At 45.5% G+C, this 144,179-nt stretch overlaps 1 protein-coding gene and 1 long non-coding RNA gene across 3 annotated transcripts; one reads left to right on the forward strand and one right to left on the reverse strand.

Annotated features, from left to right (window-relative positions):
• Positions 1-6,220: 6,220 nt before the first annotated feature.
• LOC134909862 (amine sulfotransferase-like) lies at positions 6,221-117,301 on the reverse strand. Its single transcript, XM_063917191.1, has 7 exons — positions 117,196-117,301; positions 95,551-95,729; positions 90,422-90,630; positions 75,480-75,609; positions 59,464-59,558; positions 42,637-42,817; positions 6,221-6,503 (listed from the first exon to the last, which is right to left on the reverse strand). The coding sequence occupies exons 2-7, from the start codon at positions 95,708-95,710 to the stop codon at positions 6,373-6,375; spliced, it is 906 nt and encodes a 301-aa protein (XP_063773261.1). The 5' UTR covers positions 95,711-95,729; positions 117,196-117,301; the 3' UTR covers positions 6,221-6,372.
• On the forward strand, positions 105,282-120,717 carry LOC134909864 (uncharacterized). Of its 2 annotated transcripts, none has more exons than XR_010176048.1 (2): positions 105,282-105,526; positions 116,950-120,717. It is a non-coding gene; the product is annotated as an uncharacterized LOC134909864 (long non-coding RNA). The 2 variants fall into 2 exon arrangements; XR_010176049.1 differs by lacking the exon at positions 105,282-105,526 and adding an exon at positions 115,759-115,972.
• Positions 120,718-144,179: the final 23,462 nt, after the last annotated feature.

Raw genomic sequence — 144,179 nt, forward strand, 5'->3', positions numbered from 1 at the left:
CTGGCTGCCGCAATGTGTAAAATGGGACTGGCTGCCGCAATGTTTAAAATGGGACTGGCTGCCGCAATGTGTAAAAAATGGGACTGGCTGCCGCAAAGTGTAAAAAATGGGACTGGCTGCCGCAAAGTGTAAAAAATGGGACTGGCTGCCGCAATGTGTAAAAAGGGGGACTGGCTGCTGCAATGTGTAAAAAGGGGGACTGGCTGCTGCAATGTGTAAAATGGGACTGGCTGCCGCAATGTGTAAAAAATGGGACTGGCTGCCGCAATGTGTAAAAAGGGGGCCTGGCTGCCGCAATGTATAAAAAGGGGTCCTGGCTGCCGCAATGTGTAAAAAGGGGTCCTGGCTGCTGCAATGTGTAAAAAGGGTCTATCTTCCGCAATGTGTAAAAAGGGGGCCTGGCTGCTGCAATGTGTAAAAATGGGGACTGGCTGCCGCAATGTGTAAAAAGGGGGACTGGCTGCCGCAATGTGTAAAAAGGGTCTATCTGCCGCAATGTGTAAAAAGGGGGCCTGGCTGCCGCAATGTGTAAAAAGGGTCTATCTGCCACAATGTGTAAAAAGGGGGCCTGGCTGCCGCAATGTGTAAGAAGGGGTCCTGGCTGCCGCAATGTGTAAAAAGGGAGACTGGCTGCCGCAATGTGTAAAAAGGGGGACTGGCTGCCGCAATGTGTAAAAAGGGGGACACTGTCTGCTGTAATGTGTAAAAGGGGCTCTACCTGGTGTAGTGGCGCTACTGTGCAGCGTAATTTGAATAATGTAGACTACTGTGCACCGTACTATGAATTGCTATTATTTTGTGGCCACGCCCCTTCCCCGCAAAGCCACGCCCCTATATATTTTTTTCATGGGGGGGGGGCGCCACTGTCGTTTCTTGCACACAGCGCTGAAATGCCTAGTTACGGCACTGCTCTGAAGCTCAACATGGACAAAACTGAATTCATTATCTTTCCCCCAGCCAGAGCAACACCCCCTACAAATATCTCTATCACTGTTGACAACACCATCATCTCCCCCGTTCCCAACTCCGCTGCCTGGGCGTCACTCTTGACTCCTCCCTCTCCTTTGCACCCTACATCCAAGCTCTGGCGCAATCTTGTCGGTTCCAGCTACGCAACATTGCTCGCATCAGGCCATTTCTCTCCCAGAGTGCAAATAAACTTATCATCCACTCACTGGTCATCTCACGACTTGACTACTGCAATGTTCTCCTCACTGGCCTCACTTGCTCCCACCTCACTCCCCTCCAATCTGTCCTCAACTCCGCAGCTAGGCTCTTCTTCCTCTCCCGCCGCTCCACTTCTGCCACTCCCCTTTGACAAAATCTACACTGGCTCCCATTCCCCTACAGAATCCTCTTCAAACTCCTCACCCTCACATATAAGGCCATCTCTAATTCCACTGCTCCCTACATCTCCAACCTCCTCTCCCTTCATACCGCCTCCCGCCCACTACTGTCGGCTGATGACCGTTGCCTCTCCTCTGCCTTGGTCACTGCTTCCCATGCACTAGTTCAGGATTTTGCCCGTGCTGCACCCCTTCAGTGGAACGCGCTCCCCCGCTCCATTAGTCTCTCCCCGACCTTGCAGAGCTTCAAATGGGCAATGAAAACCCACCTATTTATCAAAGCGTACCCCTCCAATGCATAACCTAGTCCTTAGGATGCTCCTCCATCCCCCTGTCCCACGCCTTAAACATCTCTGCTTTGCTTGCATTCTGCCATCAGGCTTCCTCCTGCTTGCTTGCACCTCATGTCATCTATCTGTCACCCCTCCCCACTAGATTGTTAGCTCTTCAGAGCAGGGCCCTCTTTCCTATTGTTGTCAAAGCCCTCTTCTCGACACATTTCAGTCAGTGACCATCTTTACCTGCTTTTTCTCCTACTGGTAAAGGCTCCTCTCTATCTATGGCTGCCTGCCCCAAGTAGTACAATGATTACTCTCTTGCTACTTACATCTAAGCTGTATTATGTTTTGAGAATTGTGGTGCTCTTTGTTACCTGTACTCCATTTTTGTTATTTAATTACTGTATGCTGAGTTTTGTCTCCCTGTACTGTCCTTTGTACGGCGCTGCGTAACACTTGTGGCACCCTATAAATAAAATGTAATAATAATATTTAATTGACGAAACGAGTTCAGGGGGTCGCTCCAATCTGATCCGCCTGCTGGTCGGTTCGGGGGTGTATCTAGAGAGGAGGAGGTCCATGTGCAGGCATCGGCAGGGCCCCCTCCTCTCTAGCCAGCAGTGCTGTGTAGACTCTGGGCACGAGGGTCACTAGGGGACCCTAGCGCTGTCCCAGAGTCTACAGCACATGCGCAGATCTCCAGGAAAATGGCGCGGTAACCATTTTCCCAGTGATTTACCTAATGTGCATGTGCAAAACACCGGGAAAATGGTGCCACGCCATTTTCCCAGTGATTTTAGCAGCGCTGCAGCTGCACCGCGGGACTCCAGCGGTTAAGTATTTCTATTAATGGGTACAGGGTGTTCTGTGTGGGCTCTCCTGGACCCCCAGGGGCCCATGTGCACCTCACACACTGCACCCATTATAAATACACCAGTGGGTCTGTTCCTGGACAAATCTGTCTGGTACCTGGGCCTTCCAGAGAAACTTAACTTTTACAACTTAACATCAGTGACCGTGCACGTCCCTGGCTGCTTCACATGTATGTATGCATATGTCTTTTTAAATAAATGTTTGTTATACTTTTTAATTTAAAATTGTATCATTTTATAATATACTGCGGACGTCACTGAAATATATGGGATCAAGGAATTACACCTAAGCAATTCTAGGCAAAAAAAGAATGTTGCCTCTGCATCTGGTACGTGTTTATATGCCAAATACAGAGCACTATTCACCACAAGGTATTACGTATTGTACTAGGAGACACTTTTATTATTTGTGTTCTATATATTTTTATATATATATATATATATATATATATACTCCTCGCTGCAGTCCGGCACTCTCTCTCCACCTGGGAATTTGCTCAGGTGCCCTCCTCAGGGAGTGATACTCCTAATACAATCGCAAAAAGGAGGCGGCACTCAGAGTCTCAAGAAATTGCTGAAAAACCGACCCGTGTCGGTTTTTCACCAATTTCTTGAGACTCTGAGTGCCGCCTCCTTTTTGCGATTATATATATATATATATATATATATATATATATATGTATGAAGAAGTAGGTGGCACTGAATCTGCAAAATCAGAAACAGTCAGTAACAATTAGTGTTTATTGGCAACGTTTCAAAGAATGAATGATCAACACTTGCAATGTGTCTCGGGTTGATCTGACATCACAATCTTATGTCTGTGGCATTTCCCCAGCAGAAGTACATTTTCTGAAGCATCGGGATGTGCACCAAACCTCTGCGGCCAAGTTATACTAAGCACTACTTTTAGTTAGGGATGTGCGCCGCGCCATTTTTGCTGGATTTGGATTTTGTTCAGCTTTGTCGGCCGGCTTTGGACTTTGATTTGCCAAATCACCGTGACTAGCTTTGAATTTGGATTTTTTTTTCCCAAAAATTGACAAAAAAAACTAAAATCACATAATTTGGGCTTTTTTTTGTCCCTAGAGTATTATTAACCTCAATAACATTAATTTCTAGTGATTTGCAGACAATTTTGACCACCGTACAGCTTACAAAGTTCTTTTCATCCACTTTAGGCCAAAGTCTGCAGCGAGCTGGCTGTTTGTTACTAAGTGACAGAGCAGCGGCACAAACGCACAGCAGTTTATAGCATATCTATGAAACACCTACACACAGCAGTGGGAGAAATGAACTGTGGTGCAAGATGCAATTGTCCTTGGGCCCTCACACTCAACCTTATGTTGGATAAGGACTGAAGAAAAGAAGCTACTAATCAGCTTAAGGCAACAGCTTTACAGTGGTTAGATGTCATTGCCATCCTCACCCTAATCAGTGTGTGCATCCTCACACAATATAAATTCATCATCGCTGAAATCCACCATTACAGAAGTCTCCGTACTTTGACGTAATTGCTGGGAAAGGTCTTCCTCGTGGAATTTTCAGTTCATTTTGATAAACATCACCTTTTCCACATTTTGAGTAAGTAGCCTCCTACGCTGATCGCTGACAAGGTTCCCAGCTGTGCTGAAAACTCTCTCGGAGTACACACTGGAGGGTAAGCAGCTTTAGTAATGCAAAGTCAGTTTGTAAAAGGGCCTCTAAATTGCCTTTTTTCCCTTCCAGTAATCGAAGGGACTCTGTGACATGCCTATTTTTACAGTGTCATGAAAATAATACTCCACCATTCTTTGGATGGTGACCGTATCAGATGGAGTTACGGTAGAGGTGTCACAAATGCTGGCCAAATCATTTAGACCCAAACAGATGTCACAATATTGTGTTGACTTATCTGCATCACCACTTGGTCTTTTGAGAAAGGTGAGTTTTGTTCCTGGCTGCTGCCAAAGAAACTGAAGTAGATGCTGCAGTGCCACATGTCACTTCAGCTGCCAACTTGCTCACCAGGAGCTTTTTGCATCTCTTAAGATCTGGGTTAGTTGGAAAGGAAGACACAGCATAGGACTTAAACATAGGATCAAGTACAGTTGCAAAAATGTACTGATCTAATTTCAAGATTTTAGGCAACCCGTGTATCCTGGCAAAACTAATCAAGGACTTCACCAGCTGATTTTCCAAAAGTCTAATAAGGGGAATCACCTGGCTCTTCACAAGTGGCTACTCCAAAGGGTTTCAGCACCTTGCACAAGACAAAAATTACTCTCCACTGTGCTGGGCTAAAGTACATTCCCCCTCCTTTCCCAAAGTCATGGCTTGTTGTATAGACATGGATGGTGTTTTGCTGTTCCTCCATCCACTGAAGCATATAAAGGGTGGAGTTCCACCTTGTTACCACCTCTTGCTTCAGTTAATGACAGGGCAAATTGAACTGTCCTTGCAGGTGCTGCAATCTCCTGCATGCTGTTGCTGGATGCTAAAAATGTCCCAAAATCTTTTGGGCCACAGGCAGCATCTCTTGCATGCCCCTGTCATAAAAAAAACCCTGTACCACCAAGTTGATCATATGAGCAAAACAGGGGATGTGTTGGAAGTCACTCAGCTGCAATGCTTTCACGATATATGTGGCCTTATCAGAAACCACAAATCCTGAGGAGAGTCCAAGTGGGGTAAGCCATGTTGCTATGACATCCCTCAGTTTTTCTAAGAGGTTGTCAGCGGTATGCCTCTTAGTGAAGCCAATGATACACAGCGTAGCCTGCCTCTGAATGAGCTGGCGTTGTTGGTTAGATACTGCTTCTACTGATGAAGGCAATTCACCCACCCAGTGGCTGTCACAGTCATGTAATCTTTCATTTGCCCACTACCGCTTGTCCACATATCTGTGATTAAGTGGACAGTGGGTACAATGACATCTTGTAGGGCAATAATTAGATTTTATTTAACGTCCTGGTACAGAAGAGGAATGGCTTTTTGGGTAAGATGGAACTGAGATGGAATTTGCTATTGGGGACACAGGACCTCAATTAACTGTGTAAAACTCACTGCATTAATGGCGGCTATTGGACGCAGATCTAATACAAGCATAGCAGTCATGGCGTCAGTGATCCGCTGTGCTACTGGGTAAGAACTGTCATACTTACTTATCCTGGCAAAGGATTGTTTAACTGTCAATGATTTTGTGAAACAACTACTAGCATTTTTCTTGGTCCACTTCTGGGATGAAGATCCAACCACAGCAGCAGGCCTAGCTCTTAAGGATTCTTCTGAGGAATCCTGGAAAAAGAAAAGGAGTCACCTAGCATTGACAAATTGGTTGCAGGACTCACAAGAATCCGACGCCAGAATAATAACTTTCAGCCTCGCACCTCGATCTGAGTCTGGTGGGAATTACCGAGCTGCGGCTCGGTTGTGCTCGGCTACCCAGCGATGGAGTGGTTCAGATTCCACCAGACTCAGATACCGGTTCAGATTCCGTAGAATCTGACGTGCTCATCCCTACTTTTAGTATTTGATTAAATACAAATTTAAGTGTTACAAATCAAAATATTATGGTTTTTTAATAATAAGATGTTTTGGAAACACAGTTAATAGCATGATGATAAAAATCAGACAAATTAATAGTTATAAAAGGTTTTCTCTTTAATAACAAAGTACCATCAGTTCTATATATGAATTGTGTTATGTGCAGTAAAATCACCTATATAATATGAAATTAAGTACACACTTTTGTTTGCCATATATTTATTAGAATCTGTTTTTCATTTTCATTTAATATTGCAACAAAAGAAAATTAGTAAAATATGCCTATTTATTTGTTATTCAATAATACGAGAACTAGATCATGAACATAATTGTCATTTATCATCCTGGATGTGGTTAGGATTCCGTTTCCTCATTGATGTCCCAGATAAATGTGATTGGCAGATCCCCCAACTTCTCTTTAAGTACCGCATCAATCTTTTCACTTTGTGCCACAGTCATCATATGTTTCCAGTCCCCAATAATACCTGCAGAACGAGACACATACCTATTACATTCAGTAATACTGTATATGCACTTGTTAGATTAAACTTTTAGATGTGCAATTAGGATACAGAGGCAGGTTGCTGGGAATACATACGATATGCTGGCAGAGAAATATGAGAGACATGAGACCGAACAATGCAGAAGAGCTGAAGGCCGCTACTGAAGCATCCTGGTCTTTCATAACACCTAAGCAGCGCCAAAGGCTGATAGAATCCATGCCTCCCCGCATTGAGGCAGTAATTCATGCAAAAGGGGCCCAAAGCAAGTACTGAGTCCATATGCATGATTATACTTTTTAGAGGGCTGACATTTCTGTATGTAAAATTCTTTTTTTATTGATTTTATATAATATTCAAATTTTCTGAGATTTTGGATTTGGGGTTATCTTAAGCTGTAAGGCACAATCATCAAAATTATAACAAATAAAGGTTTGAAGTATCTCATTTTGCATGTAATTAGTCCATATAATATATTAAATTCAATTAAATTAGTCTATATAATATATTAAATTCACCTTTTAAGTAGAGATGAGCAGGTTCGGTTCACCGAGAATCGAACCCCCTTCCCCCGAACATCACGTGGTTTACATGGGTCGGAGGCAGCCTCGGTTATTCCCGCCTTACTCGCAAAACCCGAACGGGGGAAAATGTCATCATCCCGCTGTCAGATTCTCGCGAGATTCGGATTCCATATAAAGAGCTGCGTGTCACCGCAATTTTCACTCGTACATTGTAGATTGAGCGGAGAGGACGTGGCTACGTTCTCTGCCTGAAAAGCCCATTATCAGCTAATATCAGCTCAATATCTGTGCTCAGTAATAGTGCTGCATTGTGGTGACCAGTATACTACAGTACAATAGTCCATTGCTGTATCTAGCTTATACGTGTAAGTTCTAGTATCCTCCTCAACAGTGCTCAATATCTGTGCTCAGTATCAGTGCTGCATTGTGGGGACCAGTATATAATACTGCAATACAATAGTCCATTGCTGTATCGTGCTGCTCCGTGTCAGTTCTAGTATCCTCCTCAACAGTGCTCAATATCTGTGCTCAGTATCAGTGCTGCATTGTGGTGACCAGTATATAATACTGCAGTAAATAGTCCATTGCTGTATCTTGCTGCTCCTTGTCAGTTCTAGTATCCTCATCAGTGCTCAATATCTGTGCTCAGTATCAGTGCTGCATTGTGGTGACCAGTATATAATACTGCAGTACAATTGTCTATTGCTGTATCTTGCTGCTCCATGTCAGTTCTAGTATCCTCCTCAACATTGCTCAATATCTGTGCTCAGTATCAGTGCTGCATTGTGGTGACCAGTATATAATACTGCAGTACAATAGTCCATTGCTGTATCTTGCTGCTCCGTGTCAGTTCTAGTATCCTCCTCAACAGTGCTCAATATTTGTACTCAGTATCAGTGCTGCAACATTATCCTCCTCAACAGTGCTGCTCAGTATCCTCCTCAACATTGCTCAATATCTGTGCTCAGTATCAGTGCTGCATTGTGGTGACCAGTATATAATACTGCAGTACAATAGTCCATTGCTGTATCTTGCTGTTCTGTGTCAGTTCTAGTATCCTCCTCAACAGTGCTCAATATCTGTGCTCTGTATCAGTGCTGCATTGTGGGGACCAGTATATAATACTGCAGTACAGTAGTTCATTGCTGTACCTTGCTGCTCCGTGTCAGTTCTAGTATCCTCCTCAACAGTGCTCAATATCTGTGCTCAGTATCAGTGCTGCATTGTGGTGACCAGTATATAATACTGCAGTACAATAGTCCATTGCTGTATCTTGCTGCTCTGTGTCAGTTCTAGTATCCTCCTCAACAGTGCTCAATATCTGTGCTCAGTATAAGTGCTGCATTGTGGGGACCAGTATATAATACTGCAGTACAGTAGTTCATTGCTGTACCTTGCTGCTCCATGTCAGTTCTAGTATCCTCCTCAACAGTGCTCAATATCTGTGCTCAGTATCAGTGCTGCATTGTGGTGACCAGTATATAATACTGTAGTAAAATAGTCCATTGCTGTATCTTGCTGCTCCGTGTCAGTTCTAGTATCCTCCTCAACAGTGCTCAATATATGTGCTCAGTATCAGTGCTGCATTGTGGTGACCAGTATATAATACTGCAGTACAATTGTCCATTGCTGTATTTTGCTGCTCCGTGTCAGTTCTAGTATCCTCCTCAAGAGTGCTCAATATCTGTGCTCAGTATCAGTGCTGCATTGTGGTGACCAGTATATAATACTGCAGTAAAATAGTCCATTGCTGTATCTTGCTGCTCCGTGTCAGTTCTAGTATCCTCCTCAACAGTGCTCAATATCTGTGCTCAGTATCAGTGCTGCATTGTGGTGACCAGTATATAATACTGCAGTAAAATAGTCCATTGCTGTATCTTGCTGCTCCGTGTCAGTTCTAGTATTCTCTTCAACAGTGCTCAATATCTGTGCTCAGTATAAGTGCTGCATTGTGGTGACCAGTATATAATACTGAGTACAATTGTCCATTGCTGTATCTTGCTGCTTCGTGTCAGTTCTAGTATCCTCTTCAACATTGCTCAATATCTGTGCTCAGTATCAGTGCTGCATTGTGGGGACCAGTATATAATACTGCAGTACAGAAGTTCATTGCTGTACCTTGCTGCTCTGTGTCAGTTCTAGTATCCTCCTCAACAGTGATCAATATCTGTGCTCAGTATTAGTGCTGCATTTTGGTGACCAGTATATAACACTGCAGTACAATAGTCCATCGCTGTATATTGCTGCTCCGTGTCAGTTCTAGTATCCTCCTCAACAGTGCTCAATATCTGTGCTCAGTATCAGTGCTGCATTGTGGTGACCAGTATATAATACTGCAGTAAAATAGTCCATTGCTGTATCTTGCTGCTCCGTGTCAGTTCTAGTATCCTCCTCAACAGTGCTCAATATCTGTGCTCAGTATCAGTGCTGCATTGTGGTGACCAGTATATAATACTGCAGTACAATTGTCCATTGCTGTATTTTGCTGCTCCGTGTCAGTTCTAGTATCCTCCTCAAGAGTGCTCAATATCTGTGCTCAGTATCAGTGCTGCATTGTGGTGACCAGTATATAAAACTGCAGTAAAATAGTCCATTGCTGTATCTTGCTGCTCCGTGTCAGTTCTAGTATCCTCCTCAACAGTGCTCAATATCTGTGCTCAGTATCAGTGCTATATTGTGGTGACCAGTTTATAATACTGCAGTAAAATAGTCCATTGCTGTATCTTGCTGCTCCGTGTCAGTTCTAGTATTCTCTTCAACAGTGCTCAATATCTGTGCTCAGTATAAGTGCTGCATTGTGGTGACCAGTATATAATACTGAGTACAATTGTCCATTGCTGTATCTTGCTGCTTCGTGTCAGTTCTAGTATCCTCTTCAACATTGCTCAATATCTGTGCTCAGTATCAGTGCTGCATTGTGAGGACCAGTTTATAATACTGCAGTACAATTGTCCATTGCTGTATCTTGCTGCTCTGTGTCAGTTCTAGTATCCTCCTCAACAGTGCTCAATATCTGTGCTCAGTATCAGTGCTGCATTGTGGTGACCAGTTTATAATACTGCAGTACAATAGTCCATTGCTGTATCTTGCTGCTCCGTGTCTGTTCTAGTATCCTCCTCAACAGTACTCAATATCTGTGCTCAGTATCAGTGCTGCATTGTGGTGACCAGTATATAATACTGCAGTACAATAGTCCATTGCTGTATCTTGCTGCTCCGTGTAAGTTCTAGTATCCTCCTCAACAGTGCTCAATATCTGTGCTCAGTATCAGTGCTATATTGTGGTGACCAGTATATAATACTGCAGTACAATAGTCCATTACTTTATCTTGCTGCTCCGTGTCAGTTCTAGTATCCTCCTCAACAGTGCTCAATATCTGTGCTCAGTATCAGTGCTGCATTGTGGTGACCAATATATAATACTGCAGTACAATTGTCCATTGCTGTATCTTGCAGCTCCGTGTCAGTTCTAGTATCCTCCTCAACAGTGCTCAATATCTGTGCTCTGTAGCAGTGCTGCATTGTGGTGACCAGTATATAATACTGCAGTAAAATAGTCCATTGCTGTATCTTGCTGCTCCGTGTCAATTCTAGTATCCTCCTCAACAGTTCTCAATATCTGTGCTCAGTATCAGTGCTGCATTGTGGTGACCAGTTTATAATACTGCAGTAAAATAGTTCATTACTTTATCTTGCTGCTCCGTGTCAGTTCTAGTATCCTCCTCAACAGTGCTCAATATCTGTGCTCAGTATCAGTGCTGCATTGTGGTGACCAGTATATAATACTGCAGTACAATTGTCCATTGCTGTATCTTGCAGCTCCGTGTCAGTACTAGTATCCTCCTCAACAGTGCTCAATATCTGTGCTCAGTAGCAGTGCTGCATTGTGGTGACCAGTATATAATACTGCAGTAAAATAGTCCATTGCTGTATCTTGCTGCTCCGTGTCAATTCTAGTATCCTCCTCAACAGTTCTCAATATCTGTGCTCAGTATCAGTGCTGCATTGTGGTGACCAGTATTTAATACTGCAGTAAAATAGTCCATTGCTGTATCTTGCTGCTCCGTGTCAGTTTTAGTATCCTCCTCAACAGTGCTCAATATCTGTGCTCAGTATCAGTGCTGCATTGTGGTGACCAGTATATAATACTGCAGTACAATAGTCCATTGCTGTATCTTGCTGCTCTGTGTCAGTTCTAGCATCCTCCTCAACAGTGCTCAATATCTGTGCTCAGTATCAGTGCTATATTGTGGTGACCAGTATATAATACTGCAGTACAATAGTCCATAGCTGTATCTTGCTGCTCTGTGTCAGTTCTAGTATCCTCATTAGTGCTCAATATCTGTGCTCAGTATCAGTGCTGCATTGTGGTGACCAGTATATAATACTGCAGTACAATTGTCCATTGCTGTATCTTGCAGCTCCATGTCAGTTCTAGTATCCTCATCAACAGTGCTCAATATCTGTGCTCAGTATCAGTGCTGTATTGTGGTGACCAGTATATAATACTGCAGTACAAATGTCCATTGCTGTATTTTGCTGCTCCGTGTCAGTTCTAGTATCCTCCTCAAGAGTGCTCAATGTCTGTGCTCAGTATCAGTGCTGCATTGTGGTGACCAGTATATAATACTGCAGTAAAATAGTCGATTGCTGTATCTTGCTGCTTCGTGTCAGTTCTAGTATCCTCCTCAACATTGCTCAATATCTGTGCTCAGTATCAGTGCTGCATTGTGAGGGCCAGTATATAATACTGCAGTACAATTGTCCATTGCTGTATCTTGCTGCTCCGTGTCAGTTCTAGTATCCTCCTCAACAGTGCTCAATATCTGTGCTCAGTAGCAGTGCTGCATTGTGGTGACCAGTATATAATTCTGCAGTACAATAGTCCATTGCTGTATCTTGCAGCTCCGTGTCAATTCTAGTATCCTCCTCAACAGTTCTCAATATCTGTGCTCAGTAGCAGTGCTGCATTGTGGTGACCAGTTTATAATACTGCAGTACAATAGTCCATTGCTGTATCTTGCTGCTCCGTGTCAATTCTAGTATCCTCCTCAACAGTTCTCAATATCTGTGCTCAGTATCAGTGCTGCATTGTGGTGACCAGTATATAATACTGCAGTAAAATAGTCCATTGCTGTATCTTGCTGCTCCATGTCAGTTTTAGTATCCTCCTCAACAGTGCTCAATATCTGTGCTCAGTATCAGTGCTGCATTGTGGTGACCAGTATATAATACTGCAGTACAATAGTCCATTGCTGTATCTTGCTGCTCTGTGTCAGTTCTAGCATCCTCCTCAACAGTGCTCAATATCTGTGCTCAGTATCAGTGCTATATTGTGGTGACCAGTATATAATACTGCAGTACAATAGTCCATAGCTGTATCTTGCTGCTCTGTGTCAGTTCTAGTATCCTCATCAGTGCTCAATATCTGTGCTCAGTATCAGTGCTGCATTGTGGTGACCAGTATATAATACTGAGTACAATTGTCCATTGCTGTATCTTGCTGCTTCGTGTCAGTTCTAGTATCCTCTTCAACATTGCTCAATATCTGTGCTCAGTATCAGTGCTGCATTGTGGGGACCAGTATATAATACTGCAGTACAGAAGTTCATTGCTGTACCTTGCTGCTCTGTGTCAGTTCTAGTATCCTCCTCAACAGTGATCAATATCTGTGCTCAGTATTAGTGCTGCATTTTGGTGACCAGTATATAACACTGCAGTACAATAGTCCATCGCTGTATATTGCTGCTCCGTGTCAGTTCTAGTATCCTCCTCAACAGTGCTCAATATCTGTGCTCAGTATCAGTGCTGCATTGTGGTGACCAGTATATAATACTGCAGTAAAATAGTCCATTGCTGTATCTTGCTGCTCCGTGTCAGTTCTAGTATCCTCCTCAACAGTGCTCAATATCTGTGCTCAGTATCAGTGCTGCATTGTGAGGGCCAGTATATAATACTGCAGTACAATTGTCCATTGCTGTATCTTGCTGCTCCGTGTCAGTTCTAGTATCCTCCTCAACAGTGCTCAATATCTGTGCTCAGTAGCAGTGCAGCATTGTGGTGACCAGTATATAATTCTGCAGTACAATAGTCCATTGCTGTATCTTGCAGCTCCGTGTCAATTCTAGTATCCTCCTCAACAGTTCTCAATATCTGTGCTCAGTATCAGTGCTGCATTGTGGTGACCAGTATATAATACTGCAGTAAAATAGTCCATTGCTGTATCTTGCTGCTCCATGTCAGTTTTAGTATCCTCCTCAACAGTGCTCAATATCTGTGCTCAGTATCAGTGCTGCATTGTGGTGACCAGTATATAATACTGCAGTACAATAGTCCATTGCTGTATCTTGCTGCTCTGTGTCAGTTCTAGCATCCTCCTCAACAGTGCTCAATATCTGTGCTCAGTATCAGTGCTATATTGTGGTGACCAGTATATAATACTGCAGTACAATAGTCCATAGCTGTATCTTGCTGCTCTGTGTCAGTTCTAGTATCCTCATCAGTGCTCAATATCTGTGCTCAGTATCAGTGCTGCATTGTGGTGACCAGTATATAATACTGAGTACAATTGTCCATTGCTGTATCTTGCTGCTTCGTGTCAGTTCTAGTATCCTCTTCAACATTGCTCAATATCTGTGCTCAGTATCAGTGCTGCATTGTGGGGACCAGTATATAATACTGCAGTACAGAAGTTCATTGCTGTACCTTGCTGCTCTGTGTCAGTTCTAGTATCCTCCTCAACAGTGATCAATATCTGTGCTCAGTATTAGTGCTGCATTTTGGTGACCAGTATATAACACTGCAGTACAATAGTCCATCGCTGTATATTGCTGCTCCGTGTCAGTTCTAGTATCCTCCTCAACAGTGCTCAATATCTGTGCTCAGTATCAGTGCTGCATTGTGGTGACCAGTATATAATACTGCAGTAAAATAGTCCATTGCTGTATCTTGCTGCTCCGTGTCAGTTCTAGTATCCTCCTCAACAGTGCTCAATATCTGTGCTCAGTATCAGTGCTGCATTGTGGTGACCAGTATATAATACTGCAGTACAATTGTCCATTGCTGTATTTTGCTGCTCCGTGTCAGTTCTAGTATCCTCCTCAAGAGTGCTCAATATCTGTGCTCAGTATCAGTGCTGCATTGTGGTGACCAGTATATAAAACTGCAGTAAAATAGTCCATTGCTGTATCTTGCTGCTCCGTGTCAGTTCTAGTATCCTCCTCAACAGTGCTCAATATCTGTGCTCAGTATCAGTGCTATATTGTGGTGACCAGTTTATAATACTGCAGTAAAATAGTCCATTGCTGTATCTTGCTGCTCCGTGTCAGTTCTAGTATTCTCTTCAACAGTGCTCAATATCTGTGCTCAGTATAAGTGCTGCATTGTGGTGACCAGTATATAATACTGAGTACAATTGTCCATTGCTGTATCTTGCTGCTTCGTGTCAGTTCTAGTATCCTCTTCAACATTGCTCAATATCTGTGCTCAGTATCAGTGCTGCATTGTGAGGACCAGTTTATAATACTGCAGTACAATTGTCCATTGCTGTATCTTGCTGCTCTGTGTCAGTTCTAGTATCCTCCTCAACAGTGCTCAATATCTGTGCTCAGTATCAGTGCTGCATTGTGGTGACCAGTATATAATATTGCAGTACAATAGTCCATTGCTGTATCTTGCTGCTCCGTGTCTGTTCTAGTATCCTCCTCAACAGTACTCAATATCTGTGCTCAGTATCAGTGCTGCATTGTGGTGACCAGTATATAATACTGCAGTACAATAGTCCATTGCTGTATCTTGCTGCTCCGTGTAAGTTCTAGTATCCTCCTCAACAGTGCTCAATATCTGTGCTCAGTATCAGTGCTATATTGTGGTGACCAGTATATAATACTGCAGTACAATAGTCCATTACTTTATCTTGCTGCTCCGTGTCAGTTCTAGTATCCTCCTCAACAGTGCTCAATATCTGTGCTCAGTATCAGTGCTGCATTGTGGTGACCAATATATAATACTGCAGTACAATTGTCCATTGCTGTATCTTGCAGCTCCGTGTCAGTTCTAGTATCCTCCTCAACAGTGCTCAATATCTGTGCTCAGTAGCAGTGCTGCATTGTGGTGACCAGTATATAATACTGCAGTAAAATAGTCCATTGCTGTATCTTGCTGCTCCGTGTCAATTCTAGTATCCTCCTCAACAGTTCTCAATATCTGTGCTCAGTATGAGTGCTGCATTGTGGTGACCAGTTTATAATACTGCAGTAAAATAGTTCATTACTTTATCTTGCTGCTCCGTGTCAGTTCTAGTATCCTCCTCAACAGTGCTCAATATCTGTGCTCAGTATCAGTGCAGCATTGTGGTGACCAGTATATAATACTGCAGTACAATTGTCCATTGCTGTATCTTGCAGCTCCGTGTCAGTACTAGTATCCTCCTCAACAGTGCTCAATATCTGTGCTCAGTAGCAGTGCTGCATTGTGGTGACCAGTATATAATACTGCAGTAAAATAGTCCATTGCTGTATCTTGCTGCTCCGTGTCAATTCTAGTATCCTCCTCAACAGTTCTCAATATCTGTGCTCAGTATCAGTGCTGCATTGTGGTGACCAGTATTTAATACTGCAGTAAAATAGTCCATTGCTGTATCTTGCTGCTCCGTGTCAGTTTTAGTATCCTCCTCAACAGTGCTCAATATCTGTGCTCAGTATCAGTGCTGCATTGTGGTGACCAGTATATAATACTGCAGTACAATAGTCCATTGCTGTATCTTGCTGCTCTGTGTCAGTTCTAGCATCCTCCTCAACAGTGCTCAATATCTGTGCTCAGTATCAGTGCTATATTGTGGTGACCAGTATATAATACTGCAGTACAATAGTCCATAGCTGTATCTTGCTGCTCTGTGTCAGTTCTAGTATCCTCATTAGTGCTCAATATCTGTGCTCAGTATCAGTGCTGCATTGTGGTGACCAGTATATAATACTGCAGTACAATTGTCCATTGCTGTATCTTGCAGCTCCATGTCAGTTCTAGTATCCTCCTCAACAGTGCTCAATATCTGTGCTCAGTATCAGTGCTGTATTGTGGTGACCAGTATATAATACTGCAGTACAATTGTCCATTGCTGTATTTTGCTGCTCCGTGTCAGTTCTAGTATCCTCCTCAAGAGTGCTCAATGTCTGTGCTCAGTATCAGTGCTGCATTGTGGTGACCAGTATATAATACTGCAGTAAAATAGTCCATTGCTGTATCTTGCTGCTTCGTGTCAGTTCTAGTATCCTCCTCAACATTGCTCAATATCTGTGCTCAGTATCAGTGCTGCATTGTGAGGGCCAGTATATAATACTGCAGTACAATTGTCCATTGCTGTATCTTGCTGCTCCGTGTCAGTTCTAGTATCCTCCTCAACAGTGCTCAATATCTGTGCTCAGTATCAGTGCTGCATTGTGGTGACCAGTATATAATACTGCAGTAAAATAGTCCATTGCTGTATCTTGCTGCTCCGTGTCAATTCTAGTATCCTCCTCAACAGTTCTCAATATCTGTGCTCAGTATCAGTGCTGCATTGTGGTGACCAGTATTTAATACTGCAGTAAAATAGTCCATTGCTGTATCTTGCTGCTCCGTGTCAGTTTTAGTATCCTCCTCAACAGTGCTCAATATCTGTGCTCAGTATCAGTGCTGCATTGTGGTGACCAGTATATAATACTGCAGTACAATAGTCCATTGCTGTATCTTGCTGCTCTGTGTCAGTTCTAGCATCCTCCTCAACAGTGCTCAATATCTGTGCTCAGTATCAGTGCTATATTGTGGTGACCAGTATATAATACTGCAGTACAATAGTCCATAGCTGTATCTTGCTGCTCTGTGTCAGTTCTAGTATCCTCATTAGTGCTCAATATCTGTGCTCAGTATCAGTGCTGCATTGTGGTGACCAGTATATAATACTGCAGTACAATTGTCCATTGCTGTATCTTGCAGCTCCATGTCAGTTCTAGTATCCTCCTCAACAGTGCTCAATATCTGTGCTCAGTATCAGTGCTGTATTGTGGTGACCAGTATATAATACTGCAGTACAATTGTCCATTGCTGTATTTTGCTGCTCCGTGTCAGTTCTAGTATCCTCCTCAAGAGTGCTCAATGTCTGTGCTCAGTATCAGTGCTGCATTGTGGTGACCAGTATATAATACTGCAGTAAAATAGTCCATTGCTGTATCTTGCTGCTTCGTGTCAGTTCTAGTATCCTCCTCAACATTGCTCAATATCTGTGCTCAGTATCAGTGCTGCATTGTGAGGGCCAGTATATAATACTGCAGTACAATTGTCCATTGCTGTATCTTGCTGCTCCGTGTCAGTTCTAGTATCCTCCTCAACAGTGCTCAATATCTGTGCTCAGTAGCAGTGCTGCATTGTGGTGACCAGTATATAATTCTGCAGTACAATAGTCCATTGCTGTATCTTGCAGCTCCGTGTCAATTCTAGTATCCTCCTCAACAGTTCTCAATATCTGTGCTCAGTATCAGTGCTGCATTGTGGTGACCAGTATATAATACTGCAGTAAAATAGTCCATTGCTGTATCTTGCTGCTCCATGTCAGTTTTAGTATCCTCCTCAACAGTGCTCAATATCTGTGCTCAGTATCAGTGCTGCATTGTGGTGACCAGTATATAATACTGCAGTACAATAGTCCATTGCTGTATCTTGCTGCTCTGTGTCAGTTCTAGCATCCTCCTCAACAGTGCTCAATATCTGTGCTCAGTATCAGTGCTATATTGTGGTGACCAGTATATAATACTGCAGTACAATAGTCCATAGCTGTATCTTGCTGCTCTGTGTCAGTTCTAGCATCCTCCTCAACAGTGCTCAATATCTGTGCTCAGTATCAGTGCTGCATTGTGGTGACCAGTATATAATACTGCAGTAAAATAGTCCATTGCTGTATCTTGCTGCTCCGTGTCAATTCTAGTATCCTCCTCAACAGTTCTCAATATCTGTGCTCAGTATCAGTGCTGCATTGTGGTGACCAGTTTATAATACTGCAGTAAAATAGTTCATTACTTTATCTTGCTGCTCCGTGTCAGTTCTAGTATCCTCCTCAACAGTGCTCAATATCTGTGCTCAGTATCAGTGCTGCATTGTGGTGACCAGTATATAATACTGCAGTACAATAGTCCATAGCTGTATCTTGCTGCTCTGTGTCAGTTCTAGTATCCTCATCAGTGCTCAATATCTGTGCTCAGTATCAGTGCTGCATTGTGGTGACCAGTATATAATACTGAGTACAATTGTCCATTGCTGTATCTTGCTACTTCGTGTCAGTTCTAGTATCCTCTTCAACATTGCTCAATATCTGTGCTCAGTATCAGTGCTGCATTGTGGGGACCAGTATATAATACTGCAGTACAGAAGTTCATTGCTGTACCTTGCTGCTCTGTGTCAGTTCTAGTATCCTCCTCAACATTGCTCAATATCTGTGCTCAGTATCAGTGCTGCATTGTGGTGACCAGTATATAATACTGCAGTACAATTGTCCATTGCTGTATCTTGCTGCTCCGTGTCAGTTCTAGTATCCTCCTCAACAGTGCTCAATATCTGTGCTCAGTATCAGTGCTGCATTGTGGTGACCAGTATATAATACTGCAGTACAATTGTCCATTGCTGTATCTTGCTGCTCCGTGTCAGTTCTAGTATCCTCCTCAACAGTTCTCAATATCTGTGCTCAGTAGCAGTGCTGCATTGTGGTGACCAGTTTATAATACTGCAGTAAAATAGTCCATTGCTGTATCTTGCTGCTCCGTGTCAGTTTTAGTATCCTCCTCAACAGTGCTCAATATCTGTGCTCAGTATCAGTGCTGCATTGTGGTGACCAGTATATAATACTGCAGTACAATAGTCCATTGCTGTATCTTGCTGCTCTGTGTCAGTTCTAGCATCCTCCTCAACAGTGCTCAATATCTGTGCTCAGTATCAGTGCTATATTGTGGTGACCAGTATATAATACTGCAGTACAATAGTCCATAGCTGTATCTTGCTGCTCTGTGTCAGTTCTAGTATCCTCATTAGTGCTCAATATCTGTGCTCAGTATCAGTGCTGCATTGTGGTGACCAGTATATAATACTGCAGTACAATTGTCCATTGCTGTATCTTGCAGCTCCATGTCAGTTCTAGTATCCTCCTCAACAGTGCTCAATATCTGTGCTCAGTATCAGTGCTGTATTGTGGTGACCAGTATATAATACTGCAGTACAATTGTCCATTGCTGTATTTTGCTGCTCCGTGTCAGTTCTAGTATCCTCCTCAAGAGTGCTCAATGTCTGTGCTCAGTATCAGTGCTGCATTGTGGTGACCAGTATATAATACTGCAGTAAAATAGTCCATTGCTGTATCTTGCTGCTTCGTGTCAGTTCTAGTATCCTCCTCAACATTGCTCAATATCTGTGCTCAGTATCAGTGCTGCATTGTGAGGGCCAGTATATAATACTGCAGTACAATTGTCCATTGCTGTATCTTGCTGCTCCGTGTCAGTTCTAGTATCCTCCTCAACAGTACTCAATATCTGTGCTCAGTAGCAGTGCTGCATTGTGGTGACCAGTATATAATTCTGCAGTACAATAGTCCATTGCTGTATCTTGCAGCTCCGTGTCAATTCTAGTATCCTCCTCAACAGTTCTCAATATCTGTGCTCAGTAGCAGTGCTGCATTGTGGTGACCAGTTTATAATACTGCAGTACAATAGTCCATTGCTGTATCTTGCTGCTCCGTGTCAATTCTAGTATCCTCCTCAACAGTTCTCAATATCTGTGCTCAGTATCAGTGCTGCATTGTGGTGACCAGTATATAATACTGCAGTAAAATAGTCCATTGCTGTATCTTGCTGCTCCATGTCAGTTTTAGTATCCTCCTCAACAGTGCTCAATATCTGTGCTCAGTATCAGTGCTGCATTGTGGTGACCAGTATATAATACTGCAGTACAATAGTCCATTGCTGTATCTTGCTGCTCTGTGTCAGTTCTAGCATCCTCCTCAACAGTGCTCAATATCTGTGCTCAGTATCAGTGCTATATTGTGGTGACCAGTATATAATACTGCAGTACAATAGTCCATAGCTGTATCTTGCTGCTCTGTGTCAGTTCTAGTATCCTCATCAGTGCTCAATATCTGTGCTCAGTATCAGTGCTGCATTGTGGTGACCAGTATATAATACTGCAGTACAATTGTCCATTGCTGTATCTTGCTGCTCTGTGTCAGTTCTAGTATAGTCCTCAACAGTGCTCAATGGGGGTGATTCCGAGTTGTTTGCTCGCTAGCTGCTTTTAGCAGCATTGCACATGCTAAGCCGTCGCCCTCAGGGAGTGTATCTTAGCTTAGCAGAAGTGCAAACGAAAGATTAGCAGAATTGCAAATAGAAATTTCTTAGCAGTTTCTGAGTAGCTCCAGACTTACTCAGCCATTGCGACCAGCTCAGTCCTTTTCGTTCCTGGTTTGATGTCACAAACACACCCAGCGTTTGCCCAACCACTCCCCCGTTTCTCCAGCCACTCCTGCGTTCTGCAACTCGAATGCCTGCGTTTTTCCGCACACTCCCATAAAACGGCCAGTTTCCGCCAGAAACACCCACTTCCTGTCAATCACACTACGATCAGCACAGCAATGAAAAAGCTTCGTTATGCCGTGAGTAAAATACCTAACTTTTGTGTAAAATAACTAAGCGCATGCGCTCTGCGAACCTTGCGCATGCACAGTAAGCGAGTAATTGCAGTATAGCGAAAATCGGCAATGAGCGAACAACTCGGAATGACCCCCAATATCTGTGCTCAGTATCAGTGCTATATTGTGGTGACCAGTATATAACACTGCAGTACAATAGTCCATTGTGGTATCTTGCTGCTCTGTGTCAGTTCTAGTAACCTCCTCAACAGTGCTCAATATCTGTGCTCAGTATCAATGCTGCATTGTGGTGACCAGTATATAATACTGCAGTACAATTGTCCATTGCTGTATTTTGCTGCTCCGTGTCAGTTCTAGTATCCTCCTCAACAGTGCTCAATGGCTCTCATTCCGAGTTGTTCGCTCGGTAATTTTCTTCGCATCGCAGCGATTTTCCGCTAATAGCGCATGTGCTATGTTCGCACTGCGACTGCGCCAAGTAAATTTGCTAAGAAGTTTGGTCTTTTACTCACGGCATTACGAGGTTTTTTCTTCGTTTTGGTAATCGTAGTGTGATTGACAGGAAGTGGGTGTTTCTGGGCAGAAACTGGCCGTTTTATGGGTGTGTGTGAAAAAACGCTGCCATTTCTGGGAAAAACGCGGGAGTGGCTGGAGAAATGGGGGAGTGTCTGGCCGAACGCTGGGTGTGTTTGTGACGTCAAACCAGGAACGAAACTGAATGAACTGATCGCAGTGGCAGAGTAAGTATCGAGCTACTCAGAAACTGCAAAGAAATTTCTATTCGCAATTTAGAGAATCTTTCGTTCGCAATTTTGCTAAGCTAAGATTCACTCCCAGTAGGCGGCGGCTTAGCGTGTGCAATGCTGCTAAAAGCAGCTTGCGAGCGAACAACTCGGAATGAGGGCCAATATCTGTGCTCAGTAGCAGTGCTGCATTGTGGTGACCAGTATATAATACTGCAGTACAATAGTCCATTGCTGTATCTTGCTGCTCCGTGTCAGTTCTAGTATCCTCCTCAACAGTGCTCAATATCTGTGCTCAGTATCAGTGCTGCATTGTGGTGACCAGTATATAATACTGCAGTACAATAGTCCATTGCTATATCTTGCTGCTCCGTGTCAGTTCTATTATCCTCCTCAACAGTGCTCAATATCTGTGCTCAGTATCAGTGCTGCATTGTGGTGACCAGTATATAATACTGCAGTAAAATAGTCCATTGCTGTATCTTGCTGCTCCGTGTCAGTTCTAGTATCCTTCTCAACAGTGCTCAATATCTGTGCTCAGTATCAGTGCTGCATTGTGGTGACCAGTATATAATACTACAGTACAATAGTCCAGTGCTGTTCTCGCCGCCCAGTGTCAGTTCTAGTATCCTCATCAGTGCTCAGTATCGCTACTCATTGTCTTGTGCTGCATTGTGGTGACTAAACGTCCAGTTTCTTGTGCTGCATCTTGCTGCTGTAGGGTGCTGTGGTAGTGTCCTGTCACTGTGCATAGGTCATCATCATTCCAGTCACAGTGGTTTCTGGTATCTATCTAGTGGTATCTAATTCCAGACATTACTGCTGTCTAATTCCAGATATATTACTGGCATATAATTCCACTCATTAAAAAATGGAGAACAAAAATTTGGAGGGTAAAAACAAGTTTTATGGTAAGAACTTACCCTTGTTAAAACTCTTTCTGCGAGGTACACTGGGCTCCACAAGTCTGGACAATGGGGTGTAGAGTAGGATCTTGATCCAAGGCACAAACAGGTTCAAAGCTTTGACTGTTCCCTGAAATGCACAGTGCCACCTCCTATATCACCCCGCCTCCCAGCACAGGAGCTCAGTTTAGTTAACCAGCCCAATGCAGTAGCAGGAAAAGAGACGACAACGGTTAGTAGCCACATACACCACACTCTCACGACAAGAGAAGTGTCAGCGGCTAATGCCATATCAACCCAAAGAAGCTAAGTGCGTCAGGGTGGGTGCCTTGTGGAGCCCAGTGGACCTCGTCGAAAGAGTTTTAACAAGGGTAAATTCTTTCCACAAAACTCATTTTCTGCTGCGGGGTACACTGGGATCCACAAGTCTGGACAATGGGGATGTCCTAAAGCAGTTCCTTATGGGAGGGGACGCACTGTAGCGGGCCCAAGAACCCGGCATCCAAAGGAAGCATCCTGGGAAGCGGCGGTATCAAAGGCGTAGAACCTTATGAATGTGTTCCCGGAGGACCACGTAGCCGCCTTGCACAATTGATCAAGGGTCGCACCACGTTGGGCCGCCCAAGAAGGTCCAACAGACTGAGTAGAATGGGCCATAATGTGAACAGGAGCTGACAGACCAGCCTTCACATAAGCATGCGCAATCACCATTCTAATCCACCTGGCCAGGGTCTGCTTGTGAGCAGGCCAGCCACGTTTGTGAAATCCAAACAAAACAAAGAGAGAATCAGACTTTCGAATAGAAGCAGTTCTCATCACATAGATACGGAGAGCCCGTACCACATCCAAAGACCGCTCTTTGGGAGACAAATCAGGAGAGACAAAAGCTGGAACCACAATCTCCTGATTAAGGTGGAACAAAGAAACCACCTTAGGTAAATATCCGGGAGGAGTCCTAAGAACCGCCCGGTCATGGTGAAAAATCAGATATGGGGAACTACAAGACAAGGCACCCAAATCCGACACTCTTCTAGCAGAGGCAATAGCCAGCAAGAACACCACCTTAAGGGAAAGCCACTTAAGGTCAGCTGAACCAAGAGGTTCAAATGGAGGCTCCTGCAACGCCTCCAAAACCACCGACAAGTCCCAAGGAGCCACAGGCGGGACATAGGGAGGTTGGATACGCAACACACCCTGAGTGAAAGTATGAACATCAGGTAAAGTCGCAATTTTTCTCTGCAACCACACCGACTAGGCAGAAATATGAACCTTGAGGGAGGCCAAATGCAGGCCTAAATCTAGGCCCTGCTGTAGAAAAGCCAAAAGTTTGGCTGTACTAAACTTGGAAGCGTCATAATGGTTAGATGCGCACCAAACAAAGTAGGAATGCCAGACCCGATGGTAAATCTGACCAGAGGCCAGTTTCCGGGCCCGCAACATAGTTTTAATGACCTCTTCAGAAAAACCCTTAGCTCTTAAGACGGAAGCTTCAAGAGCCACGCCGTCAAAGACAGCCGAGCTAGGTTCTGGTAGACACAGGGGCCCTGAAAGTGGAGGTCTGGGCGTTGTGGAAGTAGAAGTGGACGCTCTGACGATAGGCCTTGCAGGTCTGAGAACCAGTGCCGTCTGGGCCATGCCGGAGCTATGAGAAGCAGATTTCCTTTTTCTTGCTTGAACTTCCGGATTACCCTGGGCAGGAGTGACACCGGAGGGAACACGTACGGCAGCCGAAACCTCCACGGCACTGCCAGCGCATTCACGAATACTGCTTGAGGATCCCTTGTCATTGCTCTGAAGACCGGAACCTTGTGATTGTGTCGAGACGCCATCAGATCCACATCTGGAAGACCCCACCTTTCCACGAGGAGTTGAAACACTTCTGGATGGAGGCCCCACTCGCCAGCATGCACGACCTGACGACTGAGAAAGTCCACTTCCCAATTCAGGACTCCCAGAATGAATATTGCCGATATTGCCGGTAGATGGCGTTCTGCCCAACGTAGAATCCGTGAGGCTTCCGTCATTGCCAAACGGCTTCAAGTGCCGCCTTGATGATTTATGTAAGCCACTGTGGTGGTGTTGTCTGACTGTACTTGAACAGGACGGTTCTGAATCAAATGCTGGGCTAGGTTCAATGCATTGAAGACCGCCCGCTATTCCAGAATGTTGATCGAGAGGAGAGATTCCTCCTTGGTCCACCGACCCTGCAAGGAGTGCTGCTCCAGCACCACACCCCAACCTCTTAGACTGGCATCTGTCGTCAACAGGACCCAGTTGGATATACAGAAGGGACGGCCTCTGCACAATTGTCGGTCCTGGAGCCACCAGAGCAGCGACAGACAGACCTCCGGAGTCAAAGAGATCATTTGAGACCTGATCCGGTGAGGCAGGCCGTCCCACTTAGCTAGAATCAGCTTCTGGAGGGGGCGAGAATGGAATTGAGCATACTCCACCATGTCGAATGCTGATAGCATGAGGCCCAGCACCTGCATTGCCGAATGTATCGACACTTGCGGACGAGAAAGGAAGCAACGAATCCTGTCCTGAAGTTTCAAGACTTTCTCCTGAGACAAGAACAACCTCCGGTTGTGAGTGTCCAACAGCGCTCCCAGATGCACCATGCTCTGAGCAGGGACCAGGGAGGATTTCTTCCATTTGTTGAGCCACCCGTGGGCTTGTAGAAACCAGACCATCATATCCAGATGACGCAGGAGAAGATCTGGGGAATTTGCCAGGATTAACAAGTTGTCCAGATACGGCAGTATCCTGACCCCTTGACGGCAGAGTACCACCGTCATCACCGCCATAACTTTGGTGAAGACTCGCGGAGCCGTTGTTCAACCAAAAGGTAACGCCCGAAACTGGTAATGGAGGTTGCCAATAGCGAACCTCAGGTATTGTTGATGTGACACTGCTATAGGAATATGCAGGTAAGCATCCTGTATGTCCAGGGAGACCATGTAGTCTCCAGGTTCCAAGGCCAGAACTATAGAGCAATGGGTTTCCATACGGAACTTGGAAACCTTCACAAACTTGTTCAGTGCCTTGAGGTTGAGAATGGGCTGGGAGGACCCATTCGGTTTCGGGACTAGAAACAGCGGAGAATAGTACCCCCGGCCCCTCTGAGCAAGAGGCACCTGTATTACGACTCCTGTATCCAGGAGGTTCTGTACTACCGAATGCAGAGTTTTTGCCTTTGTCTGGTCCGACGGGATGTCTGTCTGGCAAAATCGATGAGGGGGTCGGTTTTTGAAGGCTATGGCGTAACCTCGAGTGATGACTTCCCGTACCCAGGCATCTGAAGTGGTCTTCAACCATTCCTGGGTATACCCTAGAAGCCGGCCCCCCACCCTGGGATCCCCCAGGGGGAGGCCCGCCCCGTCATGTGGCAGGCTTATCGGTCTTGGCTGCTGGCTGACGGGCAGCCCAGGCTCTTTTGGGCTTCGGCTTACCAGGTTTGGAAGTGCGGGCCTGCTTATGGTACGCCTGACCTTTTGCTTTACCTGAAGGATGAAAGGGTCGAAAGGATAGCGAGCCAGCATCTTCTTTTGAGGCACAAACTTCGTACCCGGGCTTTGCCAGGGTTCCTGACGTATATCCACTAGGTGGTCAGAGTGAGGTAAAACTTGTTTAATCACCTTCTGACGCTTGAACCTATCTGGTTTCTTAGGAGGAACGGATGGCTCGGGATCATCCGTAATCTGCAGAATTAACTTAATAGCCTCCAAAAGATCAGGAACATCCACATGTGAAATACCCACCCCATCAGCCGTATCTGAGTCAGAACCTGTGGGGTCAGTATGTGCTGTCTTCATCAGACGAGGTGTCAGTGACAGTAGTGGATTGTGAGGAGACGAGCGCTCGTTTAGAGGACCTCTTGGACTTAGGCGAGCGATGGTCAGACTTTTTAGTAGTCAGGGACTGGTTCAACTTCTTTAATTGAGCAGATAAATCGTCCGCCCACGGCGGGTTAGCTGCAGGGACCACATACGGTTGTACCGGCATTCGGGGTCCCATAGGGGGTGTTACTTTATGAACTAGCGTATGCAGAAGCGTGGAAAAAGCGGCCCACGGAGGGTCAGTATGTGCCTCCGTTGCCACAGTCCCACTGGGGGGCAAGGAGCCCCCAGAACCAGAACCCACAGCTGCTATATTCTCCCCATATGTGCCTGTGGCTTCAGCAACACCAGCAGTGTGTTCCGCCCCTGAACCGTTACCCTCAGAAGCAGACATGATATAACTTGCAGTATGAGGTAACACAGTACAATTATTAGCAGCACTATATCCCTAAACCCAAACCACTGCGCAGTGTTGTCAGCACCAGCAGAGATAAAGGAGAGATATGGTGAATAAATCACAGAGAAAAATATGTAATACAGTATATCTTTGTGAAAATCCTATATTAAATAACACCTGACGCACCAAGCCCCCTCAGGTTATAGAATATAGGGATAGCAAGTTGAGTGAAAGACACGAGATGGACACCACTCAGCTATCAATGCACACACAAATAGTCACAGTTTGTACAATGCAGAGGTTATTACTGACAATAATACTACACTGGATTAGGTTACACAGCTATATAGTCAATAGATATAACACTACACAGTAAGAAACTGGATGTATATCACAGGGTAATTGTACTATAAACCCCTGACTAAATGCACTCTTTCTTACTAACACTGACTAAAAAGGCAGGTAGAATACTTAAGTGTCATGTAAAGTCACAGCACTGACAACAAGGCGGCTTTACATAGGAGGATTTGCCCAAGCAGTCCCAGGAACAGTGAGTTGAGTAGTAATGGCGCCGCAAACACTGACAGGGAGTGAGGAAAAGACAGAGATGCAGCTCCAGGAACACTTGCTGGAAATGGCGCCCTGGGGCTGGGGGCGGGGCTTCAGGTCTAAGCCTTATCCCCCTTGCTGGCAAAACCACAGGGTACTGTGGCCGATATTAAAATCGGTTTTAAGAGAAAACCTGACCTGCACCCATGCCCTGGTGATCTAGTGGGATCGCCTGTATCCACAGTGTCCACCACCAGCGCGCGCAGCCCGCCTCCCACTGACCGCGCCGGATCGCGATAAAGATCGGGTCCCGCGAGCAGGACCAACTTACCACATCCCGAAGAAAACCGGAGCCTCCGCTGTAGGTACCCGGCAACCAGGGCTCGGGAGTGTACAGCGCCGCTGGGGAGAGCTGGAGCTGTAGCAGTGAATGTCACAAGACATTTACCACCGCTGCTGCCCTTGTAGTCTTCACTTTTTACCTCATAAAAAGCTTTTCTCAGGGCTGCTTGGAGCAGCCCCTCTGTTAAGTGCCTGCTTACTGCAGCACCAACTGACAAACTGAGCTCCTGTGCTGGGAGGCGGGGTGATATAGGAGGCGGCGCTGTGCATTCTGGGAACAGTCAAAGCTTTGAGCCTGTTGGTGCCTCGGATCAAGATCCTACTCTACACCCCATTGTCCAGACTTGTGGAGCCCAGTATACCCCGCATCAGAAATAGGGAAAGATCAAGATCCACTTCCACCTAGTGCTGAAGCTGCTGCCACTAGTCATTGCAGAGACGATGAAATGCCATCAACGTCGTCTGCCAAGACCGATGCCCAATGTCATAGTAGAGAGCATGTAAAATCAAAAAAACAAAAGTACAGTAAAATGACCCAAAAATCTAAATTAAAAGCGTCTGAGGAGAAGCGTAAAAGTGCCAATATGCCATTTACAACACGGAGTGGCAAGGAACGGCTGAGGCCCTGGCCTATGTTCATGGCTAGTGGTTCAGCTTCACATGAGGATTGAAGCACTCATCCTCCCGCTAGAAAAATGAAAAGAGTTAAGCTGGCAAAAGCACAGCAAAGAACTGTGCGTTCTTCTAAATCACAAATCCCCAAGGAGAGTCCAATTGTGTCGGTTGCGATGCCTGACCTTCCCAACACTAAACGGGAAGAGGTGGCTCCTTCCACCATTTGCACGCCCCTTGCAAGTGCTGGAAGGAGCACCCACAGTTCAGTTCCTGATAGTCAAATTGAAGATGTCACTGTTGAAGTACACCAGGATGAGGATATGGGTGTTGCTGGCGTTGAGGAGGAAATTGACAAGGAGGATTCTGATGGTGATTTGGTTTGTTTAAGTCAGGCACCCGGGGAGACACCTTTTGTTTATTGGATGAATAATGCTATTGACATGCCTGGTCAAAATACAAATAAAATCACCTCTTTGGTGTGGAATTATTTCAACAGAAATGCGGACAACTGGTGTAAAGCCGTGTGTTGTCTTTGTCAAGCTGTAATAAGTAGGGGTAAGGATGTTAACCACCTAGGAACATCCTCCCTTATACGTCACCTGGAGCGCATTCACCAGAAGTCATTGACAAGTTCAAAAACTTTGGGTGACGGCGGAAGCAGTCCACTGACAACCAAATCCCTTCTTCCTCTTGTACCCAAGCTCCTGCAAACCACCCCACCAACTCCCTCAGTGTCAATTTCCTCCTTAGTCAGGAACGCCAATAGTCCTGCAGGTCATGTCACTGGCAAGTCTGACGAGTCCTCTCCTAACTGGGATTCCTCAGATAGATCCTTGAGTGTAATGCCTACTGCTGCTGGTGCTGCTGTTGTTGCTGCTGGGAGTCGATCGTCATCCCAGAGGGGAAGTCGGAAGGCCACTTGTACTACTTTCAGTAAGCAATTGACTGTCCAACAGTCCTTTGCGAGGAAGATGAAATATCACAGCAGTCATCCTGTTGCAAAGCAGATAACTCAGGCCTTGACAACTATGTTGGTGTTAGACGTGCGTCCGATATCCGCCGTTAGTTCACAGGGCCTTAGAGAATTGCTTGAGGTAGTGTGTCCCCGGTACCAAATACCATCTAGGTTTCACTTCTCTAGGCAGGCGATACCGAGAATGTACACAGACGTCAGAAAAAGAGTCACCAGTGTCCTAAAAAATGCAGTTGTACCCACTGTCCACTTAACCACGGACATGTGGACAAGTGGAACAGGGCAGACTAAGGACTATATAACTGTGACAGCCCACTGGGTAGATGTATTGCCTCCCTCAGCAGCGGCGGCACCAGTAGTAGCATCTCGCAAATGCCAACTCGTTCCTAGGCAGGCTACGCTTTGTATCACCGCTTTCCATAAGAGGCACACAGCTGACAACCTCTTACGAAAACTGAGGAACATCATCGCAGATTGGCTTACCCCCATTGGACTCTCCTGGGGATTTGTGACATCGGACAACGCCACCAATATTGTGCGTGCATTCCATGTGGGCAAATTCCAGCACGTCCCATGTTTTGCACATACAATGAATTTGGTGGTGCAGAATTTTTTTTAAAATGACAGGGGCGTGCAAGAGATGCTGTCGGTGGCCGGAAGAATTGCGGGCCACTTTCGGCATTCAGCCACCGCACCAGCAAACACTCCTGAACATGCCCTGCCATCAGCTGAAGCAAGAGGTGGTAACGGGTTGAAATTCAACCCTCTATATGCTTCAGAGGATGGAGGAGCAGCAAAAGGCCATTCAAGCCTATACATCTGCCTAAGATATAGGCAAAGGAGGGGGAATGTACCTGACTCAAGCGCAGTGGAGAATGATTTCAACATTGTGCAAGGTTCTCCAACCCTTTGAACTTGCCACACGTGAAGTCAGTTCAGACACTGCCAGCCTGAGTCAGGTCATTCCCCTCATCAGGCTTTTGCAGAAGCAGCTGGGGAGATTGAAGGAGGAGCTAAAATGGAGCCATTCCGCTAGGCACGTGGGACTTGTGGATGGAGCCCTTCATTCGCTTAACCAGGATTCATGGATGGTTAATCTGTTGAAATCAGAGCACTACATTTTGGCCACCGTGCTCGATCGTAGGTTTAAAGCCTGTGTTGTATCTCTCTTTCTGGCAGACACAAGTCTGCAGATGTTCAAAGACCTGCTGGTGAGACAATTGTCAAGTCAAGCGGAATGTGACCCGCCAGCAGCACCTCCTTCATTTTCTCCTGCCACTGGAGCTGCCAGGAAAAGGATAAAATTTCCAAAACCACCCGCTGGCGGTGATGCAGGGCAATCAGGAGCGATAGCTGACATATGGTTCGGACTGAAGGACCTGCCAACGATTACTGACATGTCGTCTACTGTCACTGCATATGATTCTGTCACCATTGAAAGAATGGTGGAGGATTATATGAGTGACAGCATCCAAGTAGGCATGTCAGACAGTCCGTACGTATACTGGCAGGAAAAAGAGGCAATTTGGAGGCCCTTGCACAAACTGGCTTTATTTTACCTAAGTTGCCCCCCCTCCAGTGTGTACTCCGAAAGAGTGTTTAGTGCAGCCGGTAACCTTGTCAGCGATCAGCGTAGGAGGTTACTTCCAGAAAATGTGGAGAAGATGATGTTCATTAAAATGAATTATAATACATTCCTCCATGGAGACATTTACCAGCAATTGCCTCCAGATAGTACACAGGGACCTGTGATGGTGGATTCCAGTGGGGATGAATTAATACTCTATGTGGAGAGGGATGTACACAGTGAAAGGGGTGAGGAATCGGATGATGAGGAGGAGGTGGACATCTTGCCTCTGTAGAGCCAGTTTGTGCAAGGAGAGATTGATTGCTTCTTTTTTGATGGGGGCCCAAACCAACCAGTCATTTCAGCCACAGTTGTGTGGCAGACCCTGTTGCTTAAATGATGGGTTTGTTAAAGTATGCATGTCCTGTTTATACAACATAAGGGTGGGTGGGAGTGCCCAAGGACAATTCCATCTTGCACCTTTTTTTAATTTATCTTTGCATCATGTGCTGTTTCGGGACTATTTTTTTATGTGCCATCCTGTCTGACACTGCAGTGCCACTCCTAGATGGGCCAGGTGTTTGTGACGGCCACTTGGGTCGCTTAGCTTAGTCATACAGCCACCTCAGTGCAAATTTTAGAACTAAAAATAATATGTGAGGTGTGAGGTGTTCAGAATAGATTGGAAATGAGTGGAAATTATGGTTATTGAGGTTAATAATACTATAGGGTCAAAATTACCCCCAAATTCTACGATTTAAGCTGTTTTTGAGGGGGTTTTGAAAAAAAAACAACTGAATCCGACAAAAATTCTTAAGGGAGGTTATGCCAAAATGCGTCCGAAACCAAAACACGACAGCGGAACCAAATCCAAAACCAAAACACAAAACCCAAAAAATGCCCGCTGCACATCTCTACTTTTAAGTTGAATTACTGAAATAAATGAACTTTTACATGAAATTCTAATTTTCTGAGTTTCACCTGTAATAAATATGCCCACATATATTCATTTTAGCACTATTGTGCATTGCTCTTCTGCTCCACAGGAGGTTTCTGTCCTCCCTGAGCTCACCTTGGGACACCTGCGTTACGGTTTGATGGGTGTATCACCCCAGGCAAACTCTCCACCTGCCACTGTACACAGAATGGGGACAGCTGTGGTGCTATATTAATGTCATATATATAAATACAAAACAAAAACACAATTGTTGTTAGTGCCAGTCAACACCATTGCAAATCTGTGTGTATCTAGAAAACTTGTACGAAAGTATATATGAAGAGTTTGCTCAAAGCATTTAAGCTTGTAGCCCTGGATCCAGAGATCCTTATTATGTGAAGGTCCAACACAATCATATGCTTCTAATACCATTATTTTGCATTAAAATGCACTCACCTCTAATACAGTATACTCAGCAGTCATACTAGAGACTAACATCTAGGCAAAGGCTGGCTTGTGAGCTGCAGCAAAGAGACTTCTATAGCCTTGACTGTAATCAGCCAGAACAATATTAAGCAAAGTTGTGGCACAAAAACAAAAAAATATGCCAGTGCTTGGTTTTAACCATAATGGAGCAAATTCAGATGGACGTTGCAGTGTGAATGGTCCTTACCATTTGTGCATACTGCACATGTGCTGATCTAAACTTAAGCACATGGCTGAATTTTGTATTGCTTGGTCCTTCTTTAAACAGACTTCAATATGGCCCTGATTCAGATCCTGTTTTATCTGCTTCCTGATGTGCAACGTCCCGATTTTCAGTACTATGCACAGGAACCATACTGGAAGTGCATTAATGGGTTCTGCGATGTAAGAAGCAGACAGGCATCAGACTTTCAGTGATTGACAGTCTGATGCTGTTTTGTGGGCAGAGAGGGGGCGGCAAAAGCCTCTGTTTGTGAAAACGGAGGTGTGTCACCCCAGTTTAGGGCGAGGGAAGGGGCCAGGGAGTAGATACGCTTGGTTAAAAGGTTCAAGCAGTTCCTTTATTCTCAGGCAGGTAAACAGCATAAGGTTTGCTTCAGTCAGCATACACTTCACAGCATGGCAGTTTACAGTTCACAAGCAAGTTGGTAACACTTCCGTATGACTTCCTATAATAACCCCACACCCCCAACCTATTGTCCAAGTGACTGGTTTACCATAGATCTGCATTGACACAACTTTAAAGACAGATGTCAGGTGTTGATAATTAGCCTTGTTCATGGCTTACCACTGGTCCTAGGAAAAGCTGGACTGTATAACATTACACCATGCTGTTTATTACTTTTTCTCTGCACACACCTGCTGCTCCACATTTACCTCATGTGAAAGCATGCTGTATCTGTCAAACTCCTTCCTCCTTAGCTTCAACCACTCTGGTGAAGCTAAAACTTTTCCCAGGTGAACTCCTGTCTCACCCATCTCTATTTGTGCCCTCCAACTGGCAACACCATCCTCTACCACTTTCTATAGTTCTACTTCCTCCCTGTGTTCCTCATATTCTACCTTCACGACACAGTGGCTTTGAGGTTTGGGACTCACACACCTTCTGGAAAGGACATCATCATTGAGGTTCTGTTTCCTTGGTCAGTGTTGCACCTCAAATTTGAACTGCTGTTAATCCAAAAACCAGTGGGTCACCTGGGCATTTACATCTCTGTTTTATGCATCCACTGTAAGGGAGCATGATCTGTGACTAGATGGAATTCACGTCCCAATAAATAATATCTTAATGACACTATTGTCCATTTATTCATCAGGCACTCTTATTCCACAGTAGAGTGGAACAACGCGTTTCTCAGCCTATTGTCTACGGCTGTTTCATCATAAGCATCAGATGAAGCAGCCGTAGACAATAGGCTGAGAAACGCATCAAGAGAGACCCTGCATGTGTGGACACTAGTATTTGGAGGTGGCATACAAGTTCCATAACGCCGGTAAAGCGCCGGTGTTATCCCGTGGGATGGAGACAAATGGCCAGCAGAAAGCATAGCCGCCGTTCTATCTGACAAAAGCAGCTGAAACCGCTAATGCGGCCTGTGCAATATTAACACCGGGAGGCGGACCGTAAGATCCCCAGCACCAGTGAAGCAGCTCTACGGGACGGAGATAAACGGCGGGTGGAAGGCGCAGCCGCTTGGTGAGATACAGTTGTGTATACAGCTTTACTACAGCTTGAAAAATTTTAAACTGTGGAGCACGTTATTAAATCCATCACTGTAATAGGAGCCTAATTATATATACATTAGCCACAGGCTTTGGACGGGGACGCCCGTTAGAACTTCCAATTTAGCCGATCTTAGCACTCCTGGATAGGAGATTAACTGACCGGTAAGCCTGTAGTGCTCCAAACACAATTACAGCGTGCCTAAGTTTTCAGTGACACTGAATATAATATAAAATTACATCATTGTCCCAGCGGGAGGATTTAAGCAATATCTGGATAAACATTAAGGAATGTGGTGATCCAATCTCTTCTTGATATGCTTGGGACTGTGAACTAAAAGAGAATGTAATTAATTATTCTACAGGAGGCTGTTGAAATAAGTGAGGGACAGAAAGTTCCCTACTAGTAAATGTGGTGGAAGAATCCATTTTATTATTACTGCTACACTTTAAACAACCAGCTTGCTATTTACAAACTGTCTCCTGTTTTTGCATTGCTTGGCTTTGTGGACTTGTGCATATATACAGACTGCGTGAATCTATTGCTGTTGGTTTCCAGACCAATCTCTGGAGTTTCTATTGCCTATGTTCACTGTCATCAGTTGCATTACTATCGTCTGCATATCTGATCCTGTGGCCATCGGCTTCCAGGTCAGTCATCACTGTTATTAATTTCACTGGTTTACAAATCATCACCTGTGACTGGTTTATTCACCTGCATCCTTAAAAGCCTACTGTGTGTTGACTGCTGGCAACTTGCTTGGAGGGAGGAAGGAGGTTGTACAGAACCTCCCAACATTTGGTCACTCTATTGCTCCTTGCCAGGAGCTAAACACAGTATGCCTTTTATTCTATTGAAGCAATGTCTAGTGAAGAAGTGCTTTTATTCTTTTATGGATAGTACAATCTTAAAGGTGATATAAATGAAAATATCTTTATCTGGAAACAGTATTGCACCATATTTTCCTCTTTCTTCTTTTATATATGTGGATAGAGAAAACTCTACAAGCAATTTCCAATTTTCTTTTGAAGGAGGAAGTTTAATTTTGGAGTTCAATTTCTGATTAAGAACAATTATTTTTAAGAAGATTGGACATTGAATATAAGATCACTACATCTGAAATCTATGTGGTAGCGCCTGAGGTGTTTTTATCATTATTTATTTTTCTGTGTTTTATAGGTGTTTGGGTTTCACCTTAAAACATCTAGGCAGCTTTATCCCACTAAGCGCCATTGTCTTTTTCATACTGTTATTGAATTATGTACTAATGAAGGAACCATTTCCATATTAACAACAGCTGAACCACAAGGGGTCTCAATATTCACTTTCAGCTGTATTATAATGGTGGGTGTCACCATGTATGCAAGTTACACTAACAGTTGTTCGCTGGCATTTACCAACTCATCTTTCAGAATCAGAATTTTTATTTTTCAAGTATAGCTTCATGTACCCGGAAATTGTCTCCAGTCAACTGCATGCCAGAAAACATACATACATACATACATACATACATACATACATACATACACACACACATTAATATTCACAATACATACAATAATAGATAAAAAATTTACCCAAAAAACTTAAAACAGCACCCTCTTATAGATAAAAACTGATGCAAAACTAGACTCTTTTTTTAAGTGTTGAGCAAGCGAACCACTTGCGGAAAAAAACAAATCCAATGTCTAGTGTTTTTTACAGGCAGTGCTCTATAGTACATAATGCAGAAGCATTTGGAACAGGGAACAGCCAGGATGCGACTGATCCCTTATAATATTAGTTACCCGTTTCTTCACCAAAGACAAATACAACTCCTGAACAGATGGACGATCAGCCCCAATAATCCATTCTACTGTTCTTACAAACGCTTTGATGCCTATGCCTGTTCTGTAGCTAAACAAAACCAAGCTATTCAAACTCAATTATAGCAGAATAAAAAAGTCAGCACATCTCTGGGAAGATTGAACTTTTTCAGCTGAGACAAAAAGTACAATCTCTGCTGAGCCTTTTTAACAGTAGCATCAGTGTTGGGACCCCACTTAAGATCTCGTGCAATTGTGGACCCCAGAAACTTAAAAGAATCAACCATAGACACAACGTTGCCATCGATCACAACTGGGGGCACAGAAACCAAGCCTCTTCAAAAATCCACAACCATCTCAACCGTTGTAAGAGGGTTTAGCTTCTAATTGTTCCTGCAGAACCACTTCTTTTCTATATGTTGACTCATCCCTGTCTTTAATCAGACCAATGACAGTGGTTTCATACACAAATTTCAAAAATTTCACGGACTGCTCACCAGCCACATAATCATTGGTATACAAAGAGAAGAGCATAGGTGAGAAGACACACTCTTGGGGGGCGCCTGTGCTGATCCTAAGAACACTCGAGGTAACCTTACTGTACCTGCTTTTACATATTGTTTCTTGTCTGTCAAAAAAAAATTACTATCCATTCGCAGGTAGATACCGGAACCCCCAAATATAACAATTTGGAGAACAATATCGCTGGGATGATCGTATTAAATGCTGAGCTAAAGTCAATGAACAGGACACTCGCATAAGTACCAGGCAGGTCAACATGCTGCAAGATGTAATGTAGCTCCATATTAACCGCAACCTCAATTGATCTATTCGCCCAAAACACAAATTGGAAGCTTTCCAAACAAGGACCTGCCATCATTTTCAAGTGATTCAGCACTAAGTGTTCAAATGCTTTCATGACCATAGATGTAAGGGCTATCGGCCTGTAGCCATTCAGGCTTGAGATGGCAGATTTCTTAGGTATAGGGACAATAGTGGAACACTTAAATCACTAAAGGACCACACACAGTTCCAAGGATCTATTAACCACTTAACTGATCATTTTTTACCATCAAAACTGTTCCTGTTTTATTTTTTATTTAATATACTGTACTTTAAAAAGTTTTTTTTATATTTAAATATTATATTATGGAAAACGGCAGAATGGATCTCCTCATCAAATACTGGGGGACACAGTGGGGTGGTGTGATCGCATGTAATCTGACCATGCCAGTTAAGTGGTCAAAGATCCACATAAAATCAGGGGCCATTTACTAAGTGCAAAACTTCAGGTCATATTTAGATACACCATCTGGGCCAGAAGCCTTATTGTGCTTTTGTCTGAATAGCTTAACCACCTCCACCTGGTCTATCTCAGCCCTCGAGGACAGCTCCCAACTTCATTTGAAACAGTTGTTGAGGGTTCAGTATTAGATTTGAATTCAGGTCTTTCAAACTTGCAATAAAAAACATTAAACTCATCGACCAATTTCTGACTCAGCAGTATGAGTAGGTGGTTTCTTATAATTTGTAATAGCCTGCATGCCTCTCCACACAGATACAGGGTCATTGGCTGAAAAGTTGTTAATCATTTTATCAGTAAAAACTTTTTTTGGTGGCCCCAATCTCCCTAGTCAAAGTGTTCCTAGCCTGGTTGTACAAAATCCTATCCTCACTGCTATTAACCTCATCCTTAGTTTGACGCAGCTGCCTAAGCTTAGGACTAAACCAGAGTTTATTATTACTAAAAACTCAAAAAGATTTTTATGGTACCCACACATCCTCACAGAAGCTGATGTATGATGTCACAATATCTTTTAAATCATCCAAATCATTAGCAGCAGTCTCAAAAGTGCTACAATTTGTACAGTCAAAACAAGCTTGAAGTTTTGACTTGGCATCATCAGACCAACTCCTCATGATCCTTACCACAGGCTTGACCAGTCTTCTGCTTATACTGTAAGTTGGGAGAAGTTGTATTAAACAATGATCAGAGAGGCCCAACGTAGCCTGGGGAGCATACCGGTAAGCGTCCTTCAAGATGGTGTAACAATGGTCTAAAATACATACATCCCTGATTGGGCACTTAACATGTTGTTTATACTTGGGCAACTCCTGGCTCAAGTTTGGTCTATTAAAGTCTCCCAACACAATGAGCAATGAGTGAGGATGTTTAAGCTCCATCTCAGTAATGTGGGCAGCCAGATGTTGTAGCTCTTCGTTTACACAAGCTTGATGTGGAATATACACGCCAACCTAGATAAATATTGCAAACTCCCATGGGGAATAGAATGGTTTACAGTTAATACAAAAAAAACTCCAAATGGGGACTGTATGATTTACTTAGAGCTCTAACGTCCGAACACCAGTTTTCATTAATATAAAAACAGATCCCCCCCTTCCTGGCTTTCCCAGTGAGCTCCAATATGCGATCGGCCCTGTATACACAAAAGCCTGGCAGGGACACAGATTCATCAGCAAGATGCTCTCCCAGCCAGGTCTCAGTGAAGCACAAAACAGAAGTTCTCGCAATACCCAACCTTGCGGAGCCCAGCAACAGAATCAGCTCATCCATCTTATTGACCAGGGAGTGAACACTGGACAGCTGTACAGCTGGTAGAGCAGACGGGTGCCCCCTGCACCTCCATCTCACCAGAGCACCAGCTCGCATTCCCCTGCACCTTCCCTTAAATCCACCTTCAGCAGCTGAACTACTTCCAGACTTCTCCCCACTCCGGAACCACAGACACTGGCCTCTCACCTCCTCCTGCTTCCTCGCCACCTCCAGTTGTGGTGATTCTGGTGGCCTCTGTACCAGCAGCATCGGCAGCAGACTCCAGCACCACCGCAGACCTCTGCACCTGCCTCCACCTTCTCTGTATCACCTCCCAGTGACTCCATGTAGTGTCCTCTACACCCAGCTGGGGAGGTCGCTGCTGTATTTCCAGGGGCCACTCCAGCTCTGCCACCCCTCCATCCCTGCGAAGGAATGAGAGAGCAGCTGCTCCATCAGCCAGCAGCACCACCAGCTGCACCAACTCCGGCTGGGGGTGAGTGCCCATATGCACTGCAATTCTGCTCTGGAGTAGCTGATCAGTGCTGTCACAGGGCACATCAACCACACAAGGCGCACAAACATTCAGCACTAGAGCACAGAGGAGGCCATCAGTGTCATTACATTCACCATCAGCAGTCATCAGCGGTGCCGTATGTGAATTTCACAAGGGTAATTAAGCTTCCTGAATCTTACAATGCCTCTACATGGTTATCATCCATACAAATCTCACACTTGTTTTTCGCGCTCAGCCGAAGTTACAACAGTACAGGCTATTAAGACATTCTGTGACATTGACGACTTTCATGGGCTCTTGAACATCTGGGCAATTAGCAACAACATGTCCTGGCATGCTACACCTAAAACATTTAATTACATGATTGTCAAGACTTTTCAGTGGCTGAGACCTTTCTGGCCCATCGTTGGATCAAGTGCTCACAGTCTCTTCATTTTTGAGTTCTCTTGACTGCCCAGGACCCTTTTCCCACAGAACAGTCTAACTAGATTTTACAGGAGTGTGCTGTCATGGATCTAGTAGCTGCGCGGTACAGCCAATAGTTCCTCTGCTGCCAGATACCTTTCCATTGTCTTTACTAGTTGGTTAGCTGTCTTAGGATCCCCATGGCTTACCCACTTGCGCAAAGCCACGGGCAGAGACCTCAAATAATGATCCATGACAACTCTTTCCACCATCTGAGGTCCAGTTAATGTCTCTGATTGTAACCATTTATTGGGCATTAGTATGAGGTCATGCATTTGTGAGCGGGGAGGTTTATCTATATAGTACACACAGCGATGAACACGTTGCATTCGGACAGGATAACTCCAGGCAAGTCAAAATTTCTGTTTTTAGTTTTCATAGTCCAAAGCAACTGCAGTGCTTAAATCAAAATAAGCTTTTTGAGGCTTGCCTGAAGAAAGGGTGCCAGCAGGCCAACTCTCCCGCTCAGCCATCCTCTCAAATGTGGTCAGATTTAACTCCAGATCATCAGTCTTTGTAATTTTTGAAGGCAATTACTTGCCCATATGGAACTGGAAGTGGTCAGTACATTTGGGGAAGCATTTCCAGGCCCTGCTGCGATATGTGCACCACCCATGAGTGCTTTCTTGTCTATATATATATATATATAAAAGTCCAAACGAGAAATGGCACTCACGAGACTTGTGAATGGTCAAAGCTGGTGTATTGAAAGTCAAATGTTTTCGGGGTTACCACCCCTTCATCAGGACCTCACCAACATACATATCTAACAAGACAAACACCCCCCATTATAAATACCCAACATAAATCATACTCACCTGTCCCGGAGTGAGTAATCAGGTACCATCACCGCCGCTGGTCCGCTAGCTGCACTTCCGGCAGTGCGGGTATGGTAACCATGGGAACCGCAACACATGTGTTCCACCAGGCCCAACTTCCGCGTCCCACCAGGGCGCAGGTAGGAAACCAGAACACGGGAAGCCTTCATAGCAAGTCCTGGTGACAGGGGAATATAATTTAAAATTTTAATACATATTACTGTATCAAGAATAACGCATACAAATGCATACAGATAGCGGATAGGACAGGGTAAAATGAGCCACATCACTGAAGCCAAACTCAATTATACCATCAAAAGTAGTAGCATAATACAAAAGGAAAAACCCACATAAATTATAACATGTTCCAATTTATCTTTTCATTGAGTCTATTAGGGAAAATTGTTCCCAACCTCATAATCCATTTGGATTCCTTAATCAACAGGCTTTTTGCCCTGTCACCGCCACGCAGTGACAAGGGAACATGATCAATTATAAAATATTTCAATGATGTCAATGGATGATTAATTTCTTTGAAATGTATGGTGTTTTTGAAACTACCGTTCACCACAAATTAACAAATAGGAACACCTTCTTGACTGCATCAAGGGATTGCCAAGGTCACAGATAATGCGGTATGCACGCCTCACAAGTGACCCTTCTAAGTTGTCTAAACAACTTAATCTTTTGATTGATAAGTTTAAGATTAGGGGGTATGACTTGAAGGCAGAAACAGGAGGTGATGCTATTACCTAGATGTGAACTCTTAAATCCATCCAAGAAGAACAATGGAAAAATGATCCCTTGGGCATCTGATTTTACATCAGCTAGTACGATTGTTAGGAGAGCTACCCAGGCCTTATGGCCCATTGTAAAATCTGACCCTAATCTTCCTTGCTTTAGTGAATTAAGACCAGTTACCGCTTTTAGAAGGGGTCATAATCTACAGGATAGACTGGTGCGGGCGGACATTACAGGTAAAAATAAATCTAGTCCTAGCAATGTATATGTTAAACCACCAGGCTGCTATAAGTGTAGCCAATGTACTACTTGTAGCCACATGATTGCCTGCAAGTCTTTTAAACATCCTCATGTTAATAAGACCTATGATATATGCTATATTCTCTACTGTAATTCAACCTTTGCGGTATATATAGTGGTATGCCCATGTGGTCTCTACTACGTGGGCCAAACCACTCATAAATTTAGTGAGTGAATGGCAGCACATAGGTCTGCCATATATTTGGTGCTGTTAGGTCATAAGATTAATCAACCAGTTGCCAGATATTTCAAAGAATCTAATCATTCATTGAAATATTTTATGATTGATCATGTTCCCTTGTCACTGCGTGGTGGTGAAAGGGCAAAAAGCCTGTTGATTAAGGAATACAAATGGATTATGAAGATAGGAACAATTTTCCCTAATGGACTCAATGAAAAGATAAATTGGAACATGTTATAATTTATTTGGGTTTATCCTTTTGTATAATGCTGCTACTTTTGATGATATAATTGAGTTTGGCTTCGGTGATGTGGCTCATTTTACCCTTTCCTATCCGCTATCTATATGCATTTGTATTTGTATGTGTTATGCTTGATAATATGTATTAAAATTTTATAATATATTCCCCTGTCACCAGGAGTTGCTATGAAGGCTTCCCATGTTCTGGTTTCCTGCCTGCGCCCTGGTGGAACGCGGAAGTCAGGCCTGGTGGAACACATGTGTAACGATTCCCATGGTTACCGTACCCGCACTGCCAGAAGTCCGGCTACCGGACCAACGGCGGTGACTGTACCCGATTACTCACTCTGGGACAGGTATGATTTATGTTGGGTATTTATATGGGGGGTGTTTGTCTTGTTAGATATGTATGTTGGTGAGGTACTGATGAAGGGGTGGTAACCCCGAAAACGTTTGCGTTTCAATACACCTGCTTTGACCATTCACAAGGCTCCTGAGTGCCATTTCTCATTTGGACTTTTATATGCTGCCTTTATGTGCACCTGGAGCCGCTGTACTGAGCCGATATAGTGCCGACTGCCATTGGATTTATATACATATATATATATATATATACATGTACATGGCATGCCTATATATATATATAGGCATGTCAAAGCCAGTGACAGCATCTAATGATTTCACTGACTTCCTGAATAACCTGAGTATTACTCAGTTGACTGAATTTCATGCATAGGGATCATGTTGGGTATGTGTTACTGGCAGCTGGCATATTGATGCCGGGATCCCAGCCGCTAGAATGCCAGCAGGGGGGCGAGCACAATGAAACCCACTGCAGGCTCGGTGGCTCTATTCCTACTCTATGGGTGTCATGGACACCCATGAGTGGGAATAACCCCTGTTTGCCTTGATTCCGGCTGTCGGTGGTCAAGATTCCGGCATCGGTATCCTGACCGCCGGGATCCCGACTGCCGGCAATGTAACTACATCCCAAGGGATCAGATGCTGCATCATTGGATGCAGCAGCAGATCACAGAAGCCGCTAGTAAGCATTTATTTACACAAGACGCCTCATGTGGCATTGGCTTATTACATTATTAGCATATTACTGCATTTGTTGCCTATGGGCAGATACTATTTATGTTTCATCTGGAAATAAGTGAATACTGTATCAAATCCAAAAGTAAAGTACAGCACATATGTTAATACATTAGTCTTTTGTCTTATTTATACTTAACCTTTGCGGAGCATGCCTCCTTTCCTCTGGTTTAGAAAAGCCTCTGGAAGAAATGTATAATTAGCTAGTGGATCTTCTTTCATGTTTTTAAATTTTGCGTTCTCCACAATTCTGTTTACTGCTTGGTCATCAAGCTTCACATCCAGAAACTGACATATTTTCAGAACTTCAGATCGTAGATCCTAGAAAAACAAATGATCTTTATTTGGTTATAATACTTCTTACCCTACGTGAAAAGTACAAAATGTTTTGTTTTTTTAAATACCATTTCATGTTATAGCAAATAGGTCAATATTTAATTTGTTAAAGCAATTACTTTACTAAAGTAAAATAAATAATTAAAAGCATGATTATCTTCCAGGCATCATTCACCAAATCTGCCTGAGCCCCCAATGGCTGCAGTGATTCAATGCTGAAAGAGGAGGGTGTCAATGTTCCTCCTACGGTATGTAAACTTACAATTGTTGTAACCACTTTATCATTAGATCAACAGTAGTTGTAATTTAGGAATAACTGAACAGTTGTATGATTTAAATGATGTGATGTCCAAAAAATACTAATTGATCTCAAAGCACCGGATTGGTGATTATTTCCTTCCTCAGCTATAAGAGGAGCTGGGGCCAGTGCCATATACATAGTGACACCACAGAGCATCCCATTCCCATATGACCCAAGCACTAAAAAGAAATAGCCCAGGAATGGGGAAAGGCTCCAAAAGATTCTTTATCTCACTAACATTTGTTCCTACAGACATGTGATTACTCTCATTTGAAAGAGGAACATCTCATCTGTCAAATAACAGTGACCCGTAGTATTGTCTGAGGATAAAATAAATGCCTAACTTAAAAATGTGACCAGTCTGAAAAGTGACCAAATCAGCTCATCAGTCTGGTGAAAGTAGCCTTAGCAAGCGAGAGGCGAATAGTGTGTCCTGGTTTCAATTTACACCTTACCCAATTAGACTTTTTTAGCTTAAGCTTCAGTGTTCTAGGGCTTCAATAGCTTTTAAAAATATATATTTTTAAATCTACTAGATATAAACAGACACTTCAAGAGCTTTATAAAGAAATTTGTGATGCAGTAATTAAAATTATACATTTAGTTAAAATTACAATTAAAAAAAATCATGTATAAGTAAAACAACTGAAAGTGAATTATGTAGAAAAATAGTAATATAAAATAAATGCAAACTGCAGCTTCTCCTAAACCGATTGGAAAAAATCTCCTGAACAAAGTGAATCCTTTGAAATAAATGCTTTAAATTATACCTAGAAGAGAACTGTCCTTATCTGAAATAGTAAGACAGAAGTAAAATTAAGTGACTTATGTTGTTTTAGAATGTAATACAACTTAAAATAAAATGCACTTGTAATTTTCTTGCCATAGACTGAGACCTAAATGGTCTCTTAATTATGTCAGGCCTATCTGTATAACTAATCATGGTGTTTAGTAGGTTCATTTAAATCCTTATTCAGTATGCAATTTCTGCGAAGTAGCAGTTTCTGCAATCATAAAGTTGCCGCCCAGAAATTTAGAAAAAATGTCCACTGCAAAAATTGCGAATGCATCGCAATATGCAGGCTGAACGCAAAACTATACGCAATTACCAGAACATTAAAGATTTTTCCTATCTGTGCCATGAAAGGTCATCGACAATTATTGCGACACAAGGAGCTGGAAATGGTCATCGCTGATGTCAATGTCCTTCCTTAAAAACACCTGGGCATGTCTGCATTTTTTCAGACACACCCAAAAAATGGCAGGGTTCCGCCCAGAAACGCTGGCTTCCTGTCAGTCATACAGCGGCTGTGTACAAATAGTGGCTGAATTGCGATCACAATCTGTTGCTATATTTGCTCACATGTCCACAGTGCGAACGCTGCACATGCGCAGTCATTCAATAATCAGCCGAATTGCGAATCGCAATTTTTGCAATCCTTACTGAATAAGGTCCTTAGGTCCATATATATTTGGATACTGACACAATTTTCCTAATTTTGGCTCAGTAAGCCACCACAGCTGATTTGAAATGAAACAATGGCGATGCAATTGAAATGCATACTTTCAGCATTAATTCAAGGGGTTGGCCAAAGACTTTACATATAACAATTAGAAATTGAAACCATTGTTATACACAGTCCCATGTTTTCAATGGCTCAAATGTAATTGGAAAAAATAACATAATCAGAAATATGAATTTCATTTTTAATATTTTGTTGAGGATCATTTGCGGATAATGGGCAGTATTCACTTCTTTTCACCCCCTACCACGCCCATTTTGTTTTTGCTGACGAGCATGGTATAATCATTTCAGCTCGCTACATTTGGGGTAGCGAGGGTACCCAACCCTTTACGCAGCTAAACCTGATTACTATGGACGCAATATGTGCAATAACGGGGATCACTTTAGAAAGGAGATTGGGCGTGATATATCATTTGAATACCGCCCAATGACTGCCTGAAGTGTGGAATCCACGAGCATCACCAAATGCTGGGTCTCCACTTTTGTTATGCTTTGCTGGGTTCCAATGTATAGATAGACAGTTATAAGATAGACAGTCATTAGGTCGATCTCATATTTTCGACAGTCAAAAGGTCGACAGGGTAAAAAGGTCAACACATGTTTTTAAGGGTTTACAACTTTTGCCTCATTTGCTATCCATATCACAAACTATTACCTTTAGTAACCTTGTGGTGAGCGAACACATTTCAACCAGTAGCATGCGGTGAGGTCAGTGGCTGGTGAGGCACTGCAGCCATAATGTCCACCGAATCCTGCCGATGACCCCTACCACCACTGCGGCCAATGCCCGCTGCCTACTTGCTCATTATACTTGTGATAAAGTGTACATTTTTATAGAAAAAAAACATAAAAATTAGTGTTTGGGACTGGGAAGGGAGTGGGAGGAGGACATGAATGCATTTTTGTTGTCCAGGGCTTCCATTAACTTAATAGCATGTGGATGCAGCGCTATTAAGTTAATGGAAGTCCTGGACAACAAAATAGCCAGCAGTGGGTGACAGGGTGAGGGTGACGCCAGAGAGACGGTGACAGCAGTGGGTAACAGGGAGTGAGTGACGCCAGGGAGAGAGTGACAGGAAAAGCATGACATCTGGAAGAGCATGACACCAGGGAGAGGGTCGCCAGGGAGAGGGTGACAGCAGTGGGTGATGCCAGGGAGAAGGTGATGGGAAGGATGATGCCAGGGAGAGGCTGACAGCAGTGAGTGATGCCAGGGAGAGGGTGGCAGTAGTGGGTGATGCCAGGGAGAGGGTGACAGCATGGAGAGGGTGACGGGGAGGGTGACGCCAGAGAGAGGGTGACAGTAGCGGGTGAAGCCAGGGAAAGGGTGGCTGTAGTGGGTAACAGGTAGAGGGTGATGCCAGGGACAGGGTAACAGCAGTAGCAGCAGGTGAGAATTTAAAAGAGAGAAGTAAAGGGTGATGGGATTAGACAGTGAATTAAAATTATATTTGTATTTACTTACATGTACCTGGGCCTAGATCTGCGGAGATCACTGGTGACAAGAGCAGCCTGAACAGGAATCAGGAGAGAGAGAGTGAGAGAAGAGAGGAGAAGCGGGGGATCATGGCCCCTCTCCCCCTCTAGCCAGACTGGACTGACTGGGGTATATTTACTAAGGTCTCGATTTCATTTGAGTTGGCTTTTCTTTTCTAAGTGTGATAACGGAAATTTAATAAACACAATTTTAAGCAGTGTTGGGGCTATTTGTATTGAGATACACTGCCGACTAAGAATTTGTTTTCTCAATCACTGCTGACAATAGCCAAACACTGCCGGGAAAGTAGGGAATTCGTAAAAAAATTGAGCTTTCAAATAGACCTGCTTTTTGCTGGCATGTTGTGATAGTCATGCACGTATCAGTGAGATCTGTGCATGCTTATCTGTGGAAAAGGGTGTGAATGAGTAAAAAGTTAAAAAAAGAAATGTGTGGGGTCCCCCTCCTAAGTATAACCAGCCTTGGGCTCTTTGAGCCAGTCCTGATTGTTTAAATACCAGGGGGGAAATTGGACAAGGGTTCCCCATATTTAGACAACCAGCACTGGGCTCTTAGTCTGGTCCAGGTTCCAAAAATATGGGGGATAAAAGATGTAGTGGTCCCCCATATTTTCAAAACCAGCACCGGACTCCACTATCCAAGGAGATAATGCCACAGCTGGGGGACACTTTTATATTGGTCCCTGTGGCCATGTCATTACCCCCCCAACTCCTGGAGGAGTGGGGACCCCTTTAATCAAGGGGTGTCTCCCCCCTCCAGACACCCAAGGGCCAGGGGTGAAGCCTGAGGCTATCCCCAGCACCCCTGGGCAGTGGTTGCTTGGCTGATAGCCATAACTGTGTTAAAAAAAGGATTTTTTTTTGTTATAGAACTACAAGGCCCAGCAAGCCTCCCCCACTTGCTGGTATTTGGAGATCCACATGTACCAGCATGTGGGGAAATAATGGGCCCGCTGGTACCTGTATTTCTACAACCAAAAAAATACCCAAATAAAAACACAACACTCACACCTTGACAGTAAAGATGTATTAAAACACACTTACGCACTCACACATACTTACCTACATCCCACGCCGATCACATCCACTTGTCCAGTAGAATCCAATAGGGGTACCTATAAAAACTGAGAGAGAGATTACTTACCTACATCCCATGCCGAATCTAATAGGGGTACCTGTAGAGGAGAGAGGGTGCACAAGTTGCTTTGTAAACGACTTTCCTCCCTATACACTCAGGATAGAAATGTATGGATTTAGGTTTTTGGAAGGAGAGCGAGAGAGAGAACATGAACCTCGAATGAAGCTGTAGCTTCCGGCCTCCAGCTGCTTCTTCTCTTGCTGGTGGAGGGAGCAGGTCTGCCAGTGGCTCTTGTCGGCATCACTCGGTGCGAACACAGAGACACACAGCGGGGGAAAATGCGGCAGGTGTGGGACTGTGGGTGACCAGAAAGCGGCCGACTCAGTTGACGGAGAGGGAGGTGAGCACTCATGCATCAGCATATGGGTGAATGGATCCGCTGTCCAATCACATCTAGCCCTATCGATGAGGCACTTATAATAGTGCCGCTTTCTCGTCGATTATCAATGGGCTTTTACAGCCCACTGCTTGGCCACTCCCCCCACTTTATCCTCATTCCCATTCACAACGGGAGGCACTGTAATACTTTCATGTCTTACAATGAATATAATAATATAATGAAGATACTTATGACACAGAATATGTGTCATACAGTAAGTATCTTCCTTCTATTAATTTCATCATTAATGAAGGTGAGGCACTGCCTCCCCTGACTGCACGTCCCTGATTTCAACATATTTGACAATGTCACCCTGCAGCACCTGGCTCATGTTACTGTGGAGGAGCCGGTATTTTGGTGATACCTGGGTGTGGTCCAAACTCCCGCACACCCTGGTCTCTCTACTGTGAAGCGCCGTCCAATCAACTTTGCAGAATTTGACTGAATCAAAGCTGGCAGTATATCTCTACACTAGAGGTTCTTAAATGCAGTCCTCAAGGCACCCCAACAGTCCAGGTTTAAAGTTTATCCATGCTTGGCCACAGTTGACTTAATTAGTATCTCAGTCAATTTGATTTAACCATCTGTGTTGAGCCATGGCTATACCTAAAACCTGTACTGTTGGGGTGCCTTGAGGGCTGTTTTTGAGAAACTCTGCTCTATACACTTCTGTCACATAATCAATAAACACTAGTGACCCAGTGCCATTGGAAGCCATGCATGCCCATGCCATTTCACTTCTCTACTGTGTTTTATAGGTGATATGGTATGCTTTGGATCATGCTTTTTTCTTTCCATCATTCTGGTACTAAGGTTGATCTTAGTTTCATCTGACAAAGAATGCGGTTCTAGAACTGGGCTGACTTTTTTAGATTTTTTTTGGCAAAGTTTAATCTGGCCTTTGTATTTTTGAGGCTTATGGATGGTTTATATCTTGTGGTGAACCTTCTGTATTTGCTTTTGAAAAAAGGTCATCATCACCACTAACATCATCATCTACTTAAATATGCCACTAACATCACTAGCAAATGCCTATAGACAACATGGCTAAGATAATGCTTTCCCAGGTAATTATGAAATTGATACATGTACATTTGTCTGAGGTTGTGTTACAAGTGTTATATTTAAAATCTTGCAGCATCTTGTGCCAAGTAAAATGATCTATGTATTAGGAGTATCAGGAGGAGGGGCTGATTACAACAGCTGCCTGACAACCTATTTAATCGGGTCTGGGACTCCAGGTCGACAACAAAAAGGTCAACACACCTTAGGTCGACGCCAATTGGTCGACACACCTTAGGTCGACATGGACAAAAGGTCAACATGGACAAAAGGTCAACAGGAGCAAGGTCGACATGGAAAAAGGTCGACATGAGTTTTTAATGTTTTTTGGTGTCGTTTTCTTCGTAGAGTGACAGGGAACCCCAATTAGTGCACCGCGTCCCCTTGCATGGCTCGCTTCGCTCGCCATGCTTCGGGCATGGTGCCTTCGCTTCGCTCGGCACAGATTACCGTTCCAATCGTAGTCCATGTGGATCGTTAAGCATGAAAAGGTTCCAAAAAAGAAAGAAATTGTGAAAAACTCATGTCGACCTTTTTCCATGTTGACCTTGTTCCTGTCGACCTTTTGTCCATGTCGACCTGTTGTCCATGTCGACCTAAGGTGTGTCGACCAATTGGCATCGACCTAAGGTGTGTCAACCTTTTTGTTGTCGACCTGGAGTCCGGATACCATTTAATCAGTGACCAGACTCATTAGAGCTTGCTCATTGTGAGAGCTAGCATTCTAAAGTGATAGCTTGGCTTTTTAAGTGAAAAGTGAGTTTGAAACAGCAGCAGGTACTGCCTTGGGATGCTGACGGTGGGAAAAGAGCCTACTGCTGCTGCCAGCAGGTACTACCAGGTACCCACAATCGGCCTGCGGGGTCTAAATCCACTGCTAAGCTGCACAAGGGGGCAAGGAAGACTGCTGCTGCAGGCATCAGAGGAGAGGACGGAAGGGGACAGAGACTGCTAAAAAAAGCGAAGGAACCGGTGACTACTGCTGCATAAAACGAAGGATTAGGGGACGCAAAGGATAGATAAGTATAAGCCCAACTTCATTATTGTATAGTGAGTGTTTTGCCTAGATTGTTTTGCTTCTGTATTTCTTCTTGGGTAACAGGGAGTTAGACCTTACAAAAATATGGGTGGGGCTGGGATTGGGGATTTCACTCAGTGCATATCGTGCAAGATGGGGTTCACTACGATCTGCCGGCGGCCGGCCTCCCGGCGACCAGCATACCGGCGCCGGGAGGCCGGCCGCCGGCTTACCGACAGTGTGGCGAGCGCAAATGAGCCCCTTGCGGGCTCGCTGCGCTCGCCATGCTACGGGCACGGTGGCGTGCTACGCGCGCCACACTATTTTATTCTCCCTCCAGGGGGGTCTTGGACCCCCACGAGGGAGAATAAGTGTCGGTATGCCGGCTGTCGGGCTCCCGGCACCGGTATGCTGGTCGCTGGGAGCCCGACCGCCGGCATACTGAAGACCACCCTGCAAGATGTAAGCGCACCTGGAGCAACCGTCCCAGTGTGAGTACATCTGCACGAGGTGTGTGCGAACGGTTGCCCTGGAAGCCCAGCTAACTGATCTAGAGCAAACCATTATGCGACTGAGGGAGATTCACAATCTCGAGCAAAGTTTAGATAGAACGGTGGAGGAGTTGAGGGAGGGGTCACTGGTAGATGAGGATGACCAGGCAGTTAGCTGGGTCACAGTTAAAAGGAAGAAAAAGAGGGGGAGGCTTGACATCTCTGAACTATCAAACCCGAATAAATTTGCATGACTGGACGAGGAATCGGAGGATGATAGTGAGGAAATGACGGTGCCAGAGGAAACTGTTCCATCTAGCAACCAGAGGAGCGGTCCCTCTGGCGCAGTTGGGATAAAAGTTAGTAAGGTACCTAGACAGATTGTGGTGGTAGGGGATTCCATTATTAGGAAGACAGATAGGGCAATCTGCTACCGGGACCATGATCGCCGTACGGTCTGTTGTCTCCCAGGTGCTCTGGTGTGGCACATCGCGGACCGGGTAGATAGATTGTTGGGAGGGGCTGGGAATGATCCAGCATTCTTGGTGCATGTTGGCACCAACGACAAAGTTAGTGGAAGGTGGGATGTCCTTAAGAAAGACTATAGGGAATTAGGCAAGAAACTTAAGGCAAGGACATCTAAGGTAATATTCTCCGAATTATTACCCGTGCCATGCACTAGTCCAGGGAGGCAGAGGGAGATTAGGGAGGTAAATGTGTGGCTTAGGGATTGGTACAGGAAAGAAGGGTTTGTGTTCCTAGAACACTGGTCGGACTTCTCAGTCAGGCGCCATCTTTTTTGTCATGATGGATTGCACCTGAATGAGGAGGGGTTAGCGGTGCTGGGGGGAAGGATGGTTAGAAGGTTGGAGGAGATTTTAAACTAGGTGCCTGGGGGCAGGGTTCAGCAAGAAATTACGGGTCATTCAGTTAGAATAGCAAGGGTGGCATTAGTGAACAAAATGGGGGAGGAGTAGGGGGGAGGAATAGAGCAGACGGCAAGGGTAGTAACATGGGAACTAAAAAGGGTTTTAGAATAACAGTAACCAATGATGATTATGGGTCATCTTTGCTGCATAAGAATTATGATGTCCCTACCATAAGGGGAAATACATATCTCAATTGTATGTATGTAAATGCTAGAAGCCTTACAGGTGAAAAGGGAGAAATAAACATCCTCGCAGCAAGCAAGGAATATGATATTATAGGCATTACTGAAACATGGTGGGACGAATCTCACAGTTGGACAGTCAATCTGGAGGGTTACACGCTGTAAAGGAGAGAAAGACTAAATAAACGGGGTGGAGGGGTATGTCTGTACATAAAGATATTCAAGAAGGGACTGTAAATACTATTGAGATGTTATGGGTAGAAATTGCATGCGGGGGTAAAGGAATAAAGAAGTTATTATTGGGGTTATGCCACAGGCCGCCTGGTATTAATGTGTCTGATGAGAAGTTGTTACTGAATCAAATTGAAAGAGCAGCAGGAGTAGGAGACATAGTAGTGATGGGAGACTTTAACTATCCCGAGATAAACTGGAAAATCAATTCATGTGATACTGCTAGGGGTAATATGTTTTTAAACAAACTAAATGATAATTACTTAGTTCAATTAATCGAGGAACCAACTACGTACAATGCAATCTTAGACCTGGTATTAACTAACAATGGGGAATTAGTATCAAATACTGAAGTACTGTAGGAGAGCCAATATGTACAATATGGTCACATTCAATATCAGTTTTCATTAGCAGTCCTATACTGGCTCAACTAGGACTTTAAACTTTAGCAAAGCCAACTTTGACATGATGAAGAAAGCGTTAAGGGACATTGAATGGGAAATTCTGTTTCAAGGAAAAAATACTACAGAGAAATGGGATGTATTAAAATCACTGCTAATTAATAATACTCGTAAATGTATTCCCACCAGCAGCAAAAAAAGGAATAAAAATCCCAAACCAATGTGGTTTAACAAAAATATAAAGGAATTAATGGACAAAAAAAGATGAGCATTTAAAAACTACAAATCTGAGGGGGATGCGGAGTCATTTCAGCACTATAAGGACTGTAACAAAATATGCAAAAATGGAATAAGAGCGGCTAAAGTAGAAACTGAAAAACTAGTAGCATAGGAAAGCAAAGCGAATCCCAAATTTTTTTTTGAGTACATCAACAGCAAGAGACTAAAGAAGGAGAGTATAAGCCCTTTAAAGGATAAGAGGGGAGTCTTAATCAAATATGGAAATGACATAGCAAACAAACTAAACAAGTTTTTTTCAACGGTATTTACCAGAGAGGACCAAATGCTGGGTCTAACAAAAAATCTCAACAAAGATAATGTCCCACTGCTAAATGCTTATTTGAGTGAGGAGGTAGTCTGTGACCGATTAAAAAAGTTAAAGATTAATAAGTCACCTAGTCCCGATGGAATTCACCCGAGGGATCTTATGGAGCTGCACGTTGAACTAGCAAGACCTCTATTTTTTATCTACATGGATTCGGTTAAATCGGGTATGGTTCCCAAAGACAGGCGTATAGCGGCGGTAGTGCTGGTATTCAAAAAGGGGAGCAAAGCTGAACCAGGTAATTATAGACCAGTTAGTCTCACATCTATAGTGGGGAAAGTGTTGGAAGGTATTCTAAGGGATAGTATTCAAAAGTTCCTTGAAGCAAATAAGGTCATTAAAAGGAACCAACATGGATTTGTGAAGGACAGATCATGTCAGACCAACTTTGCTTTTGTGAAACAGTAAGTGCAAACCTTGATCAGGGTAAGGAGGTAGATATAGTCTTTTTAGACTTTGCCAAAGCTTTCGACACTGTACCACACATGCATCTTATATATAAGCTACAAGAAATAAGGCTAGGGAGCACAATATGCACTTGGGTCAGTAATTGGTTAGATAATAGGGAGCAGCGCTTTGTGGTCAATGGATCATTTTCAAATTGGACTAAAGTACTAAGTGGTGTTCCACAAGGGTCTGTACTTGGACCACTTTTGTTCAACATTTTCATCAATGACCTAACAGTAGGTCTAGAGAGCATGGTTTCCATTTTCGCAGACCATACCAAATTGTGTAAAGTTATAAATACGGAGGGGGATGCTGAGTCTCTTCAGAACGAGTTAACTAAACTGGAAGCATGGGCAGCAAAATGGAGAATGAGATTCAACACAAGTGTATGGTAATGCACTGTGGGGGCAAGACCAAAAATAACACCTACATACTAACTGGAGTAATATTAGGGGATTCTGTACTGGAAAAAGACTTAGGGGTTCACATAGATAACAAATTCAGCATTACCCAAAGTAGGAGTGCAGCAAAGAAGGCTAATAAGATATTAGCATGCATAAAATGGGGAATTGATGCAAGGGACGAGAGTATTATACTCCCATTATATAAATCACAAGTGAGACCACATCTTGAATACTGTGTGCAATTTTGGGCCCATATAACAAAAAGGATATCCTGGAGCTAGAAAAGGTTCAGAGGCGGCGACCAAACTAATCAAGGGCATGGAGATGCTGGAATACGAGGAAAGGCATGCAAGGCTAGGCATGTTTACATTGGAAAAGAGGAGACTAAGAGGGGACATGATCAACATCTACAAATATATAAGGGGTCAATACACAGAGCTTGGGAGGAACCTGTTTTCTATAAAATCAGCACAGAGGACACGTGGTTACTTGCTTAGGTTAGAGGAGAGGAGTTTCCGCACATTGAGGCAAAAAGGTTTTTTCACAGTAAGGACAATATGTGTTTGGAATTCCCTGCCTGAGAGAGTAGTAATGGCGGACTCAGTCAACACCTTTAAGAATGGGTTAGATAAATTCCTATTGGATAAAGATATTCAGGGTTATGGTGCGTAGGCACGCATTATAGTTAATATAACTAGTCCGAACATAAAAATAACTAGTCCTATAATAAGACTGCATAGGAGCCCACAAATAGGTTGAACTCGATGGACAATTGTCTTTTTTCAACCTTAGTTACTATGTTACTATGTATTTACTTTGGAAGAATCACTCTGAATGACGACATCAATTATTAACCATTAATGGTCTAAGGAGGTCATTCTGAGCTGATCACTCGCTGCAGTTTATCGCATCACAGCGATCAGGTCAGAACTGCGCATGCGCTGCAGTGCGCCGGTGCCGCAGTGCACTGGCGCATGGCTGACAGCCGATGGCTGTCATTGCCTAGCAGAATAAAATAAATATAGTTTGCTGCGCTGTGAAAGAAAAGCTGCTCAGGTTGTTAGGTAATTGTTAGAATTTGTTAGGCCGAGCGCTTGTGTGTGCAGGTGTGTGGTGTTCTGTAAAGTTATGTAATTGACTGTAAAAAAAAAAAAAAACACAAAAACGAAAAAATTTAAAATTAAATAATAATAATAAAAATAAAAATAAAAAATAAAATAAAAATAGGGGAAGAGGGGAAAGTGCAATGTTTACAGCTCCTTTGGGAATGATTTTGGAGCTTTTGGACACTTGAATGAGAGGGCACAATCTGTTGCAGTATGTCTATCCCTGACTTACCCTTTTTTTCCTGTACAAGTGTGGCTGGAGGTTCTGGTGTCTGTGGCAGCAATTAGGTTGATGGGCAGGATGGCTTTTCCTGCCTGTTATGCCGTAGCTCACGTCCTCCTCCTCCTGGCCGCACTGTGGCCGCTGCTCCGTCCGTCAAAACCGGAAGTTCGGATGTTTATTTCCGGTATTACAGGTGCTGGCGGCGGCGGACTTCGTGTCCTTTATGGTTACTTTCTTTTACTCCAACGCGTTTCGAATCCAATGCAGGATTCTTTCTCAAGGAGATGCTAAAAAACTTTACTGTTAAATATCCGTTTTTTATATGATAACTTTATTGATAAAACCGGATGTACCCGTGACCGGAAGTACGTTTTCCCGGCGGCATCCTCATGGTAAAAATTACAATAGTGGAATAAATGTGAACTTTTCCCTTAAAACAATTAAAAATATATAAATCATTGCACTTCAGGGAAAAAGGGGACAAGTTGTGAAATAAAAATAAATAAATATAAAATGTATAGGAAATTAAAAAATCAATAAAAATGAAATATAAAAAATGAAATTAAAATAAAAAAATAAAATGAATAGACGGCTGATGTATATTCTAAAATTAGAATATTTTTTTTGAGTATGTGTGAAAGATTACAGGAAAACGTTTAGTTCTATGTCAATATTTAGACCGTATGGTTCTAAGCTCTTCATTTTGTATATCCATTCGGTCTCTTTTTTCTTCAATATTTTTACGATGTCCTCTCCTCTCCAATGGGCTTCGATCTTTTGGATTCCAATGAATTTTAGCCCAGTGGGATCTTGATTATGTTTTGTGAAGAAATGTGCTGAGACGCTGTGTGTTTTCAGGCCTCTTTTTATGTTATACACATGTTCTGCTATCCTTGATTTTAGTTTTCGTTTTGTTTGTCCTACATATTGTTTTCCACATATACATTCCAGGATGTAAATGACCCCTTCTGTATGGCAGGTTACTTGGTTTTTAATTTCAAATTCTTCTTTTGTTATGTTGGATTTGAAAGAGGTTATGGATTTGGTTGAAGTCTTCTGGTTCCTGCAACCGATGCAGGTCATGCACTGGTGGAATCCTTTGTTTTTTTTTGTGGCTTTTTGGTTCTTGTGAAATTGGTAGAAAACTATGGGTCAGTTGTTGTTTTAAGTTACTTGCTTTTTTATAAATTATTTTTGGTTTGATGGGAATAGATTCCTTTAGATCCTCATCAAGAGAAAGGATATGCCAGTGTTTTTCAAGGATTTTTTCAAAGTCTTTATGGTTACTGTTGAACTGTGTTATGAAGGTGACCGGTAGTTCTTTTTTGTCTTTTTGTTTGAAGATGAGTAAATCTTTTCTTTCCATGTTTTTTACCTTTTCTAATTGTTGTGTCAGATGGTTTTCTTTGTATCCTTTTTGAAGAAATTTGTTTTTCATTTCTTGTGCTTGTTGTTCAAATACTTTCTGATCAGTACAGTTCCTCTTATAGTCGACGGAATTGTCCGCCTGGGATATTGTCTATCCATTGTCTATGGTGGTTGCTGCTATGTGAAAGCATGTTGTTGCCGTTCACTTTTTTAAAATGGGTTCTTGTGAGGATTTGGTTCTTTTCAATGTAAATTTCCAAGTCGAGGAAAATTACCATATTTTCACTGTGTGTAGTGGTAAATTCAAGGTTCATATTGTTGTTATTAATGTGTTCTTTGAATTGTGATAAAGCATCTTGGGTTCCTTTCCAGATGAAAAACACGTCGTCTATGTACCGGTGCCAGCTTATGATGTTTGGTAGGAAGGGATTGTTGTCCCAGATGTTGAGGTCCTCCCAGCGTGAGACAAACAAGTTCGCATAGCTAGGAGCAAATGATGTTCCCATCACTGTGCCGCACTGTTGCTGAAAAAATTCACCCTCATACCCAAAATAGTTATTGTGAAGAATGAATTCAATACTGTCCATGATGAAATTAATTTGTGAGTTGGTGATTGTCGTCTGAGTACACAAGAAGTGAAGCAACCCGCCACTTCTTGTGTACTCAGACGACAATCACCAACTCACAAATTAATTTCATCATGGACAGTATTGAATTAATTCTTCACAATAACTATTTTTGGTATGAGGGTGAATTTTTTCAGCAACAGTGCGGCACAGCGATGGGAACATCATTTGCTCCTAGCTATGCGAACTTGTTTGTCTCACGCTGGGAGGACCTCAACATCTGGGACAACAATCCCTTCCTACCAAACATCATAAGCTGGCACCGGTACATAGACGACGTGTTTTTCATCTGGAAAGGAACCCAAGATGCTTTATCACAATTCAAAGAACACATTAATAACAACAATATGAACCTTGAATTTACCACTACACACACAGTGAAAATATGGTAATTTTCCTCGACTTGGAAATTTACATTGAAAAGAACCAAATCCTCACAAGAACCCATTTTAAAAAAGTAAACGGCAACAACATGCTTTAACATAGCAGCAACCACCATAGACAATGGATAGACAATATCCCAGGTGGACAATTCCGTCGACTAAAGAGGAACTGTACTGATCAGAAAGTATTTGAACAACAAGCACTAGAAATGAAAAACAAATTTCTTCAAAAAGGATACAAAGAAAACCATCTGACACAACAATTAGAAAAGGTAAAAAACATGGAAAGAAAAGATTTGCTCATCTTCAAACAAAAAGACAAAAAAGAACTACCGGTCACCTTCATAACACAGTTCAACAGTAACCATAAAGACTTTGAAAAAATCCTTGAAAAACACTGGCATATCCTTTCTCTTGATCTCTTGATGAGGATCTAAAGGAATCTATTCCCATCAAACCGAAAATAATTTATAAAAAAGCAAGTAACTTAAAACAACAACTGACCCATAGTTTTCTACCAATTTCACGAGAACCAAAAAGCCACAAAAAAACCAAAGGATTCCACCAGTGCATGACCTGCATCGGTTGCAGGAACCAGAAGACTTCAACCAAATCCATAACCTCTTTCAAATCCAACATAACAAAAGAAGAATTTGAAATTAAAAACCAAGTAACCTGCCATACAGAAGGGGTCATTTACATCCTGGAATGTATATGTGGAAAACAATATGTAGGACAAACAAAACGAAAACTAAAAACAAGGATAGCAGAACATGTGTATAACATAAAAAGAGGCCTGAAAACACACAGCGTCTCAGCACATTTCTTCACAAAACATAATCAAGATCCCACTGGGCTAAAATTCATTGGAATCCAAAAGATCGAAGCCCATTGGAGAGGAGAGGACATCGTAAAAATATTGAAGAAAAAAGAGACCGAATGGATATACAAAATGAAGAGCTTAGAACCATACGGTCTAAATATTGACATAGAACTAAACGTTTTCCTGTAATCTTTCACACATACTCAAAAAAATATTCTAATTTTAGAATATACATCAGCCGTCTATTCATTTTATTTTAATTTCATTTTTTATATTTCATTTTTATTGATTTTTTAATTTCCTATACATTTTATATTTATTTATTTTTATTTCACAACTTGTCCCCTTTTTCCCTGAAGTGCAATGATTTATATATTTTTAATTGTTTTAAGGGAAAAGTTCACATTTATTCCCCTATTGTAATTTTTACCATGAGGATGCCGCCGGGAAAACGTACTTCCGGTCACGGGTACATCCGGTTTTATCAATAAAGTTATCATATAAAAAACGGATATTTAACAGTAAAGTTTTTTAGCATCTCCTTGAGAAAGAATCCTGCATTGGATTCGAAACGCGTTGGAGTAAAAGAAAGTAACCATAAAGGACACGAAGTCCGCCGCCGCCAGCACCTGTAATACCGGAAATAAACATCCGAACTTCCGGTTTCGACGGACGGAGCAGCGGCCACAGTGCGGCCAGGAGGAGGAGGACGTGAGCTACGGCATAACAGGCAGGAAAAGCCATCCTGCCCATCAACCTAATTGCTGCCACAGACACCAGAACCTCCAGCAACACTTGTACAGGAAAAATAGGGTAAGTCAGAGATAGACATACTACAACAGACTGTGCCCTCTCATTCAAGTGTCCAAAAGCTCCAAAATCATTCCCAAAGGAGCTGTAAACATTGCACTTTCCCCTCTTCCCCTATTTTTATTTTATTTTTTATTATTTATTTATTTTATTTTTTTTATTATTATTATTATTTAATTTTTAATTTTTTCGTTTTTGTGGGGTTTTTTTTACAGTCAATTACATAACTTTACAGAACACCACACACCTGCACACACAAGCGCTCGGCCTAACAAATTCTGTCATTGCCTAGCGATCGCTTCTGCCTGATTGACAGGCAGAGGCGGTCGCTGGGCAGGAGGGGGCGACACAGCGGCGTTTGGCCACCGTTTTGTGTGTGCAGTCTGGCCAACGCAGGCATAACCGGACCGATCAGGCCACAGCGGCTGCGTGACGTCACATGCAGCTGCTGCAAGCCGGGCAGCGCGCAAAAGCTGCGCTGGCCGGGAGCTACTCCTGAAGTACAAAAGCATCGCCACTGTACGATGCTTTTGTACTTCAGCGATGGGGCAGGGACTGACATGATGGGCGGGCTAGCCCTGTGCTGGGCATCCCCCTGCATGTCTGTGTTCCTGATCATAGCTGTGCTAAATTTAGCACAGCTACGATCAACTCGGAATGACCCCCTTAGACACTATGCTTACCTTAATCATGTCCTCATATGATAAAAAGAGACAGTTAAATTCCTCCTTGTGGGTGTACCAGTCCCTGACATGATCAAACCACGAGCCACCAGCTCCTGCAAAAAAAGGACAAATAAAGTGTGACTGGAAATCTGCTAGTTCCAATAAAGCTATCACCAGGTCCGGCGCTACCCGCTCAGCGAAGGGATGCAGTGCAGGGAGGCGCTGGGACGGATAGGCGCTTCCCCTACTCTGCATCCCTTCCCTGCTGCGCCGTCCTGTCCCCCCTGCTGCTGCTGCTGCCACTGCTGTGTCTGTCACTGTATGACAGTCACTGGCAGCGGGCACCTGCAGCATGATACGCCTCCTCCCCTCATCTCATCTGTGTGCGCCGCCGCCGAGTACGGGACAGAAGGGGGCGGAGCTACACGAGACGGTAGGGGGCGTGGCTAAACGGGCCTAAGGGGGCGGAGCTACACGGACCTGGCTGCTGTACAGCGGGAGACTGGATTAGGTAAGTGGAGGGTGAGAGAGAAGTGTGTGTGTGTGTATGGTGGGTGGGTGTGTATGTGTGTGTATATATGTGTGAATTGTGTGTATGGTGGGTGTGTATGTGTGTGTATATATGTGTGAATTGTGTGTATGGTGGGTGTGTATGTGTGTGTATATATGTGTGAAGTGTGTGTGTTTGTGTGGAATTGTAAGTGTCTGCTTCACAGCAAAAGTTGGATGGAGACCCAGCGAGGCTGCTTCAGCTTCCTGGGAATCCCCAAACGCCATTACTGGGGGGGCATTATGTATAAGGACGCTACTACTACTGGGGGGGGCATTACGTATAAGAACGCTACTACTACAGGGGGGCATTACGTGTAACAACGCTACTACTGGGGGGGCCATTACGTGTAAGGACGCTACTACTACTGGGGGGGCATTACGTATAAGGCCGATACTACTACTGGGGTGCACTACGTATAAGAACGCTACTACTACTGGGGGGGCATTATGTATAAGGACGCTACTACTACTGTGGGTGCATTATGTATAAGAATGCTACTACTACTCGGGGGGCATTATGTACAAGAATGCTACTACTACTGGGGGGGCATTATGTATAAGGATGCTACTACTACTGGGGGGTCATTATGTATAAGGATGCTACTACTACTGGGGGGTCATTATGTATAAGGACGGTACTACTACTGGGGGGGCATTACATATAAGGATGCTACTACTACTGGGGGGCATTATGTATAAGGACGCTACTACTACTCGGGGGGGCATTATGTATAAGAATGCTACTACTACTGGGGGGGCATTATGTATAAGGATGCTACTACTACTGGGGGGTCATTATGTATAAGGATGCTACTACTACTGGGGGGTCATTATGTATAAGGACGGTACTACTACTGGGGGGGCATTACATATAAGGACGCTACTACTACTGGGGGGCATTATGTATAAGGACGCTACTACTACTCGGGGGGGCATTATGTATAAGGATGCTACTACTACTGGGGGTGCATTATGTACAAGAATGCTACTACTACTGGGGGGTCATTATGTATAAGGATGCTACTACTACTGGGGGGTCATTATGTATAAGGATGCTACTACTACTGGGGGGTCATTATGTATAAGGACGGTACTACTACTGGGGGGGCATTACATATAAGGACGCTACTACTACTGGGGGGCATTATGTATAAGGACGCTACTACTACTCGGGGGGGCATTATGTATAAGGATGCTACTACTACTGGGGGGTCATTATGTATAAGGATGCTACTACTACTGGGGGGTCATTATGTATAAGGACGGTACTACTACTGGGGGGCATTACATATAAGGACGCTACTACTACTGGGGGGGCATTATGTATAAGGATGCTACTACTACTGGGGTGCATTACATATAAGGACGCTACTACTACGGGTGGGGCATTACGTATAAGGACGCTACTACTACGGGTGGGGCATTACGTATAAGATTAATAAGATTGTGCTACATTGTGGCGTAATTTTAAATGGGGGTACTACTGTGTGGCCATGCCCCTTACTTGTGAGACCACACCCCTTTTCCCGGCGCGCGCCAAAGGAATATGGGAGGGCGCAAATTTATAGTTTGCAGGGGGGCGCCGAACACCCTAGCACCGGCCCTGGCTATCACATACAATATATCAAAAGAAATGTCACTGTAAGAGGTCAGGTATTTTAACCATTTGCCTGGCATGGTCGTATCAGAAACTTACCTCCGCTGTTGCTCGTAGAGGGACCAGAAGGTCCCCCTTCCTCTCTGCACCCTCTCCTCAGTGTTGCCATGCTGCTGATCATTGCTGATCGGTCAGCACGGCAGGACCCCCACCCAGCGGCTGCAGACAATGGCAGCTGCAGGGAAAGTGTAAATCAACCCCCCCAAGCCTCCCCCCCCCAAGGCCCCCCTGTGTACCTAGCAACTGTCTTGGGTGTAAAAAGTAACGTTGAGATGTTCCAATGTAACCAATTTTCCCGACTGATGTTCCGATGTTTGAGGGTTTTTTTTTTTAAATAAAATCATTTTGGATAAGATTAAATTGATGTTCTTCACCTAATTCACTCATAAAAAACCCCTGACAATTTCTGAGCATTTTTTTGGGGGAAAATTGTCAGTTAAGTGGTTATAGCCTGTCAGGACACACTGCCAAGGGACGGGATGTAATGTAGTGCGAGTTTGCCAGATGTGTGGGATGCCAAAGGAACTCAGGGGTTGTGTACTTCCCTAACTACTGTATGGATGATTTTTTTAAACACTTCTTAAAGATCTGCAAACATGTCTGAATTATATGGAATTTTTGGTTATTTTTAACATGTATGTAAATTTCTACTAACAGATATGCTGAATCAGTTATGTTACATACTGGAATTTACTCCTTTAGAATAGTTTATAATTTTCAGGTTTTCTTCAACTTTTACTAAATGCTTTTCCTATTTTTGCATTTGTGCTTATTAACCAAGTATTTATATAATCCTGCAAAATTGCTTATTCGTGCTTATTTGTTTGTGCCAGAACATAAAATACAGTATATACCCAATTATATCCAAAGAATATATATCTGCTGATTCAGAGTTGGCAGCAAAGCAAAAAAAACGAAAAACTTTACTGTTGCCAATATCATGTTGCATTGCAGGTTCGGCAAAAATATATGTTATGGTAAGAACTTACCGTTGATAACGGTATTTCTCCTAAGTCCACAGGATCCACAGGATAACAATTGGATATGATGAAGCGACAGTGGATTTGCACCAATTAGTCAAAACTTTTTGGCCTCCCAGCATACAACGGGCCTGTCCAAACATCCTTGCCTCCTTGCTCAAGCAAATCAGTTGTAGTCCAAAGCTCAAGGCAGGAGCATCATAGATAGCCCTAATCAGGTGATAAGAACACACATGCACACCCTTCCATACAAGAAGGAAGAGGTTAGTGAGTAAAACGATCCTCAAATCAGGTACGTCAGGGTGGGATCCCTGTGGATCCTGTGGACTTAGGAGAAATACCGTTATCAACGGTAAGTTCTTACCATAACGTATATTTCTCTGGTAGGATCCACAGGTTATCCACAGGATAACAATGGGATTTCACAAAGCAATTTAGAGAATCCTTCGCCCAAATTCAGCGTCATGAGAGGCAAAGGTATCCAAGGCATAATGTCTAATGAATGTGTTAATGGAAGACCATGTGGCTGCCTTACATATCTGTTCTGCTGAAGCAGCACGTTGTGCTGCCCAAGATGGACCTACCTTACGAGTAGAGTGAGCAGAGACATTAGCCGCAACTGGGAGATCAGCCTGAGAATATGCTTCTGAAATCGTCATCCGAAGCCATCTTGCCAGCGTCTGCATATCAGCAGGCCATCCTCTCTTGTGAAATCCGTAGAGAATGAAGAGAGAATCTGTCTTTCTGATAGCACTGGTATGATCCACATAGATCCTTAATGCACGGACCAAGTCCAGCGATGCATCTCCCGCAGAAAGGCCTGGTACCTGGAAAGCCGGGACTACAATTACTTCATTAAGGTAGAATTTAGACGCCACCTTCGGAAGATACCCAGATCTAGTTCTGAGAACTGCTTTATTTGAATAAAAAATCAGAAATGGGGAATGACATGATAATGCTCCTAAATCTGATACTCTTCTAGCTGATGCCATAGCTAGTAGAAAGAGAACTTTAACTGTCAACCATTTAAGATCCACTTTATTAAGTAGTTCAAACAAGGCAACTTGAAGGGCTTTCAGGACTAGACTTAAGTCCCAAGGCTCTGTAGGAGGAACAAAAGGAGGTTGAATGCACAGCATTCCCTGGAAAAAGTACGCACATCCTGTAAATTGTCAATTTTCTTTTGGAACCATACAGTCAATGCTGATACTTGCACTCTCAAGGAAGCCACCTTCAAACCTTTATCCATTCCTGCCTGAAGGAATGCTAAGACCCTGGAAACTCTGAAAGATTTAGGGTCCATTTTCCGTTCACTGCACCAATTAATATAGGTTTGCCATATTCGGTAATAAATGAGAGCTGAGGAAGGTTTCCCTGCTCTGAGCATAGTTTGAATTACCTGTTGTGAGAATCCTCTTGAATTCAGGATAGAGGTTTCATGAGCCACACCGTCAAAGACAGTTGATCCAGATGTCTGTGATAACAAGGACCCTGCATCGGTAGATCTGGACGATGAGGGAGCAGAAGTGGAACATCCAGCGACATCCTCTACAGATCTGTGTACCAATGTCTTCTGGGCCAAGCTAGAGCTATTAATATCATGACACCTTTTCCTTGCTTTATCTTTCTCACCACCCTGGGTAATAGGGTGATTGGAGGAAACACATAAGCCAGATGAAAATCCCATCTCACCAACAGGGCATCCACAAAGATTGCTCTGGGATCCTTTGTTCTTGACCCATATGTGAGCACTTTGTTGTTCTGATGGGACGCCATGAGATCTATCTCTGGCAACTCCCACTTGTCTACTAGAGTCTGGAAGACCTCCGGGTGTAGAGCCCATACATTTGCCTGAATGTCGTGTCGACAGAGAAAGTCCGCTTCCCAGTTTAGGACTCCTGGAACAAACACTGCGGACAAGGCTGGATGATGAAGTTCTGCCCACTTTAGTATGTGACTTACCTCCTTCATCGCTTTTCGGCTGTGAGTTTCTCCTTAATGGTAGAGGTACGTTAGTGCCGTCGCATTGTCCGAGCAGGTCTGGACTGGTTTTCCCCAAAGAATGTCCTTTGCCTGAATCAGTGCCATGTATATGGCCCGAAGTTCCAATATGTTTATTGGCAGGCAACTTTCTTCCTTGGTCCATTGCCCCTGAAAAAACAACCTTCCTGAACTGCTCCCCAGCCCCTGAGACTGGCGTCTGTCGTCAGAATTTCCCAATCTGATATCCAAAACGGTCTCCCCTTCTCCAGATGGGATATCTGTATCCACCCGGCTAATAACCTTCTTACTTCTATAGTAAGTAACATAGTCTGTGTTTTTATCATCTGATGCAACCCATTCCATTTGACAAGAGTCAGACGCTGCAGAGGCCTCGAGTGGAATTGTGCATAATCCACCAGGTCGAATGTTGACACCATCAAACCCAACATGCGCATTGCTGCATGAATGGATACCTTTTGACTGTGTAACAAGTCCTGAATCCTTGACTGTACCTTGGATATCTTGTTCAGAGGTAAAATTACTCTCTGAAGACTTGAATCCAGTACAGCCCCCAAGTGAGTCATCCATTGTGATGGAACCAGAGACAACTTTGCCCAATTTATGAGCCACACATGGTTCTGCTGACACGTTATTGTCTGTTGCAGATGACATAAGAGCAATTCCTGTGCCTGTGCCAGGATTAAAAGATTGTCAAGGTATGGAACTATTCTTATCCCCTCCTGGCAGAGATAAGCTGCCATTACCATCGTAATCTTGGTAATTACTCTGGGAGCTGTGGCTAACCCAAAAGGTAGGGCCTGGAACTGAAAATGCTGTAGGAGGATAGCGAACCTGAGATAGCTCTGATGGGATAGTGCTATAGGAACATGTAGGTAAGCATCCTGTATATCCAGGGATACCATATAATTCCCTGGCTCCATGGCCAAGATGATGGAATGTAACATCTCCATGTGAAATCGAGGTACCCAAAAGTATTTGTTCAGTACCTTGAGATTGAGAATGGGCCGAAATGACCTAAATGAACTAAAACAGGTTGGAATAAAAACCCTGTCCTCATTGTGCAGGAGGACAGGGATGACTTCTACTGACTGAAGCAATTTCTGAACTTCTTCTAACAAAGCCCTGGCCTTCATCTCTACCCGAGATCGGCTGGTACAAAAAAACCTTCGAGGAGGGTGCTTCTTGAAGGCAAAAGTATAACCCAGAGATTCCGCTTCCTGCACCCAGGCATCTGTTGTAGACTGCTGCCAGATCTGTGCAAACTGAAGAAGTTGGTCCCCTAGGTGGAGGCCCACACCATCAGGCTGATGGCTTATTATCAGTTTTCCCAACCAGTCTCTGGTAGCCCAATGCTTTTTAGTCTTACCAGACTTGTTGTATTGGGGCTGCTTGCATCTGTCACAACTGAGGGCTAGTGCTGACTGCAGGAAGCCTCAGTTGTAGGGGCTGAGATGTAATTAAACTTGGGAGGTAGAATAGGACTCTTAGACATGCAGTACCCAAGCCTGAAGGCATGACCACGACAACTAGAGTAAAAATTTAACGGGTTTTATTCAAGCACAGTTCAGATGGTACATTGGCAGCAGTGTCAGATATGGTAAATGAAATAGCAATACAGTTCCTGTAAAAAGCAGTAATGATGGAGATGCCTCTGGGTGCGGAAATATAGATGGTCTAGATAGACCTAGGTGATGGTATGTCCTTTATCCAGCACCCATCCACTGAGTGATGGAATAGCGGCAGGAACTAACCAGCAGGTGTTCTCTGGAAGCTGGTAGTATTGGTTAGAAATACTAATGCTGCTGGGTAGGCAGGATGGAACTGGACAAATGATGAACTGTGGTAGAGTTGATGCACCAATGTAACTGGAGAATAATTAGTAGCACTGGTGATGCTAGAGATCGCTGGAATTAAGAAGGCCGATGGCGGAGCACCGATGATGTCTGGAATTCAATGGCGGAGCACCGATGGTATGTGGAAGCAGAACACCGCTGGAAGCTGGATGCTGGAAGCCGGTGTTAGACACTGCCAGTTGCAGGATGCAATGTGAGAACACTGTAGCGTCAGGCTGCACCGCTGGGTGGTAAGCTGGTGCGGGTCTCTAGTGGAGGTGGAGATAGGAGCTAGAATACCTGAGAAGCAAACAACTACAAAGCAGGGAGACTGGTATCACTGGGGATGACAACCAAAGCACTAACAACTTCCTGGTTCAGGAACAGGATATTTATACCTGCAGAGGAGCTGTCATGTGACTGAAACCAACATGGCTGTGCCCATAATAGCATTTGGAGGGAAAGTCAGTTTGTGGAGCTATGTGAGGAATAACAGTAATGGCGGCGGAGGCCGCAGAGGACCGGGGATGCCAACTTACACATTTGAACCACAGAGATGGCAGCGGAGGCCGCAGCGGGCTGGAGACGCCATGCAGACTTAACTTTATGAGACTTAAGTGATAGCGCCTGCAGAATGACACGGAGGAGATGTGGAGTGAGGACGTAAGCAACATGACTGAGACCCAGCCCTGGAGCACTAAGCCAGCCACAGGAGACACCTGAAAGGTAGATAATTGCGTCTAGTTACCCGAATCGTGACACCATCACTTTTTCCTTTAGCTTTTCCTTGAGACTGAAAGGGCTGAAAAGCCGGAACTCTAGGTTTGAAATTGTATGTGGAAGGAAACTTGACCTTCTTGGAGTCTGCTTCTGACTCCAGAATATCTGTCAATTCTTTACCAAAAAGCATATCTCCAGAATAGGGCAATGATTCCAAAACCTTTTTAGATTCGGAATCAGCTTTCCACGTACTGTACGTAGCCAAACTGCTCTGCGAGCAGCTATTGTTGAAGCTGATGTCCTGGAGGCAATAGTATTCATATCCAATGCTGCTTCTTCCAGGAACATTGCAGTCTGTTTTATATGAGCTATATGGGAATTTTGCTCTCTAGAAGCTATAGAAAAATCCGCCTCCAATGCATCAGCCCAGGCAGCCACTGCCTTTTCCATCCAAGTTGAAGCCATGGTTGGCCTTATGACTGCCCCAGACAGGGAAAAAATGTTTTTTAGAAAACCATCCACTCTCATATCCATGACATCATTTAATGATGTTGAAGGCAAAGGTAATGTAGATTTTCGCACTAATCGAATCACATGCATATCTACTTTAGGAGCCACCTCCCTTTTTAAACAATCCCCAGCTGGAAGAGGACAATTGGAATTCCATTTCTTAGGAATTCTAAACTTCTTATTGGGTGTAGCCGAAGCCTCTTCCATAATTTCCGTCAGCTGATCAGACCCCGGAAACTCAGTCTTAACTGTCTTTGGATGTTTAAACACAGTTGCCTTGGTTTTTAACACAGCTCTGCTGAATGCTCTATGGATAGAATGGCTTTCATTGCTTTAATTAACTCAGCTATATCCAAGGAGCTGAGACCTTCCTCCTCCTCTTCATATGCAGAAGTAGAATTAATTGAGCTTTCATTTTCCGATGAATCCGCATCTGAATCATGTGTAGCCTGTGAGGGTGAAGATTTACTTACCACCGATATATCAGCTTGTATCTTTTGAGAAGCTGCTGCTGGAAGTGATACACCATAGGTGGGGAGCTGCATGTAAGGGTTAATAGTGTAACCTATCCCTGGTACAGGAGTTGGAATAAAATAATCCATTCAGCTATACTGGATAAAGTCTGTGCAAACATAGCCCAAGGTGGATCCATCTGCACCTGAATCTGCCTTGTATTTTTCATTAACCCCTGGTGAAAGCTAAAACAATTTGCACACAAACTGTCCTGAACCAGATCCTGAGAGGATAACACAGCTTTGCCAGACAAACATGATGTGAGGGTGTTGCTGTGAGTATACCTTCCTCACCTTTGCCGCTCTTAGACAGGATAAATCAACACTTCCACAGTGTACTACACAATTTGTGACTGTAATCACTTTATATTTCTTAATATACAATCTCACCCTACCCTTGCACCAGCATTGAGGATCGGAATAAACAAACTGACAGAAATATAGTAAAGTCAGCAATCACACTAGCAGTCAGTCACATGTTATACATTAGTATAATAAGCAATATGAGCAACTACAACTACATTTTAAATATGTAGGAGAACATATTACTGCATCATGTTTAAACAGATCTAACGTATTCAGACGCAATGCAAAAGAAACCACAGTAAATGAATACAGACTCATATGCAATAGGCACTTATCTAACTATTCGTACTCAAAGGGTAGATAGAGACTTAGTGGTGTATAACCCGTACTTAGTAGAGTGGGAAATAGGGAGACTCCCCTCGCTTCCAGGACCGATCAACATGTTAGCGAACGCTGAGCGGATCCAGACACTACTAGTGTATACTGCCTGGAAAAAGTGGTGTTGTGGATTAGATGGCGCTAACGTTCATGCAAAGGTGGAAATCGTGAGGGAGCTGGAATACTTAGCTATGCTCTGTGTATCGCCGCGGTTGATCGGAGAGACTCTATGTTCAGGTCCCCGATGTAGCGTTCGACCATGGACAGAGTAAAAAAGATAAAAAACACACAATGTGTAGTGTTGTTACATGCAAAATGGTAAAAAGCTTTACCAATCTCATCCGGCGTACCTCACTTACAATGTGAGTCGTCGGATGACAGATATAAAGGTATCTTTTTCTGCATAAAAGTTTCTTTACATGAACACACCTCACTTACATACAAGCAGGTATTTGTACTCCTATAAAGGTATCTTTCTTGACCATAGACACTTTTTCACAAAGAGATGGTGATAAAAGAGTTGGTACGTGATTGGCGTACCTAACACTCACTGTGACAGCTTGATGTCTCCTCACATCATGGTTTCTTTAAAAAAGGCTCCGTCCAGAAAAGGTAAAAGGATATGTTTTTATTCAACAATAAAAAAACTAAATAAAAAACTGAATAAAAAGGCTTGAATCAGCGTAAAAGTCAAATTCTGAGGGAGGTAAAAAACCGTCTTGGAACATGAAAGTGGCCAACTTGTGTAAGTCCCAATTAAACAACTAAGACAAGGTCTTACCTTCCCTCAGAGTGGAGTGACTGGTCCGCCGATGCAATATCTATTGCATCGGCGGACCAGTCACTCCACTCTGAGGGAAGGTAAGACCTTGTCTTAGTTGTTTAATTGGGACTTACACAAGTTGGCCACTTTCATGTTCCAAGACGGTTTTTTACCTCCCTCAGAATTTGACTTTTACGCTGATTCAAGCCTTTTTATTCAGTTTTTTATTTAGTTTTTTTATTGTTGAATAAAAACATATCCTTTTACCTTTTCTGGACGGAGCCTTTTTTAAAGAAACCATGATGTGAGGAGACATCAAGCTGTCACAGTGAGTGTTAGGTACGCCAATCACGTACCAACTCTTTTATCACCATCTCTTTGTGAAAAAGTGTCTATGGTCAAGAAAGATACCTTTATAGGAGTACAAATACCTGCTTGTATGTAAGTGAGGTGTGTTCATGTAAAGAAACATCATCTTTTATGCAGAAAAAGATACCTTTATATCTGTCATCCGACGACTCACATTGTAAGTGAGGTACGCCGGATGAGATTGGTAAAGCTTTTTACCATTTTGCATGTAACAACACTACACATTGTGTGTTTTTTATCTTTTTTACTCTGTCCATGGTCGAACGCTACATCGGGGACCTGAACATAGAGTCTCTCCGATCAACCGCGGCGATACACAGAGCATAGCTAAGTATTCCAGCTCCCTCACGATTTCCACCTTTGCATGAACGTTAGCGCCATCTAATCCACAACACCACTTTTTCCGTTCAAATTCCAGGACCTTTTGGGATAGGTCCAATTTTGGATTTAGAAGGCTGCTTACGTTAAACAAGAAGCGCCCTTAAAGGATTTTCACCTCTTTTATAGCATTAGTGTATACTGCCTCTCCATGAACCTATAGTGAACACAGACGCTCAGGGAACACGGACGCACCAGTCACACAGCCGCCTATGCGGCGACTGGGTCCCCATCATGTACAGCATCTGAGATGGAAGCGAGAAACAGTTCATGGCGGGAGACTCTGAGGAAACTGGTCATGAACCTGGGGGAGGGCCGACCAGGAGATCGTCTGACTCCCCACTGCTGACATCAACCCTAGAGATCGTGGCCTGATCCTATTCCTGGAACCTCTGATCCCTAAGGTCTAGTGCTGGTGCACCCGAGGTGGCAGCCGCATCAGCGACTGTTTGGTGGTCTCCTCCCAAAACAGTGCGGCTGTGTCTGTATTCCCCTTCTAAGTGGAACCGATACCTTACCTTCTCCCCGTGCTCCGGCCACAGCCTGGTAACGTCTGCTGGACCTACTAGTATATCCGACACAGACGCCCGCCGAAACAGCACTGTACTCGTGGGCAGAGCCGGATTAACAGGGGGGCTCCGGGGTTAAGTACCCCGGGCCCCCCTGTCAGAAAAGGGCCCCCTCCACTCGCCGGAGATCAGATCTCTAATCCGATCTGATCAGCGGCACTGCACTGCGGGGCATTGCGCTCCCCTCCCCACTGCAGAGCTTACTGAGCGATGGCTCAGTGCAGCGCACGCAGGGGCCTGCCCGCCGATCCATTCTCACTGATGATTCTTTTGGGGAAGGAGAGGGACGAGACAGTGTGGAGCGCAGGCAGCTGTGTCAGTAACGTGCAGCTGCCTGCTCATCACAATGACAAAGAGGCTGGCTGGCTGACTGTAGGGGGAGCTGCAGCGTCAGCCCCTCCTAGGCAGTTCCGTGTGAGACCTGCTGACCCGGGTTTGCTGAGTTGTGTCTTCCGGTCCGGAGCCGCTCTGCCTTGGGGAGACAGGTGTGTGTGTCTTGCGGGGGAAGGTGAATGGGGGAGGGGGGGAAGGTGAATGGGGGAGGGGGGGAGGTGAATGGGGGAGGGGGGATCTTTAATAAATTATGACAGCTTAATTTATTTTGTATGTGTGCTGTGTATGTGGTGTACTGTACTATGTATGCGTGTGTGCAATGCGTATGGTGAGAATATGTGTGTGGGGTGTGCTATGTATATGTATGTGTGTGGGGTGTGCTATGTATTTGTGTACACTGTATGTGTGGTGTGCTGTGTGTGCAATGTGTGTGGTGTACTATGTACGCGTATAGTGTGATATGTGTATGTGCAATGTGTAGGAGTATGGTGTGCTATGTTTGTTTGTGGTATGCAGTGGGCGGGATGTACTAAGGGAAAAATGCTGTAAAACCCCTGTTTTCGGGGGTTTTAACACATTCTGAAATGTACCCTAGACCCACATATTGGTGCGGAGGGTATCGCCATCTTTTTATGGCGATACCCTATAGAAGCCTATGGGCTTCTTTCCGCAATCCACCGCACTCGCCGCCAAACGCTGACCCCTCTCTCACCAGTGTCCTGGCAGCCTGTTCCAGGATCCTCACCCGCCTCCGAGCTCCTGCAGCAGCTGGTGGGGGTCCTCCTATTCCTCCTCCCCGTCCTCCGGAAGCCGGTGCACTCCGTGCTTCCTGCAGCTTCCCCGCACCCTGCCCCGACCAAACAGCTGCTTGTAGTGCCGGGGTTCCAGGTGCTGATGGTGGTAGCGACCGGACGCAGGAGCATATGATGGGAGATGGGGGCGAGTGCCGGCAGGGGGTCTCAGACCGTACTCCATGCTGCAGGAGGTCAGGATGCGGTGGGTGCTGAGCTGCAGGGCTTCCCCTCGGGACTATCACTGACCGCAGGGCACCCCTGGCATCGCATTGCGATACTAATCACATATGTTAGTACATATGCGATTAGCTTCATTGCGATGACCGTCAATGACCCGTGATCAGTGATAGTACATACCGCCCTGTGTGTGCAATGTGTGTGTGTGTGTTTGTGTGTGGTGTGCTATGTGTGTGCAGTGTTTATTTGTGTGGTGTGCTGTGTGTACAATGTGTATATATGTGGTGTACTACGTATGTGTGTCTGGGCAGCTAGAAAGTCAGTAAGTATGGTGTGCTTTGTATGCGTGTACAATGTGTGTGTGTGTGTGTGTGTGTGTGTGTGTGTGTGTGTGTGTGTGTGTGCAATGTATGTGTCTGCTATGTGCATATGTGTGCAACATGGAAACCCCCCAGTAAATCCTGCGTTTGCCCCTGCAGCCGCCCAATAGGAGGAAGTCAAGCTGCAGCCTCAGGCTGAAAGGAGGAAGTTCCCTGGCAGCGTGTGGGGATTAGTGCTGGCGGGGTGCACTACAGAGAAGGAGTGGAATATTCAAGCTCCCACTCTCCTGTTATGTTTGTAAGTCAGAATTTTTTTTTTAAGTTAGGCTCTGAGTTCTGTCTATCTATCTATCTATCTATCTATCTATCTATCTATCTATCTATCTAAAACCTCTAAATGACAGGGAACGGCACTCGCAGGTCTCGCAGGACCTGTGAGTGGCGCTACCTGTCCTTTAGTTCTATTACAGTTTGATGGCACCTGGGCTATTAACCTATGGTAAGGGAGTGCTGGTCAACTTTCCACTGTGTGTGTATATATATATATGTTAGTATGTATATATATATGTGTGTATGTGTGTGTGTGTGTGTGTGTGTGTGTGTGTGTGTGTGCGTGCGTGTGTGTGTGTGTGTGTGTATATGTATGGGATCAGGTCAGGATCCCGGCAGTGCTAGGAACCCCGACCACTGGAAACCCGAACGAGTGTTTGCTGGGCCACCGGAGAAGTAATCCATGGTGGTGGGGGGGAGGAGTTAGGGTCAGGCTGTGGAGAGGTGGCTAGGTTTAGGCTACAGTGAGATTAGGTTTAGTTTAGGCACCCCCGGGGAGGGTTATGGTTAGGCTGCGGGTGGGGTGTCTGTGTGTGAGGGGGTGTTTAGGTTTAGGCTGCGTGAAGGGAAGGTTAGGTTTAGGCACACCCGGGGAGGGTTATGGTTAGGCTGCAGAGGTGGGGGAGGGTTAGCGGGGCATTGTGGAAAGGTAAGTATACTTACCTTGCCCCTGTCAGGATTTTCATCATTGGGATACCGCTGGCATATCAGACCAACCCATATGTATGTATGTGTGTGTGTGTGTGTGTGTATGGGTATATATGTGTGTGTATGTATATATGAAATAGGTAATTAACCCAAACTACCCGATACTCCCCTTAGTTCAAATGATACAGAGTGTACTGTATATATATATATATATATATAATAATTTTACATTTACACCTTAGGGCCCCCCTGTCTTTAGTATCCCGGGCCCCCTGATGCCTTAATCCAGCTCTGCTCGTGGGTAAGCGTTGTTGAGACCCGGCAGAGAGTTGTTGGTGCGGCTCTTTCTAAGGTACGTATAAGACACTGTTTAGAAAGATCACTCAGAAAAATAGTAAGACTATAAAAATAAAATAAGAAAGCTTAGGCCTCTGACCTTTATCCAGCTCCTGCCGCACCAAACAAATAACTGATTTGCCTGAGCAAGGAAGCAGGGATATATGGATGGGCCTGTTGCATGCTGGGAGGCTGGAAAAGCTTTGACATATTGGTGCAAATCCGCTGTCGCTTCATCATATCCCATTGTTATCCTGTGGATAACCTGCGGACCCTGCCGGAGAAATGGCATATCTATAATTCAACTTCTTGAAGTCTTCAGTTCAGGAGGGACATCTGCACGCGCCAGAGGTGTGCACCCAAAATGAGGGGATTTGTCCTCATGGGTAGGGGGCATGTCCTCATGTAAAGTGCTGCAATCATGAGCCATGCCCCTGTTTTTATTACTATGTGGGTATGGACTGCGGCACGGAGGTGGGACAGCAGGACAGTCCATGAAAAACGGGATTGTCCCATGGAAATTGGGACAATTGGGATGTATGATAATGAGTGCAGTGCACACGGGCTCCTTGGATACAGGTCACCCATATCTTCAGGGCTTTCCTCTCTGGAGTCCTGCCATTCTCAGCACAGTGGTGCAAAATCACTGGTAAAATGGCACGGCAGCTATTTTCCCAGGGTTTCTGCATACGCAGTAGGGAAAATGCCAGTTAAATGGTCGCCGATCCATTTTCTTGGAGACTTGTGCATGCACAGTAGACTCTAGCAGAGTGTTAGAGTCTTCTAGCATTCACAAAACCTAGGCTGCCGGCTATAGAGAGGGAGTGGACAGAGACTACACATGCACCCCGTCTTCTCTTAATACCGCTCTGTGTGCTAGATATAAAATGTACAGAGAGGTTTAGATTTGGGAGTAGCTGGCCTTAGCTTGAATCTAATTTGCAAGATAAAAATAAACTGTCCAGCATTTGTGGTCTACATGCAAAAGCAGACAGAATTCGCCCTTCATGTAAAAATAATATTTACACCTCCTGAAGTGCAACATGGTTTGACCAGGTTCAAAATTACTCCACTTTTTTTTATTTACTTTGCTCTTAACTCTGAACCAGACGGGTGTAGTACGGTATGCCGGCGCTCGGGCTCCCGGCGACCAGCATACCGGCGCCGGGAGCCCGACCGCCGGCATACCGACAGCGTGGCGAGCGCAAAGGAGCCCCTTGCGGGCTCGCTGCGCTCGACACGCTGCGGGCACGGTGGCGTGCTACGCACGCCACACTATTTTATTCTCCCTCCAGGGGGGTTGTGGACCCCCACGAGGGAGAATAGCTGTCGGTATGCCGGGTGTCGGGCTCCCGGCGCCGGTATACTGTGCGCGGGGATCCCGAAATTCGGCATACTGAAGACCACCCGAACCAGACCATAGTGTAGAATTTACCCTTTTTCCTATTGTCTGTGGGGTTTTTTTTTTATAAAATGATATGCTGTCATTAAATGACATTAGTTCTTGTAGTTAATGATTGTTTCACATAATTACGCTTTATATGAATTACACAGATGCTATTGTACCTTTTCCTGACATGTACAGTTCAAAGAAGACTTCCCAAGTTATTGGTAGATGCTGTAGCTTGACATACATTTTGTAAAAGTGATAATAAGATACCGCAACATCTTTTGGATTTCTTAAAACATAAATAACCTAAAGAGGAAAACTCAGTGTTATTTCAACATTTATTTTTATAAAAATGATTACATATATGTTATCATTGTGACTAATACGGATGTGGATTAACAGATCGACACCACATGGCTGACAGTCAATAGGTCGATTAGTACAAAAGGTCGACAGGATCAAAAGGTTGATACAAAAAAGGTAAACAGTACAAAAGGTCAACAGGGTTAAAAGGTTGACAAGAAAATGGTCGACACAAAAAGGTCAATACAAGTTTTGGGGGATTTTGGATGATTTTTGTATGTTAACTAGATATGACCCAAATTAGTAGAAAAGCGTTACGTTGTGGTATCGCTTCGCTCGCCACGCTTTGGGAGAGGTTACTAAAGGTAATAGATGTTGGCATTTATAGTAAATTAGGCAAAAGTTGGAAAAACATAAAAAACAAACAAAAATGTGTTGACCATACTGTATGTGTGTTGACCTTTTGTGCTGTCTACCTTTTTACGTGATGACCTTTTGTACCTGTCGGCTTATTGACTGTTGACTATATGATGTTGACCAATTGACTGTCGACCTATCATATGCCACCTAATACCCCTTTCACACCAAAATCCCATGTCCAATCCAGGATAATAAACATGGTTTCATCACCAAAGCAAGGACCCAGGAAAAACCCAGATATGACTGGGTTGACTCGGGTTATGTGATCCGGATCCGTGACCCTGGTCCTGACCAAGGTTTTTTTGCTGTAGCCGGATCAGGTATTTACAGATTATGTTAAAATGATGTACCTGAGAACCTTTTAAACATAACCCATGTCAAGTAACCCAGGTCCCCCCTTTTACACCTTACCTATCCAGCTTTCGATCCAGGAATAACCCTGGTCATGACCAGAGTCATGAAGCCAGCACACATAACCTGGGTTGGCACTTTCAAACAAATCTATGACGCGGTTTACCAGGCTTTCTTTTTACTCCATAGGGGACACAGACTTTATGCTGGTAAAGGCTGGTGAGTAGGAGTCTGGGCACCTAATGGTTGACATTTCTTTCCTAGCAGCCCAGGCTTCTTCTCCCCTATACCCCAGTCCCAGGCAGCCAGTCTTTGTTTAGTGTCTGCAGGAGCGGGCATGGTTTTATGGGACTGCTTTTAAGCAGCTTCTTATTTTATTTCTTTTATTTAACTTTTGTTTGATTTCTGGCTAGGCATCCTGCAGAAAGCCCACACTGCCATACCACTGACCCCTCAGCACTGGCAACTGGGTCAGCACCTTTGGCTGGAACTGCACAGCACACCACAGAGGAACAACAGCAAGTTACACCTGGACAACAAATAAGATGACTTCCTGATGCATTGTCACAGCTCTCACCACTGGTGAGGGAGACCACTGACAGTGAATGCCCTTGTCGTATCTGTACCCACACTAGACCACCAGGGCAGTTAGGCAATAGGGGACTACAGTGTAGATGACCACTTGTCCTGGGGTCCATGCCAGAAGGGGGAGGGAGGATCTCCCCATATTTCCCTCCCCCACCTCTTTGGTGTTTTCCCTTGAAGCAGGCATTCCACCACTGGGATATCCCTCCTCTTTCTCCTCCCTAACAGACGCTGAGCAGGCATTTTACACACTGCCTCAGCTTGTCTATGCAAAGAAGCATGTGCTCCTAGTCTCCCTGTATACTTCACTCTCAGTGGACTCCTTCCCCCCATATTGTGGTTTGTTTTGTTGAGCACTTACTGTCCATACATGTTTTGCAATTTCTGTTCATTGACTGCACTGGGGTGATCACGAATTTGTTTATTGGCAGCCACAATTATAATTTTCTGTATAGCCCTACTTATTTATTTGTGGTGCTTTATCATTCATTGCATTACCCCTTATTGGCACACCACTGTTTGTGTAACTTTTGTGTGTGGGGTCTTCCATGGATTTCATTACATGTCTCCCTAGGACAAAACACCTAGGGAGGTGGGTGCTCCTGTTTTGCGTAACTGTGGTGCTTGTACTTCTGTACAATCTACTCAGGCTCCAGACCATGATGATCTCTGTGTCCAATATGTCACAGCTACACAACAAGAGGTCCCTTTGCCCACAGCTTCCAGTCAGTAACTGGCTGGACTACCATGCTTTTACAGGTAATGTTGCAGTTCGGGAATTACATAGCTTGTAGTCCCCAGGCCCATTACTCCTGATAATCTATCTACAGATGTGGCCTGGGTTACTAAAGTATTACCATCTCAAGGTGATTCATAGCCCTCTGACATAGAAACAAAGTGGTTGCAGTCCTTCACTCAGTCAGTGCAGGGGTTGGTGCAGGTATCGGCATCTTTCCAGCAGATGCTAGACAGAGGCCACACATCCAAGCATGGGCCACACATCCAAGCAGTAGAGAAAGTGCTATGTCCCTATCTGGTTATGACTCAAAGATTTTCTCAGACCATGAGCAAAATGGGATTGTTACCCCAGATGTTGAGACCTCCTCTATCCTGTAGGACTCCCTACCACGGTGGATGTAGAGGCCCTGATCAAGGCTGTTCAGTTTGCTCTTCTGATCATGTATTTAGCGAAAACCCCTAAGTCCACTGTACCAGTATTTGTCAGAAGAAGGTAACTGCATCATTCCCTTCTGTGTAACTAGAGGACCTCCTGGCCGATTCATGGGCTCTCCCTATTAGGCTCTTCCAAGTGCATTGCCACTTTTTATCCGCTACCAGCTGCATGTCCAGTCAAATTGGAGTACTCTTTTCCAGCTGATACTCACATTGCCTGACTAGTTAAGAATACTACCTCCCTATCTCTAATATGGCAATCATTAAAGATCTGATGGATAGGAAACAGGAAACTTTCCTCAAGGCAATTTATTTTACAGTACTATTGCACGTACAGCCCTCACAACTGCCTTGATAGCTAAGGCCATTGAACACTAGGCAGATGCATTGGAGGATGGCCTCAAATATATCTGGGGATATTCTCTTTGTTCCAGAACTGGACAAGTGGTAGCATCAAAGATGGCTTTCCTTCCTTCTGAGGCAGACCCCAGGTCACAAGTGTCTAATTTTCACTGCTTTTGTTCACAGGACAAAGCCAAGAGCTTCTCTTTTTCTAGATTCCAAGGTTCCTCCTCCGGGTAAACAGTCTAGTCTACCAGACACCATGCCACCAAGCCAGCGGACAAGCCTGCCTCATGACGAGGTGGGCATTTACCTGAGGGACCCCAGCGAGGGAGTCAGGGTCCGGCTTTTCTACAAGATTTGGATGGTGACCATGATGGACAGCTTCAGAAGATTTGTAGTCCCTGGAAGCTACAAACTGGCTTTTTGGGATGGTCCTCCAACCAATTCTTCCAATAGATTCAAGAAAAGCAGGAGCACTGCAAGAGTACATACTTATCTCCAGGGTCATTATACCACTTCCTTTGTCTTAGAATGTCATTTGGCTTCTATGCCAAGCTCTTCTTGGTTTAGAAGCCAAACAGTTCCGACCAATCCTCAACTGGTACATGGGGGTTCCCAAGTTCTACCTGTAGCCTCTTCAATCCATCATGCTAGCCTTGGAACTGGGTGACTTCATGGCCTCTTTGGACATACAGGATGCATATGTGCATATTCCTATCTGGTTCAGTCACCAGTGCTACTTCAGGTTTGCGGTACAGCTTCTTTTCGACACAAAGGAGTTAAAATTATACCTTCTCTGGATGACCTCCTTTTTTTGGCCCAGTCACTGGATGTCCTCAGGAAATACACATCCATCTCACAGTAGACCTTCTCCAGTCTCATGGATGGACCATCTATTGGCTCTCCTTGAGTCCATCTCAGGATGTTACATGTTACATTTAAGGGATGTTACATTTAAGGGCCTTGCTGGATTCCAGAGTTCAGTTAGTGTTCCTTCCAGTGGAAAATTTCAGGACTGATATGCCAAAATTCAATAATTTTTATGTCATTGCCGAGTGTCAATCCACTCTTGCATGCAGATTCTGGAATCTCTAGTCTCCACCTTTGTCATGCTGGAGTGTGCCTAGTTTCACTTCCTTTTCTTTCCAGACGGAGATTCTGACCCAGTGGAACAGATTCCATCTGCAGCTCCTAATCACAATTGTCCTTTCTCAAGTGGTCTGTCACTCCCTCATGTGGTGACTCCATCAGTCTCACCTGGGTTGGGACCACCCATTTTTGGTTCAGGACTTGGTCCTGCTCACCACTGATGTAAGTATTCAGGGGTGGGGGATGTGACTTGTCAATCAACTTTTCATAGTTGGTGGATGGCTCAGGAGAGGCGGCTTCTGACCAATATCCAGTCTAGGTGCAGTCCAACAACATGTTTGTCTTTGCCAACATAAACAATGGCGGCATTTAAAGTTGTTGTTCCATGAAGGAGGCGAGTCGCATTCCGCCACTGAGTAGTGCATAAGTTTTGGGGTCACATACCTGGGGTCCAAGACTGGGAAGCGGACTTCCTAAGCCATCAGGACGTTCACTCGTGTGAGTGAGCTCTGTATCCAGACATCTTTCAGCTCTTGGCATGATGATAATTGTGGCTCTCATTTGGCCATGAAGGACTGGGTATGTGGTTCTTCCAGGCCTCTCCATCAAGGGTCCACTGCATCTACCTTTACAGCTGGATCTTCTCTCTCAGGTCCCATGCTTCCATCCACATATGGCTCATCTCGCTTTAATGGGGTGGTTACTGAGACATCCTTCCTGAGAGCTAAGGGGTTCTCAAGGTTGCTCATTCACACCATGCTCAATGCCTGGATACCTTCTTTTTGCAGGGATTTCTCAGAGTTTGGAGAGCAGAGACTGATGTTCAGCAAGAGATTTTAAAACCAAATTATTCCGATTCTCCTTAGTTCTATGTTTCCTGTAGGCAGGTCTGGATTTGGGCCTCCGTATGTCTTTAGTAAAGTTGTAGGCTTCAGCCCTTTCTGTGATCTTCCAAAGACAGATTGTGCTCTTGCCTGATGTACAGACTTTCCTATATTGTGTCCTTCATGTGCAGCCTCCGTTTATACCTCCAGTGGCTCCATGGTACTTGTCTTGGGGGGGTTGCTCTTCAATAATCTCCTTTTCAACCCTTTGACACCGTGGGTATTAGTTGGCTTTCGCGGAATACCATCTTCTTTCTTGCCATAACATTGGCCTGCTTGGTGTCGGACTTGAGTGCATTGTCTTATTGCTCTCCATTTCAGATTTTTCATTTGGACCGGTCTGTCCTTCGGACATGATTGGGCTACCTTCCTAAGGTAATATCTAGGTTTCACATCATCCTGGAGACCATGGCCCTTTCAACTACCAGATTCACTGGAGAAGGCCTCTTCACTGGAGAAGGCCTCTCGATATATCGTCAGTGCTTCCAAATTTATGTGGACAGGACAAGAGATCTCTGTAAAACTGACTCTCTCTTTGTTGTGTATGACTTTTACCAATGGGGCTGGCTAAATACTAAAGAAAACTTTGGCCAGATGACTCCGTTTGACCATGCTTACACTGCAGTGTACCTTCCTGCCTCAGTCGTGGTGACAACTCATTCTACCCAGTTAGTGGGAACTTCTTGAGTAGCTTGATGTGGCTGCTCTGTGAAGCAGCTTTGTAAAGTGCTCACGTAGTCCTCTGCCCATAAGTTTCTTAAGGTCTATTCCTCTGACACCTTCGCCTCCACAGATGTACCTTGCGGGCAAAGGGTTTTCAGCGAAGCTCAGAGGCGTCCTCTCAGTTAGGGGAATAGCTTTCGTACGTCCCAGCTTAAAGCCTGTGTACCCTGCAGAGGTAGACGAAAAGAAGATTTTTGTGCTTAACTGTTAAATCCTATTCTTCAATTCCATAGGGGACACAAGGCACCCACCCTGACAGGTTTGACTGTATCTACTGTATTTCTGGACTTGTTTGTGTGCCGGTCTTCCTTCTCCTTCTTTTTACTCCTTGCTTTGGATTTGCTAATTTAACTGGCTGCCTGTGGCTGGGGGTGGGGTATAGGGGAGAGAGAGCATGGGTTGCTGGGAAAGAAAAGTTAATCATTTGGTGCCCAGATGCCTACTCATCTGCCTATAACAGTATAAAGACTGTATCCCTTATGGATTCATAGAAATAGATTTAACATTATAAGCAGTGCTCAAAGTGGGCTGGTATACAACAGTATGGCATACCAGCACTTCTTCGAGCACTGTCCGTTGAAATCCCCCGCCACCTCCGCATCAAGCTCACCTCTTGCTCCTTACCGCGGGGCTACTATTTCAAATCTGCTGTGGGCTGGGAGCCAATCAGGAGCGGCTACTCTTGATTGGCTGCCAGTCCATGGCAGATTTGAAATAGTAGCGCTGTGGTCATAGGAGCTGCAGTGCCGCTGACTACAGCCTCCTCTCCTCCTTGCACCTTCGCCGCCAACCTCAGCCATCCGCACCATGTTGACTGGACCACAGCCTCCTCTCCTGCTTGCACTGCCGCTGCCGCCCTCAGCTGTCCGCACCATGCTGCCCGGACCACAGCGTCCTCTCCTCCTTGCACCACCGCCACCCTCTGCCTCCTCTTCTGCTACACCGCCGCCGCCCTCAGCCATCCGCACCATGCTGACCGGACCACAGCTTCCTCATCCATCACAGACCACAGCATCCTCACCCACTGCTAAATAAGTAATCTTACCTTGCTACCTTTCTGTCTCCCTAGTCCCTACTGTATGCCCTTGCTGTCCCTCTCTCTGTCAGTCTCCCTGTCCCTATGTCCCTGCTGTCACTTTCCATGTCCCTCTGTCACTCTCCATGTCCCTGCTTTCACTTTCCCTGTCCCTCTGTCACTCTCCCTGTCCCTATGTCCCTGCTGTCACTTTCCCTGTCACTCTCCTTGTCCCTATGTCCCTGCTGTCACTTTCCCTGTCCCTCTGTCACTCTCCATGTCCCTGCTGTCACTTTCCATGTCCCTCTGTCACTCTCCCTGTCCCTATGTCCCTGCTGTCACTTTCCCTGTCCCTCTGTCACTCTTGCTGTCCATACAGTATGTCCCTGCTGTCACTTTCCCTGTCACTCTCCCTGTCCCTATGTCCCTGCTGTCACTCTCCCTGAATATTGTCTCATTACATGTGGCAAAATGTGAATTTTGGCTCATTATGTGTGCTATAATGTGAATTTTGGCTCATACTGTGTGCTATCATGTGAATTTCAGCTCATACCATGTGCTATAATGTGAAAAGGGCACCAGTACTAGATAGTATAAGGGTTCCTACTATTGTGGTGCTTTATGTGTATAAGGGGTATATGGTGTGGTAAACTACATGTTGAAATATACAGATTTTATATACTCTGTGTACAAGGAACAAGGGGGATCAGTCTGGCTGAGGTACGACGAGAGTTTTAGAGCGAAGGCAGAGGGCGGTAAGCCCATCGACTTCGGAGTTAGGGACCTCGACGCGTGGCTCAAGGCATTAGCAAGCGGTATAGCGGAAAAGGCGGCACCGGCACAAGCAGCCGGGGCAGGGAGGCCTAGCACGCAGAAACATGACCTCAAATGCTGGGCGTTTAACGAATCTCAGTGCACCCGCGCGCAGTGCAAATTCAGGCACGCATGTTCCTTTTGCAACGCAAGTCATGCAGCAAAGGATTGCTATAGGAAGAGAGCAAATCACCCAAGAAAACTACCCGCGGCAGCAGGGGCTGGGAAAAGCGTTTAGCCCAGTGAATTTAAGCAGGATCCTGGGGTGGCTAGCCAGGTATCCTAAGCAGCAGGAAGCCAAATTGCTGCGGGACGGTTTTAGGGAGGGCTTTAGGATACCAATAATAAGAGAGGTCCCGCCCACAGAAAAAATAAGAAACCTGAAATCCGTCAAGGAGCAACCGGGGGTGGTACGGGAGAAGATCGCAAAGGAGCTAGAGTTAGGTAGAATGGCGGGGCCATTTGCAGCCCCACCATTACAGGATTTGATAGTGTCACCTTTGGGACTGGTCCCAAAAAAGGCACCGGGGAAGTTCAGGCTCATCCAGCACCTGTCTTACCCCGAGGGAGGGTCAGTAAACGACGCACTGGACAAAGAGCAATGTTCAGTGCAGTATCAATCCTTTGACCAGGCGATCAAGATGGTTAGGGCACAAGGGAGAGGAGCTCTCATGGCAAAGCTAGACATCGAGTCGGCCTTCAGACTGCTTCCATTGCACCCAGAGAGCTTCAGGTTGATGGGTCTAAGTTTTGACGGGGTTTTCTTTGTGGACAAATGCCTGCCAATGGGGTGCGCCATTTCATGCGCTTTCTTCGAGGCATTTAGTTCATTCCTGCAATGGTGTTTGCAGGAACGCGCTGGGGCAAGGGCCATAGCGCATTATCTAGACGATTTCTTGGTGGCGGGCCCACCAGAGTCGGAGCAGTGCAGCCACCTTTTACGAGAGCTACAGGGTATGCTGGAAGAGTTCAGTGTACCCATCGCGGCGGAGAAAACCGAAGGCCCGACGGAGGTTATATCCTATTTGGGCATAGAAATTGACACGGTTAGGCAGGAGTGCAGACTACCAACAGAGAAGGTGGTAAAGTTAGTCAGGGAAGTGAGCGACTGCGCAAAGGCCAAGAAGGTCACGCTGGGGCAGTTGCAGTCTTTGCTGGGGAGCCTGAATTTCGCTTGCAGGGTGATTCCAATGGGCAGAATCTTCAAGAGGAGGCTGGAACAAGCCACAGCAGGCAGGGCATCAAAGCACCACTTCATACGCATCACCAGGGAGCTTAGGGAGGACCTGCGGGTGTGGGAGGAGTTCCTCTTACAGTTTAACGGGGTGCAAATCTGGCCCAAGGAAGTAGCACCAAACCGTGCGCTGCAGTTATTTACAGACGCAGCAGGAGCTACGGGGTTTGGGGCATACTTGCAGGGCGAATGGTGCGCCCAGCGATGGCCACCAGAATGGGAGACCGCAGGGATCACCAAGAACTTAGCGGCATTAGAGTTGTTCCCGATAGTCGTGGCAGTCGACATATGGGGTAAAGTGCTGGCAAACAGGCAGATCCAATTCTGGTGCGACAACATGGGGGTGGTGCAAGCCGTGAACAACCAGCGGGCATCATCGCCGCCGGTGGTCAGGTTGCTCAGGAGGTTGGTGGCAGCTTGTTTGCACCACAACATAACATTCAGAGCTAGACACGTGCCAGGGGAGAAGAACGTAATAGCGGACGCATTGTCCAGGCAGAAATGGGAAGTTTTTAGGGCCGCAGCGCCGGGAGCAAGCGAAGTAGGTTTAACATGCCCCTCCTATCTCTGGCAGATAGTCGATCAGAACTAGATAAATTGGTGGAGCGATCCCTGGCACCAAAGACCTGGAAGGCCTACAAGGCCGCATGGAGAAGATGGCGGCAGTTCCAGGGGGAGGGGGAGATTGAAGCCAAGCCTCCGCAGCAACAATTGTTGGCGTTCTTGGAAAAACTCAGAAGGGAGCAGACGTCCAGGGCAGGAGCAAACACGATACTAGCAGGGGTATCCTTTTTCCAGAAACTGGCAGGCGAAAGGGACGAGACGAAGAGTTTCGTAGTACGCACGATAATGAAGGGCTGGGCAAGGGCGGAGGTTAAGAAACCAGACGCCAGGGAACCAATCACAATCGAGAGGCTGAGGAAACTGATAAAAGCGGTCCCAAGCGTCTGCCGCGACCAGAGTGAGGCAAGGTTGTTTACAACGGCTTTTATTATGGCTTTTAGGGGGGCATTCAGGGTTAGCGAGTTGGTAGCGCAGTCCAAAACAGCAAGGGAAACAGGGCTGCAGTGCAGTAGCGTTACCGTAGCGGAGGACACAGTACTGTGTAAAATACGCAGATCAAAGACAGACCAGAACGGAAAGGGAAAATGGGTGCAGCTGCGCAGGCACGACGACGCTGCGGTCTGCCCGGTAAGGGCGGTCGAAGCATTTAGGATAACAAGGCCGGCAGGAGGAGGGAATTTTCTGGTACACAAGGACGGGGCGGCGCTCACTAGGTACCAGTTTGCAGCAGTGTTGAAGAGATGCGTAGGAGCACTTGGCTGGCAGGCAGAGAGGTTCGGGACACACTCGTTTAGAATAGGGGCGGCCACGTCAGCCGCTAACGAAGGGTGCGCGATCGAAGAGATCAAAGCATTAGGCAGGTGGGGGTCCAACAGCTACAGGCGCTACATTAGACCCCTCAACGACGAAACAGAAAACATCTAACGATCATGTCCCCCCCCTCTCCCACACAGCCCCATCCGCAAGAAAAAAGGAGGCGAGGCGGATATGGATCGTCGGTCACTCATACGTTCACTGGGCGGCAGCACGGGCCGCCGGGAGGCCGTATGGAAAGCAGTTGGGGCTAGCGGAGAAAGAGGGGAAGGTATGCTGGTTTGGGCAGAGAGGGATGAGGTGGCACGGCTTGAGGGGCACCCTGTTATCCGGGGAAGAAGCGACAAGCAGCCCCGATACCATAGTATTACACCTGGGGGGCAACGATTTGGGCGACATGAAATCCCTAGACTTGATCAGGACAATACGGGATGATCTAGCATGGGTAAGCGAGCGATGGCCGGGCGTAGAGCTAATATGGTCTAACATCATTCCCAGGCTAGCTTGGCGCGGAGCCCGGAAAGGGGCAGGAGTGGAGAGGGCCAGGAAAAGGGTCAACGCGGCCGTGGGCAAATGCGTGGCCGCACTAGGGGGACAGGTCATACGGCATAAGGACATCAGTCAAAAGATCGGGGGCATGTATAGGAGCGACGGGGTCCATTTGTCGGACATTGGGATTGACCTTTTTAATAACGCGCTTCAGGAAGCACTGGAGGCCGGGGGTCAGTAGCTGGTTGCAGGGTGGGGGCTTCGGGTCTCGGGGGAGGGGGGCAGCCGAGATCCTCGTGTGGCGGGAAGAAGCGGTGCGCAAGGCATGGCGAACGGGGGGAGCCAGCCGAGGTTGGCAGATTCACCCTCGGTGAACGGGCGCAGGCTCGGCTCCAGCTTTGGACGGTTGGGCCAGGGAGCTGCGTGCCAGGTGAGCGTGATATGCGCCAGGAGGGCTGGTTCCCCAGGGGCGTTGCCGCGGTGCCTACAGGGTAGGCAGGGCACGCCCCCAGGAAATCAGGAGGGGTCAGGGACCCAGGGGCGCCTTGCCCACCACTTCTATCCGTGCCCCGCAACCTTGTAAGGTAACATGTAAGGTAATGGAAATAAACTGTGGCCAGTAATTCGATCCAAAGGAAGTGTGTCAGACTCTTTATTTCAAGGGGAGCTTATTAGCTTATGTGAGCGGAAACAAAGGGGGCCGCCGTAGGTCGACCTCTCCCCCTTATGGTAACAAAGGCGCCGAGCCCGGGATGGCGCCGGAGAGGGGTAAGGGGGAGGGGCGGCAGGTGGCCCGCGGGCCAGCGGCACAATGGAAAGGAGGGGCGGGCAGGTGTGCCCGTCCCCTCTTTCACACCTACAGGCGCTGGTAGCCTGTAGAAGGCGAGGGGGCCGGCCGGATAGCGGGCGGGTTAAATAGGAAGGCGGGGGGGAGGAGGCGGCCACTGGGAAAGAGGAGCACAGAGAGTGACCCACCCACCCACCCATTTAGAAAAGGTGTATATAGGTACATATACTTACAGTTCAGAGTTTTATCGTATAAATCGTTGCAAGTTATAATACGGTTGTATGTTTAATGTGTTAAGGAAAATTAAGGAATACGTATGTCACAGTCAGCGGGCGGCGGGAAGAAGCCGTGCGCAAGGCATGGCGAACGGGGGGAGCCAGCCGAGGTTGGCAGATTCACCCTCGGTGAACGGGCGCAGGCTCGGCTCCAGCTTTGGACGGTTGGGCCAGGGAGCTGCGTGCCAGGTGAGCGTGATATGCGCCAGGAGGGCTGGTTCCCCAGGGGCGTTGCCGCGGTGCCTACAGGGTAGGCAGGGCACGCCCCCAGGAAATCAGGAGGGGTCAGGGACCCAGGGGCGCCTTGCCCACCACTTCTATCCGTGCCCCGCAACCTTGTAAGGTAACATGTAAGGTAATGGAAATAAACTGTGGCCAGTAATTCGATCCAAAGGAAGTGTGTCAGACTCTTTATTTCAAGGGGAGCTTATTAGCTTATGTGAGCGGAAACAAAGGGGGCCGCCGTAGGTCGACCTCTCCCCCTTATGCTCCCTAAGCTGCAGCATGATTGACATGCTGTGGCCATTTTGGGGTGGCCAGCATTTCAGAAAACTGGTGCATACCAAGTCTGTAGCAGACTGAAGCAGCCTATCCCCACGTTCACACTGTGAGTGGAGTTGCTCTAAGTCAGTTAATGTTAACACACCGCCGTGTTGTCTGGAGCTGGGGTTGGCAGATGGATGGCAATGAGCTGGGTGGCGCTTGCCGTGCTGTCTGGAGCTGGTGTAACAGAATGATGACGGTGAATGTGGCAGCACATACCTGCGGTGCAGACACACTGGCGGGTGTACTCAGCAACTTAATGCCTGTACGGTCCCACCAACTGGATCTGTGCCAGGATATCTTCTATTTCCCTGTACTCTGGTTCCAGAATGATGATGTATGATGTATGTACCTGCTGCAGTGACGCAGGAAATCATGGGTGCGTTGAGTTATTATGGGCTTTCCTGCTCCCCAGTCATGCAGATGTCCGGATTTCCCCAATGCAGAGGAAAACTTTTCAGTGTTGGACAATAGGCTACAAAAGGATCACTCAGCTTAAAAAATAACTTTCAATAAAGATTTCCCAAGATGCTCGGTAGGTGAAATTGTTTGTAGGCAAAAGGCTATTCCAGTGGATCGGGATATAGCCAGGTCTCACAGTGCAAATCTTACAGTTTAGAGCAAGGTGCCAGAAAACAAATGCACAAGTGGCTGTTACCTTCAGATCCCTCTCCCAGTAAATGATGTCATATGTAGCTAACAGGCTACAATGTCGAACACCATCTTAAGATGGCATTAGTTAACAGTGCCATTCTAGGGCATGGTAAATCTTACAATGTAGCAGACCCCATAGAAACCTAAGGAGGCTGCTATTGTGATTGGGGATGAGACCAAGCAAAACCACTAAAAACATTTTGCTTGGGGTTTTAAAACATGTACAGTAGCTCAAAAACCTGGGATAAACTGTTCAGTCATAAAGAGGACACCAAAAGAGCAATTCAATTGCTGTACCAATCAGGTGTCAGTGCTGTTGGCACCAACATTTCTACTGGTTACCCCCTGAGGTGACAAGCAGATATGTGTGGAAAGTCTGTGGTTTGGGCGCTTATATGGTAGCTTGGGTGCTCTAACAAGGACGTTATATTGGTTTAACTGCTATATACAGATGGAGCCTCCATCATCCTTGCAGTTTCTCCACCTAAACGGAGTATTAGTCACACCTTAGCTATAGATCAGGTTGTTGAGTTCTTGCACAGACAGGCGCATTGAGGCACAACAAAATACAAAGCATGCAATACACATCTTCCACACTGGGTGGCTTATGCTCCACTAATCCAGTACTGTAGAGCAAATATGTACATTATCATTACACGCTGCATGCAACAACTCTGCATTTGCTGTGGAGTTGTCCCATTGAATGTGCTCTCATTAGATTGCTGCACAAACCATGGGTGTTCCTGAGCGGTGAAGTGAATGCAAAAAAAGACATGGGTGGTTATGGGAGTGTCACCGCTCATATCAATGAATGCAGCTGGATTTCCAAATACAAAGTCACATCCACAGCGGCCATGTTTAGAGGAATTTCAGAAGGTGACACTGTATCTGCCATAGGCACACAATAGTACACAAGGAGAAGACTGAAACTAGCATTTGCATATTAGCGTCTTTGCGACTCCGCTATTGTCGCAGCTGTGCATGCATTTGCACCCATTTCCTGTGAGAGCAGCTCTCATTAATAATAGAACATGTGCACCAGCCGTAGCCATGGAGCAAGAGATCCAAACTAATTTGATGGATATCTGCATATGTTAGCTCAGAATAGGATGCAATGCTGCGCCCTCAACAAGTCCACTGCAAATGTACTCTACATGCTTAGTCTGTTTTCTGCCCTATTGTCACCTGGTAGCTTCCATCCAACTACAAATGAGAAGCAATTGAGATGCATCACTCATAAGTACTGTAAGATGTGTAGCAGCAGAACTGTAACTAGACATTTTACAGGAATAGGGACAGTGCATGCCTTTTGCACTCACACAAAAAATGGGTAAGGTCTAATGTGAAGGGGCATGGTCACACAATAGTACTCCCAATTCCAATTATGCAACACAGTAGTGCAACCTTATTCACATTCTACCTCACAGTAATGCCCCTTATACACATTAGGCCACACAGTGCCACAAAGTAGAAACCCTAGATCACCACTGACATGGGTTGCGAGTGATTCAGCTCTGCTAGTACTGCTTGGGTCTGTGGCTCAAAACCATCCCCATGGCTAGCAGTGGAGGATGTGGGTGTTCAGAGTTGGGAGAGTGGTGGTGGTGAGGATGTGGCTCTGTATTGCTGATGCTACTACTGCAATGTGTGAGCTGATCGCTCCAGCGAGATTAAGAGGAATAAGAGGGTGGAGCTGAGGCGGCGCAGAGAAAGGGGGGTAGATGTGTATTAGGAAGAGCAGAACGGCTGGGACACACTTCGGACACTGCATTACACCAGAAGGAGCCGAGCGCACAACTAATGAAAATGGGCACCCAGCAAAAAAGACCTTACGGCAGCACCTGGTTCTGCACCTCCAGAAGACCTGTGCTGTGTGCAAGGCACCTTCGGCACCACCCTAGTTAATGCCCTTTAGCAGAATGTGATGCATGCACAGTTTGTTAATCATTACTCGGTTTGTCTGTATTCGAATTTGCCTAAATTTTAGAATCAGGTCCACAATCTGCAAACTAACACATTTTACCAGCATATTCAAGAAATGGATGGTTGTGTAAATACTTTTGATCTTCGCTTCCTCAGATCCTTCGGCATCAGATAATAGGGCATGTGTGTTGTGAAGAGACGAGGAGAGGGACGGCTGTCATAATCAATGTTGTACAAATTGTATTCTAGCCATGGAGCTTTGGCCATGTTGTCAACATCTTCTGATACATTCCATTGACTTTCTTTGAATATCAGACAGAGAATATTTTGTGTCCAAATTGTTCCTGTGCAAAGAAAATGGTGTTTAATTAGCTTCTGTTTGCATTATTTAGTATAATCAGTGCATACAATATAAAGATCATTGTGCCTGTAAACACAATGTAAAGAGATGTAAAGAGACACTTTTGCTTTATTTTTTATTAATATATACAGTATGTACATTTTTATGTTGTTTTGCAGTATACTCCCCATCTACCCCTCACAGCCAGCAACATATTTTTGGGCAGCGTTTCAATATAATAGAGGTAATAGACTGCGCATATGTTGTGACAAATCACATTGAGATACTGGCTCCAATTTGCCAAATGCAATAGCTATCTGTGGGCTGGAAAACCAAGCTGCCACTGATGTGAGCTGGGTTATAATCAGGGGTGGGTTGGGATGGAAAAACCAGCCTGGAAAATTTATGGAAGCAGCACTCATGAAGGTGCGGACTGATGAGGGGGTGGGGTCTGTTGAAGGGGGTGGGATCCCTCCTCATAGGGCCTGATTGTACGCAAATGCACCCTGCCATGTGTCTTTTGCTGCAGTTGTGTCTGAGACCAAGGGCAGATTGGGAACTAAAAGTGGTTCTGTACATTTTTGTAGAATTGGCCCTTTATGGTCAGAACAAGAGGTATAACATATCGTGTAGCCATGGCAGCATCACTGGATGGCAGAGTTGCTGTACTGCAGAGATGGAATGACAATAGTATCTAAGGTTGAAAAAAAGACAATTGTCCATCAGGTTCAACCTATTTGTGGTCTCCTATGCACGATTATTTTGTATAAAATTTTGACTGAAGTTGCTGACTGCCGTTCCAATTAACCCCTCTTTTTTATAATAACCATAGTGCGTGACTATGCCCCGTAACCCTGGATATCCTTATCCATTAGGAATTTATCTAAACCATTCTTAAAGGTGTTGACTGAGTTGGCCATTACAACTCCCTCAGGCAGGGAATTCCAAACACGTATACTGTATTCCTTACCGTAAAAAAGCCTTTACGCCGTATTGTGTGGAATCTCCTCTCCTCTAACCTGAGCGAGTGTCCACGAGTTCTCTGTGTTGATCTAACCAAAAACAGGTCCTGCGCAAGATCTGTATATTGTCCCCTTATATATTTGTAAATGTTGATCATGTCCCCTCTTAATCTCCCCTTTTCCAATGAATGGGGACACTGCAGTGTAGTGAGTGTGGTGGGCTGCCTGTCATATGGAGGGTGGGACCACATGACAACACACAAAACAGGCCCCACAGACATGTCAGCCTACCAAGAATCTTCCTGGTGAGTCGTATGGCCAATCCACCCACGGTTATAACCCCACATGGTTGACCTTACAGTGTGTTTTGTATGGGATGTATAAAAATAAATATAATTCTTTAGGGGAAAAAAATGTTTTCCTCCCTAATTTTAAACTAAAACTACTATTGCAGTCCAAGCATACCCTCCCACAAATCCTCATGCTCATGCTCTGACTGCACCCAATTTATTTTAATGAGAATGACAGGTGCTATTTCATTTAAGTTGTGGTCCCTCAAAGTACAAGTTGTTTGTTGTTCCATATGATTTTTGTTTTGCAAATATGTTTTTTACAATGAATTATGTTTTTAAAGGAGTGTGTGTCTTTATTTATCTTTTTTTTCAGATGCACTGCTGGTGGCAGAGGGATTTTGATTCCAAGCATGGTTATAGTTCTACCAACATGCAGCCACTACAATTGGGCATTACAGGGCTTGCTGTGACTTGTAGTTTGGCAGTAAAAAATATATTAAAATGTGTGTGTCAAAAGTGAGCCCTTGTTTTTAACCAAGAGCATGGTCATAGCCTGGAGGAGGTGGCTGTGTTTGTTGGTGTGCCCTCGAAGACAGCAAGTAGAATCCATCTACAGTGGAAGAAGCATGGACACCAAGAATTTCAGCGGCAGCACAGTGGCCAAAGACGTGGATTTGTTTGAAGAGCACCAGACTGATCTGCCACATCTCACGTGGCCCTCCAATTTGCCAGATCTTGGACTTTGGGACTGTTTGGTTGGGTCTGGCATTGTACTGTTGGAGCAGTTTCTGACACATTTGGAACCTATTGGTGGTTGCTAGGTGCCCCAAATGCCTGCGGTCCTGATTTGTCATGATCGACTTTCGGCCACCCTTCTGCCGCTGAGATTCTTGGTGTCCATGCTTCTTCCACTGTAGATGGATACTACTCACTGTCTACGAGGGCACACCAAGAAATGCCTCCACCTCCTCCAGGCTATGGTAATGCTCTTGGCCAAAAGCAACGCCCTTTTGCCACTCTGCCACGTCACATGTACGACCCATTGTTCTACCTGAAAAAGAAACAATGTCTCATTTGCATTGTATCAATACCTCAGACATTCACAATAATTTTAGTGTCACCATCTACACACATATTCATGTCCTGCATCATTGAACTTATACCTGTAGTCTTTCCACAGTCCATATTATTTTGTCCGGTGTATTTAAATACCAATAATACAATACGTGATTACTGGTGGCAGCCTCTCCCTGTGACAGTGTATACAATGTTTCAATATGGTCAAAGAGAAAACTAGCATGTACTAAGTAACTAAATGATATCAGCCCAATCCAACCAATTTATTATCCGCCCAATCAGAAAAAGAAAGTACCAAATATATATACAAGTGGTAGATCAAAAGGTGATAAATAAATGGATAAATAGGCAATAATTAATTACAGGAAAGAATAAATAAGTATAGCAAACTGACACACTCCTTAAAGTCCGCTAGTGTGCACGATCTCCAATGTTTGATATATCCTCACAGATGTAGTGTCAGAAACACATTTATATATAAGAGAAAAATAGAAAAACAAAAATACAATGTGTAGTATTTCAATCAACAATAAAGAAGGAAATATATCCCTCTTGTGTCCAGAAAAAGAGAGGTGATAAAGGTAGTTCTCGTGATAAATGACAGGAAAGGTCCTCACCACTGCTTCAAAGATCAGTCAGAGCATACCGAATACTCACTTAAATTGTGCGTTGGAAGAACTTATCAAGGTTTCTTTTACCAAACCAATTCAATAGTAGGGACAGATCCTATTAACAGACATGGATCAGCAAGTTAATGTGTACCCAACTCACTTGTTTATGGATTAGGATCCACATATAGCAGTTTCTTTAAATGCTGAATCCACACATATGTTGGCTTGATTAAAATGAGATTTATTCCAAACACAAATTAAAATAGACTGGATCAAAATGTCGTTGATACTGAGACTAGTGGACTTTAACCAGGAAAAATCCAGAGACTTTTTTTCCAATCTCTTGGAGGTATTCCAACGCTTTAATGCAGGTTCTAGTCCGGACCTTTTATCTGTTTTCTGACTTTGTAACATACCATCCTGAATTGTGAACATTTATCTGGAACACTGACTTTCAATATACAGTGTATATATATATATATATATGTATATATATATATATATATATGTATATGGATTGTCACTTTATCGTAATTAGTTTAGCTGTTTCAGTCTATTTTAATTTGTGTTTGGAATAAATCTCATTTGAATCAAGCCACCATATGTGTGGAATCAGCATTTAAAGAAACTGCTATATGTGGATCCTGGATCCTAACCCGTAAACAGGTGAGTTGGGTACGCATTATCTTCCTGATCCCTGTCATTGTTGCACTAGCATGAAGCACTTTATGAAAAAGATTTTTAAAACAAGGAAATAGGAAAAATCCATGGAAATGTATATGTGGTATGTAAATATAGGAACACTATATAATGCACTGATAAAGATTGTTGAACATTTACATGCTGGGAAATGCTTAAATGATTTTTTAAACACAGTTGAAAAATGTGGTCAGATATATATGGCCAATTGTTTAAATGATTTGATATTTGTGGTAACGGTATTTAGCAAAGTTAATAATGCATTGGATCACGGGGGGATTTGGAGATAAAGATAAGGATTATAGCAATACAAAATATGAGATCCGTCTGAGTGTGGAGGAGGGCATGGGGCATTGGTATTGGATAAGAGGAAATGGCTTAGCCAGGTGAGGGAACCTCACGGGAGGGATGCCTGTAGCGATTACAAAAATCTTATAGGGCAGAGGAACGGTATTTCTGTAAAAGAATTAAAAAGGGCGTGAAATGTGGCATAAAATTAAGATAACCTCATGGAATGTAGAGGGATGGAATTCCACAGTAAAAAGGGAAAACATAGTGGAACATCTAAAAAGAAAACAATCCGAAGTGGCCTTTATTCAGGAAACGCACTGGTTAATGTTTATTTTCTTAGTGCAGCTCATAATTCACCATAATATACCTTACTGTAGTGGTTGCCAATTTCAGAAATCAATCACTATTGCAAAGTATGTTAAAATCCAAGTAATTGTATACTCTGTGTGCACCTGCATAGCCGGAAAGACCTTCCAAAGTTCGCTGTCTCCATCTACTAAAGTTGATCAGAATTTCTGGTTCAGCATAAGAATTGTTTCTGCCCTTAGAATAAGGCATACAGTATAGCCAGAAAAGCCTGCATTCTGCAAATAACACCCCAATCTGCAAAAGCCCAGTCAGGTCATCAGAAGGCATACATCATTGGTCACCTTGAAATACCTGCCATCTTCAAGAGCAAACTATTTATCATGCTAAAAAAATAGGTGAATGATGTATAAAAACCACAAGAAACAGCATTTAATATAAAATAATGAAATATGCTGTATAGGGTACATCAGTAACACTTATGATCTGTTTTATTATTCAAATAATTAAACATTTAGTTGACATTTTTCAAAATAGACGATGCAATCAAAATACACAGGCTACTGAATGTTTTTGACTTTTTGTTAACTTGACTGATTCCCATTTATTTTTTGTATCCATGGAAATTATAAAAAAAGAAAATCCTAAAGCTGCCTACATCATTTACTTAGAATTACTAACTTACCAGATTTTGGGTAGGTGACCAAAAAAACATCACTGTCTCTAATTTCCATATGTTCTATAGAGTCCACAACTTCCGGTGTAGATAAGTCTGCTACAAAGTACACGCCCTTATGCTTGAACGAGAAAGAGTTACACAACTCATCCACCAATGTTTGGTCCATGATTCCGTCTAACGTAAACCTGTAACAGGTAAATAGGTATATTGAAAAAAAACTTGGCTTCATGGGGGGAAATTGAATTGATCGCCTAAAGTCTCCCGTGACAAAAACTGGACTTTACAGTAATTTGTGCCCGATGGTGCTATCAATATTAATTAATTTATGGAAGCAGCCCTAATGGGATTGGGGTCTGTTGTGTGGGTGGGGTATGTGGAGGGGTGGGATTCCACCTCATAGGGTCTTAGTCTGAGTTGGATGCAGTTGCGGCCTTCCGTTTGTCTTTTGCTCTAGTTGTGTCTGTGACTATATGCTAATGATGCTACAATGCAGTTCCCTAGTGTACATCCTAGTATCCAAATATGTCAAGACTGTCAGTGTCTACAGATGCTGCAATCATGCTTTGTGCATCTTTAGACGCCACCATCGGTCGCACCTTTGAATCTTTCACCAGCCATATGCTAGAGCAATTCAACATCTCTATATGCAACCACTTTCAGCAACATGTTCACACTATGGGGGTGATTCAGGCCTAAATTTAGCACATCTACGATCAGCTTCCCTGACATGTGGGGGGACGCCCAGCACAGGCCTAGTCTGCCCCACATGTCAGTCCCTGCCCCGTCTCACAAGTACAGAAGTATTGGACAGCGGCAATGGTTTTGTACTCTAGGAGTAGATCCCAGCCAGCGCAGCTCCTGCGCACTGGTTGGGCGCTACCCATCGCTGTGAGGGTCGTAGCGACTGTGTGTGATGTCACGCAGCCTCTGCCCGCCCCCCCCCCCCAACTGTCTGGGCATGCCAGCGTTGCCCAGACTGCGCCCCCTAAACGGCGGCTAAACATTGCCGCCCCGCCCCCTCCGGCCCAGCGATCGCTTCTACCTGTCAATCAGGCAGCGGCGATCGCTAGCCTAAGACAGCTGCCGGCTGTCTGGCATGCGTCGGCGCACAGTGGCGCCAGTACATGCGCAGTTCAGACTCAATCGCTGCTGTGCGAAAACGCACAGCAGTGATTGAGGTCTGAATGACCCCCTATGTTACATCTGTGTCTGATGAGCCAACCCCCTGTAACCACACAGGAATACCCAACATATTTACAATAGGCATCTGCGTTCATTTCTGAATAATCCCATAGAACAGCTCATATTACAAAATCATAAATAAGGTATAATTGCCATTGTGGTCATGGTGTGAGCTGGGTGGATGGGTGGTTTCTAGGTAACCAGAACCTTGCTCCCACATTCCTGTATTTGCCTATACTGTACCTGTCTAATTAGGAAGAGATTTATTGGTCCTGATGATTTTCACATGTGCAGTAAAAAATACTCACTGGGAAAATGTCAGCTGTGCAAATTTCCCAGAGACCTGTGCTTGCACAGTAGACTTTGACATAGCACCAAACCAGTGGCATAACTAGGGGTCCGCAGCCACTGCAAGCGCTTGGACGCACGCAGGGCTGCGGGGCGCCCTAGTTGCAGCCACTGATTCTGTTTTGGGAAGGAAGGACATGGAGGCCACAGCGCGCGCCTCTCCTGTGTGTCCCTCCTCGGGCTCCGGCGGCAGCGGTGTGTCTGTTTAATGAAGTGCCCATTTGTGAGCTCTGATTGGCTCACGAACCGGCACTTCATTTGACAGACACGCCGCTGCCGTCGGAGACGCAGGAAAGACACACAGGAGAGGTACACGCTGTGCCCTCCGTGTCCCTCCTTCCCAAAACAGCACAGCAGCAGGGGAGCCCGGGGGGGGGGGTGTATTTGGCACTGGGGGAGCATATTTGGCACTGGGGGGGAGCATATTTGGCACTGGGGGGTCATATTTAGCACTGGGGGAACTTATTTGGCACTTGGGGGGGCATGTTTGGCACTAGGTGGGCATATTTGGCACTGGGGAGCATATTTGGCACTGGGGGGAGCATATTTGGCACTGGGGGGTCATATTTAGCACTGGGGGAACTTATTTGGCACTTGGGGGGGGCATGTTTGGCACTAGGGGGGGCATATTTGGCACTGGGGAGCATATTTGGCACTGGGGGAACATATATGGCACTTGGGGGGCATAGTTGGCACTGGGGGAGCATATTTGGCACTGGGGGCATATTTGGTACTAGGGGAACATATTTGGCACTGGGGGAGCATATTTGGCAATGAGGGGGTATTTGGCACTGGGAGCATATGTATACCTGGCACTGTGGGGGAATATCTGGCACTGGAGGCATATGTGGCACTAGGAACACAGCCCTAGCAACAAGTATTACCCCCTGGTTACAAGCACAACACCCAACTCATGAAATCCCCAGCAACAAGCATTACCCCCTAGCAACGAGCATGACACCCAGTGCATGAAACCCCTGGCAACGAATATTACCACCTGGCAACAAGCTTGAAACCCAGCACATGAAACCTCTGGCAACAAGCATAACACCTACCGCATGAAACCCCTAGCAACGAGCATGACACTCTGAGCATGAAAACCCCTGGCACCGTGCATGGAACCAAGAGCATGAAACCTCTGGCAATGAGCAGATAATTTAAAAGTAATTAGAAGCTTTACTTTAGGACTTAATGTGTAATGTGCATTTCGGTGTGTGGCATAATGTATCACGGACATTGCAGTGTGTGTCATAATGTGTCACAGGCATTACGGTGTGTGGCTTACTATATCACGGGCATTGTGGTATGTGGTATAATGTCTCAGGGGCATTGAAGTGTGTGGCATAATGTATAACGGGCATTGCGGTGTGTGGCATAGGGTATAACGGGCATTGCGGTATGTGTCACAGGCATTACGGTGTTTGGTATACTATATCACGGGCATTGTGGTATAATGTCTCAGGGGCATTGCAGTGTGTGGCATAATGTTTAACGTGCATTGTGGTGTGTGACATAGGGTATTGCGGTATGTGTCACAGGCATTACGGTGTGTGGTATACTATATCACGGGCATTGTGGTATAATGTCTCAGGGTCATTGCAGTGTGTGGCATAATGTATCACGGACTTTGCAGTGTGTGGCATAATGTGTCACAGGCATTGTATGTGCTATAATGTATCAGGGGCATTGCAGTGTGTAGCATAATGAATAATGGGCATTGCGATGCCTGTCATAATGTGTCACAGGCATTACGGTGTGTGGCATAATGTGTCGGGGGCATTATGGTGCGTGGCATATTGTGTCATGGGCATTTTTGTGTGTGGCATAATGTCTAAGGGCCATTGCAGTATGTGGCATAATGTATACTCGCCATTACTATATGAAGGAAAAATGACAAATAATGTAAGGGGCATGATTCAGGATTATGTTTTTTTCCTGTGGTGGCCAACGACTGGGCATGAAGGTTGCAAAACTGGGGTATAAGGTAGTCTTTTCCTGCAAAGCCACGCCCCTTTATGCAAAGCTACGCCCATTTCAGCAAGGCCATGCCCCTTTTCGCGGTGTGTGCCCAGATTCATTGCTTTACTAGTGAAAATTATGGGGAGGAGGGGGCGCCAGAGTATTTTTTTTGGCTTTGGGGAGAAAAAATTCTAGTTACGCCACTGCACCAAAGTCTACTCATTTGCCCCACTGGCTAGAGTGAAGGGGGCTTGGATGTAGCCTACATATGGGCAACCTCATCTCTTAATACCTGTCTGCAGGTGTGTCTGTGCAAAGGGACAAATTCAAGGTTGATTGCAAAATAACATTTCTGTAACGTCCTAAGTGGATGCTGGGGACTCCGTAAGGACCATGGGGAATAGCGGCACCGCAGGAGACTGGGCACAAAAGTAAAGCTTTAGAACTACCTGGTGTGCACTGGCTCCTCCCCCTATGACCCTCCTCCAAGCCTCAGTTAGATTTTTGTGCCTGAACGAGAAGGGTGCACACTAGGTGGCTCTCCTGAGCTGCTTAGTAAAAAGTTTAGTTTTAGGTTTTTTATATTCAGTGAGACCTGCTGGCAACAGGCTCACTGCATCGAGGGACTAAGGGGAGAAGAAGCGAACTCACCTGCGTACAGAGTGGATTGGGCTTCTTAGGCTACTGGACATTAGCTCCAGAGGGACGATCACAGGCCCAGCCATGGATGGGTCCCAGAGCCGCGCCGCCGGCCCCCTTACAGAGCCAGAAGACAGAAGAGGTCCGGAAAATCGGCGGCAGAAGACGTCCTGTCTTCAACAAGGTAGCGCACAGCACTGCAGCTGTGCGCCATTGCTCTCAGCACACTTCACACTCCGGTCACTGAGGGTGCAGGGCGCTGGGGGGGGGCGCCCTGAGACGCAATAAAAACACCTTGGATGGCAAAAAATGCATCACATATAGCTCCTGGGCTATATGGATGAATTTAACCCCTGCCAGAATACATAGAAAAACGGGAGATAAGGCCGCCAATAAGGGGGCGGAGCCTATCTACTCAACACACTGGCGCCATTTTCCCTCACAGCTCCGTTGGAGGGAAGCTCCCTGGCTCTCCCCTGCAGTCACTACACTACAGAAAGGGTTAAAAAAGAGAGGGGGGGCACTAATTACGCGCAGTATTAAAGATACAGCAGCTATAAGGGGAAAAACACTTATATAAGGTTATCCCTGTATATATATAGCGCTCTGGTGTGTGCTGGCAAACTCTCCCTCTGTCTCCCCAAAGGGCTAGTGGGGTCCTGTCCTCTATCAGAGCATTCCCTGTGTGTGTGCTGTATGTCGGTACGTTTGTGTCGACATGTATGAGGAGAAAAATGATGTGGAGACGGAGCAGATTGCCTGTAATAGTGATGTCACCCCCTAGGGGGTCGACACCTGAGTGGATGAACTGTTGGAAGGAATTACGTGACAGTGTCAGCTCTGTATAAAAGACAGTGGTTGACATGAGACAGCCGGCTACTCAGCTTGTGCCTGTCCAGACGTCTCATAGGCCGTCAGGGGCTCTAAAGCGCCCGTTACCTCAGATGGCAGATATAGACGCCGACACGGATACTGACTCCAGTGTCGACAGTGAAGAGACAAATGTGACTTCCAGTAGGGCCACACGTTACATGATTGAGGCAATGAAAAATGTTTTACACATTTCTGATAATACGAGTACCACCAAAAAGGGGTATTATGTTCGGTGAGGAAAAACTACCTGTAGTTTTCCTGAATCTGAGAAATTAAATGAGGTGTGTGATGATGCGTGGGTTTCCCCCGATAACAACTGATAATTTCTAAAATGTTATTGGTATTATATCCTTTCCCGCCAGAGGTTAGGGTGCGTTGGGAAACACCCCCTAGGGTGGATAAAGCGCTCACACGCTTGTAAGGGCTCTACCCTCTCCTGAGATGGCCGTCCTTAAGGATCCTGCTGATAGAAAGCAGGAGGGTATCCTAAAATGTATTTACACACATACTGGTGTTATACTGCGACCAGCAATCGCCTCAGCCTGGATGTGCAGTGCTGGGTTGGCGTGGTCGGATTCCCTGACTGAAAATATTGATACCCTAGATAGGGACAGTATATTTTTGCCTATAGAGCATTTGAAAGATGCATTTCTATATATGCGTGATGCACAGCGGAATATTTGCCGACTGGCATCAAGTCTAAGTGCGTTGTCCATTTCTACCAGTAGAGGGTTATGGACACGACAGTGGTCAGGTGATGCGGATTTCAAACGGCATTTGGAAGTATTGCCTTATTAAGGGGAGGAGTTATTTAGGGTCGGTCTTTCAGACCTGGTGGCCACGGCAACAGCTGGGAAATCCACGTTTGTACCCCAGGTCGCCTCTCAACATGAGAAGACGCCGTATTATCAGGCGCAGTCTTTTCGTGGACAAGCGGGCAAAAGGTTCCTCATTTCTGCCCCGTGACAGAGGGAGAGGAAAAAGGCTGCAGAAATCAGCCAGTTCCCAGGAACAGAAACCCTCTCCCGCCTCTGCCAAGCCCTCAGTATGACGCTGGGGCTTTACAAGCAGAATCAGGCACGGTGGGGGGCCCGTCTCAATGAATTTCAGCGCGCAGTGGGCTCACTCGCAAGTAGACCCCTGGATCCTTCAGGTGATATCTCAGGGGTACAAATTGGAATTCGAGACGTCTCCCCCTCGCCGTTTCCTAAAGTCGGCTTTACCGATGTCTCCTTCTGACAGGGAGACAGTTTTGGAAGCCATTCACAAGCTGTATTCCCAGCAGGTGATAATCAAGGTACCCCTCCTGCAACAGGGAACGGGGTATTATTCCACACTGTTGTGGTACCGAAGCCGGACGGCTCGGTGAGACCGATTCTAAATCTAAAATCTTTGAACACTTACATACAGAGGTTCAAATTCAAGATTGAGTCACTCAGAGCAGTGATTGCGAACCTGGAAGAAGGGGACTACATGATGTCTCGGGACATCAAGGATGCTTACCTTCATGTCCAAATTTACCCTTCTCACCAAGGGTACCTCAGGTTTATGGTACAGAACTGTCACTATCAGTTCAGACGCTGCCGTATGGATGGTCCACGGCACCCCGGGTCTTTACCAAGGTAATGGCCGAAATGATGATATTCCTTCGAAGGAAGGGAATTTTAGTTATCCCTTACTTGGACGATTCCCTGATAAGGGTAAGATCCAGGGAACAGTTGGAGGTCGGTGTAGCACTATCTCAGGTAGTGTTGCGGCAGCACGATTGGATTCTCAATATTCCAAAATCGCAGCTGGTTCCGACGACTCGTCTTCTGTTCCTAGGGATGATCCTGGACACAGTCCAGAAAAAGGTGTTTCTCCCGGAGGAGAAAGCCAGGGAGTTATCCGAGCTAGTCAGGAACCTCCTAAAACCGAGCCAAGTCTCAGTGCATCAATGCACAAGGGTTCTGGGTAAAATGGTGGCTTCCTACGAAGCAATCCCATTCGGCAGATTCCACGCAAGAACTTTCCAGTGGGACCTGCTGGACAAATGGTCCGGGTCGCATCTTCAGATGCATCAGCGGATAACCCTGTCACCAAGAACAAGGGTGTCCCTCCTGTGGTGGTTGCAGAGTGCTCATCTTCTAGAGGGCCGCAGATTCGGCATTCAGGACTGGGTCCTGGTGACCACGGATGCCTGCCTGCGAGGCTGGGGAGCAGTCACACAGGGAAGGAATTTCCAGGGCTTATGGTCAAGCCTGGAGACATCACTTCACATAAATATCCTGAAGCTAAGGGCCATTTACAATGCTCTAAGCTTAGCAAGACCTCTGCTTCAAGGTCAGCCGGTGTTGATCCAGTCGGACAACATCACGGCAGTCACCCACGAAAACAGACAGGGTGGCACAAGAAGCAGGAGGGCAATGGCAGAAGCTGCAAGGATTCTTCGCTGGGCGGAAAATCATGTGATAGCACTGTCAGCAATTCCGGGAGTGGACAACTGGGAAGCAGACTTCCTCAGCAGACACGACCTCCACCCGGGAGAGTGGGGACTTCACCCAGAAGTCTTCCACATGATTATAAACCATTGGGAAAAACTCGACAGGTATTGCGCCAGGTCAAGGAACCCTCAGGCAATAGCTGTAGACGCTCTGGTAACACCGTGGGTGTACCAGTCAGTGTATGTGTTCCCTCATCTGCCTCTCATACCCAAGGTACTGAGATTGATAAGATGGAGAGGAGTAAGCACTATATTCGTGGCTCCGGATTGGCCAAGAAGGACTTGGTAACCGGAACTTCAAGAGATGCTCACGGAGGATCCGTGGCCTCTACCTCTAAGAAGGGACCTGCTCCAGCAAGGACCCTGTCTCTTCCAAAGCTTACCGCGACTGCGTTTGACGGCATGGCGGTTGAACGCCGGATCCTGAAGGAAAAAAGGCATTCCGGATGAAGTCATCCCTATCCTGATCAAAGCCAGGAAGGATGTAACCGCAAAACATTATCACCGCATTTGGCGAAAATATGTTGCGTGGTGCGAGGCCAGTAAGGCCCGACGGAGGAAATTCAACTGGGTCGATTCCTACATTTCCTGCAAACAGGAGTGTCTATGGGCCTGAAATTGGGGTCCATTAAGGTTCAAATTTCGGCCCTGTCAATTTTCTTCCAAAAAGAACTAGCTTCAGTCCCTGAAGTTCAGACGTTGTAAAAGGGGTACTGCATATACAGCCTCCTTTTGTGCCTCCAGTGGCACCTTGGGATCTCAATGTAGTTTTTGGGTTCCAAAAAAGTCACATTGGTTTGAACCACTTAAATCTGTGGAGTTAAAATATCTCACATGGAAAGTGGTCATGCTGTTGGCCCTGGCCTGGGCCAGGCGCGTGTCAGAATTGGCGGCTTTATCCTGTAAAAGCCCTTATCTGATTTTCCATTCGGACAGGGCGGAATTGAGAACTCGTCCTCAGTTTCTCCCTAAGGTGGTTTCAGCGTTTCACCTGAACCAACCTATTGTGGTGCCTGCGGCTACTAGGGACTTGGAGGACTCCAAGTTGCTAGACGTTGTCAGGGCCCTGAAAATATATGTTTCCAGGACGGCTGGAGTCAGAAAATCTGACTCGCTGTTTATCCTGTATGCACCCAACAAGCTGGGTGCTCCTGCTTCTAAGCAGACTATTGCTCGTTGGATTTGTAGTACAATTCAGCTTGCACATTCTGTGGCAGGCCTGCCACAGCCAAAAATCTGTAAATGCCCACTCCACAAGGAAGATGGGCTCATCTTGGGCGGCTGCCCGAGGGGTCTCGGCTTTACAACTTTGCCGAGCAGCTACTTGGTCAGGAGCAAATACTTTTGTAAAATTCTACAAAATTGATACCCTGGCTGAGGAGGACCTGGAGTTCTCTCATTTGGTGCTGCAGAGTCATCCGCACTCTCCCGCCCGTTTGGGAGCTTTGGTATAATCCCCATGGTCCTTACGGAGTCCCCAGCATCCACTTAGGACGTTAGAGAAAATAAGAATTTACTTACCGATAATTCTATTTCTCGTAGTCCGTAGTGGATGCTGGGCGCCCATCCCAAGTGCGGATTGTCTGCAATACTGGTACATAGTTATTGTTACCAAAAAATCGGGTTATTGCTGTAGTGAGCCATCTTTTCTAGAGGCTCCTCTGTTATCATGCTGTTAACTGGGTTTAGATCACGAGTTGTACGGTGTGATTGGTGTGGCTGGTATGAGTCTTACCCGGGATTCAAAATCCTTCCTTATTGTGTACGCTCGTCTGGGCACAGTATCCTAACTGAGGCTTGGAGGAGGGTCATAGGGGGAGGAGCCAGTGCACACCAGGTAGTTCTAAAGCTTTACTTTTGTGCCCAGTCTCCTGCGGAGCTGCTATTCCCCATGGTCCTTACGGAGTCCCCAGCATCCACTACGGACTACGAGAAATAGAATTATCGGTAAGTAAATTCTTATTTTTCCCCTAATGGGCAAAACCATGTGCACTGCAGGTGTGACACTGGATGGATATCTTATTAACTTGGATTTATGGGGATATATGTGGCTGTATAGGTACCATCACCCATATACTGGAGATAACCTGGGTGAGACACCTAAATTTTCCCTAAAAGGAAAACTCACTTCTCACTAGCCAGCACAGTGCAGCTGAAAGGGTTAACAGCTTCAATTTGCCTAGGTTGCTAGGCAACGCCAGCAACCAAAGGACAGCAACAGGATGAATCGAAGCTGCTGATTGGGTGGTGCAGAGCGGGAAGAGTAGGAGGTGGGGTTACCTCCTGAAGTGATTGCTGAGGAGTCTCCTGGGGTGACAGGGAGACAGACGCTGTGAGGAGTCGTGTTCTGAGGTAAAAACGCGGAGAGTGATGCTGCGGTGAGGTGATGCCTAGGAGACATGCTGAGGAGACATGCGTTGCAGCATTGGGAGACCAGCACCAGGAACAGTCCCACTGGTAGAGAGCTGGGGACCCACCGAGCACTGCCGCCACTTACAGGTATTTACCCCAGACAGCACCCTCCAACAAGTGACATTATACAACACTGAGCAGGATTTAGAGGAGGGAGAGAAAGATTGAGTTGACCCCTGCAGTGCAGTGAGACTTCTGAGTGCTTCAGCCAGTAAAAGTCGCAGTCTAAGCCCAAGTTAACCGCAAGTTACCTCATGAGAGTGAGTTAGGCACACTAAAGACATCCTCAGTTAAAGAGGGACTTGCCTTTCCTCAGACAAGATCCCAACCATAGAGAGATAGACACTCAGCATAGAGATCCACTACAGTACAGCGCACAAAGTACAGGAGGCTTGCTGATAGAAGGAACTGTGCTCTGCTAACTTAACCTGCTTCCTCATTTCTGCAGTTACCTGAGTGCCTGCATGTTTGATTCTGCATTGCTTTATTACTTCACCTTTGCTTGGTATTTTACTAAAGACTGCTACAGTGCTTATTTGTAGGCGGAACTGTGTCATGAGCTGCATTTCCCTATAGACTGACAAATTCTGTCAGCTGGCTTTTGTGAATTGCATTTGCATTGTGAACTGCATTTGCCTGCAATCTTTATTGCATTGTGAATTGTATTTGACTGCAATCTTTTACCTCATGCACTGGAATGGAACCCTGCTGCCTTCCATGCCAGCTTTGCCTCAATCCTTCTGTTCTGCTTAGAAACTGCTCTTGCTCACATTTTCAGCTTATGCATGCTTTCCTTTATTGACTGAGCACTGTTAGGAATCCACATGCCTACTTTCACTGAACTGCTGACCCTATGATGTATATTTGCTGTCTGAACTTCAGCATTTCAGTACTGGGCTATTGTCTGTGATATATCAGCTGACTTCAGGTTCGCTATAAACTGAGTGTATGCTTAGGTAAAAGCAGATTATAGGTACCACTAGGGTTAGACAGCCCAGTGTGAGCATGATGGAAGATTGCAAGCTACCAGTTAGTAATGCTTATATACATGGTATACTGATTTGTTTGATTATAAGGTGACCTAGTCTTACTGTTCGCGACAGTACCGTACCTCTTTATATGTATTATTTTTATTTCTATGTGAAATGTTATTTGCCTTTGATCAATTGATCTCCCAGTGGTGACCAGTTGTTCCTGAATAATAAATCTTTCTGTCACCGTCCTAACGCGTGGTGACCATAGTATTGGGTCCTCTGGGGTTGGGGTTCCTCATTCCTCTGCCTAGGGTTCTAGCAGTGAGGTGCGGTTAGAGAGGTGATTCCAGGCGAAGAATCCAGGTATGTCCACCTGCAACTGCACAACACATCCTCAGATATAACATGTACAGAGATTTAGATTTGGGTGGGTTATTTTGTGTCTGTGCAGAGTAAATGCTGCCTGCTTTATTTTTACACTGCAATTTAGATTTCAGTTTGAACACACCCACCCAAATCTATCTCTCTCTGCACATGTTATATCTGCCCCCCTGCAGTGCACATGGTTTTTCCCATTAAGGGAAAATTTTATTTTGCAATCAACCTTGAATTAGGCCCTTGTGCGCTTCCATGCATCCGAATGTACAAGGGGAGTAATTCAGACCTGGTTGCACGCAGGCTGTTTTTTGCACTTCTGCAACCAGGTAATTGTTGCCTACAGGGGAGGGGGTAATAGTTTGTGCAAATTCTGCAGTTTCTGCACAGCCCTTACTCAGCCGCTGTGACGATCCGGGCTTTTGCTGACATCAGAAATCCATCTCCTGAATGGCTATGCACACCTGCGTTTTCCAGGACACTCCCTGGAAATGGAGAGTTGTCGCCCACGAACGCCTTCTTCCTGTCAATCTTCTTGCGATCGCCACTGCGCTTGCTTTCTTCGTAGAATCCGTCGCTGTCCGGCGACCCCTGTCGCCAGAAGCAGCGCGCCTGCACATTGCAGACCGCACGCATGCACTGTTCAGACCTGATCGCACTGCTGCAAAAAAAGGCAGTGTGCGATCGGGTCTGAATGACCCCCAAGGAGTGAAATGCCCACTTTCAGCATCCGCACATGATGTCATACCAATTGCTTCCTTACATACAGCAATGGTCGCACCATAAAAACTGCATTAGCTCTATATCAGTCTTATTAATAAAGCAATCACATATGGACCATGCAGCTCTCAATCACATGCAAATATTGATACTCTGTCCATGTGTTTTAGTGTATACTTTGTGCATCTGACATAAACCCTAACTACAATGATACTAATGCAGAGCTGACACTGGGCCTGATTCAGAGATGTATACAAAACAAATGCATTCGCATCTGCAAATTTGTACTGCCACAGGAAGTAAGGCACCTGAGACATTACAGCTGTATATGGGCTTACAGCCTCAATCATGCCACTGAAATGATTGCAATACACCTGCGTTTTTGCTACCACTGTCCGTTACCACCCCAAACAGTCCTTGACTGCCAATCACTTTGTGAATAAATCGTCTCTACCATCACTATCACAAGACCATCAGACTGACGATAATCACTCACCTGTGGGCTTATTTACATCTCTGAATCAGACCCACAGATTGCAATTTGTCCAATGTTAAATATTGACATAATTACTAATTATAATGCACAAATGAGGAAGCTAGTGCTTTATATATATCTATAAATAATTACCTCTTTGTGCATGAATTTTACATCTGCATTTTTGTATGCAAATGAGTTGAAAGTCAGCATCAGCCCCATAATATTTAAAGGCAATGGCAGTCACACCCATGAGTAAAGCCTATGAAACGTTCCCGAGAAGACTTAAATGTGAGTTGTTTTACAGTGACCCAGGCTTATTACCAACTGCTGCCTGTGATGGTGCACAGTGCTGCCCATTTCTCTAGGGGCTGCTGTCCTTAGTCATGAATACTTAGGAGAGCCATAGTCACCATCACCGCATGGGCAGCTAGAAATGCCTCTACACTTATCAGAGCAGATATTTAGTAACAGGGATTTGCTGCTTCGCTTATTTTAATATAGATCAGTGTCTGGCTGATGTTTTATATCTCCTCTGTGTTGCTGGGACTGTACTGCTGGCGTCACATTACAGCATGACCTCCAACCTAGCCAGCTGACATGTGCTACTGCGCATGTCAGCTAGCTAGGTTGGAGCAAGTGAGTGGATGGATGGACATTTTGCTGCTGGAAGCAACATCTACATCCATCATTGAATAACCCCCATAATTCTGAAGGGTAAAATTCCACACATGTTTTAGCAACTCTAGCTGTGAAAGGAAAGGGAAGACTGGTACTGTTTCTCTGTATCAAAGCCAAAAGATGATATGTGGCTCCTGGACAGTAAGGTTCTCTAGACGAACAGTTCAGTAAGGGGAATATGCACACTTAGCTATTAAACTATGGTGCCTGGTGTATTAAACATGCTGTGCTATACTGGCTGTGCTGTGTCCAGAGTCTCACAAATGGCTGTGCTCTGTATAGTGACAGTGTAGGGGGCATGCTGCTGTAAGCTGTGCTATACACTGCTATAAATTGTACTGTTTAGTGTGCTCCGTTCATGTGCATCTTTAAGCCATGAGATCCATGCAGCTTGAACTGAGCTATAAGTTTAAAAAATAGAAAAATAAAAAGACAATATATATTTCTATTGTTTGTACTGTTTAGTGCACTTTACCCTAGAGCACTTTGTTGACGTGCATCTGAAAGTGCTGTGACTCCACCGAGCTGCAAGTTCAAAAATAGAAAAAATAATATCTATATATATATATATTGTTTGTACTGTTTATTGAGCTTTACTCTAGCACCCTTTGTTAAAAGCACTGTGACTCAACTCTGTTTGAACCGAGCAGCAAGTTCAAAAACGAAAAATATTTATTAATCTATTGTTTGCACTGTGTTGTACACTGTACACAAGTACGCTGTGGCAACATTTTATAGATGTGCCATAAACTGCTGTGCGCTTGTGCCACTTCTCTGTCACTTAGCAACCATCCAACTTGCTGCAGTCTTTGTAAAAACAATATTGTCAGCTGAGATATGGTCAAAATTGACTGGAAATGAATGTTATTGAGGTTAATAATACTCTAGGAAGAAGAAAAAGGCCCAAATTATATGATTTTAGTTTTTTTGTCAATTTTTAAAAAAAAATCCAAATCCAAAACCAGTCACTATAATTTGTCAAATCCACATCCAAAAGCGAATGATGAATCAGAGACAAATCAAAATCCAAATCCACCAAAAATAGTCCACTGCAAATCTCTAATATATGTATATAATATATAGCTGTCCGGCATTCAAGACAATCATAGCAGCTTCTTCAAGTGTCCTTCCTGATTGAAACAGAGTTTGCAGCATAGATGGATCATGTACTGCTCCCCTAAAGGTGTACCCCCACCAGAGAAAGCACTACTGTGTGGTGTAATGTGAATAAGGAGCAATATGGTGTGGATTAATGTGAATTATTGACACCACTTTGTGATGCAAAGTGAATAAGGTTGCACTGCTGTGTGACATAATTTAAATTGGGTCAACTATTGCATGGCCACACCCCTACCCAGTAGCCAGTGAAGTATGGCAGTACTGATTTTGATGTCACAGATGAGAGAGTGTGGATAACAACTGATGAGCAGTGGGGTGTACTTTTGCTTTCCAGGTATTGTGTGCTAAGAATCCCTGTTTCTCTAACGTCCTAGTGGATGCTGGGACTCCGTCAGGACCATGGGGAATAGCGGGCTCCGCAGGAGACAGGGCACATCTAAATAAAGCTTTTAGGATCACATGGTGCGTACTGGCTCCTCCCCCTATGACCCTCCTCCAAGCCTCAGTTAGGTTTTTGTGCCCGTCCGAGAAGGGTGCAATCTAGGTGGCTCTCCTAAAGAGCTGCTTAGAAAAAGTTTTTTTAGGTTTAAATCTCAGTGAATCCTGCTGGCAACAGGATCACTGCATCGAGGGACTTAGGGGAGAGATTTCCAACTCACCTGCGTGCAGGATGGATTGGAGTCTTAGGCTACTGGACACTTAGCTCCAGAGGGAGTCGGAACACAGGTCCTCCTGGGGTTCGTCCCGGAGCCGCGCCGCCGATCCCCCTTACAGACGCTGAAGACGGAGGTCCGGAAAGCAGGCGGCAGAAGACTCCTCAGTCTTCATGAAGGTAGCGCACAGCACTGCAGCTGTGCGCCATTGTTGCTACACGTCTCACTGATTCAGTCACGGAGGGTGCAGGGCGCTGCTGGGGGCGCCCTGGGCAGCAATATTAAATACCTTTAGTGGCAAAATAAATACATCACATGTAGCCATTAAGGCTATATGTATGTATTTAACCCAGGCCAGTTTTCTTAAAACCCGGGAGAAAAGCCCGCCGAAAAAGGGGCGGAGCTTATTCTCCTCAGCACTCAGCGCCATTTTCCTGCTCAGCTCCGCTGGTGAGGAAGGCTCCCAGGACTCTCCCCTGCACTGCACTACAGAAACAGGGTAACAAAGAGAAGGGGGGCATAATTTGGCGATATTGATATATTAAAAGCGCTTATATCAAAAACAACACCTTCTAGGGTTGTTTATATACATTTATAGCGCTTTTGGTGTGTGCTGGCAAACTCTCCCTCTGTCTCCCCAAAGGGCTAAGAGGGTCCTGTCTTCGATTAGAGCATTCCCTGTGTGGCTGCTGTGTGTCGGTACGTGTGTGTCGACATGTATGAGGACGATGTTGGTGTGGAGGCAGAGCAATTGCCGGTAATGGTGATGTCACCCCCTAGGGAGTCGACACCGGAATGGATGGCTTTAGTTATGGAATTACGTGATAATGTTAGCACATTACAAAAGTCAGTTGACGAAATGAGACGGCCGGAAAACCAGTTAGTACCGGCTCAGGCGTCTCAGACACCGTCAGGGGCTGTAAAACGTCCCTTACCTCAGTCAGTCGACACGGGTACCGACACAGATGAATCTAGTGTCGACGGTGAAGAAACAAACGTATTTTCCAATAGGGCCACACGTTATATGATCACGGCAATGAAGGAGGCTTTGCAGATCTCTGATACTGCTGGTACCTCAAAAAGGGGTATTATGTGGGGGGTGAAAAAACTACCTGTAGCTTTTCCAGAATCAGAGGAATTGAATGACGTGTGTGACGAAGCGTGGGTTAACCCAGATAGAAAACTGCTAATTTCCAAGAAGTTATTGGCATTATACCCTTTCCCACCAGAGGTTAGGGCGCGCTGGGAAACACCCCCTAGGGTGGATAAGGCGCTCACACGTTTATCAAAGCAAGTGGCGTTGCCGTCTCCTGATACGGCCGCCCTCAAGGATCCAGCAGATAGGAGGCTGGAAACTACACTGAAGAGTATATACACACATACTGGTGTTATACTGCGACCGACAGTAGCCTCAGCCTGGATGTGCAGTGCTGGGGTAGTGTGGTTGGATTCTCTGACTGAAAATATTGATACCCTGGATAGGGACAGTATTTTATTGACTCTAGAGCAATTAAAGGATGCTTTTCTTTATATGCGAGATGCTCAGAGGGATATTTGTACTCTAGCATCAAGAGTAAGCGCGATGTCCATATCTGCCAGAAGAAGTTTATGGACGCGACAGTGGTCAGGTGATGCGGATTCCAAAAGGCATATGGAAGTATTGCCATATAAAGGAGAGGAATTATTTGGGGTCGGTCTTTCGGACCTGGTGGCCACGGCAACTGCCGGCAAATCCACTTTTTTACCTCAGACCCCCTCCCAACAGAAAAAGACACCGTCTTTTCAGCCGCAGTCCTTTCGCTCCTATAAAAACAAGCGACCAAAAGGACAGTCTTATCTGCCGCGAGGCAGAGGAAAGGGTAAGAGAGGGCAGCAAGCAGCCCCTGCCCAGGACCAGAAGCCCGCCCCGGGTTCTACAAAGCCATCAGCATGACGCTGGGGCTTTACAAGCGGACTCAGGAGCGGTGGGGGGTCGACTCAAGATTTTCAGCAATCAGTGGGCTCGCTCACAAGTGGACCCGTGGATCCTGCAGATAATATCTCAGGGTTACATGTTGGAGTTCGAAAGGTCTCCCCCTCGCCGGTTCCTAAAGTCTGCTTTACCAACGTCTCCCTCAGAAAGGACGTCGGTTTTGGAAGCCATTCACAAGCTGTATTCTCAGCAGGTGATAGTCAAGGTACCCCTCCTACAACAGGGAAAGGGGTATTATTCCACACTATTTGTGGTACCGAAGCCGGACGGTTCGGTAAGACCTATTCTAAACCTGAAATCCTTGAACCTGTACATACAGAAATTCAAGTTCAAGATGGAGTCACTCAGAGCAGTGATAGCGAATCTGGAAGAAGGGGACTTCATGGTGTCCCTGGACATAAAAGATGCTTATCTGCATGTCCCAATTTACCCCTCACACCAAGGGTATCTCAGGTTCGTGATACAAGACTGTCATTATCAGTTTCAAACGCTGCCGTTTGGTTTGTCCACGGCCCCTCGGGTCTTTACCAAGGTAATGACCGAAATGATGGTTCTTCTACGAAGAAAAGGCGTATTAATTATCCCTTACTTGGACGATCTCCTGATAAGGGCAAAGTCCAGAGAACAGCTGGAAGTCGGTGTAGCACTAACCCAGGTAGTGCTTCAGCAACACGGGTGGATTCTGAATCTTCCAAAATCTCAATTGACCCCGACAACTCGTCTGCTGTTCCTGGGAATGATTCTGGACACGGTTCAGAGAAAGGTGTTTCTCCCGGAGGAGAAAGCAAGGGAGTTATCCGAACTTGTCAGGAACCTCCTAAAACCAGGAACTGTGTCAGTACATCAATGCACAAGAGTCCTGGGAAAGATGGTGGCTTCTTACGAAGCGATTCCATTCGGCAGATTCCATGCACGGACATTTCAGTGGGATCTGCTGGACAAATGGTCCGGATCGCATCTGCACATGCATCAGCGGATAACACTGTCACCAAGAACAAGGTTGTCTCTCCTGTGGTGGTTGCAGAGTGCCCATCTGTTAGAGGGCCGCAGATTCGGCATACAGGACTGGGTCCTGGTGACTACGGATGCCAGCCTACGAGGCTGGGGAGCAGTCACACAGGGAAGAAACTTCCAGGGCGTGTGGTCAAACCTGGAGACGTCCCTTCACATAAATATACTGGAGCTAAGAGCGATCTACAATGCTCTAAGCCTGGCAAAATCGCTGCTTCAGGGTCAGCCGGTGTTGATCCAGTCGGACAACATCACGGCAGTCGCCCACGTAAACCGACAAGGCGGCACGAGAAGCAGAAGAGCAATGACAGAAGCTGCAAGGATTCTGCGCTGGGCGGAGAATCATGTCATAGCACTGTCAGCAGTGTTCATCCCGGGAGTGGACAACTGGGAAGCAGACTTCCTCAGCAGACACGACCTTCACCCGGGAGAGTGGGGACTTCATCCAGAAGTCTTCCACATGATTGTGAACCGTTGGGAAAGACCAAAGGTGGACATGATGGCGTCTCGCCTCAACAAAAAATTGGACAGATATTGCGCCAGGTCAAGAGACCCTCAGGCAATAGCTGTGGACGCTCTGGTAACACCGTGGGTGTACCAGTCAGTGTATGTGTTCCCTCCTCTGCCTCTCATACCAAAGGTACTGAGAATTATACGGAAAAGAGGAGTAAGAACAATACTGGTGGCTCCGGACTGGCCAAGAAGAACTTGGTATCCGGAACTTCAAGAGATGCTCACGGAGGATCCATGGCCTCTACCTCTAAGAAGGGATCTGCTTCAGCAGGGACCTTGTATGTTCCAAGACTTACCGCGTCTGCGTTTGACGGCATGGCGGTTGAACGCCGGATTCTAAAAGAAAAGGGCATTCCAGAGGAAGTTATTCCTACCTTGATTAAGGCTAGAAAGGAAGTGACTGTACAACATTATCACCGCATTTGGCGAAAATATGTTGCGTGGTGTGAGGCCAAGAAGGCTCCAACGGAAGAATTTCAATTGGGTCGATTCTTACATTTCCTGCAAGCAGGATTGTCTATGGGCCTAAAATTGGGGTCCATTAAAGTTCAAATTTCGGCCTTATCAATCTTCTTCCAGAAGGAATTGGCATCAGTGCCTGAAGTACAAACTTTTGTCAAAGGTGTACTACATATACAACCCCCAATAGTGCCTCCAGTGGCACCGTGGGATTTGAACGTAGTTTTGAATTTTCTCAAATCTCATTGGTTTGAGCCTCTAAAATCGGTAGATTTAAAATACCTTACATGGAAGGTAACCATGCTATTGGCCCTGGCTTCAGCCAGGAGAGTTTCAGAGTTGGCGGCTTTATCATACAAAAGCCCATATCTGATTTTCCATTCGGACAGGGCAGAACTGCGGACACGTCCTCATTTTCTCCCTAAGGTGGTTTCGGCTTTTCACTTAAACCAGCCTATTGTGGTGCCTGCGGCTACTAGCGACTTGGAGGACTCCAAGTTACTGGACGTTGTCAGAGCATTAAAAATATATATTTCAAGGACAGCTGGAGTCAGAAAATCTGACTCGTTGTTTATATTGTATGCACCCAACAAGATGGGTGCTCCTGCGTCTAAACAGACGATTGCACGTTGGATCTGTAGCACAATCCAACTTGCACATTCTGTGGCAGGCCTGCCACAGCCTAAATCTGTAAAGGCCCACTCCACAAGGAAAGTGGGCTCATCTTGGGGGGCTGCCCGAGGGGTCTCGGCATTACAACTTTGCCGAGCAGCTACGTGGTCAGGGGAGAACACGTTTGTAAAATTTTACAAATTTGATACTCTGGCTAAGGAGGACCTGGAGTTCTCTCATTCGGTGCTGCAGAGTCATCCGCACTCTCCCGCCCGTTTGGGAGCTTTGGTATAATCCCCATGGTCCTGACGGAGTCCCAGCATCCACTAGGACGTTAGAGAAAATAAGAATTTACTTACCGATAATTCTATTTCTCATAGTCCGTAGTGGATGCTGGGCGCCCATCCCAAGTGCGGATTGTCTGCAATACTTGTACATAGTTATTGTTACAAAGATCGGGTTATTACTATTGTTGTGAGCCATCTTTTCAGAGGCTACTTCGTTTTTTGTTATCATACTGTTAACTGGGTTCAGATCACAAGTTGTACGGTGTGATTGGTGTGGCTGGTATGAGTCTTACCCGGGATTCAAGATCCTTCCTTATTGTGTACGCTCGTCCGGGCACAGTACCTAACTGAGGCTTGGAGGAGGGTCATAGGGGGAGGAGCCAGTACGCACCATGTGATCCTAAAAGCTTTATTTAGATGTGCCCTGTCTCCTGCGGAGCCCGCTATTCCCCATGGTCCTGACGGAGTCCCAGCATCCACTACGGACTATGAGAAATAGAATTATCGGTAAGTAAATTCTTATTTACATTTGCATTGCAGGGATTAGTAACTGGCACCCTGGATGACATTATAATCATTACTGCCATACTTTACTGGCTATGCCCTATCTCATCTGATTTTGGATGCTAAGCAGTGAAATTACTGGTCAGAACTTGGATGGGAGACCACCTAGGAATACCAGGTGCAGTAATTATATTATTTTGACACAGAAAGTAGAAGTAGTGGAGAAACCCTCAACCTGAGCTTTTACTTTATCCTTTCCACTAGAAGGTAGCCCTGCACATCTTACCTTACCTTCTCTATTTACAGACCACACACTTATTACCTACTATTCCATCGATAGGTATCTATCCCGTTCCCCATGCAGACAATCAAGCCATTTCTCTTGACAGAACATTAAGTCTTTGTTTACAACCAGGAGTGATTATCTATTGGCACAATTAAGAAACCGATATTGATACCCAAATCAAAGTGCCACATTATTATAACCTAATATTGTCACCTTACTTTCTTCATCTATATTACATTCTGAACACCTCAAAACTACATGGTCCCCCTTAGAGGGTCCATTGGAGGTGCTCACCTTGTTGTACTCTTTACTGAGCAACTTTATCCTTGTAAATTTATGTTTGTAACCTTACTTTCTGTTTTGTAATTGATTAAAAAGTAATTTAAAAAAAATTTTCATTACTGTATTAAGAGTGTCCCAACAACGAGTCTTTCTTTCCTCTTGTTTTTCTTTTAATGTTGTGATGTAGCCAAGTATGTATTTGTTAATCTGGCTCTGTTCTCGTATTACTGATTCTACTTGTAGCTAACGCCGTAACTGGTCTTGGGAACACTATTAGTTATTACACAAAGAAAATAAAAATAAAATCAAACTAAAATAATTGTGAACTATTTGATTTTGGGTTGGTGACCAGAATTAATATCTCTGTCATTAATATCCCTATATACTACAGAGTGTACACCATGTGTTTGAACATGAGTCACAGCTCATACAACAAATATGGATCTATTGATGTCACCCCTTAAATTCCAACAATTATAAACTACTGTAGATATTATTTGGTTTACATAGTATTAGTACAAAAAATAGAGCTTAATGAAGATGATGATGATGATGATGGTGTTACAATGTATCTGATCCTTTTACAGGTACAACATTGGCAATTTACTGAACATGGAAGAATAAACATAAAGAACATAAACATCTACATAAAGAACCATAACAATGCCTACCAGGCCATGGAACAAACAGTGTCATTTACAATTTTAGCCTCCGTATCATAATCATTTATTACATGTGAAGCATTCATTCAATATCCGAGCCACCATTGGCTCACACATATAGCACCAGTAGTATCTGCTCCTGTAGAAAACAGTAACAATCATTGTACTTACTGTACAGAACAGAGTGTAACAATCTCTTGTCTTGTAGGATGCAATGAAAGATCTGCGATTCCAATGGACTCTGAAGACTGGATGCCGTGTATAATATTTTCTGTTGAAATAACAGATGGTATTAATAACAAGCAGAGGTCAATAAACAAGCTGTTGGCAGCACAAAGAGTTCAAACTAGGACAGTATACTGGGATCGGTATGAAATACCTTCAATCAAAATCCCGACAGTCAAAATCCCAACAGCAATTGACTGGCGGTCAAAATCCCGACAAGGTCAAAATCCCGACATGGACAAAATATCGACATTTAAAATACCGACAAGGTCAAACTACCGACATGTAAAATGCCGACAGGTCAAAATACCATCATGCGTTTTTCATTGTTTTTTTGTGTGTATGTTGACATAGATCGACATGGACACCATATAAGTGTGCTGCATTCGCCATACTTCAGGCACACTATTATATTCCCCGTCCAGGTCCACTGGGATGGTAAAGTATGAACAAGTTGGTTTCAATGAAAAAATCATGGAAAACTCATGTCGGCATTTTGACCTGTCGGCATTTTACATGTCGGTATTTTGACCTTGTAGGTATTTTGACCTTGTCGGGATGTTGATCATCGGTCAATTGCTGTCGGGATTTCGACCGTCGGGATTTTGATTGGAGGTAAATTGACTGCATTCCTTAATACTAGGCACAATCAGTGTCGGACTGGGGCATGTAGGGCCCACCGGAGGAATGCAGTTGTAGGGACCCATGTTAAGGGGTGTGGCCAGTATGCAGAGGGGGTGTGGCCTACCACCTCATGCGTTTGACAAACCATTAGAGAGTGCAACGTCTGGGCCCCTTCATAAACATATACAGTAAATTCAGCTGCTGCATGCATGATAATGTACCAGATTAATAACAGCAATGCGCTGTCGAAAATACACCATAGTCCAGTATAAAATAACATATGTATAATATATATGCACAGTCTGGAACCTGATCCTTAGAGTAGGAGGTGGGCCTCCAGGCAGTGGGGCCCACCGGTGGTTTCCCCTGTACCCCTGTGGGCCAGTCCAAGCCTGGGCACAATGATCTGGCATTGACTGAATGACACAAAGTTCTTTATACACACATTTTATAAATTAATATAACAATAGATTCATATAAAAAAACACCCTTATACCTAATAAAGTGAAATGTCTCTTGATATGATACTTAAATTATAAACAATATCAATGCAGTAAGAGACTGCTGCCCCTATACCATGGAAAACAGTGTGACTCTGGTGCTGGTGTATCTGTGGATGTCTCTGGTGTGTTTCCACACTGCACATCTCCCAGGGCTAAGTGTACCTCACTACTGATGATGCTGAGTCATACATTACTCAGACACATCTACACTTGTAGCTGAAGGAGGATAACTTGGTAGGAGGACATTCAGACATAAGCTAAATAAGTTTAGCAAGGTCTTGTCAATGGTGCTGTGGACTATGTAGAGACATGCTTGGCATGTCGACATTGACCATGTCAACATTCATCATGTTGGCACTAATGAAATGTCAACATGATTAAAATGGCAACAAAACAGTGTGTCATCATGGCATAGCACTCACTGACCTGTTGGCTGATATCTGGCAGTGTTTTCTTGGTCAGGTGATGGTGATGGTCAGGTGATGGTCTTCCAATGCTCCCGGTGATGAGTAATGTTAAACCAAGTCTCTAAAATTAACCCTAAACCTCCCCTCACTTTGCCTAACCCTAACCCACCACTCTCGCAGCGTTACCCTAATGTCAGCATTCTGCAGAATGTCAACATTTCACATGTTGAAATTGCAGATGTTGACATTGTGAAAATGTTGACATTTAGCAGATGTGGACATGTTCCGTGTCGACATATCAACAATGTCAACATCATAATTGTCAACATTGTGGTGTCAACATTATGACTGTCAATATTGTTGTTGTCCACATGGCAAAACAATCTTAATCCCATTTAAATGTCGACACATTGGCACCATCAACTAATCAGCAGCTCTGTATCATTTTATAGTATGCAAATTATAGATGTTACGTCACTGCTGATTGGTTGTCATGGGCCACTTCTCCACTGGCTCACATCTCTGCTCTTATCACTACTTAGTAAATGTCCCCCTAAGTGGCCAATGAGGAGTAGGCATTCTGTGATGTGTCTATCTGCAGTAATACTGCTATTAGCACAGCCTGACTTTTGTGAAGCTGCTAACAGCACAGTCAGAAGTAGCTGCTGCTAGTGCAGCCTCCTTACATGCTAACACTGCACAGCATCTCTGTCCTGGCATAACATTGCTCCCCCTCTGAGTAGGATGTTGGAGGACTCCCAAATATTATTATGGGCACAGCTTTCAGTCATGTTCTTTGTCTGAAGATAAGGACAATACCAATGGACTAAGTAGTAGACGTGGTTATGGATCTTCTTAGGATTAAGAATTTTGCCCCCCACAAGTGGCACTTGTAATGGACGCAGCCCCAGCTGGCTCATGAGGAGTACTTTTTGCCAGCCTGTTTCTGGATTCAGTGCGTAAGTGTAAAGAGACAGGACAGAACTGTGTTATCACTTATACAGCATGCTGCCTGGATTCCAAATAGAAATGGACATCACTTATTATTGTGAAACATCATCCCTCTTGTTATATGTGTTTGTGTTTATCAGGGAATAATATGTCTAGCTTGATGTTCTGTACAGAATGCATATGAAGATGTATATATATGAATATATTGGTTATTGTGTTATAGTTTGTAAAATAATGTTCCCCAATGTGACTGCTCTGATAACCTGTTTGTTTGCAGTTGGAGATACAGCCAGTCTCAGCTGTCAGTCCATACACCCCCCTCATTCTTCCCCACACAATGGATTCCAGGCTACACAATTATATTCATTAAGTAAGGTTAATTTAGTTAACATCTATTGTGGCCTAGAGGACATGCCTGGACATGTGAAAGTAGGTCTATCTGAAAGTGTTCTGTAGTCAGCCCCTTTAATGTAACCCACCCAATACAGAGCCAGAAGGTGTCACCTTATGGTAGGACAGACAAATGTTTGAGGATAACAAACAGGGGCAATTGAGACAGAGAGAGTGGAGTTCTTGGCCTGAGATGGAGGATGTGTTTGGCTTCTGAAAGCTACTGGTAAGATAGTGCTTCCAGTGTGCTGAGGCCTAGAAGCATTGTTGGGATCCGTTGGTTTCAAAAGGCTACTGGACGTGCACTGAGGGAGAGATCTACACAGAAGGTCAGAGAGAGTGGATATACCTCTGGAGTGGAGACACTGACTAGGCATTGCGGTGCCGTCAGTGGCAAAGGGCACTGTGTGAGCTGGTATCCCAGACCAGGGGACACAGAACTACTGCTGGCATGTGACATCAGGAGACTGTAATTATAAACTACTGTCGGGACTTAGTAAGTAAGATACCATCCTGGCATGTAATAGTTACTGTTTTGTGTACTGTGTGTGTATTTTTACAATAAAGGGCATTTGCCACTTTATTAAACTGTTTACCTGAGTGGTCAGAGAATCCGTATCATCACAGCACTAATAGTCCAAAAGTAAGTGTCCTAATGGATTCATTGCAGACTCATACCTCATAACACTTGACAAACTCTTGGATGTCATGTCTCATAAATGGCCACCATACTGCTCTTTCAAGTATTTGAAAATTGTTGGGAATTCCTGCACTCAAGTGAAGCATAATGCTTTTATGTGACTGGAAAAATCTGGGAAAGTGCAGCCACAATCTTATTTAGTGGAATGGTAGGATCTTTAGGCAAGGAATAAAGATGAGATGTCAGGAAACTTCAGGATATGGCATCTCCCTTAAGGTTATTTAAACTTGATCTTTAAGTAATAGTACAAAAACCAAGTGAACAGCAGACATCCACGGAAGCCTGATGTGCTATGACATGTTAATGTGATGATCTGTAGGACTAATGCAGGATTTTGTGTGTCTGCAAGTGGACAGCCCATACCACCCACTGAGTTTATGTCACACGGCACAAGAGCACTTGTACCAGACCCAGGCTAGGGGCAAGAGATCTGTCAGAACCAGGCTTCTCATCCTCTAATGCATGACTTGGAATTACAGAAAGCTTATGATACATGCCCACAATACTCCCATGACACTGCAACACATCAGGGTAGTTATGTATGATAACCAACTCAGATAAAGATTTTAAAATTACTTTTTAATCAATTATTAAAAAGAAAGTAAGGTTACAAATATAAATTTACAAGGATAAAGTTGCTCAGTAAAGATTAGAACAAGGTGAGCAGCTCCAATGGACCCTCTAGGGGGGTAGCATGTAGATTTGAGGTGTTCAGAATGTAATATAGATGAAGAAAGTAAGGTGACAATGGGGGTAATTCTGAGTTGATCGCAGCAGGAACTTAGGCCCTCATTCCGAGTTGTTCGCTCGCAAGCTGCTTTTAGCAGCATTGCACACGCTAAGCCGCCGCCTACTGGGAGTGAATCTTAGCATAGCAGAATTGCGAACGAAAGATTCGCAAAATTGCGAATAGAAATTTCTTAGCAGTTTCTGAGTAGCTCGACACTTACTCTGCCACTGCGATCAGTTCAGTCAGTTTCGTTCCTGGTTTTACGTCACAAACACACCCAGCGTTCGCCCAGGCACTCCCCCGTTTCTCCAGCCACTCCCGCGTTTTTCCCAGAAACAGCTGCGTTTTTTCACACAAACCCATAAAACGGCCAGTTTCCGCCCAGAAACACCCACTTCCTGTCAATCACACTCCGATCACCAGAACGATGAAAAATCCTCGTAATGCCGTGAGTAAAATACCTAACTTTTGAGTAAAATAACTAAGCGCATGTGCTCTGCGAACATTGCGCATGCGCAGTAAGTGACTAATCGCAATATAGCAAAATTCGGCAACGAGCGAACAACTCGGAATGAGGGCCTTTGTTAGCAGTTGGGCTAACCCATGTGCACTGCAGGGGAGGCAGATATAACATGTGCAGAGAGAGCATAGGCGTGCGCAGGGAGGGTGCCTGGTGCGCACAGGCACCCCCTAATGTCTGGCACCCCGATCTCAAATGCCTCATGCAGCGATCGCTGAGCAAGCTGATTACTGTACCCTCTGCGCTGCACCCTGTCAGGATTGCATTACTGACCAGACGCCTGGGTTAATCAAGGGTGCCACTGCCGCCGGCTTTCAAACTCCTGGCTCCACCTCAATGTGCAAAAACAGCGTGATGTCATGCTGCTCGCACGCCCACCCGCCACACGCCCACCTCTTTCCTTCTATGCTATGCCAACGCCAGCCACTGATGAGGATCAGCATGCAGCCAGCGTTCCTCTTAGGAAGACAAATTCAATACTGTCAGGCGGTCGGCAGCAGCATTGACACGTCACTCGTTTTTCCAGCAGCAGCAGTACTAGTCTGCGACTGTCAGTGTCAGTGAGTGACTGACTTGTAAGTAAGCTGCTGCAGCTTGCAGGGGAAAGAGAGGGGGAGCCAGACCAGGCTGAGGAGGAGCAGTGTAATTGCAGTGAGTGCCATCAGGGGTGTTTGTTTGGTGCACACCACAACATCTGACAATGTATCTGCTTTATTAGGATTGGTACAAGGGTGGATATTTTATATTGCGTTGACCATCAATAGATGGTACTAGACACGCCCAAAAGGCGGTGCTAGACACACCCCTCCAATGGTGCACCCCCTAATAAAATGGGCTGCGCACGTCTATGAGAGAGAGTTAGATTTGGGTGTGGTGTGTTCAATCTGCAATCTAAATTGAAAGCAGCCAGTATTTACCCTGCACAGAAACTAAATAACCCACCCAAATCTAACTCTCTTTGCACATGTTATATCTGCCTCCCCTGCAGTGCACATGGTTTTGCCCAATTGCTAACAATGTTCCTGCTGCGATCAACTCAGAATTACCCCCAATATTAGGTTATGATAATGTGGCACTTTGATTTGGGTATCAATAACGGTTTCTTAATTGAGCCCACAGCTTCCCCTACACCCAGTCACGGGCTGCCTCCAAAGTCCACCTCTCCCTCGGACACCACTAATAGAATGCCCCCGCCCCCGCACCCCCACGATGTAGGATGTGGCAGGATGCAGCAGCTTCTCCCACCCCACACGGCAGCAAACAATGGGACAGATTGGATAGCTCCCAGCATCAGAGCAGTGAGGTGCCGCAATTTAAGGGTGTTTAGGCGTCAGTGCCTAATGCCATGAAGTGCCCGCCCCCATCAGACACCTGGGCTCACCGCTGCACTGAGGTACAGTAGTATCTATTTGCTTGTTCCCCGTCCTCCCCCCCTGAACCTCTCTCTGTTGCTTATCTCTCTTTCTCTTACGTCCTAGAGGATGCTGGGGACTCCAAAAGGACCATGGGGTATAGACGGGATCCGCAGGAGCTTGGGCACACTGAAAAGACTTAAACTGGGTGTGAACTGGCTCCTCCCTCTATGCCCCTCCTCCAGACCTCAGTTAGACTTTGTGCCCAGGACTGACTGGACACTCACTAGGGGAGCTCTCCTGAGTTTCTCTGGAAAAGACTTTGTTAGGTTTTTTATTTTCAGGGAGACCTGCTGGCTACAGGCTCCCTGCATCGTGGGACTGAGGGTAGAGAAGCAGGACCTACTTCTTCTTAGTTTAAAGGCTCTGCTTCTCGGCTACTGGACACCATTAGCTCCAGAGGGTTCGATCACTTGGTGCGCCTAGCTGCTCGTTCCCGGAGCCACGCCATCACCCCCCTCACAGAAGCCAGAAGACAGAAGTCGGGTGAGTATGAGAAGACCAGAAGACTTCAGGACGGCAGAAGACTTCAGTAAAGGTACAGCGCAGTGGCAACGCTGCGCTCCATGCTCCCACACACATCTCCTCCAGCACTCACAGGATGCAGGGCGCTGGGGGGGGGAGCCCTGGGCAGCATGTTACTGGGTCTTCTGGGGCCGGCAGATGTTTGTTTGGTGCATCTGCACCGTTTTCGGGACCCCCGCCGCCATTTTCGTAAGTTTGAATTTGGCGGGCTGAAGCGCGCCGGGAGGGGGCGGAGCTTAGCCGCGCGGCTCACAGGCACCATTTTCTCCGTGTGTGCAGGCAGGAGACGCTGGTCCGGGACCTCCACGAGCTCCATCAGATTAACGGGGAGCTTATCGGGAGGGGGGGGGGGGGGACAGTAGCTGGTGCATATTTGGTTAATTGGGCAGCGCTGGTACATATATTTTTCTTTGGTGGGATATATGGGCGCTGGGGTGTGAGCTGGCATACTCCCTCTGTGTTTCTCTGTCCGGGTTTCCCTGTGGACCTGTCCCCTACTGAGGCATTGTATGTGTGTGTCGGTGGGTCGATACTAGGTGTCGACATGTCTGAGGCTGAATGTTATTCACCAGAGGAGGTTTTGGGGGAGGCAGATGTGGGTATGGAGTTGGCTCTGTAGACGCAGCCGACACCTGACTTACTTGCACTGTTGAATACAATTAATTCTAATGTCACTTCTTTATCGAAGAGATTAGATAAATCTGAATCACAGACACAGGTGTGGAAAAAAATCCATGGAGGATGCTTTATCACAGGTACAGACCCCGTCGGGGTCGATAAAGAGGCCGTTCACTCAAGTGGTAGATACGGATACCGACACGGATTCTGAATCCGATGTCGACTTCACTGAGGCTCCTTTACACCCTAGATTAGTTAAGAGTATTCAGTACATGATTGTGGCTATAAAAGATGTGTTATGCATTTCTGAGGAACCTGCAGTACAGGAAACAAGGATTTGCTTGTTTAAGGAGAAAAAACCTGAGGTACAGTTTCCCCCCTCTCATGAGATGAATGCTCTTTGTGAAAAGGCTTGGGAGTCACCAGACAAGAGGTGGCAGATTCCCAAGAGGATTTACATGGCGTATCCTTTTCCATCAGTTGATAGGGGAAAATGGGAGGCGTCTCCTAATGTTGATAAAGCTTTATCTCGTTTGTCTAAAATGGTGGAGCTTCTGTCTCCTGACACGGCAGCTCTCAAGGATATGGCGGATCACAAGCTGGAGACGTCTCTAAAGTCCATTTTCGCTAAAACGGGTGCATTGGTCAGACCTGCTGTGGCGTCGGTATGGGTGAGTAGTGCTATTGCTAAATGGGCTGAGAATTTAGTTTCTGATATGGATACCCTTGATAAAGATACTGTTCTTTTAACTCTTGGTTAAATCAAGGACGCTGCAGATTACCTGAAGGATGCGGCGAGGGATGTTGGTCTCTTGGGATCAAGAGCCAATGCCATGTCGATTTCGGCCAGAAGGGCGTTGTGGATACATCAATGGAATGCTGACGCGGATTCCAAGAGAGCTATGGAAGCGTTACCCTTCAAAGGTAATGTCCTGTTTGGGGAAGGCTTGGCGGACCTGGTGTCTACCGCGATGGCGGGTAAGTCCTCGTTTCTTCCCTATGTTCCCACACAACACAAAAAGCCACAACATCAGCAGATGCAGTCCTTTCGTCCAAATAAATACAGGCGAGGAAAGGGTTCGTCCTTTCTCGCATCAAAAGGTAGAGGAAGGGGAAAGAAGTCGCCTGCGGTGTCAGGCGCCCAGGACCAGAAGTCCACCCCTGCCGCTACCAAGTCCACCGTATGACGCTGGGGCTTTTCTGGGGGAGTCCGTCCCGGTGGGGGGCCATCTGCAGTTCTTCAGTCGGGTCTGGGTCCAATCGGACTTGGATCCGTGGGTTCTAGAGATTGTATCTCAGGGCTACAGGCTGGAGTTTCAGGAGACGCCCCCTCCCCGGTTTTTCATGTCGACCCTGCCAGTGTCTCTTCCTGACAGGGAGGTCATGCTGGCAGCAATACAAAAGTTGTGTCTTCAGAGGGTCATTGTTCCCGTTCCCCCGTCTCAACGGGGGGAGGGGTTCTACTCGAGCCTCTTTGTGGTGCCGAAACCGGACGGTTCGGTCATACCGATTCTGAACCTAAAATCCCTCAATCCATACTTGAAAGTTTTCAAGTTCAAGATGGAATCTCTTTGAGCGGTGATTGCCAGCCTAGAAGCGGGGGATTTTATGGTGTCAGTGGACATAAAGGATGCCTACTTACACGTCCCAATTTATCCTCCGCATCAGGCTTTCCTAAGGTTTGCGATACAGGATTCTCATTACCAATTTCAGACGTTGCCGTTTGGGCTTTCCACGGCCCCGAGGATTTTCACCAAGGTCATGGCGGAGATGATGGTTCTCCTTCGCAGGCAAGGGGTTACAATTATCCCGTACTTGGACGATCTCCTGATAAAAGCGAGGTCCAAGGAACGTTTGCTGAGGAGTGTGAGTTTGGTACTGTTGGTGCTCCGGCAGCACGGTTGGGTGCTGAATTTGCCGAAATCTCAGTTGATTCTGGCCACTCGGCTGTCGTTTCTGGGCATGATTCTGGACACGGAGTTACGAAGAGTATTTCTTCCAGAAGAAAAAGCTCTAGAACTGCAGTCAATGGTCTGGGAACTTCTGCGGCCGAAGTCTGTGTCCATCCATCAATGTACTCGGGTTCTGGGGGAAATGGTTGCGGCGTACGAAGCCATTCCGTTTGGCAGGTTTCATGCCCGGGTGTTTCAGTGGGATTTGCTGAGCAAATGGTCCGGGTCTCACCTGCACATGCACCGGAAGATAAGTCTATCTCCCAGAGCCAGAATTTCTCTCCTGTGGTGGATGCAAAGTTCTCACCTCCTGGAAGGTCGCCGGTTCGGTATCCTGGACTGGGTGCTTCTGACAACAGATGCAAGTCTCCGGGGCTGGGGCGCAGTCACCCAAGGAAGGAACTTCCAGGGGAAATGGTCGCTCCAGGAAGCTTGTCTTCACATCAATGTTCTCGAGTTAAGGGCCATCTACAACAGCCTGCAACAAGCAAGAAGCCTTCTTCAGGGTCGACCTGTCCTGGTACAGTCAGACAACATCACAGCGGTAGCACATATAAACCGTCAAGGCGGAACAAGGAGCAGAGCGGCAATGACGGAGGCCACAAGAATCCTTCGCTGGGCGGAACAACACGTGAGTGCTCTGTCAGCAGTCTTCCTACCGGGAGTGGACAACTGGGAAGCAGATTTCCTCAGCAGACACGATCTCCATCCGGGAGAGTGGGCTCTTCACCAAGAGGTATTTGCAGAGGTGACAAAGCGTTGGGGAATTCCGTTAATCGACATGATGGCGTCTCGTCTCAACCAGAAGCTTCCGAGGTATTGTTCCAGGTCCAGAGACCCCAAGGCAAGTGCAGTAGACGCCCTGGTGTCTCCGTGGGTGTTCAGGTCGGTGTATGTGTTCCCTCCGCTTCCTCTCATTCCAAAGGTACTGGGGATCATTCGACGAGCAAGGGTTCAGGCGATTCTCGTCGTTCCAGATTGGCCAAGAAGGGCCTGGTACCCGGATCTTCAGGAGTTACTGGTGGAAGATCCTTGGCCGCTTCCTCTAAGAGAGGACCTGTTGTTGCAGGGTCCATGCGTGTTTCCAGACTTACCGCGGCTGCGTTTGATGGCATTGAAGTTGAGCGCCAGATCTTAGCTCGTAAGAGTATTCCTGGGGAAGTCATTCCCACTCTCATTAAGGCTAGGAAGGAGGTTACGGCGAAACATTATCACCGTATTTGGAGAAAGTATGTTTCCTGGTGTGAGACCAAAATGGCTCCTGTGGAAGAGTTTCACTTGGGTCGCTTTCTCCATTTTTTGCAGGCAGGTGTAGATGCGGGCCTAAAATTAGGCTCCATCAAGGTACAGATCTCGCCTTTGTCTATTTTCTTTCAAAAGGAATTAGCTGTCCTCCCAGAGGTTCAGACTTTTGTGAAAGGAGTAATGTGCCTCCTGTGGCTCCATGGGATCTTGACGTGGTCTTACAGTTTCTCATGTCTTCCTGGTTTGAGCCTTTGCGTAAGGTTGAGTTGAAGTTTCTCACTTGGAAGGTAGTCATGCTGTTGGCGCTGGCGTCTGCCAGGAGGGTGTCAGAATTGGCGGCTTTATCTCATAAGAGCCTGTATTTGATTTTTCATTCTGATAGGGCAGAATTGCGGACTTGTCAACAATTTTTGCCGAAGGTGGTTTCTTCGTTTCACATTAACCAACCTATTGTGGTGCCGGTGGCTACGGAGGCTGAGGCGGTTCCAAAGTCTCTGGATGGGGTGAGAGCTTTGAGGATCTACGTCGCCAGAACAGCTGTTGCCAGGAAAACTGAGGCGCTGTTTGTCCTGTATGCTTCTAACAAGATTGGTCATCCTGCTTCAAAACAGACTATTGCACGCTGGATTTGTAGTACGATCCAGCAGGCTCATTCTTTGGCCGGGCTACCCGTGCCGAAGTCAGTAAAAGCTCATTCTACCAGAAAGGTGGGCTCATCTTGTGTGGCTGCCCGAGGCGTATCGGTTTTACAGCTTTGCCGTGCAGCCACCTGGTCAGGGGCAAACACTTTTGCCAAGTTCTATAAGTTTGATACCCTGGCTGATGAGGACCTTACGTTTGCTCAGTCGGTGCTGCAGAGTCGTCCGCACTCTCCCGCCCGGTCTGGAGCTTATTATAGACCCCATGGTCCTTTTGGAGTCCCCAGCATCCTCTAGGACGGAAGAGAAAATAGGATTTTGGTACTTACCGATAAATCCTTTTCTCCTAGTCCGTAGAGGATGCTGGGCGCCCATCCCAGTGCGGACTGTTACTGGCAATGTTTTCGTGTTGGTTAACTTGGTTTGTACACGGGTAGTGTATTTCTGGTTTTCAGCTTGTTGCTGTTGTTATTTCATACGGTTATCTGGTTTACTATTACTCCGGTGATACGATATGTTTGTGGTGTGGGCTGGTATGTTTGTAGCCCTTAGTTTACACAAAAATCCTTTCCTCAAAATGTCCGTCTCTCCTGGGCACAGTTCCTATAATTGAGGTCTGGAGGAGGGGCATAGAGGGAGGAGCCAGTTCACACCCAGTTTAAGTCTTTTCAGTGTGCCCAAGCTCCTGCGGATACCGTCTATACCCCATGGTCCTTTTGGAGTCCCCAGCATCCTCTACGGACTAGGAGAAAAGGATTTATCGGTAAGTACCAAAATCCTATTTTCTCTCTCTCTCCCTGACACTGGGCCTAATTCAGACCTGATCATAGCAAAAAATGTGTTAGCCGATGGGCAAAACCATGGGGGTCATTCCGAGTTGTTCGCTCTGTATTTTTTTCTCGCAACGGAGCGATTAGTCGCTAATGCGCATGCGCAATGTCCGCAGTGCGATTGCGCCAAGTAAATTTGCTATGCAGCAGCAGTTAGGAATTTTACTCACGGCATTACAAGGTTTTTTCTTCGTTCTGGTGATCGGAGTGTGATTGACAGGAAGTGGGTGTTTCTGTGCGGAAACAGGCCGTTTTATGGGTGTGTGCGAAAAAACGCTACAGTTTCTGGGAAAAACGCGAAAGTGGCTGAAGAAACGGAGGAGTGTCTGGGCGAACGCTGGGTGTGTTTGTGACGTCAAACAAGGAACGACAAGCACTGAACTGATCGCAGATGCCGAGTAAGTTTGAAGCTACTCAGAAACTGCTAAGAGGTGTGTAATCGCAATTTTGAGAATCTTTCGTTAGCAATTTTACTATGCTAAGATTCACTCCCAGTAGGCGGTGGCTTAGCGTGTGCAAAGCTGCTAAAAGCAGCTTGCGAGCGAACAACTCGGAATGAGGGCCCATGTGCACTGCAGGGGGAGGGGCAGATATAACATGTGCAGAGAGAGTTGGATTTGGGTGGGGTGTGTTCAAACTGAAATCTAAATTGCAGTGTAAAAATAAAGCAGCCAGTATTTACTCTGCACAGAAACGCTATAATCCCCCCAAATCTTACTCTCTCTGTACATGTTATATCTGCCCCCCCCCCCCCCCACAGTGCACATGGTTTTGCCATCTGCTAACAAATTTGTTGCTATGGGTGGTCATTCCGAGTTGTTCGCTCGGTAATTTTCTTCGCATCGCAGCGATTTTCCGCTTATTGCGCATGCGCAATGTTCGCACTGCGACTACGCCAAGAAAATTTGCTATGAAGATTGGTATTTTACTCACGGCATTACGAGGTTTTTTCTTCGTTCTGGAGATCGGAGTGTGATTGACAGGAAGTGGGTGTTTCTGCGTGGAAACTGGCCGTTTTATGGGAGTGTGTGAAAAAACGCTACCGTTTCTGGGAAAAACGCGGGAGTGGCTGGAGAAATGGAGGAGTGTCTGGGCGAACGCTGGGTGTGTTTGTGACGTCAAACCAGGAACGACAAACACTGAACTGATCTCACTGGAAGAGTAAGTCTCGAGCTACTCAGAAACTGCACAGAGAAGTCTTTTCGCAATATTGCGAATCTTTCGTTCGCAATTTTGATAAGCTAAGATTCACTCCCAGTAGGCGGCGGCTTAGCGTGTGCAATGCTGCTAAAAGCAGCTTGCGAGCGAACAACTCGGAATCACCCCCACGATCAGGTCTGAATTAGACCCACTGTCACTATTGCCCTCACTCTCTTCCTGACACTGACATTGCCTCTCTCTTCCACTCTCTCTTCCAGACACTGTCTCTCTCTTCCTCACTCTCTTCCTGACACTGTCTTTATCTCTGCCTCTATCCTTGACATTCTCTCTCTCGACACTGTTTCTCCTTCTCTCCCCATGACACTGTCTTTCCATGACACTGACTCTCCCTCTCTTCCCCTGACACACTCTATCCTTTATACTGTCCCTCTCTCTTTCTTTCAACCTGACTTTCTCTCTCTCTTTCCCCTGACACTGTTTCTTTCTCTCACCCTCCTTCCTTGACACTGTCTCTCTCGTCCTCCCTCCCTGACACTGTCTGTCTCCCTGAAACTGTCTCTCCCTCTCTCCCCGACATTGTCTCCTTGACACTGTCTCTCTCCGTCTTTCCCTGACACTGTCTCTCCCTTTCTCTCCATGATGCTCTCTGTCTGACACTATCTCTTCCTCTCTCTTTGACACTGTTTCTTCCCCTCTCTCTTCCCCTGACATTTCAGTCTCCCTGACAGTCTCTCTTTTCCTGATGCTCTCTCTCTCTCTCTCTTTGACGCTATCTCTCTCTGTATCTCTCTCTCTCTCTCTGACACCCCTCTCTCCCTCTCCCTTACACCCTCTCTCTTTCTCCTCCCCCTCTCTTTCTTCCTGATTCCCACTCTCTCTCTATCCCCTCTCATTGCTATCTCTCTTTCTCCCTGACATCCTGTCTCTCGCTCCTCCCCTTCTTTAATTTCCTCTTTTTACATGAAACCATCTCTCTCTCCCTTTCTTTCTCGCTCCTCTCTCTCTTTCACCATCTCCCTGACAACCTTTTTGTCTCTCTCTCACTCCCCTCACTCTCTCTCCTGCTTCTCTAAGTGTCATTGTAGTGACAACAGTGGGGGGCCCTTTCAAGATCTTGCTATGGGGCTCATGACATTCTAGTTATGCCCCGGCCCTGCTCACTGTAGCTTTAGTAAGAGAAATTAAACAGATCATATAGAAGATGTTTTGTCACAATCAGACCGGCAATTTCCATAATCCAGTGAACAATTTTTTTTTTCATGGAAAATCAAATTTTTCTTTTGTTTAAACAAAAACAGAAAATTGTTTAAATATAAAACATTACAAGCATAACAAAATGACTTGGCCACACTTGACAAGTATCCACAGTAAAAAAACAAACAGGAAGTCTATGTGGAAAGATATTTATAGAAAAATCTACTGACTAACAAAAATTCAGAGCAAAAAGATTAAATCTCCCACAAAATACTTGAATATAAGTACACATTCCTTGTTTGGGGATGGGTCGTTGAGTCGACTCAACTTAGGTAGACAGTCATTAGGTCGACCGGAGTTCTTGGGTGATTCCAGCTAGTGAACCAGCACAAGTACAAGTGTCAGAGACGGTTACTCTACAAAAAATATCCCCACTAAATAGCTCCTTACATCAGTGGCACGGGGAGGATATTTAACTTTCAGCAAAGAGGAGGCACTTGTTATATACCGACGGTACCCAATTGCATGGCATACAAATGGTTCAACTATATGGTTCTCTTTCTTTCTTTTTTTCGTTTTAATCACAGTACTGTGGTATAGACATTAATTATACAAAACAACTGATTCCTTGGATGAACCTATAGGTGTAACACACCTCATTTAATTACAGGCTGGCCAGCATATGTGGACATTTTATGGTTAATGAATCAGTGTACTGCAGTGTGATTTTTATTAAGGGATCTTATTGTGATTATATCACGAGTTAAGTTTAGAGTGATTGTGGCATTATTACAGGTTCTTTTATGATCCAGATGGTTTAAAATTTGCTACAAATTGTTCAACATCACTGTGAGGTCACTTCTGAATTATATAGTGTATACTGTGTATTTTTATATACATTATATTTTAATTTTTTTCTATCCATATTTTGGATTATTAATAAAATTACGATATTTTAGAAATTAATCCTGTTGCGCACAGATTGGTCTCTTTTTCTTGTTTATCTTGTTTTGTGGGGGTTAGCAACCTTCCCCTTTTCACCAAATTGTGCAGCAATAGGAGGTTCTCTTAAAGTGGAAAGTTTCGGGCGCCCATTTTTCCTTGTTTCTTCCCAGGATGAGGCTGTATTAGGGACACAAACGGCTGCGGGGGTGACCCTGGCGGCACTGCCGACGCCGGATTGGATAAATGTGTTGAACGCCTTGAATGCTAATGTGGCTCTTATTCGTAAGAGGCTAGATAAGTCTGAGTCTCAGACCCAGGCATGGAAGAAATCTGTAGAAGATATGGTATTGCAAAGTCAGGTTCCCTCAGGGTCACAGAAACGTACGCTGGCCCAATTGGCAGATACTGATACCGACACGGATTCTGATTCCAGTGTCGACTATAGCGATTTCAGATTAGATCCAAAATTGGCAAAAAGCATTCAGTACATGATTGTGGCAGTTAAAGAGGTACTACATATCACTGAGGACCCGGATGTCCCAGATAAAAGGGTCTGTATGTATAAGGAAAGGAAACCTGAGGTAATGTTTCCTCCCTCTCATGAACTGAACACGCTATTTGAAAAACTCTGGGAAGCTCCTGACAGAAAGCTTCAGATTCCCAAAAGAATTACGGTAGCTTATCCGTTTCCCTCAGCAGATAGGGAAAACTCGGAGTCACCCCCCACCGTGGACAAGGCACTGTCACATTTGTCTAAAAAGGTGGCTCTCCCATCACCTGACAAGGCGGCCCTTAAGGATCCTGCGGATCATAAACAGGAAACTACGTTAAAGTCCATTTATGCGACCACAGGTACACTACTCAGACCTGTCATTGTGTCTGCATGGGTAAGTAGTGCTATCGAAAAGTGGGCAGACAACTTGTCTTCTGAAATAGATACCCTAGATAGGGATAGCGTCCTCTTGACACTGGGTTATATCAAGGACGCTGCAGCATACCTTAAGGAAGCTGCGAGAGATGTTGGTCTTTTGGGATCTAAGGCAAATGTCATGGCAGTCTCAGCTAGACAAGCGTTGTGGATACACCAATGGAATGCTGATGCTGATTCCAAAAAAAGTATGGAATCTCTACCATATAAAGGTAAGGCCTTATTTGGTGACGGCCTTGGTGATTTGGTGTCTACTGCTACTGCGGGTAAGTCATCCTTTTTACCTTATGTTCCTCCACAACAAAAGAAAATGCATCACTATCAGATGTAGTCCTTTCGGCCCAATAAATACAGAAAGGGCCGAGGTTCTTCCTTCCTTGCTACTAGAGGAAGGGGAAGAAGTAAACGATCACCAGCCTTGTCAGGCTCCCAGGAGCAGACGTCCTCCCAGGCTTCTGCCAATTCCACCGCATGACGTTGGGGCTCCTATGCGGGAGGCCGCACCGGTGGGGCGCGTCTCAAACTCTTCAGTCAGTTTTGGGTTCGTTCGGACCTAGACCCATGGGTTTTACAAATAGTATCCCAAGGGTACAAGCTGGATTTTCAAGATGTTCCCCCTCGCCGTTTTTTCAAATCGGCCTTACCAGCTTCGCTTCCAGACAGGGAGGTAGTTTGCGACGCAATACAAAAGTTGTGTCAAAATCATGTTATTGTCAGGGTTCCCCAGTCACAACAGGGAGAAGGCTTTTATTCAAGCCTGTTTGTGGTCCCGAAGCCGGATGGCTCGGTCAGACCAATCCTAAACCTGAAATCCCTACATTTCTACCTAAAGAAATTCGAATTCAAGATGGAGTCTCTCCGAGCAGTGATCTCCAGTCTGGAGGAAGGGGATTTTATGGTGTCGGTGGACATAAAAGATGCCTACTTACATGTTCCCATTTATCCTCTGTATCAGGCTTACCTGAGATTTGCAATTCAGGATTGTCATTACCAATTTCAAACGTTGCCGTTTGGTCTGTCCATGGCTCCGAGGATTTTCACCAAAGTGATGGCGGAGATGATGATTCTCCTTCGCAAGCATGGAGTCACGATTATCCCATACTTGGACGATCTCCTGATAAAGGTAAGATCCAGGGACCAGTTGGTGCAAAACGTTGCACTCTCCCTGACAGTTCTTCAGCAACATGGTTGGCTCCTAAATTTGCCAAAATCACAGTTGATTCCGACGACGCGGTTGTCATTTTTGGGAATGATATTGGACACAGAACTACAGAGAGTCTTTCTTCCAGTGGACAAGTCTCTGGAACTTCAGAGTCTGGTCAAACAAATTCTGAAACCAGCAAGAATGTCAATACATCAATGCATTCGGTTGCTGGGGAAGATGGTTGCGGCCTACGAGGCCATTCAGTTTGGCAGATTCCATGCCAGAATGTTCCAGTGGGACCTGTTGGACAAACGGTCAGGGTCACACCTACACATGCACCGGAGGATAATCCTGTCTTCCAAGACCAGGGTATCACTCCTGTGGTGGCTGCACAGCTCTCACCTCCTAGAGGGGCGCAGGTTCGGGATACAAGACTGGATCCTGGTGACCACGGATGCAAGCCTCCGAGGCTGGGGGGCAGTCACAATGGGAGAAAACTTCCAAGGAAGATGGTCAGGTCAGGAAACTTGTCTCCACATAAATGTTCTGGAGTTAAGGGTCATTTACAATGGCCTTCTGCAAGCGGAACATCTTCTTTGAGATCTGCCTGTGCTGATCCAGTCAGACAATGTAACAGCAGTAGCATACATATACCGTCAGGGCGGAATGAAAAGCAGAGCGGCAATGGCAGAAGCCACAAGGATTTTCCGCTGGGCGGAAAAGCATACAAGTGCTCTGTCAGCGATCTTCCTTCCAGGAGTGGACAACTGGGGAGCAGACTTCCTCAGCAGACACGATCTCCATCCAAGAAGTCTTCGCAGAGGTGTCATTGGGGAGTTCCTCAAGTAGACATGATGGCATCTCGTCTCAACAAGAAGCTTCAGAGATATTGTTCAAGGTCTAGGGACCCTCATGCAATTGCACTGGATGCACTGGTGACACCGTGGGTGTTTCAGTCAGTGTATGTATTCCCTCCACTTGCTCTCATTCCAAAGGTTCTAAAGATCATAAGAAGAACAAAGATCTGGGCGATCCTCATTGTCCCAGACTGGCTAAGGAGGGCTTGGTATCCAGATCTACAGGAATTACTCATAGGAGATCCCTGGCCTCTTCCTCTGCGTGAGGACCTGTTACAACATGGGCCATGCGTATATCAGGACTTACCACGGCTACGTTTGACGGCATGGCGGTTGAGCGAAAAATCTTAGCCCGTAAAGGTGTTCCCAGCGAAGTCATTCCCACACTTATTCAGGCCAGAAAAGGGGTAACATCTAAACATTACCACTGTATTTGGAGAAAATATGTTTCTTGGTGTGAATCCAAGGGGGCTCCTACGGAGGAGTTTCGGCTAGGACGTTTTCTCCATTTTCTACAAGCAGGTGTGGATGCAGGCCTAAAATTGGGCTCAATTAAGGTACAGATTTTGGCCTTATCGGTTTTCTTTCAGAAACAATTGGCCTCCCTTCCAGAAGTTCAGACTTTTGTGAAAGGCGTGTTGCACATCCAACCTCCATTTGTGCCTCCAGTGGGATCTTAATGTGGTGTTGCAGTTCCTTCAATCACATTGGTTTGAACTTTTACGGAAGGTGGAGTTGAAATTCCTCACTTGGAAAGTGGTCATCCTGTTGGCCTTGGCATCTGCAAGGCGGGTGTCTTAGTTAGCGGCCTTGTCTCACAAGAGCCCTTATTTGATCTTCCATGAAGATAGAGCTGAATTGAGGACACGTCAACAATTTCTACCGAAAGTGGTTTCCTCTTTCCACATGAACCAACCTATTGTGGTGCCTGTGGCTACTGACGCCTTCGCTGAGTCAAAATCTCTGGATGTGGTCAGAGCTTTGAAGATTTACGTCACCAGAACGGCTCAGATTAGGATAACAGAGGCTCTGTTTGTCCTGTATGCTCCCAACAAGGTGGGGTGTCCTGTTTCCAAGCAGACCATTGCACACTGGATCTGTAACACGATTCAGCACGCTCATTCCACGGCTGGATTGCCGTTACCGGAATAGGTAAAAGCCCATTCTACTAGAAAGGTTGGCTCATCCTGGGCAGCTGCCCGGGGGGTCTCGGCATTGCAACTTTGCCGAGCAGCTATTTGGTCGGGGTCAAACACATTTGCATAATTCTACAAGTTTGACACCTTGGCCGATGAAGACCTTAAGTTTGGTCAATCGGTGCTGCAGAGTCGTCCGCACTCTTCCGCCCGGTCTAGAGCTTTGGTATAACCCAATAGTTCTATGATGACCCCAGCATCCTCTAGGACGTATGAGAAAATAGGATTTTAATACCTACCGGTAAATCCTTTTCTCTTAGTCCGTAGAGGATGCTGGGCGCCCATCCCAGTGCGTACTATATCTGCAGTTATTAGTTGTGGTTACACACATGTTGTGTTACGTTTATAGTCAGCCTGTTGCTGCAAGTGTTCATGCCATTGGCTTGTGTTCTGCTGAATGCCACATTGTGCAGCATGCTTGAGGTGTGAGCTGGTTTGAATCTCACCTTAGTTTAACAATAAATCCTTTCCTCGAAATGTCCTTCTCCCTGGGCACAGTTCCTATAACTGGAGTCTGGAGGAGGGGCATAGAGGGAGGAGCCAGTTAACACCCTTTCAAAGTCTTAAAGTGCCCATGTCTACTGCGGATCCCGTCTATACCCCATGGTTCTATGATGACCCCAGCATCCTCTATGGACTAAGAGAAAATTATTTACCGGTAGGTATTAAAATCCTATTTTTTAACGTTTTTGAAGGGAAAAAATCGTCAGTTAAGTGGTAAACAGTTTTCTGTTATTGTTTAAACAAAAAAAAATTGATTTTCCATGAAAAATAATTTGTACACTGGATTATGGAAATTGCCGGTCTGACTGTGACAAAACATCTTCTATATGATCAGTTTAATTTCTCTTACTAAAGCGACAGTGAGCAGGGCAGGGGCGTAACTAGAATGTCATGGGCCCCATAGCAAGATCTTGAAAGGGCCCCCCACTGTTGTCACTACAATGCCACATATAGAAGCAGGAGAGAGAGTGAGGGGAGTGAGAGAGAGACAAAAAGGTTGTCAGGGAGATGCTGAAAGAGAGAGAGAGGCGCGAGAAAGAAAGGGAGAGAGAGGGTTTCATGTAAAAAGAGGAAATTAAAGAAAGGGAGGAGCGAAAGAGAGGGTGTCAGGAAGAAAGAAAGAGATAGCAATGAGAGGGGATAGCGAAAGAGTGGGCATCAGGAAGAGAGAGGGTGTAAGGGAGAGGGCAAGAGGGGTGTCAGAGAGAGAGAGAGAGAGAGATACAGTGCCAGGGAGAGAGTGTCACACAGAGAGAGAGATAGCGTCAAAGAGAGAGAGAGCATCAGGAAAAGAGAGACTGTCAGGGAGACTGAAAGAGACAATGTCAGGGGTAGAGAGAGAGGAAGAAACAGTGTCAAAGAGAGAGGAAGAGATAGTGTCAGAGAGAGAGCATCATGGAGAGAAAGGGAGAGACAGTGTCAGGGAAAGAGGGAGAGAGACAGTGTCAAGGAGAGAGTGTCAAGGGGGAGAGAGGGAGAGACAGATTCAGGGAGAGAGACAGTGTCAAGGAGGGAGGAAGAGAGACACAGTGTCAAGGAAGGAGGGCGAGAGAAAGAAACAGTGTCAGGGGAAAGAGAGAAAGTCAGGTTGAGAGAAAGAGAGAGGGACAGTATAAAGGATAGAGTGTGTCAGGGGGAAGAGAGGGAGAGAGAGACAGTGTCAGGGAAAGAGAGTGGCAGGGGGAGAGAAGGAGAAACAGTGTTGAGTGAGAGAATGTCAAGGATAGAGGCAGAGATAGAGACAGTGGGGTAAATTTACTAAGGTGGGAGATTTTTAGAACTGGTGATGTTGCCCATAGCAACCAATCAGATTATATCTATTATCTGCTAGAAGCAGCTAGATAAATGGTAAGTAGAATCTGATTGGTTGCCATGGGCAACATCACCAGTTCTAAAAATCTCCCACCGTAGTAAATTTACCCCAGTGTCGGGAAGAGAGTGAGGAAGAGAGAGACAGTGTCAGGGAGAGAGAGTGGAAGAGAGAGGCAGTGTCAGTGTCAGGAAGAGAGTGAGGGAGATAGTGACAGTGGGCCTAATTCAGACCTGATCGTAGCAGCAAATTTGTTAGCAGATGGGCAAAACCATGTGCAATGTAGGGGGTGGGGCAGATATAACATATGCAGAGAGAGCAAGATTTGGGGGAAGTTATAGTGTTTCTGTGCAGTGTAAATACTGGCTGCGTTATTTTTACACTGTAATTTAGATTTTAGTTTGAACACACCCCACCTAAATCCAAATCTCTCTGCACATGTTATATCTGCCAAAGCCCCCCCCCCCCCCCTGCAGCGCACATGTGAGTTGATCGCAGCTTCAAGTTTGTTTGCAATTGGGCAAAACCATGGCCCTCATTCCGAGTTGTTCGCTCGCTAGCTGCTTTTAGCAGCATTGCACACGCTAAGCCGCCGCCTACTGGGAGTGAATCTTAGCTTTGCAGAATTGCGAACAAAAGATTCGCATAATTGCGAATAGAAATTTCTTTGCAGTTTCTGAGTAGCTCGGGACTTACTCTGCCACTGCGATCAGTTCAGTCAGTTTCGTTCCTGGTTTGACATCACAAACACACCCAGCGTTCGCCCAGACACTCCCCCGTTTCTCCAGCCACTCCCGCGTTTTTCCCAGAAACTGCAGCGTTTTTCCGCACACACCCATAAAACGACCAGTTTCCACCCAGAAACACCCACTTCCTGTCAATCACACTCCGATCACAAGAACGATTAAAAATCCTCTTTATGCCGTGAGTAAAATACCTAACTTTTGTGTAAAATAACTAAGCGCATGCGCTCTGCGAACCTTGCGCATGTGCAGTAAGCGACTAATCGCAATATAGCGAAACTCGGCAACGAGCGAACAACTCGGAATGAGGGCCCATGTGCACTGCAGGGGAGGCAGATATAACATGTGCAGAGAGAGATAGATTTGGGTGTGGTGTGTTCAATCTGCAATCTAAATTGCAGTGTAAAAATAAAGCAGCCAGTATTTACCCTGCATAGAAACAAAATAACCTACCCAAATCTAACTCTCTCTGCAAATGTTATATCTGCCCCCCCCCCCTGCAGTGCACATGGTTTTGCCCAACTGCTAAAAAATTTCCTGCTGCGATCAACTTGGAATTACCCCCCTTAGTTTTGCCCATCTGCTATCAAATTTGCTGCTATGATCAGGTCTGAATTAGGCCCAGTGTCAGGGAGAGAGAGAGAGAAAGAGATATAAGCAACAGAGAGAGGTTCAGGGAGGAGAGGGAGAAGGGTGAACAAGCAAATAGATACTACTGTACCTCAGTGCAGCAGTGAGCCCAGGTGTCTGATGGGGGCGGGCACTTCACGGCATTAGGCCCCGACGCCTAAACACCCTCGAATCTCGAATCGCGGCACCTCACTGCTCTGATGCTGACAGCTATCCAATCTGTCCCAGTGTTTGCTCCTGTTTGGGGTGGGAGAAGCTGCTACATCCTGCTACAGCCTACATCATGAAAGGGGGGGGCATACTATTAGCGGTATCCGAGGGGGAGGTGGACTTTGGAGGCAGTCCGTGACTGGGTGTAGGGGAAGCTGTGGGCCCTGGAAACAGCCTGAGCCCCATAGCAGCTGCACCCCCAGCACCCACAGTAGTTACGCCACTGGAGCAGGGTCATTTTATAAATATCTTCCTGCTGGTCTAAAGCTGGCCGAGATTCAAATGTTCCATCCTCCCCTACCACCCCATCGCGCCCCCTGCGCGAAAAGTGACCCGTTTGGACATCTAAGTGGGACTTTTCACATTCGTGCCCATGACTTTAGTCAGGTTTAGCCGCTTTACTACGTTGCACTGGGGCCCGCCACTGTCCAGGGGCCTAAAGCATGTAATGAATCAAACTGACTCATTACATGCTGCTGTGTGCTGCGGGCAACCACTGCCCGCAGCACACAGCCGCCCGGAGAGGAGAGGAGAGGAGCGCAGACGACACAAGGGGAAGGAGGAGGAGGGAGGTGGAGGAGGGAGCCGCAGCAGCGCCTCAACCAATAAAATAGCACTGCTGCGGCTTCCTCCTCCACCTCCCTCCTCCTCCTTCCCCTCGTGTCGGCTAGTAAGGTGGAACGCACAGGCCGGATGTGGCTGCGCTAGACTGGATTCCGGGACCCACCCAAGCAGGAAGTGGTGTGCAGCCTCCTCCTGGTTACTGGCAGCAGCAGGTAATGTCCTGTGTTATCGGCACTGATCACGTGTGCGGCTTCTTATCTCACTCATACTGTGTATCAGGGGCAGGGGACCTGTGGTACTACTTAGCCCAGCATGCCCTGCCGCAGTGTTCTGGTTAGGGCATGCCGGGATGTGTAGTGCCACAGGCTGCCTCCCCCTGCTGTATATGGGGGGTTGGTTACAGGCATGTCAGGCAGTAAGTGCCTCCTGTGCTATAGCAGTGTCATTATGCAGCATGGTCTGGGAGCTCAGGGGCCTATTTACTAAGCCTTGGTTGGAGATAAAGTACCAACCAATCAGCTCCTAACTAGTGATGTGCACCGGACATTTTTCGGGTTTTGTGTTTTGGTTTTGGATTCGGTTCCGCGGCCGTGTTTTGGATTCGGACGCGTTTTGGCAAAACCTCCCTGAAATTTTTTTGTCTGATTCGGGTGTGTTTTGGATTCGGGTGTTTTTTTACAAAATACCCTCAAAAACAGCTTAAATTATAGAATTTGGGGGTAATTTTGATCCCATAGTATTATTAACCTCAATAACCATAATTTACACTCATTTTCAGTCTATTCTGAACACCTCACACCACACAATATTATTTTTAGTCCTAAAATTTGCACCGAGGTCGCTGGATGGCTAAGCTAAGCGACACAAGTGTCCGACACAAACACCTGGCCCATCTAGGAGTGGCACTGCAGTGTCAGGCAGGATGGCACTTCAAAAAAATTGTCCCCAAACAGCACATGATGCAAAGAAAAAAAGAGGCGCACCAAGGTCGCTGTGACTAAGCTAAGCGACCCAAGTGGCCGACACAAACACCTGGCCCATCTAGGAGTGGCACTGCAGTGTCAGGCAGGATGGCACTTCAAAAAAATTGTCCCCAAACAGCACATGATGCAAAGAAAAAAAGAGGCGCACCAAGGTCGCTGTGTGACTAAGCTAAGCAACCCAAGTGGCCGACACAAACACCTGGCCCATCTAGGAGTGGCACTGCAGTGTCAGGCAGGATGGCACTTCAAAAAAATTGTCCCCAAACAGCACATGATGCAAAGAAAAAAAGAGGCGCACCAAGGTCGCTGTGACTAAGCTAAGCGACCCAAGTGGCCGACACAAACACCTGGCCCATCTAGGAGTGGCACTGCAGTGCCAGGCAGGATGGCACTTCAAAAAAATTGTCCCCAAACAGCACATGATGCAAAGAAAAAAAGAGGCGCACCAAGGTCGCAGTGTGACTAAGCTAAGCAACCCAAGTGGCCGACACAAACACCTGGCCCATCTAGGAGTGGCACTGCAGTGTCAGGCAGGATGGCACTTCAAAAAAATTGTCCCCAAACAGCACATGATGCAAAGAAAAATGAAAGAAAAAAGAGGTGCAAGATGGAATTGTCCTTGGGCCCTCCAACCCACCTTTATGTTGTATAAACAGGACATGCACACTTTAACGAACCCATCATTTCAGCGACAGGGTCTGCCACACGACTGTGACTGAAATGACTGGTTGGTTTGGGCCCCCACCAAAAAAAGAAGCAATCAATCTCTCCTTGCACAAACTGGCTCTACAGAGGCAAGATGTCCACCTCATCATCATCCTCCAATTCCTCACCTCTTTCACTGTGTACATCCCCCTCCTCACAGATTATTAATTCGTCCCCACTGGAATCCACCATCTCAGGTCCCTGTGTACTTTCTGGAGGCAATTGCTGCTGGTGAATGTCTCCACGGGGGAATTGATTATAATTCATTTTGATGAACATCATCTTCTCCACATTTTCTGGAAGTAACCTCGTACGCCGATTGCTGACAAGGTGAGCGGCTGCACTAAACACTCTTTTGGAGTACACACTGGAGGGAGGGCAACTTAGGTAGAATAAAGCCAGTTTGTGCAAGGGCCTCCAAATTGCCTCTTTTTCCTGCCAGTATACGTACGGACTGTCTGACGTGCCTACTTGGATGCGGTCACTCATATAATCCTCCACCATTCTTTCAATGGTGAGAGAATCATATGCAGTGACAGTAGACGACATGTCAGTAATCGTTGGCAGGTCCTTCAGTCCGGACCAGATATCAGCACTCGCTACAGACTGCCCTGCCTCACCGCCAGCGGGTGGGCTCGGAATTCTGAGCCTTTTACTCGCACCCCCAGTTGCGGGAGAATGTGAAGGAGGAGATGTTGACGGGTCACGTTCCGCTTAACTTGACAATTTTCTCACCAGCAGGTCTTTGAACCTCTGCAGACTTGTGTCTGCCGGAAAGAGAGATATAACATAGGTTTTAAATCTAGGATTGAGCACGGTGGCCAAAATGTAGTGCTCTGATTTCAACAGATTGACCACCAGTGAATCCTGGTTAAGCGAATTAAGGGCTCCATCCACAAGTCCCACAAGCCTAGCGGAATCGCTCTGTTTTAGCTCCTCCTTCAATGTCTCCAGCTTCTTCTGCAAAAGCCTGATGAGGGGAATGACCTGACTCGGGCTGGCAGTGTCTGAACTGACTTCACGTGTGGCAAGTTCAAAGGGTTGCAGAACCTTGCACAACGTTGAAATCATTCTCCACTGCGCTTGAGTCAGGTGCATTCCCCCTCCTTTGCCTATATCGTGGGCAGATGTATAGGCTTGAATGGCCTTTTGCTGCTCCTCCATCCTCTGAAGCATATAGAGGGTTGAATTCCACCTCATTACCACCTCTTGCTTCAGATGATGGCAGGGCAGGTTCAGGAATGTTTGATGGTGCTCCAGTCTTCGGCACGCGGTGGCTGACTGCCGAAAGTGGCCCGCAAATCTTCGGGCCACCGACAGCATCTCTTGCACACCCGTGTCATTTTTTAAATAATTCTGCACCACCAAATTCAATGTATGTGCAAAACATGGGATGTGCTGGAATTTGCCCAGATGTAATGCATGCACAATATTGCTGGCGTTGTCCGATGTCACAAATCCCCAGGAGAGTACAATTGGGGTAAGCCATTCTGCGATGATGTTCCTCAGTTTCCGTAAGAGGTTGTCAGCTGTGTGCTTCTTCTGGAAAGCGGTGATACAAAGCGTAGCCTGCCTAGGAACGAGTTGGCGTTTGCGAGATGCTGCTACTGGTGCAGCCGCTGCTGTTCTTGCTGCGGGAGGCAATACATCTACCCAGTGGGCAGTCACAGTCATATAGTCCTGAGTCTGCCCTGCTCCACTTGTCCACATGTCCCTGGTTAAGTGGACATTGGGTACAACTGCATTTTTTAGGACACTGGTGACTCTTTTTCTGAGGTCTGTGTACATTTTCGGTATCGCCTGCCTAGAGAA

The sequence above is a fragment of the Pseudophryne corroboree genome, chromosome 4 (assembly GCF_028390025.1).
Source record: "Pseudophryne corroboree isolate aPseCor3 chromosome 4, aPseCor3.hap2, whole genome shotgun sequence".
NCBI classification, from domain to species: Eukaryota; Metazoa; Chordata; class Amphibia; order Anura; family Myobatrachidae; genus Pseudophryne; species Pseudophryne corroboree.

What these genes read in the sequence shown, in the direction of transcription:
- LOC134909862 (XM_063917191.1), bottom strand. Translation starts at nt 95,710, where the DNA reads ATGGACCAAACATTGGTGGATGAGTTGTGTAACTCTTTCTCGTTCAAG. An exon ending in TGAGGAAGCGAAGATCAAAA is followed by an intron (nt 75,610 to 90,421) that starts GTATTTACACAA and finishes TTTCCTCTTTAG; the next exon opens with GTTATTTATGTTTTAAGAAA. An exon ending in CATATGAGGACATGATTAAG is followed by an intron (nt 42,818 to 59,463) that starts GTAAGCATAGTG and finishes TTGTTTTTCTAG; the next exon opens with GATCTACGATCTGAAGTTCT.